Source organism: Ranitomeya imitator, chromosome 4 (genome assembly GCF_032444005.1).
Source record: "Ranitomeya imitator isolate aRanImi1 chromosome 4, aRanImi1.pri, whole genome shotgun sequence".
Classification (NCBI taxonomy): Eukaryota; Metazoa; Chordata; class Amphibia; order Anura; family Dendrobatidae; genus Ranitomeya; species Ranitomeya imitator.
In genome coordinates this window covers 272,464,238-272,608,416 of record NC_091285.1, presented here as the reverse complement: position 1 = coordinate 272,608,416, position 144,179 = coordinate 272,464,238, and the positions used below count along the sequence as shown (strand labels likewise).

General features: G+C 44.2%; 1 protein-coding gene across 1 annotated transcript; it reads left to right on the top strand.

Annotated features, from left to right (window-relative positions):
- Positions 1-32,896: 32,896 nt before the first annotated feature.
- On the top strand, positions 32,897-139,171 carry CNOT2 (CCR4-NOT transcription complex subunit 2). Its single transcript, XM_069764613.1, has 15 exons — positions 32,897-33,351; positions 84,852-84,974; positions 86,928-87,000; positions 91,454-91,601; positions 91,791-91,973; positions 94,083-94,162; positions 95,167-95,292; positions 99,172-99,296; positions 99,911-100,031; positions 106,787-106,943; positions 111,474-111,535; positions 111,702-111,751; positions 117,829-117,929; positions 119,712-119,856; positions 137,918-139,171. Exons 1-15 carry the CDS (start codon positions 33,067-33,069, stop codon positions 138,002-138,004), a joined length of 1,866 nt encoding a protein of 621 aa, XP_069620714.1. The 5' UTR covers positions 32,897-33,066; the 3' UTR covers positions 138,005-139,171.
- The last annotated feature ends 5,008 nt before the right edge of the window (positions 139,172-144,179 follow it).

Genomic DNA, 144,179 nt, shown 5'->3' with positions numbered 1-144,179 from the left:
TAAAAAGTTAAATGTTCATTTTTTCCTTCCATGTTGCTTCTGCTGCTGTGAAGCACCTGAAGGGTTAATAAACTTCTTGAATGTGGTTTTGAGTACCTTGAGGGGTGCAGTTTTTAGAATGGTGTCACTTTTGGGTATTTTCAGCCATATAGACCCCTCAAACTGACTTCAAATGTGAGGTGGTCCCTAAAAAAAATGGTTTTGTAAATTTCGTTGTAAAAATGAGAAATTGCTGGTCAAATTTTAACCCTTATAACTTCCTAGCAAAAAAAAATTTTGTTTCCAAAATTGTGCTGATGTAAAGTAGACATGTGGGAAATGTTATTTATTAACTATTTTGTGTCACATACCTCTCTGGTTTAACAGAATAAAAATTCAAAATGTGAAAATTGCGAAATTTTCAAAATTTTCGCCAAATTTCCGTTTTTATCACAAATAAACACAGAATTTATTGACCTAAATTTACCACTAACATGAAGCCCAATATGTCACGAAAAAACAATCTCAGAACCGCTAGGATCCATTGAAGCGTTCCTGAGTTATTACCTCATAAAGGGACACTGGTCAGAATTGCAAAAAACGGCAAGGTCTTTAAGGTCAAAATAGGCTGGGTCATGAAGGGGTTAAGTGGTATGGCTGCTCCTTGGATTTAGCAGTCGGCAGCTGCTTCCACTGATTGTCTTTCTGCTCGGCTATTTATGCCTGGCTCTTCCCTTCAGCCAGTGCCACTTGTCAATGGTTCCTGGTTGGATTCACATCTCTCTTGGATTTCCCTGTTATCCTGACCAGTTCAGCAAAGTTAAGTTCTTGCTTGCTCTTTTCAGTCTACAGGTTGTGGACTTATCCGTTCTGTGCTTTCTATGTTTTGTCCAGCTTGTCAGTATGGATTAATTCTGTTAAGCTGGAAGCTCTGGGAAGCAGATTTACCCTCCACACCTTTAGTCAGGTGTGGAGATTTTAGTAAACTCTGTGTGGATTTTTTGTAGTTTTTAATACTGACCGCACAGTATTCCATCCTGTCCTATCTATCTAGCTGGACTGGCCTCCTGTGCTACATCCTGGTTTCATTCTGTGTATGTCTTTTCCCTCTCCACTCACAGTCATTACTTGTGGGGGGCTATCTATCCTTTGGGGATTTTCTCTGAGGCAAGATAGTTTTCCTGTTTCTATCTTTAGTGGTAGTTAGTTCTCAGGCTGTGACGAGGTGCCTAGGGAGTGTCAGGAGCATCCCACGGCTACTTCTAGTGTTGTGTTGAGCTTAGGGACTGTGGTCAGTACAGGTACCACTTCCTTCAGAGCTCGTCCCATGTTGCTCCTAAACCACCACTTCATAACAGTACAAGTGGCCAAAAATGAATTAAATGCATCTCAAAAGAAGGAAAAAAAAAATTCTGAGCCATTTTTTTTTTTTGTGCTCTGTTTTGTCTTTTTTTTCCTCTTGATCTCTGGGTGGTTCAGGATTTATGTTCTGGCATGGATGTTCAGGGTTTGTTTTCTCGTGTGGATCAACTTGCTGCAAGAGTACAGAGTATCCAAGATTATGTTGTCCAGACTCCGGCTTTGGAGCCTAGAATTCCTGCTCCTGATTTGTTTTTTGGGGACAGATCCAAGTTTTTGAACTTTAAAAATAACTGCAAATTGTTTTTTGCTTTGAAACCCCGTTCTTCTGGTGATCCCATTCAGCGAGTTAAAATCATCATATCCTTGCTGCGTGGTGACCCTCAGGACTGGGCATTCTCACTTGAATCAGGGGATCCGGCATTGCTGAATGTAGACGCATTTTTTCAAGCGCTCGGATTATTGTATGACGAACCTAATTCTGTGGATCATGCAGAAAAAACCCTGTTGGCCCTGTGTCAAGGTCAGGAAGCGGCAGAATTATACTGCCAGAAATTTAGGAAATGGTCTGTGCTCACTAAATGGAATGAGGATGCTCTGGCTGCTATTTTCAGAAAAGGTCTTTCTGAAGCCCTTAAAGATGTTATGGTGGGCTTCCCTACGCCTACTGGTTTGAGCGAATCTATGTCTCTAGCCATTCAGATTGATCGGCGTCTGCGCGAGCGCAAAGCTGTGCACCATATGGCAGTGTCCTCTGAGCAGAGTCCTGAGCCTATGCAATGTGATAGGATTTTGACTAGAACAGAACGGCAGGAATTCAGACGTCAGAATATGCTGTGTTTTTACTGTGGTGATTCTGCTCATGTTATTTCTGATTGCCCTAAGCGTACTAGGACGGTCGCTAGGTCTGTTACCATCAGTACTGTACAGCCTAAATTTCTTTTATCTGTGACCCTGATTTTCTCATTGTCGTCCTTTTCTGTCATGGCATTTGTGGATTCAGGCGCTGCCCTGAAGTTAATGGACTTAGAATTCGCCAGGCGCTGTGGTTTTTCCTTGCAGCCTTTGCAGAGCCCTATTCCTTTGAGGGGCATTGATGCTACACCATTGGCCAAGGATAAACCTCAGTACTGGACGCAGATGACCATGTACATGGCTCCAGCACATCAGGAAAATTGCCATTTTCTGGTGTTGCATAACCTGCATGATGTTGTTGTACTGGGTTTTCCATGGTTACAGGAACATAATCCGGTGCTGGATTGGAAAACTATGTCTGTGACTAGTTGGGGTTGTCAAGGGGTACATAGTGACGTTCCTTTGATGTCAATTTCCTCTTCCCCCTCTTCTGAGGTCCCTGAGTTTTTGTCGGATTTCCAGGATGTATTTGATGAGCCCAAGTCCAGTTCCCTTCCTCCACATAGGGACTGTGATTGTGCTATTAACTTGATTCCTGGTTGTAAGTTCCCTAAGGGCCGACTTTTCAATCTGTCTGTGCCAGAGCATGCAGCCATGCGGAGCTATGTTAAGGAATCTTTGGAGAAGGGGCATATTCGGTCGTCTTCGTCACCATTGGGAGCGGGTTTCTTTTTTGTTGCTAAGAAGGATGGCTCCTTGAGACCCTGTATAGATTATCGTCTTCTAATAAGATCACGGTCAAATTCCAATACCCCTTACCTTTGCTTTCTGATTTGTTTGCTCAGATTAAGGGGGCTAGTTGGTTTACTAAGATTGACCTCCGAGGGGCATATAATCTTGTTCGTATTAAACAGGGTGACGAATGGAAAACTGCATTTAATATGCCCGAAGGCCATTTTGAATACCTCGTGATGCCATTCGGGCTCTCTAATGCTCCATCTGTGTTCCAATCTTTCATGCATGATATTTTCCGCAATTATCTTGATAAATTCATGGTTGTATATTTGGATGATATTTTGATTTTTTCCGATGATTGGGAGTCTCATGTGAAGCAGGTCAGGATGGTATTCCAGATCATTCGTGATAATGCTTTATTTGTGAAGGGGTCTAAGTGCCTATTCGGAGTTCAGAAGGTCTCTTTTTTGGGTTTTATTTTTTCTCCCTCGTCTATGGAAATGGATCCTGTTAAGGTCCAAGCTATTCATGACTGGATTCAACCCACATCTGTGAAGAGCCTTCAAAAATTTTTGGGCTTTGCTAATTTCTATCGTCGTTTCATTGCCAACTTTTCCAGTGTGGTTAAGCCCCTTACTGATTTGACGAAGAAAGGCGCTGATGTGACGAATTGGTCCTCTGCGGCTGTTGAGGCCTTTCGGGAGCTTAAACGCCAATTTACTTCTGCCCCTGTGTTGCATCAGCTGGATGTTTCTCTTCCTTTTCAGGTTGAGGTTGACGCTTCTGAGATTGGGGCAGGGGCCGTTTTGTCTCAGAGGGATTCTGATGGTTCTTTGATGAAACCGTGTGCTTTTTTTTCCAGAAAGTTTTCGCCTGCGGAACGCAATTATGATGTCGGCAATCGGGAATTGTTGGCTATGAAGTGGGCGTTTGAGGAGTGGCGACATTGGCTTGAGGGAGCTAAGCACCGCGTTGTGGTCTTGACTGATCATAAGAATCTGATTTACCTCGAGTCGGCCAAGCGGCTGAATCCTAGACAGGCTCGATGGTCCCTGCCTGTTTTGATTTTGTGGTCTCGTATCTACCGGGATCTAAGAATGTTAAGGCTGATGCCCTCTCTAGGAGTTTTTCGCCTGATTCTCCTGGAGTCCTTGAGCCGGTTGGCATTCTTAAGGAAGGGGTGATTCTTTCTGCCATCTCCCCTGATTTGCGGCGGGTGCTTCGGGAATTTCAGGCTGATAGGCCTGACCGCTGTCCAGTGGGGAAGCTGTTTGTTCCTGATAGATGGACAAGTAAGGTCATATCTGAGGTTCATTGTTCAGTGTTGGCTGGTCATCCTGGGATTTTTGGTACCAGAGATTTGGTTGCTAGGTCCTTTTGGTGGCCTTCCTTGTCGCGCGATGTACGTGCTTTTGTGCAGTCCTGTGGGACTTGCGCCCGGGCCAAGCCTTGCTGTTCCCGCGCTAGTGGGTTGCTTTTGCCTTTGCCGGTCCCTGAGAGGCCCTGGACGCATATTTCCATGGATTTTATTTTGGATCTTCCTGTTTCCCAGAAGATGTCTGTTATCTGGGTTGTTTGTGACCGGTTCTCTAAAATGGTCCATTTGGTACCTTTGCCTAAGTTGCCTTCCTCCTCAGATTTGGTTCCATTGTTTTTTCAGCATGTGGTTCGTTTGCATGGCATTCCGGAGAATATTGTGTCTGACAGAGGTTCTCAGTTTGTCTCTAGGTTTTGGCGGGCCTTTTGTGCTAGGATGGGCATTGATTTGTCTTTTTCTTTGGTGTTTCAACCTCAGACTAATAACCAAACTGAGCGAACTATTCAGACCTTGGAAACCTATTTGAGATGCTTTGTGTCTGCTGATCAGGATGATTGGGTGGCTTTCTTGCCGTTGGCCGAGTTTGCCCTTAATATTCGGGCTAGTTCGGCTACTTTGGTTTCACCTTTCTTTTGTAATTTTGGTTTTCATCCTCGTTTTTCTTTGGGGCAGGTTGAGCCTTCTGATTGTCCTGTGTGGATTCTGTGGTGGACAGGCTGCAGCAGATTTGGACTCATGTGGTGGACAATTTGAAGTTGTCTCAGGAAAGGGCTCAACGTTTTGCTAACCGCCGTCGGTGTGTTGGTCCCCGGCTTCGTGTGGGGGATTTGGTTTGGTTGTCTTCTCGTCATGTTCCTATGAAGGTTTCTTCCCCTAAGTTTAAGCCTCGGTTTATTGGTCCTTATAACATTTCTGAAATTATCAATCCGGTGTCTTTTCGTTTGGCTCTTCCAGCCTCTTTTGCCATTCATAATGTTTTCCATAGATCTTTGTTGCGGAGATATGTAGTGCCCGTTGTTCCCTCGGTTGATCCTCCTGCCCCGGTGTTGGTTGAGGGAGAGTTGGAATATGAGGTTGAGAAAATTTTGGATTCTCGTTTTTCGAGGCAGAGGCTTCAGTATCTTGTCAAGTGGCAGGGTTATGGCCAGGAGGATAATTCTTGGGTTGTTGCCTCCGATGTCCATGCCGCCGATTTGGTTCGTGCTTTTCACTTGGCTCGTCCTGATCGGCCTGGGGGCTCTGGTGAGGGTTCGGTGACCCCTCCTCAAGGGAGGGGTACTGTTGTGAATTCCGCTCTTGGGCTCCCTCTGGTGGTTGTAAGTGGCACTTTTGTGAGTTCTGCTCTTGGGCTCCCTCCGGTGGTTTTAAGTGGCATGGCTGCTCCTTGGATTTAGCAGTCGGCAGCTGCTTCCACTGATTGTCTTTCTGCTCGGCTATTTATGCCTGGCTCTTCCCTTCAGCCAGTGCCACTTGTCAATGGTTCCTGGTTGGACTCACATCTCTCTTGGATTTCCCTGTTATCCTGACCAGTTCAGCAAAGTTAAGTCCTTGCTTGCTCTTTTCAGTCCACAGGTTGTGGACTTATCCGATCTGTGCTTTCTATGTTTTGTCCAGCTTGTCAGTATGGATTAATTCTGTTAAGCTGGAAGCTCTGGGAAGCAGATTTACCCTCCACACCTTTAGTCAGGTGTGGAGATTTTTGTAAACTCTGTGTGCCGTCAGTATTAAAAACTACAAAAAATCCACAGTATTCCATCCTGTCCTATCTATCTAGCTAGACTGGCCTCCTGTGCTACATCCTGGTTTCATTCTGTGTATGTCTTTTCCCTCTCCACTCACAGTCATTACTTGTGGGGGGCTATCTATCCTTTGGGGATTTTCTCTGAGGCAAGATAGTTTTCCTGTTTCTATCTTTAGGGGTAGTTAGTTCTCAGGCTGTGACGAGGTGCCTAGGGAGTGTCAGGAGCATCCCATGGCTACTTCTAGTGTTGTGTTGAGCTTAGGGACTGTGGTCAGTACAGGTACCACTTCCTTCAGAGCTCATCCCATGTTGCTCCTAAACCACCAGTTCATAACAAGCCGCCATCTTCCAAAATGGTGGGCGCATGCGCAGTGCGCCCGCCGAATCTGCCAGCCGGCAGATTCGTTCCAAATTGCATTTTGATCACTATGATATAACCTATCACAGTAGTCAAAATAAAAAAAAATAGTAAATGACCCCCTCCCCTTTGTCACCCTCATAGGTAGGGACAATAATAAAATAAAGATTTTTTTTTTCCACTAAGGTTAGAATAGGGTTAGGGTTTCGGTATGTGCACACTTATTCTGGTCCTTTGCGGATTTTTCCGCTGCGGATTTGATAAATCCGCAGTGCTAAACCGCTGCGGATTTACCGCGGTTTTTCTGCGCATTTCACTGCAGTTTTACAATTGCGATTTTCTATTGGAGCAGTTGTAAAACCGCTGCGGAATCCGCAGAAAGTGACATGCTGCAGAATGTAAACCGCTGCCTTTCCGTGCAGTTTTTCTGCAGCATGTGTACAGCGATTTTTGTTTCCCATAGGTTTACATTGAACTGTAAACTCATGGGAAACTGCTGCGGATCCGCAACGTTTTCCGCAGCGTGTGCACATACCTTTAGAATTAGGCTATATGCACACGGTGCGGATTTGGCTGCGGATCCGCAGCGGATTGGCCGCTGCGGATTCGCTGCAGTGTTCCATCAGGTTTACAGTACCATGTAAACCTATGGAAAACCAAATCCGCTGTGCCCATGGTGCGTAAAATACCGCGCGGAAACGCTGCGTTGTATTTTCCGCAGCATGTCAATTCTTTGTGCGGATTCCGCAGTGTTTTACACCTGTTCCTCAATAGGAATCCACAGGTGAAATCTGCACAAAAAACACTGGAAATCCGCGGTAAATCTGCAGGTATAACGCAGCGCCTTTTACCCGCGGATTTTTCAAAAATGATGCTAAAAAATCTCACACGAATCCGCAACGTGGGCACATAGCCTTAGGGTTAGGGTTGGAATTAGGGTTGTGGTTAGGGTTGTGATTAGGGTTATGGCTACAGTTGGGATTAGGGTTGGGGGTGTGGGGGGGTTAGTGTTGGAGGTAGAATTGAGGGGTTTCCACTGTTTAGGCACATCAGGGGTCTCCAAACATGGCGCCACCATTGATTCCAGCCAATCTTGTATTCAAAAAGTCAAATGGGGCTCCCTCACTTCCGAGCCCCGACGTGTGCCCAAACAGTGGTTTACCCCCACATATGGAGTACCAGCATACTCAGGACAAACTGTGCAACAATTACTGGGGTCCAATTTCTCCTGTTACCCTTGTGAAAAAAAAAATTGCTTGCTAAAACATCATTTTTGAGGAAAGAAAAATGATTTTTTCTTTCCCGGCTCTGCGTTGTAAACGTCTGTGAAGCACTTGGGGATTCAAAGTGCTCACCACATATCTAGATAAGTTCCTTGGGGGGTCTAGTTTCTTAAATGGGGTCACTTGGGGGTTTCTACTGTTTAGGCACATTAATGGCTCTGCAAACGCAATGTGACGCCCCCAGACCATTCCATCAAAGTCTGCATTTTAAAAGTCACTACTTCCCTTCTGAGCCCCGACGTGTGCCCAAACAGTGGTTTACCCCCACACATGGGGTATCAGCGTACTCAGGAGAAACTGGACAACAACTTTTGGGGTCCCATTTCTCCTGTAACCCTTGGGAAAATAAAAAATTCTGGGCTAATTATTTTTGAGGAAAGAAAACGTATTTATTATTTTCACGGCTCTGCGTTATAAACTTCTGTGAAGCACTTGGGGGTTCAAAGTGCTCACCACACATCTAGATAAGTTCCTTTTGGGGTCTAGTTTCCAAAATGGGGTCACTTGTGGGGGGTTTCTACTGTTAAGCCACATCAGGGGCTCTGCAAACGGAACGTGACGCCCGCAGAGCATTCGATCAAAGTCTGCATTTCAAAACGTCACTACTTCACTTCCGAGCCCCGGCATGTGCCCAAACAGTGGTTTACCCCCACATATTGGGTATCAGCGTACTCAGGAGAAACTGGACAACAACTTTTGTGGTCAAATTTCTCCTGTTACCCTTGGGAAAATAAAAAATTGCAGGCTAAAAGATCATTTTTGAGAAAATATTTTTTTATTTTATTTTCATGGCTGTGCGTTATAAACTTCTGTGAAGCTCTTGGGGGTTCAAAGTCCTCATCACACATCTAGATTAGTTCCTTTGGGGGTCTAGTTTCCACAATGGGGTCATTTGTGGGGGATCTCCAATGTTTAGGCACACAGGGGCTCTCCAAACGTGACATGGTGTCCGCTAATGATTGGAGTTAATTTTCCATTTAAAAAGCCAAATGGCGTGCCTTCCCTTCCGAGCCCTGCCGTGCGCCCAAACAGTGGTTTACCCCCACATATGGGGTATCAGCGTACTCAGGACAAACTGGACAACAACATTTGGGGTCTAATTTCTCCTATTACCCTTGGCAAAATAGGAAATTCCAGGCTAAAAAATCATTTTTGAGGAAAGAAAAATTATTTTTTATTTTCATGGCTCTGCGTTATAAACTTCTGTGAAGCACCTGGGGGTTTAAAGTGCTCAATATGCATCTAGATAAGTTCCTTGGGGGGTCTAGTTTCCAAGATGGGGTCACTTGTGGGGGAGATCCAATGTTTAGGCACACAGGGGCTCTCCAAATGCGACATGGTGTCCGCTAACAATTGGAGCTAATATTCCATTCAAAAAGTCAAATGGCGCGCCTTCCCTTCCGAGCCCTGCCGTGTGCCCAAACAGTGGTTTACCCCCACATGTGAGGTATCGGTGTGCTCAGGAGAAATTGCCCAATAAATTTTAGGATCCATTTTATCCTGTTGCCCATGTGAAAATGAAAAAATTGAGGCTAAAAGAATTTTTTTGTGAAAAAAAAGTACTTTTTCATTTTTACAGATCAATTTGTGAAGCACCTGGGGTTCTAAGTGCTCACTATGAATCTAGATAAGTTCCTTGGGGCGTCTAGTTTCCAAAATGGGGTCACTTGTGGGGGAGCTCCAATTTTTAGGCACACGGGGGCTCTCCAAACGTGACATGGTGTCCGCTAAAGAGTGGAGCCAATTTTTCATTCAAAAAGTCAAATGGCGCTCCTTCCCTTCCAAGCCCTGCCGTGCGCCCAAACAGTGGTTTACCCTCACATATCAGGTATCAGCGTACTCAGGACAAATTGGACAACAACTTTCGTGGTTCAGTTTCTCCTTTTACCATTGGGAAAATAAAAAAATTGTTGCTAAAAATCATTTTTGTGACTAAAAAGTTAAATGTTAATTTTTTCCTTCCATGTTGCTTCTGCTGCTGTGAAGCACCTGAAGGGTTAATAAACTTCTTGAATGTGGTTTTGTGCACCTTGAGGGGTGCAGTTTTTAGAATGGTGTCACTTTTGGGTATTTTCAGCCATATAGACCTCTCAAACTGACTTCAAATGTGAGGTGGTCCCTAAAAAAAATGGTTTTGTAAATTTCATTGTAAAAATGAGAAATTGCTGGTCAAATTTTAACCCTTATAACTTCCTAGCAAAAAAAAATTTGTTTCCAAAATTGTGCTGATGTAAAGTATACATGTGGGAAATGTTATTTATTAACTATTTTGTGTCACATAACTCTGTGGTTTAACAGAATAAAAATTCAAAATGTGAAAATTGTAAAATTTTCAAAATTTTCGCCAAATTTCCATTTTTATCACAAATAAACGCAGAATTTATTGACCTAAATTTACCACGAACATGAAGCCCAATATGTCACGAAAAAATAATCTCAGAACCGCTAGGATCCGTTGAAGCGTTCCTGAGTTATTACCTCATAAAGGGACACTGGTCAGAATTGCAAAAAACGGCCAGGTCATTAAGGTCAAAATAGGCTGGGTCATGAAGGGGTTAAAAACCCTCTAGGCGTTTCACAGTAATTAGAGCAATGAAGAAAGAAAAAATTAACATTTTAATTTTTCCCATAAAAATGTTCATGTAGCACCAAATTTAGCATTCTTCCAAGGGTAACAAGAGAAAATGAACACTATCTGTTGTACAATTTCTCCTGAGTGTGCTGATACCCCATATGGAGCCAATTCACTTTTTGAACACAAAATTGGCTGGAATAGATAGCGGGCACCATGTTGTGTTTACAGAGCTCCTGATGTGCCTAAACAGTGGAAACCTCCCCCCAAGTGATTCCATTTTGGAAACTACACCCCTCTAGGAACTCATCTAGAGGTGTAGTGAGCACCTTGATCCCACAGGTACTTCAAAGAATTTTATAATGTTGAGCTGTGAAAATGAAAAAATACATTTTTCCCACAAACATGAAAGGATCATGTCCCATGGGATCATGCCCCCAATTTTTCATTTTCACAAGGGTAACACGAGAAAATGGACCATACAATTTGTTTTGCATTTTGTCCTCAGTACACCAGTACCCAATATGTGGTAGAAAACTACGGTATGGGCACATGGCAGGGCTTGGGAGTGAAGGAGTGCCAAATGAGTTCTGTAGTGCAATTTAGGCTGGAACAGGTTGCAAATGCCCCTGACATACCAAAACAGCAGAAACCCCCACAAGTGACACAATTTTGGAAACTTGAGAATTTCATCTAGTCGTGTAGTGAGCATTTTTAACCCTCAAACAGTACACAGAATTATATAACATTGGGCTGTGTCAATTGAAAATTACCATTTTTTTCCACTAAAATGTTACATTGGCTCCAAGTTTTTAATTTTCAAAAGGGGTTAATAGGAGAAAATGGACCACAAAATATGTTGCACAATTTCTCCTGAGTACGTCATTACCTCATATGTGGTTGAAAACTGCTTTTTAGGTACAGTGCAAAGTTCAGAAAGGAAAAAGCGCCATATTATAGTACACATTTTGCTGGAATGGTTTAAGGGTGCCATGTCACATTGGCAGAGCCCCTAAGATGCCGGAATAAAATAAGTGACTTCATTTTACAAACTACAGCTTTCAATTAATTCATCTAAGGGTGCAGTGATCATATTGACATCACGAGTGTATCACAGGAACCTATACCATTGGGCAGTGCAGAAAAAATACCGTAATTACATTTTTGCCACAAAAATTTAGAATTAGCTCTAGACTTTTGATTGTCACATGGGGAAATGGGGAAAAGGGTAAAAATGACAACAAAATTGGTCACACAATTTCTGCTGAATGTGGCAGTACGGCTTGGCTACATGGCGAGGCATGTGAGGGAAGGAGTGCTTTTTGACTCTTGGAGAACAAATGATCATAAAATAATTTGCAGACTCCATATGAGAATAATGGGGATAGGGGAAAATACAGTATGTGTAAGTGGGTTGAGAGCTGGCTCAGGAATAGGAAACAAAGGGTGGTTTATTAATGGAGCACACTCGGCCTGGGTAGCGGTTAGCAGTGGGGTACCACATGGGTCAGTATTGGGCCCTCTTCTTTTTAACATATTTATTAATGACCTTGTATGGGGCATTTAAAGTAGAATTTCAATATTTGCAGATGACACTAAACTCTGCAGGGTAATCAATACAGAGGAGGACAATTTTAAATTACAGGATGATTTATGTAAACTAGAAGCTTGGGCTGATAAATGGCAAATGAGCTTTAATGGGGATAAATGTAAGGTCATGCACTTGGGTAGAAGTAATAAGATGCATAATTATGTGCTTAATTCTAAAACTCTGGGCAAAACCGTCAATGAAAAAGACCTGGGTGTATGGGTGGATGACAAACTCATATTCAGTTGCCAGTGTCAGGCAGCTGCTACAAAGGCAAATAAAATAATGGGATGCATTAAAAGAGGCATAGATGCTCACGAGAAGAACATAATTTTACCTCTATACAAGTCACTAGTTCGACCACACTTAGAATACTGTACACAGATCTGGTCTCCGGTGTATAAGAAGACATAGCTGAACTACCTGATACTCTGCTTTGGTGTTCTGTTTAATATGTCTACATATGTGGGGAGTTATAGGCATGACTTATATGACTTTCTTCCTCTTTTCCCTTTGATCTAGGATATGTCCTCACTCCACGGTTACTTAGGACTTAATATGTCCGATTGTTATGGATTCTTCCTCTGTTATTGTACACAACCTGTCAATATATTGATTTGTATGTTATATAGTGTATTTAATTTGGGTTTATTATCCTGCAGATAATTGCCTTGATAAAGGCCTTATGAGCCGAAACGTTGGCATCCTGTATGATCGGTTGTGACTTTAATAAACATATTTTGCTTGGATTACCTTCGAGTCCTCGGATTAGTCTGTATACATTTTACTATTTTTTCTGAGAACTCTACATTATTCATACTAGATCCCCCTGATCTTTTTGTTTGAACTAGAGCGGGTGCAGAGAAGAGCGACCAAGGTTATTAGAGGACAGGGGGGTCTGCAATACCAAGATAGGTTATTACACTTGGGGCTATTTAGTTTGGAAAAACGAAGACTAAGGGGTGATCTTATTTTAATGTATAAATATATGAGGGGACAGTACAAAGACCTTTCTGATCTTTTTAATCATAGACCTGAAACAGGGACAAGGGGGCATCCTCTACGTCTGGAGGAAAAAAGGTTTAAGCATAATAACAGACGCGGATTCTTTACTGTAAGAGCAGTGAGACTATGGAACTCTCTGCCGTAAAATGTTGTAATGAGTGATTCATTACTTAAATTTAAGAGGGGACTGGATACATTTCTTGAAAAGTATAATGTTACAGGGTATATACACTAGATTCCTTGATAGGGCGTTCATCCAGGGAACTAGTCTGATTGCCGTATGTGGAGTCGGGAAGGAATTTTTTTCCCCAAGGTGGGGCTTACTCTTTGCCACATGGGTTTTTTTTGCCTTCCTCTGGATCAACATGTTAGGGCATGTTAGGTTAGGCTATGGGTTGAACTAGATGGACTTAAAGTCTTCCTTCAACCTTAATAACTATGTAACTACAGGTCCTTCTCAAAAAATTAGCATATAGTGTTAAATTTCATTATTTACCATAATGTAATGATTACAATTAAACTTTCATATATTATAGATTCATTATCCACCAACTGAAATTTGTCAGGTCTTTTATTGTTTTAATACTGATGATTTTGGCATACAACTCCTGATAACCCAAAAAACCTGTCTCAATAAATTAGCATATCAAGAAAAGGTTCTCTAAACGACCTATTACCCTAATCTTCTGAATCAACTAATTAACTCTAAACACATGCAAAAGATACCTGAGGCTTTTATAAACTCCCTGACTGGTTCATTACTCAAAACCCCCATCATGGGTAAGACTAGCGACCTGACAGATGTCAAGAAGGCCATCATTGACACCCTCAAGCAAGAGGGTAAGACCCAGAAAGAAATTTCTCAACAAATAGGCTGTTCCCAGAGTGCTGTATCAAGGCACCTCAATGGTAAGTCTGTTGGAAGGAAACAATGTGGCAGAAAACGCTGTACAACGAGAAGAGGAGACCGGACCCTGAGGAAGATTGTGGAGAAGGACCGATTCCAGACCTTGGGGAACCTGAGGAAGCAGTGGACTGAGTCTGGTGTGGAAACATCCAGAGCCACCGTGCACAGGCGTGTGCAGGAAATGGGCTACAGGTGCCGCATTCCCCAGGTAAAGCCACTTTTGAACCATAAACAGCGGCAGAGGCGCCTGACCTGGGCTACAGAGAAGCAGCACTGGACTGTTGCTAAGTGGTCCCAAGTACTTTTTTCTGATGAAAGCAAATTTTGCATGTCATTCGGAAATCAAGGTGCCAGAGTCTGGAGGAAGACTGGGGAGAAGGAAATGCCAAAATGCCTGAAGTCCAGTGTCAAGTACCCACAGTCAGTGATGGTGTGGGGTGCCATGTCAGCTGCTGGTGTTGGTCCACCGTGTTTCATCAAGGGCAGGGTCAATGCAGCTAGCTATCAGGAGATTTTGGAGCACTTCATGCTTCCATCGGCTGAAATGCTTTATGGAGATGAAGATTTCATTTTTCAGCACGACCTGACACCTGCTCACAGTGCCAAAACCACTGGTAAATGGTTTACTGACCATGGTATTACTGTGCTCAATTGGCCTGCCAACTCTCCTGACCTGAACCCCATAGAGAATCTGTGGGATATTGTGAAGAGAAAGTTGAGAGACGCAAGACCCAACACTCTGGATGAGCTTAAGGCCGCTATTGAAGCATCCTGGGCCTCCATAACATCTCAGCAGTATCACAGGCTGATTGCCTCCATGCTACGCCGCATTGAAGCAGTCATTTCTGCCAAAGGATTCCCGACCAAGTATTGAGTGCATAACTGAACATTACTATTTGATGTTTTTTTTGTTTGTTATTAAAAAACACTTTTATTTGATTGGATGGGTGAAATATGCTAATTTATTGAGACAGGTTTTTTGGGTTATCAGGAGTTGTATGCCAAAATCATCAGAATTAAAACAATAAAAGACCTGACAAATTTCAGTTGGTGGATAATGAATCTATAATATATGAAAGTTTAATTGTAATCATTACATTATGGTAAATAATGAAATTTAACACTATATGCTAATTTTTTGAGAAGGACCTGTATATACAGAGCCCCTAAGGGCCAGAAGAGCAGAACCTTCATTGCGGAAACTACACCCCTCAGGGAATTTCTGTGCAGGTGTAGTGACAATTTTCACTCCATTGGCGTTTGACAGAAACAAGTTGCACTGAACGTTGCTGACTGAAAATTTTAAATCTGTCAGTGTAGTGCCCGGTGTGATGTAGTGGCCAGACATTGAGCTCTGCTCGTTTTTGTGGAGTAATGGACCTTGTAAATTAAGCAGGCTCTCACCGTTACAGAAAATGGCAAACGTAGACAATAACTGCAGTTGTACTGCCCATACATTGTAGTGCCTATACATTGTGCCCAACTCGTGCTTCCAGAGACATGCACCTATAAATTAAGCGGACTTGCTTTTTTTGTGCATTCATTTGAAGCTTTTATTGGTAACATTTTACATAACATTTTGGATCATGTTTATCTTGTGCGCTATACTGAGCAATCACATTGGGGTTCCCATCTAAATCTCCGGGTGACGTGATTCAGATGAAACCTCTGAGGGATCCATTCACTATAATGAGGCAGCAGTTACTGTGGACTATGTCTGGCCTGTGTTCTTTTCAGAGGGGTACAAAACTGTGGCAGACCGCACTTTTATGCACACTTATAAAGTACGGGCACCGCTAGATCACAGGCCAGACAGCGCCCAGTGTCTCCATCTGCCTCATTATAGGGAATCTGAGGATGTGTGCACACGTTGATTTTGATGCGGATCCACAGCGTTTTTGGACTTGCGGAATTGCATCAAATCTACATTGCAGTGCACAAGCAATGTTAGTCAACGTGAAATCTAGACTTGGTGTGCACATGCTGCGGAAAAATTAGCACGGATTTGCGTTTTATTTTTCGCAGCATGAGAATTCTACTTGCGGATCTGCAGCTTTTCGGCACCCATTCAGTCAGTCAAATCTGCAGCAAAACTGCAGGTGTTAAAAGATTTGCGGTTTTGCATGCGAACAACACTGCAGATAGGGAGGAGGAAGTGTGAGTGGGCGGAAACTATGTGTGTCTGTGTGTGGGCAGGCATCGTCCGGCTATGTCTGCTGTCACATAGAACAGTGACAGCATTAGCCGATGATGGGATAGTAGTCTCATCATCCGGCTACTGTGTTGAATAGTAAATTCATACTCACCAAACAGCTAATACCCAATGCCCTTGATCGCCTGCAAAAAATAAACCAACAGTATACTCCCTGTTCCGATGTAATCCATTTAATAACGATTGTCCCACGACGATCTCCTTTGTAGAGCTGTCACATCAGGAGATGTGACTGCTCTACAGAGGCTCCGGTGATACAGTGACCAGATGTCATCTTCCTGCAGTGGATCACTCCGCCACCTAGAAGTCACCGGAGTTCGCCCTGTCACTTGCGGCACCACGCAGTTCTCACGCAGCTGTAGTGCCATAAAGTGAGAGCACAAGCTCAGATGAACTACACTGCGGGAGGATCACCTCCAATGTATCGTCAGAGGCCCCTGTAGAGCAGTCACATCTTTTGTTGTGACAGCTCTACATAGGAGATCGTAGTGGGACAGTCGTTATTAAATGGATTACATTGGATCAGGGAGTATTTGTGTTGGCTTATTTTATTTTTTTTGCAGGAGATTGAGGGCGTCGCAGGAATTAGGCATATAATAAATATGGGAAACTGTGTTGTTTTATTTCATTAAAAGACTTTATTCTGGCTGTGTCTATTTAACATATAACAACTATAGGATTAGTAATTGATAGGTGTCTTATTGACGCTTCTCCATTACTAAGCCATGGGCTTGATGTCACCTTACAATACAAAGGTGACATCAACCCCACAACTATTACTCCACTTGCCACCGCTATAGGGCAAGTGGGAAGAGAGAGGCTAAGTGCCAGAATTGGCGCATCTTAGAGATGCGCCATTTCTGGGGCAGCTGAGAGCTGGTATTTGCAGCCGGGAGGGAACAATATCCATGGCCCCTTCCTAGGCTATTAATATCAGCCCGAAGCTGTCTGCATAACCTTTTCTGGTTATTAATTTTAGGGGGACCCCAAGTCATGTTTTTTGGGGCCCCCCTATTTTAATAGCCAGTAAAGGCTAAATATACAGCTGTGAGATATTAATAGCATGGGAAGCTCCATGTGTATTACCTCCTTCCCAGGCTATAAACATCTGCCCCCAGTCGCTGGCTTTCCCTGTTCTGGTTTTGAAAATTGCACGGGAGCCCAAGCAATTTTTTTTCAAAAATTAAACAGATATTGTGCTTAAGGCCGGGGTCACAGTTGAGAGAACTCGCACGAGTCTCGCACCTCAATAGCCGACACTGCCGCCGGAACCGAAATGTGCAGCTGCATGTATTTCTTTGCAGCTGAATGCTCCGGTCCGAGTGCTGGCGGCTGTGTCGGGTACTGAGGTACAAGACTTGTGTGAGTTTCTCGCAACTGTGACCCCGTCCTAATGCAGATTTTGTGTGTGTGTGTCTTTATTCAACTCTTTATGTACCATTTTATTATGTTCATTACTAAACATCGGGCTTGGTATCATCTATCTATTCACTTATATTTGTTTTGTGTGTGTGTAAACATTATGTTTGAACATGGTATGTGATGATATTATGGACTTCAATGGAGTATGTAAAAAGAAGAGGTTAGACAAAGAAATGACATCACAATTCTTTTTTTTGTTAAATAATCTATATACAGTGGGGCAAAAAAGTATTTAGTCAGTCAGCAATAGTGCAAGTTCCACCACTTAAAAAGATGAGAGGCGTCTGTAATTTACATCATAGGTAGACCTCAACTATGGGAGACAAACTGAGAAAAAAAAATCCAGAAAATCACATTGTCTGTTTTTTTAACATTTTATTTGCATATTATGGTGGAAAATAAGTATTTGGTCAGAAACAAACAATCAAGATTTCTGGCTCTCACAGACCTGTAACTTCTTCTTTAATAGTCTCCTCTTTCCTCCACTCATTACCTGTAGTAATGGCACCTGTTTAAACTTGTTATCAGTATAAAAAGACACCTGTGCACACCCTCAAACAGTCTGACTCCAAACTCCACTATGGTGAAGACCAAAGAGCTGTCAAAGGACACCAGAAACAAAATTGTAGCCCTGCACCAGGCTGGGAAGACTTAATCTGCAATAGCCAACCAGCTTGGAGTGAAGAAATCAACAGTGGGAGCAATAATTAGAAAATGGAAGACAAACAAGACCACTGATAATCTCCCTCGATCTGGGGCTCCACTCAAAATCCCACCCCGTGGGGTCAGAATGATCTCAAGAACGGTGAGCAAAAATCCCAGAACCACGCGGGGAAACCTAGTGAATGAACTGCAGAGAGCTGGGACCAATGTAACACACTACGCCACCATGGACTCAGATCCTGCAGTGCCAGACGTGTCCCACTGCTTAAGCCAGTACATGTCCGGGCCCGTCTGAAGTTTGCTAGAGAGCATTTGGATGATCCAGAGGAGTTTTGGGAGAATGTCCTATGGTCTGATGAAACCAAACTGGAACTGTTTGGTAGAAACACAACTTGTCGTGTTTGGAGGAAAAAGAATACTGAGTTGCATCCATCAAACACCATACCTACTGTAAAGCATGGTGGTGGAAACATCATGCTTTGGGGCTGTTTCTCTGCAAAGGGGCCAGGACGACTGATCCGGGTACATGAAAGAATGAATGGGGCCATGTATGGTGAGATTTTGAGTGCAAACCTCCTTTCATCAGCAAGGGCATTGAAGATGAAACGTGGCTGGGTCTTTCAACATGACAATGATCCAAAGCACACCGCCAGGGCAACAAAGGAGTGGCTTCGTAAGAAGCATTTCAAGGTCCTGGAGTGGCCTAGCCAGTCTCCAGATCTCAACCCTATAGAAAACCTTTGGAGGGAGTTGAAAGTCCGTGTTGCCAAGCGAAAAGCCAAAAACATCACTGCTCTAGAGGAGATCTGCATGGAGAAATGGGCCAACATACCAACAACAGTGTGTGGCAACCTTGTGAAGGCTTACAGAAAACGTTTGACCTCTGTCATTGCCAACAAAGGATATATTACAAAGTATTGAGATGAAATTTTGTTTCTGACAAAATACTTATTTTCCACCATAATATGCAAATAAAATGTTAAAAAAACAGACAATGTGATTTTCTGGATTTTTTTTTCTCAGTTTGTCTCCCATAGTTGAGGTCTACCTATGATGTAAATTACAGACGCCTCTCATCTTTTTAAGTGGTGGAACTTGCACTATTGCTGACTGACTAAATACTTTTTTGCCCCACTGTATATATATAATTGTCTAAGGGTCACTTCCGTCTGTCCTTCTGTCACGGTTATTCATTCGCTGATTGGTCTCGGCAGCTGCCTGTCATGGCTGCCGGGACCAATCAGTGACGGCCACAATCCGATTAGTCCCTCCCCTACTCCTCGGCACTCACTGCCCGGCGCCCGCTCCATAATCCCCTCCACTCACCGCTCACACAGGGTTAATGGCAGCGGTAACGGCCCGCAGTGTAACGCACTCCGTTACCGCCGCTATTAACCCTGTGTGTCCCCAACTATTTACTATTGATGCTGCCTATGCAGCATCAATAGTAAAAATAATAATAATAAAAAAAACCTGCCATACTCAACATCCGCTGCCTTTCCCGCTCCTCGGGATGCTCCATTGCAAGCGGCAGCTTCCGGTCCCAGGGCTGGTGTGCGACAAGGACCGACCGCGACGTCATCTGTCATGATTCCAATGGCAGGGAATCACAAAAGGACAAGCACCAACGAGCTCTAGGGTGATGGAACCTGAGCTGACCGCGACCCTAAACCTGAACACACAAATAACAATAGCCGGGGAACGTGCCTACGTTGATCCTAGACGTCTCGCACCAGCCGAAGATCTAACTTCCCCTATTAGAAGAAACACAGACCTCTCTTGCCTCCAGAGAAATACCCCACAGAAATAGCAGCCCCCCACATATAATGACGGTGAAATGAGAGGAAGGCACATACACAGTATGAAAACAGATTCAGCAAAATGAGGCCCGCTAAAACTAGATAGCAGAGGATACAAAAGTAAACTGCGCGGTCAGCAAAAAACCCTTCAAAAAACCATCCTGTAATTACTTGAACTCATGTTCCAACTCATGGAACATGAGGAGCAATTACAGCCCACTAAAGCAACCAGCAGCAAAGAAACAATTATATGCAAGCTGGATAAGACAAAAATAAAGCAAAACGTGGAACAAGAAAATCAAAACTTAGCTTGCCCTGAAGATTACTGAAGCCAGAAGCTGAGGTAACAAAACACTCTGATAACCTTGATAGCCGGCGGGGAAACGACAAGAAAGCCCAGTTAAATAGGAAACTCCCAAATCCTAATAGAACAGGTGGACACCAGAGACAGCAGAACACAAATCACCCAGTACCATCAGTAACCACCAGAGGGAGCCCACAAACAGAACTCACAACAGTCATCATAGGTCCTGCTCACACCAGCCCTGGGACTGGAAGCTGCCGCTTGCAATGGAGCGGTCCCAGGAGCGTGGCGAGGAGCGGGAAAGGCGGCGGATGGTGAGTATAGCAGGACTTCAACGTGCCTTCGGAAGGTGTTTATTTTTTTTTTAAGTCTCTATACTACGTGGCTCTGTGCTGGGCAATATACTATGTGGCTGGCCAATATACTACGTGGCTGGGCAATATACTACGTGGTTCTGCTATATACTATGTGGCTGGGGAATATATCGTACTACGTGGCTCTGCTATATACTGTGTGGCTTGGCAATATACTACATCACTGGGCAATATACTACGTGGCTGGGCAACATACTACGTGACTGGGCAACATACTACGTGGCTGGGCAATATACTACGTGACTGGGCAATATACTACGTGGCTGGGCAATATACTACGTGGCTGGGCAATATACTACGTGGCTGGGCAATATACTACGTGGACATTCATATTCTAGAATACCCGATGTGTTAGAGTCGGGCCACCATCTAGTATATCTATATTTAGCTTACAAAAACGCATACAAATCCGCATGAAAAAAAACACATGAAAATCAGCATCAAAAACATGCAGATTTTTAACTGCGTTTTCTGCCAAGAGAGGAAGAATCTGTGCAGAAAATGTCATAGGCAAATTTGCAATGTGTGCAAATAGCCTTAAGTTGGGGGTTCCATCTGAATCACATATTTCAGAGATTTACACAGAAATCCTGGTGTAAGCGCTCAGTGTAGAGCGCAAGACGTAAGCAGAGCCTTAGGCTATGTGCACACGTAGGAAAAGAGGTGCAGAATTTTCTGCACAAAATCCGCATCTTCTGGCAGAATCCACAGCTGCGGCTTTGCCGCGGTTTTTACACAGATTTTGTGCGGTTTTTATGCGGAATTGATGCAGATTTTCTGCGGTTTTTGCCACTGCGGATTTTTAACATGGAGGGGTGCAGAAACGCTGCAGATCCACACAAAAGAAGTGACATGTGTTATGGCTGGCAATCAGGCAACACAGCGTGCAGTAATCAGCGCACATACAGAGATCTGGCAATAACCAAAAACAATAGGACGAGCTCTGAGACGTGGAATCTCTGTAGACTGCAGTACCTGATCTATCCTCACACAACTATAAAGCAGCAGTGGATTGCGCCTAACAACTACCTATGCAACTCGGCACTGCCTGAGGAGCTGACTAGCCTGAAGATAGAAATACAAGCCTGACTTACCTCAGAGAAATACCCCAAAGGAATAGGCAGCCCCCCACATATAATGACTGTTAGCAAGATGAAAAGACAAACGTAGGAATGAAATAGATTCAGCAAAGTGAGGCCCGATATTCTAGACAGAGCGAGGATAGCAAAGAGAACTATGCAGTCTACAAAAAACCCTAAAACGAAAACCACGCAAAGGGGCAAAAAGACCCACCGTGCCGAACTAACAGCACGGCGGTGCACCCCTTTGCTTCTCAGAGCTTCCAGCAAAAGTTAATAGCAAGCTGGACAGAAAAAACAGAAAACAAACTAGAAGCACTTATCTAGCAGAGCAGCAGGCCCAAGGAAAGATGCAGTAGCTCAGATCCAACACTGGAACATTGACAAGGAGCAAGGAAGACAGACTCAGGTGGAGCTAAATAGCAAGGCAGCCAACGAGCTCACCAAAACACCTGAGGGAGGAAGCCCAGAGACTGCAATACCACTTGTGACCACAGAAGTGAACTCAGCCACAGAATTCACAACAGACATGCACTTGTTTGAAATCCGCACTGATTTTTCTGCACCATGTGCACAGCTATTTTTTTATCCCATTCATTTACATTGTACTGTGCATCACAGTGCAGATCTGCAGTGTTTCTGCGCGGAAAAATCTGCTGCAGATCCGCAGCAAATCCGCATCGTGTGCTCATAGCCTTACTGCGATCTTTGGTTGGCAGAATGAACAAATCAACAGCAGGCGAAAAATTGGTTTTATTCATTTTTTACGCTGTTTCTGGCACTTTATAAGTGATTAGATGACTTTATTCATAGGGTTGGTGCGATTACAGTGATACCAGATATATATCTTTTTTAGGTTTGGCTGCCATCACACATTAAAAGATGATTTTTTTTTCAAAATAAAGTTTTTGCATCGCCATATTTTGATAGCTTTATTTTTTTCTATATTTCTGCAGACAGTCATGTTAGAGCCTTTATTTTGTGGGATGAGTTGACACTTTTATTGACACCATTTTCGGGCACATAACGTTTTTTGATAGTTTTCTATTACATTTTTGGGAGGCAGAAAGAACAAAAACTCGAATTTTTATGCCATTTTGTGTCTGGTAAAATTGATAAGGCAGCTTTATTCTTCAGGTTTGTATGATTACAGCGATACCACATTTATATTTTATTTTGTGTATTGCCGCTTTTACACAATATAAACTATTCTATAGAAAAAAGTATTGTTTTTGCCTCACTTTATTCTGAGCTATACATTTTTTATTTTTCCGCTGATGGACCTTTATGCCTGCTTGTTTTTTGTGGGACAAGCTGGCCTTTTTCAGCTATAGCATTTTTATTTACTTCTTTTATTATGCTTTATTCCACTTTTTTTTGGTCTGTATGATGAAAAAGCATAGTTTCTTGCCACTTTTTTATTTTTACAGTGTTCACTGAAGGAGTTATCTAGTGGGACAGTTTTATAGGTCATGTCCTTCCGGATGCGGCAATACCAAATGTGTACATAAAGTTAGTTATTGAAATATTAGTTTTGCATTTTTTATTTTGTGATTTTTTTAAAAATATTTGTACAATTTTTAAAACTTTTTTTTTTCACCTGATACCGATCGATGTCGCTGTCACTATTGATAGTGGTGTTAAAGGAGTTAAAAGTCCACGATTGGTGCTAGCACTGATCGTGTGCGTTGCTGCATGGTGTCAGTTCTCATATAGTGCTGATACCCACATTCGATTGCGGCGGCGCTTGGCTTGAGCCCGTGTGATCATCATGTCGTAAATGTATGGCGGTTTGCGGGAAGGGGTTAAAATAGAAGGAAATGGGAAGGTCCAAAAGCATTTTTGAAGAGTTCATGTTTGAAAAACTGCCAGCAGTTTCTTCATTGTTGAAATGAAGTAAACAAAAAAAATCTGGAAAATGATAGTAAAAATAGACACCCTAAAAACAAAGGACAAATGCTCCAATAAACAGCAGTAGTCAAAAAAGATAAAGTAGTCTTCAAAAAAAATAAAAATCTTTAAAAGGCGCTGTAAGAGGAAATACCGACAGCGTTCCATGAAACATCTTCCTCTTGAAAAACTCGTCAGGTTTGCTCACCTGAAAAAGTCATCTTGTGCACTTACCCTATTTTATGTTAGGCGATCTTATTTTACAACTGACATCTGTTAGGCCCCTTTCACACATCAGTTTTTTGCCATCAGTCACAATCAGTGGGCTCGATGGATCCGTAGCAGATTGTGAAAAACTGATGCGACGGATTCGTGTTTTCGATGGATCCAACCTGCGGATCTGGGTAATTGGATCCGAAATAAATCAGAGCATGCTCAATTCAAAAAACGTAATCCTGTGCCCATAGGCTTCCATTTGAGCAAACGACAAACGGCGATGGATCCGTTGCTGTCCGATTTTTCAACATACACAAAAAACATTACTTTGTCCGTTGTCTCCGGCCGCCAGATGAACAATTTTCGCCAGATCCAGCAAACGACGGATGAAACGTGAGGTCATCTGTCACTAATACAAGTCTGTGAGAAAAAAAAAAACGGATCTGGCGGCATCAGTTGCCAGATTCTTTTTTTTCAAAATTCGACGGATTGCGACTGGTAGCAAAAAACATATGTGTGAAAGGGGCCTAAAAGTAAAGGCACGCATACAGTTTAAATAGCTGTTGGCCGAAAACTCATTTAACTGCCAGCTATCTCATGACCACACCATACACAAACCGCAGCCCGCCACGTCATTTTGTGGGACCCCAACCTTCTGTATACAGTAGATTCCATGTCAGAGGAAAAAGTCATTGCACACCGCTCAGGAGCAGGAATGATCATACATAGAGCACTGTGTAACCATATGTGGGCCGCCATACATCTGCCCCGAGTGCTTGAGGGGTGACCAATTATGCATGCAGCTCTCATGAATTGTGAAATATAGCCAGACAGATACTACAACTCCTAGTCTTCAATGAGTGCAGTGTCTCCTCCTCTCTAGAAAACCGGATTGGGGAGTCATGGAAGTGGAACCCACATCTTATAAAAAATGTATGGCATATACTTTGTACATGGCATAAACTTCCAAAAGAGAATACCCCCTTTAGATTGCAGCCCGTGAAAATAATCAAAGAGAACCTGTCAGCACGATTTTGAATTATGAAGTAAAGACCTGGCTGTAATACTGATTACATTGATACATTTGGTGAAGAAATCCACATTATTGTTCTTCTGTAATCAGCACGTGAAGTTTTCTGCTAATTGGATCCTTCTCCATCTGTGATTCTCCAACCCTCTGTCTGCCTTTGGTCCGTGAATGACCAGTCGCTGCCGAGATTTCACAGACAGGAGGTAGCAGAGGGGACAGGGAGTCACAAAGAGGGAGAAGACCCCATGTACTGTCCAGCCCCTGTGCATAGAGCTCGAAGTAGCACAAAACTTTCAATTCTGATTGCAGAAGGACAAGAATGCAGATTTTCTCATCAAGGGTACCAATATTACAGCTAAATCTTTACTTTATATTTCAAAATAGTGCTGACAGGTTATCTTTAAATATAACAATGTGGCCCTTGGAACAGAAAAGGGTCAGCTGGTATCACATAGATTGGATGCTTCTCCGGTCTTAAACCTAAGGGCTCGTTAAGAAGAGCGTATAATCTGTGCATATACAAAACAGGTGAAATACAGTTAGCTGAAGGTCCAATGCAAATTAATGTAGTAGTTCACATGTACGGTTTTACACACGGACGGATGATCTGCATGTAAAAAGATCACAGCGTACACTAATCTGAGCCATATTTCAAATTATATTTGCCCATTATAAATCAATGGGTGTGTAAAAAAAACTGATCACATTCAGGTTACCATTCACATGTTATTTACTTTTCACAGATCCATTACAATTATTGACACAGGAAGCTGTATTGACCTTTTTTATATTATTCATGTAAAAATTGGATGGCATAAGGATGAATAAAACGGACACGTGGATGTAAAAACGGATGTACGGATGTAAAGAAATGGCCAAACAGATTGCATATGGATGAAAAATAGTCTGTCTTTAATGGACGAATGGCTGATTTTGCTTACACCCATCTGAATGCAGTCTCACATATAATGCACTTAGGTCCGCACGGGTGGAAAAAAAATTCTGGATTTGCACAGGTGAATTAGGGTTTGTTCACATCTGAGGCTAAATATGCTGAATACAATGTGATAAAAAAAAAAACGCATTGCACTTGCACCAATGGTATTCACAGAGGCAGTGTTCATTTATCTGCGAGTTCTCCTCAGCAGGAATTGGGGTGAGGAAAAAAACCGTAGCATGCAACGTATGGCAGCCTAAAACGTCCGAGACTCGCCAAAGCAAGTCTATGGATTTGAGAAAAACAAATGGACGGCTCACGGACTATGCGCATGCCGCCCGATTTTTACATGCATCTCAAAGGAACCACGAAATGTCATCAGCCAAGTACAGGAAGTTCACAACCAGAACCGTCAAATAGGGGAACACGACGAAATTAATTGATTAAATAAGGCTAGATACTAGTGATGAGCGAACGTTCTCAGATAAGGTGTTATGTGCTGAGAGACTTTATACACACAGATGTGAGGACCCCTTACCGGGAGCCCAGAGACCCCAAACATCTCACCCACACACGACGCTGCCTGTCCTGATACTGAGAGGAGTGGATTGTCACACAGATGTGAGGACCCAGTACCAGGAGCCCAGAGACCCCCAACATCTCACCCACACACGACGATGCCTGTCCTGATACTGAGAGGAGTGGACTGTCACACAGATGTGAGGACCCCTTACAGGGAGCCCAGAGACCCCCAACATCTCATCCACACACGACGCTGCCTGTCCTGATACTGAGAGGAGTGGATTGTCACACAGATGTGAGGACCCAGTACCAGGAGCCCAGAGACCCCCAACATCTCACCCACACACGACGATGCCTGTCCTGATACTGAGAGGAGTGGACTGTCACACAGATGTGAGGACCCCTTACAGGGAGCCCAGAGACCCCCAACATCTCATCCACACACGACGCTGCCTGTCCTGATACTGAGAGGAGTGGATTGTCACACAGATGTGAGGACCCAGTACCAGGAGCCCAGAGACCCCCAACATCTCACCCACACACGACGATGCCTGTCCTGATACTGAGAGGAGTGGACTGTCACACAGATGTGAGGACCCCTTACAGGGAGCCCAGAGACCCCCAACATCTCATCCACACACGACGCTGCCTGTCCTGATACTGAGAGGAGTGGATTGTCACACAGATGTGAGGACCCAGTACCAGGAGCCCAGAGACCCCCAACATCTCACCCACACACGACTCTGCCTGTCCTGATACTGACAGGAGTGGACAGTCACAGAAGTGAGGACCCCGCACCAGGAGCCCAGAGACCCCCAACATCTCACCCACACATGACGCTGCCTGTCCTGATACTGACAGGAGTGGACAGTCACAGAAGTGAGGACCCCGCACCAGGAGCCCAGAGACCCCCAACATCTCACCCACACATGACGCTGCCTGTCCTGATACTGACAGGAGTGGACAGTCACAGATGTGAGGACCCCGTACCAGGAGCCCAGAGACCCCCAACATCTCACCCACACACGACTCTGCCTGTCCTGATACTGACAGGAGTGGACAGTCACAGATGTGAGGACCCCGTACCAGGAGCCCAGAGACCCCCAACATCTCACACATACATGACTCTGCCTGACCTGACAGAGACTACAGACTGGCGCCATATCTGGAGAAACTCCCGGACCCCAGAGACCGCCAGATCCTGAGCCGATATAGACTCAGCGCCCACAGTCTGGCCATCGAATGTGGCCGACACAGGCAGAGCTACAAGCCCAGGGAGGAAAGACTGTGCCAACACTGTGATCAGGAGGCCATAGAGGACGAAACCCACTTCCTGCTACACTGCTCCAAATACTCAGCAGTGAGGGACACTCACTTCAGGAGACTCTCACATCTCTTCCCAGACTTCATCACCATGAAGGAGGAAGAGAAAACATATATCCTGCTGGGAGAAGAAGAGAGAGCGGTGGAGATGGCAGAGCGGTATGTGAGCGAATGCCATAGACTGCGAGAAAGAGAAATATGATGCCATGGACTATAGCCCCCAACCTGGACCTGCCCTATCCACCTCCCCTATGCCATGGTCTATAGCCCCCACAATGGATCTGCCCCATCCACCTCCCCTATGCCATGGTCTATAGCCCCCACAATGGATCTGCCCCCATCCACCTCCCCTATGCCATGGTCTATAGCCCCCACAATGGATCTGCCCCCATCCACCTTCCCTACAGCTCCTACCCAACATCCCCACAGTCCCTATCCCTATAGCCTTTATACACTTGCTTTGGCAAAACTGATGTGTATTTGGTCCTGACAAAGCTTCTTTGAATCTTGAATGGACAGTAACACAGATGTGAGGACCCCGTACCGGGAGACCAGAGACCCCCAACATCTCACACATACATGTATACCTGTCCTGACAGGAATGGACAGTCACACAGATGTGAGGACCACTTACAGGGAGCCCAGAGACCCCCAACATCTCTCACACGACTGCCTGTCCTCATACTGACAGAAGTGGACAGTAACAGATGTGAGGACCCCGTACCGGGAGCCCAGAGACCCCCAACATTTCACCCACACACGACGCTGCCTGTCCTGATACTGACAGGAGTGGACAGTAACACAGATATGAGGACCCTGTACCGGGAGCCCAGAGACCCCCAACATCTCACACATACATGACTCTGCCTGTCCTGACAGGAGTGGACAGTCATACAGATGTGAGGACCCCGTACCAGGAGCCCAGAGACCCCCAACATCTCAGATACATGACTCTGCCTGTCCTAACAGGAGTGGACAGTCACAGATGTGAGGACCCCTTACAGAGAGCCCAGAGACCCCCAACATCTCACCCACACACGACGCTGCCTGTCCTGATACTGAGAGGAGTGGACTGTCACACAGATGTGAGGACCCCTTACAGGGAGCCCAGAGACCCCCAACATCTCACCCACACAAGGCACTGCCTGTCCTGATACTGAGAGGAGTGGACAGTCACACAGATATGAGGACCCCGTACCAGGAGCCCAGAGACCCCCAACATCTCACCCACACATGACTCTGCCTGTCCTGATACTGACAGGAGTGGACAGTCACAGATGTGAGGACCCCGCACCAGGAGCCCAGAGACCCCCAACATCTCACCCACACAAGGCGCTGCCTGTCCTGATACTGAGAGGAGTGGACAGTCACACAGATGTGAGGACCCCGCACCAGGAGCCCAGAGACCCCCAACATCTCACCCACACATGACTCTGCCTGTCCTGATACTGACAGGAGTGGACAGTCACAGATGTGAGGACCCCGCACCAGGAGCCCAGAGACCCCCAACATCTCACCCACACATGACGCTGCCTGTCCTGATACTGACAGGAGTGGACAGTCACAGATGTGAGGACCCCGTACCAGGAGCCCAGAGACCCCCAACATCTCACCCACACATGACGCTGCCTGTCCTGATACTGACAGGAGTGGACAGTCACAGATGTGAGGACCCAGTACCAGGAGCCCAGAGACCCCCAACATCTCACACATACATGAATGCCTGTCCTGACAGGAATGGACAGTCACACAGATGTGAGGACCACTTACAGGGAGCCCAGAGACCCCCAACATCTCACACACGACTGCCTGTCCTCATACTGACAGCAGTGGACAGTAACACAGATGTGAGGACCCCGTACCGGGAGCCCAGAGACCCCCAACATCTCACACAAACATGACTCTGCCTGTCCTGACAGCAGTGGACAGTCACACGTGGGGACCCCATACCAGGAGCCCAGAGACCCCCAACACCTCACCCACACATGACGCTGCCTGTCCTGACAGGAGTGGACAGTCACACATATGTGGGGACCCCGTACCAGGAGCCCAGAGACCCCCAACATCTCACCCACACATGACGCTGCCTGTCCTGACAATGACAGGAGTGGACAGTCACACATATGTGAGGACCCCGTAGCGGGAGCCCAGAGACCCCCAACATCTCACACATACATGAATGCCTGTCCTGACAGGAATGGACAGTCACACAGATGTGAGGACCACTTGCAGGGAGCCCAGAGACCCCCAACATCTCACACACGACTGCCTGTCCTCATACTGACAGAAGTGGACAGTAACACAGATGTGAGGACCCCGTACCGGGAGCCCAGAGACCCCCAACATCTCACACAAACATGACTCTGCCTGTCCTGACAGGAGTGGACAGTCACACAGATGTGAGGACCCCTTACAGGGAGCCCAGAGACCCCCAACATCTCACCCACACATAACGCTGCTTGTCCTGATACTGACAGGAGTGGACAGTCACACAGATGTGAGGACCCCGTACCGGGAGCCCAGAGACCCCCAACATCTCACCCACACACGACGCTGCCTGTCCTGATACTGACAGGAGTGGACAGTCACACAGATGTGAGGACCCCGTACCGGGAGCCCAGAGACCCCCAACATCTCACCCACACATAACGCTGCTTGTCCTGATACTGACAGGAGTAGACAGTCACACAGATGTGAGGACCCCGTACCGGGAGCCCAGAGACCCCCAACATCTCACACATACATGACTATGCCTGTCCTGACTGGAGTGGACAGTCACAGATGTGAGGACCCCGTACCGGGAGACCAGAGACCCCCAACATCTCACCCACACATAACGCTGCCTGATCTGACTGGAGTGGACAGTCACAGATGTGAGGACCCCTTACAGGGAGCCCAGAGACCCCCAACATCTCACCGACACACGACACTGCCTGTCCTGATACTGACAGGAGTGGACAGTAAGACTGATGTGAGGACCCCCTACAGGGAGCCCAGAGACCCCCAACATCTCACACATACATGACTGCCTGTCCTGACAGGAGTGGACAGTCACACAGATGTGAGGACCCTTTACAGGGAGCCCAGAGACCCCCCAACATCTCACCCACACACGACGCTGCCTGTCCTGACAATGACAGGAGTGGACAGTCACACAGATGTGAGGACCTCGTACCAGGAGCCCAGAGACCCCCAACATCTCACACATACATGACTCTGCCTGTCCTGACAGGAGTGGACAGTCACACAGATGTGAGGACCCCTTACAGGGAGCCCAGAGACCCCCAACATCTCACCCACACATAACGCTGCTTGTCCTGATACTGACAGGAGTGGACAGTCACACAGATGTGAGGACCCCGTACCGGGAGCCCAGAGACCCCCAACATCTCACCCACACACGACGCTGCCTGTCCTGATACTGACAGGAGTGGACAGTCACACAGATGTGAGGACCCCGTACCGGGAGCCCAGAGACCCCCAACATCTCACCCACACACGACGCTGCCTGTCCTGATACTGACAGGAGTGGACAGTCACACAGATGTGAGGACCCCGTACCGGGAGCCCAGAGACCCCCAACATCTCACACATACATGACTATGCCTGTCCTGACTGGAGTGGACAGTCACAGATGTAAGGACCCCGTACCGGGAGACCAGAGACCCCCAACATCTCACCCACACATAACGCTGCTTGTCCTGATACTGACAGGAGTGGACAGTCACACAGATGTGAGGACCCCGTACCGGGAGCCCAGAGACCCCCAACATCTCACCCACACACGACGCTGCCTGTCCTGATACTGACAGGAGTGGACAGTCACACAGATGTGAGGACCCCGTACCGGGAGCCCAGAGACCCCCAACATCTCACCCACACACGACGCTGCCTGTCCTGATACTGACAGGAGTGGACAGTCACACAGATGTGAGGACCCCGTACCGGGAGCCCAGAGACCCCCAACATCTCACCCACACACGACGCTGCCTGTCCTGATACTGACAGGAGTGGACAGTCACACAGATGTGAGGACCCCGTACCGGGAGCCCAGAGACCCCCAACATCTCACACATACATGACTATGCCTGTCCTGACTGGAGTGGACAGTCACAGATGTAAGGACCCCGTACCGGGAGACCAGAGACCCCCAACATCTCACCCACACATAACGCTGCCTGATCTGACTGGAGTGGACAGTCACAGATGTGAGGACCCCTTACAGGGAGCCCAGAGACCCCCAACATCTCACCGACACACGACACTGCCTGTCCTGATACTGACAGGAGTGGACAGTAAGACTGATGTGAGGACCCCCTACAGGGAGCCCAGAGACCCCCAACATCTCACACATACATGACTGCCTGTCCTGACAGGAGTGGACAGTCACACAGATGTGAGGACCCTTTACAGGGAGCCCAGAGACCCCCCAACATCTCACCCACACACGACGCTGCCTGTCCTGACAATGACAGGAGTGGACAGTCACACAGATGTGAGGACCCCTTACAGGGAGCCCAGAGACCCCCAACATCTCACCCACACATAACGCTGCTTGTCCTGATACTGACAGGAGTGGACAGTCACACAGATGTGAGGACCCCGTACCGGGAGCCCAGAGACCCCCAACATCTCACCCACACACGACGCTGCCTGTCCTGATACTGACAGGAGTGGACAGTCACACAGATGTGAGGACCCCGTACCGGGAGCCCAGAGACCCCCAACATCTCACCCACACACGACGCTGCCTGTCCTGATACTGACAGGAGTGGACAGTCACACAGATGTGAGGACCCCGTACCGGGAGCCCAGAGACCCCCAACATCTCACACATACATGACTATGCCTGTCCTGACTGGAGTGGACAGTCACAGATGTAAGGACCCTTTACAGGGAGCCCAGAGACCCCCAACATCTCACCCACACATAACGCTGCCTGATCTGACTGGAGTGGACAGTCACAGATGTGAGGACCCCTTACAGGGAGCCCAGAGACCCCCAACATCTCACCGACACACGACACTGCCTGTCCTGATACTGACAGGAGTGGACAGTAAGACTGATGTGAGGACCCCCTACAGGGAGCCCAGAGACCCCCAACATCTCACACATACATGACTATGCCTGTCCTGACAGGAGTGGACAGTCACACAGATGTGAGGACCCTTTACAGGGAGCCCAGAGACCCCCCAACATCTCACCCACACACGACGCTGCCTGTCCTGACAATGACAGGAGTGGACAGTCACACAGATGTGAGGACCTCGTACCAGGAGCCCAGAGACCCCCAACATCTCACCCACACATGACGCTGCCTGTCCTGACAATGACACGAGTGGACAGTCACACAGATATGCCACCACCCAGCCACTATGGAGCCCTGCCTCGGTGTACGTGGTGCCGGATGCACCCTTTACTACCTGAGGACACGAGTATCAGGAAATGTGCGGAGTGAGGGGCAGCGGGCCCGGTGCGAATAAAGGTATGAGACGTGCGGCTCCCGGGCTGTGCGGTGAGCGGGGCTGCCGGGCACAGCCTGAGGTACCACACAGCAGGCTCCAGCACAGCTTCCGCTCCCGGCCTGGGATGTGAATGAAGCCGCCAAAACCACCGCTTCCTCCTCCTCCCTCCCCCCGCCGTACACCGGAAGGAGGGGGATCCCAGAGCACCGGAGAGGAGGGCGCAGGACCCCAACGAGCAGGCCGATCCCCCCAGCTAGGCCCGGGCCGCTTCCTGGTTACCAGCTGCCGTTGTCAGGGAGGAGGGAGAAGGAGAGCGGGTCACGGCGGTGGGTCAAAGGGGAAAGGTCAGCCACCCAGCATCCTCCGGGTTGGAAACACAGCCATCTTGGTTCTGCGAGACAAGAAAATTCATGCGGTGAGTGTTTTTATTCGCCTGCGCCGTCACTGGCGGCCGTCCTCCCTCCCCGGCCGGGCTCGGAGCCCCGTCAGGGACGGCTGTGACGAAGAGCCGGCGGCCGGGCTGCCGGGAGCGGGAGCGAGGCCCGGGCGGCCGCCGCGGCTTTTGTCTGGATGTGGCCGGGGAAGGAGCTGCTGGCTGGAGGAGGAGGCGGCTCCGGGGGGCTGCAGGGAGATGCCGGGGCCGCAGTACTAGAGGCGCAGGCTGCGTCCAGGCCTAGCTGAGGGGGCTCCTGGCGGACGGCTAGGCCCCCCGTGCTGTGCAGGCTCGGCAGACCCTACATGACACGTCCAACTGTCACTTCCTGACGCGGTAGGCCCACCTTGTGCCCCCCTGGCCAGGCTGTAGGGCAGAGCATCTCCTGGACTCGGCCTCCTACATGGTTGTCAGGAGTAACCAGAGCAGTGACAGCTGGTTGCTATGGGCAACGTCTCCTGGTCTTTATCCTGGCGTCCGCCAGTTACTTATGGAGAGTAGATGTCGGTGATGGGCGCCAGGATTTATGCCCATCCACCGGCTCTCGTCATGGTAACTACCACACACTCCTGGCAAATAACATCTCGCATCTGGTGGCAGACGGCACCCACCAATGTGTTGCCAGGACGCGTTTCCTACTGTAACTTTATCAGGCTCTTGTTCGGGACCCCCGTGATGTGCAAACTTTCATCTCCTTTGATTTGCCCCTAAAATCGATATTTGGCTCTAAAGAAGGGATTGTCCTGGTTGCCCTTAGCGACCGGACTGTGGTCTTCTTCTTTTATCAGGGCTTTGTGAGGCCTTACTGTGGTCCTGAGGGAAGTTTAAGGGAGCGGTGGAGTGTGTGACGACTGCAACGTCCGATTGTTGGGTTATTCGGGGCAGCGACGTCCTGCTCTGTAAAGTGGGCCCAGTCTGCTAATGTGTGGCTCCTCGGCACCCAGGCCCGAGAGCTAACATAATCTACCTGATGTGTGCTAGCCAGGCTCAGGTGATGGAGGAAAGCCTTAGGCTACGTGCCCACGTTGCCGTTTCGTGTGCCGATTTTTCCGCACCGTTTTTGAGGAGCAGGTGTAAGACGCTGCGGAATCCGCACAAAGAATTGACATGCTGCAGAATAAACAACGCAGCGTTTCCGCACAGTATTTTCCGCACCATGGGCACTGCTGATTTGGTTTTCCATAGGTTTACGTGGTACTGTACACCGCATGGAAAACTGCTGCAAAGCCGCAGCGGATCCGCAAAGTGTGCACATGGCCTTGGTGACAGCATCAGATAGTTTTCTGGAATTGTTACTCATATTTACACCAGAAAATCTCACGTTTTTTACTTGGTCTCTGATGGTGGTGTTTTTTGTTTTTTTTTCCTTGTTCCGGCATCTGTCCATTCCTAAAATCCAGGCCCCAACTTCCTCTTTGCGCCTTATATTCCCTAGATTGGATCGACATGTCACAACCTGCTCCCTAACGTAGAGTTTGTTCTTAGGAATTGTCATATACATGAGATTATTTCTCATTTATTAAGGCCGGGGTCACACCAGCTGGTCAGTTGCATAGAAATACATGCAGCCGCACACTCCGGTCCCGAGCGCCGGCGGCAGTGCCGGGCATTGATGAGAGTTTCTCGCATTGTACTCGCAAGTGTGAGCCCGGCCTAACAGATTTGATAGGATTATTTTTTTTCTATAGGGTCGCAGCTATTGAAAAGAACTCCTCTCCATCTGTTCTCAACGTCTAGGTCTTGACAGGCCGCAGCGGTGGCTTCCTGAATACAGTGCATGTGACCACTGCAGCCAATCATTGGGTTTTGCGACATGCTGATGTAGGCAGCGCAATCCACTGAGCTCATCGATTGGCTATAATTTTCAACAGCTGCAGCTCTTTCTGTAAACATATATCTTGTAAGCCCTTCCTTTTAGACAAGTATTCCTCTGATTTGCCAACAGTTTTGTAGGTAAGAAGAAGCCACAATGTCATCTACAGGTAGTGATGGGGGTGTGGAGACCACAGAAACATAGTAATTGTGTGAGCCACAGTCCCGGCTAAAGATGCTCTCACATATGCCGAAAAGCACAGTTTGTGTGCCACGTGGCCAACTGTTGCACAGGTTTTACTGCACAATTGTGTCATTTTTGGTTGCCTGACTTTTACAGGAGAAAGAAGTAATTTGAAGTAGGTGAAACATAAATTCTGTACCTGAGTTTTGTGTCGTATAGTATGTAGCACCTATTCTTGAATTACTTATCAAATCAGCATTTTTCACAAGTATTAGTAGTGAAGAACAAATGATGAGCGCAGGTCAGTTGTCTGCTCCAGTCCTTTGTTTTTAGTTTCCGGACAGGCTTTGGGACCAGGACTGTTGCTCTCCTGACATGTCTGATTTAGTAAATCTTTGTATGACTTGGCATCCTTTCTGAGAACTTTACATTTGTTGCTCCTTTGTCATTCCTCCTGGAAATTTCCGACTACATTTTCCTCGGTCTTTGACATGTGTTCATAGCATCTGGGATGGAGGAGAAAAGGGAAAATTTAATAATGGTTTTCCTGTCTCTTGGAGTGAGGCCCGATCACAATTTTGGAATGTTACGGACCGACAACACAAACACGCTCTGACTTTGTAGAGTGTTTTCTTGATTTTGCTAAATAGTTTTATCTACTAAATAATTGTCTAAGGGTCACTTCCGTCTTTCTGTCCTTATGTCTGTCTGTCTGTCACGGATATTCATTGGTCCGCGGCCTCTGTCATGGAAATCCAAGTCGCTGACTGGTCGTGGCTGATTTGCCGCGACCAATCAACGATGGGCACAGTCCCGAAGAAAATGGCTCCTTCATCCCCACAGTCAGTGCCCGGCGCCCGCATACTCCTCTCTAGTCACCGATCACACAGGGTTAATGGCAGCGTTGACCGCGGTGTAACGCACTCAGTTAACGCTGCTATTAACCCTGTGTGACCACCTTTTTACTATTCATGCTGCCTATGCACCATGAATAGTAAAAATATCTAATGTTAAAAATATTAAAAAAAATAAAAAATAGTTACCATATATACTCACCGTCCGGTAGCCCCCCGGATCAGGAACCGGCCTTTTCCACTCCTCGCGACGCCCCGGTGACCGCTCCATGCATTGCGGTCTCGCGAGATGATGACATGCGGTCTCGCGAGATCGCTACGTCATCATCTCGCAAGACCGCAATGCACTCTTCAGACCGGAGCGCGTAAGGAGCGTCGGTAACCGCTTCAATCCGGGGGCCAACGGAGGGTGAGTATATCACTGTTTTTTGTTTTAATTCTTTTTTTTTAACTGGGATATAGTGCCCATATTGCTATATACAACGTGGGCTGCGCAATATACAACGTGGGCTGCGCAATATACAACGTGGACTGCGCAATGTACTGTGTGGGCTGTGCTATACACTACGCATACATATTCTAGAATATCCGATGCGTTAGAATCGGTCTACCATGTAGTGGTGTAATAAATTGCTGAATATGAATGGCAGGTGTTCAGTGCTATCAAGGTTCAGTACTGTAGGATTTTTGCATCTCCTTACTGATGAAAATCCACAGGCAGGCGCCGTCTGTCTTAGAGCAGGGATGTGACTGTCTCATCGCTCTGTTCTGCTGACCGGTTCTCAAAGTAAGGACTCGGCCACCTCTCTTGTTTCCCATGTACAAGTGCTATCATTCTTTTTTACAGACAAGTCCAGCAATATCTTTACATGCAAATGAGGCTGTGAATCTGGACCCTCTGTCACTCCAGCTCTATTCACACCCTTCCCCTCCATCTTCACTATTGTTGCTTCCTGCTTGACTGAAAACCTCTATGTTGTGACTTCATGCAAAAGGAGGAGGGAATAGAGTTGGAGTGACAGAGGCTTCAGATCTACAAATAGCTCTTCATGCTCATTTGCACATTTAATTTGACTGTTGCTTGAGTAATGAAGAACGGACTGCCCATGTAAAGGTATTGCTGGACTTTTCTTTGAAAGAGCTTAAAAGGAACCTGTCACCTGAATTTGGCGGGACTGGTTTTGGGTCATATGGGCGGAGTTTTCGGGTGTTTGATTCACCCTTTCCTTACCCGCTGGCTGCATGCTGGCTGCTGTATTGGATTGAAGTTCATTCTCTGTCCTCCATAGTACACGCCTGCACAAGGCAAGATTGCTTTGCGCAGGCGTGTACTATGGAGGACAGAGAATGAACTTCAATCCAATATTGCAGCCAGCATGCAGCCAGCGGGTAAGGAAAGGGTGAATCAAACACCCGAAAACTCCGCCCATATGACCCAAAACCAGTCCCGCCAAATTCAGGTGACAAAGTCCCTTTAACGTCCATATACGGTAAATAGTTTGGGGTGTGAAATCCTATTGAATGATTCCTTTTAACTATTTAGCTACTGCTGAAGTCCAAAGCAGTACATTAAGATATGTGCAATTGGGTAGATTGCAGCTGCCACTTAATAGTCAAAATTGATCATTAGTGCTGCAAAAAGTCACAGTGCAGCCCAGGCCTTAAGGTACCGTCACACTAGACGATATCGCCAGCGATCCGTGACGTTGCAGCGTCCTCGCTAGCGATATCGTCCAGTGTGACACGCAGCAGCGATCAGGCCCCTGCTGTGCTGTCGCTGGTCGGGGAAGAAAGTCCAGAACTTTATTTCGTCGCTGGACTCCTGCAGACATCGCTGAATCGGCGTGTGTGACACCGATTCAGCGATGTCTTCACTGGTAACCAGGGTAAACATCGGGTAACTAAGCGCAGGGCCGCGCTTAGTAACCCGATGTTTACCCTGGTTACCTTCCTAAAAGTAAAAAAAACAAACACTACATACTTACCTACCGCTGTCTGTCCCCAGCGCTGTGCTCTGCTCTCCTCCTGTACTGGCTGTGAGCGTCGGTCAGCCGGAAAGCAGAGCGGTGACGTCACCGCTCTGCTTTCCGGCCGCTGTGCTCACACAGACATTACAGGAGGAGTGCAGAGCACAGCGCTGGAGGACAGACAGCGGTAGGTAAGTATGTACTGTTTGTTTTTTTTTACTTTTAGGATGGTAACCAGGGTAAACATCGGGTTACTAAGCGCGGCCCTGCGCTTAGTTACCCGATGTTTACCCTGGTTACCGGCATCGTTGGTCGCTGGAGAGCGGTCTGTGTGACAGCTCTCCAGCGACCAAACAGCGACGCTGCAGCGATCCGGATCGTTGTCGGTATCGCTGCAGCGTCGCTAAGTGTGACGGTACCCTTAGTCTGTTGGTTGGCTGTATACGTTTTTTTTTTTTTTGCTGACAATGACCATAAAAAAGACAAACCTGACTCTTGTCCCTTGTTGATCCTAGTGACAGTGCAAACTTGTCCATTCAGATCAATAGGTCTGTAAAGAAAAACGATTAACCCTTTTTTTTTTGTAATCAAGTAAAAAATTTGTCATAATGGTGATGAAAATGGACCTGAGGACAAAAAATAGATGACTACATGATAGAGCACACTGATAAGCTGTTTCCCCCCCACCCCATGTATGACAAGAAAAATGAATGAACAAATGAGGTCTAAGCACTTTCACACAAGCAAATAAGAAACAAAAAAATCATTTAGCATTTCATCCAGAACAGTGGGATGATATTTTTTTCTCACTGCATCCGTATACAATCCGTTTTTCTAGTCGGCAGCTACTAATCATTTACATTTTCCTATATTACAGAATTGCAACGTAGTCTTAAAAATCTGATGTTATACTGTGGCTCCGTATGGCATACAATTTTTTTTCTTGCACATCCATAGACGTGAATGGGTGAGTCTCATCCAATTTAGAAAGGAAACTAGTACATGCTGCAATATTTTTATTTCTTTTCCCACACACTGATTCAGTCCATATCTCATCTGCTCTGCTGCATTGACTAAAGGTACCGTCACACATAACGATTTTGTTAACGATGTCGTTGCTTTTTGTGACGTAGCAACGATATCGTTAACGAAATCGTTATGTGTGACAGCGACCAACGATCAGGCCCCTGCTGGGAGATCGTTGGTCGCTGGGGATAGTCCAGCACTTTATTTCGTCGCTGGATCTCCCAGTGACATCGCTGAATCGGCGTGTGTGACGCCGATTGAGCGATGTCTTCACTGGTAACCAGGGTAAACATCGGGTTACTAAGCGCAGGGCCGCGCTTAGTAACCCAATGTTTACCCTGCTTACCATTGTAAATGTAAAAAAAACAAACACTACATACTTACATTCCGGTGTCTGGTCATGTCCCTCGCCTTCAGCTTCCCGCACTGACAGTGAGCGCCGGCCACCGTACAGCAGAGCACAGCGGTGTCGTCACCGCTGTGCTTTACGGCCGGTGCTCAGTCAGTGCGGGAAGCTGAAGGCGAGGGACGTGACCAGACACCGGAATGTAAGTATGTAGTGTTTGTTTTTTTTACATTTACGCTGGTAACCAGGGTAAACATCGGGTTACTAAGCGCGGCCCTGCACTTAGTAACCCGATGTTTACCCTGGTTACCCGGGGACTTCGGGATCGTTGGTCGCTGGAGAGCTGTCTGTGTGACAGCTCTCCAGCGACCAAACAGCGACGCTGCAGCGATCGGCATCGTTGTCTAGATCGCTGCAGCGCCGCTAAAATGTGACGGTACCTTAACATTAGTCCAAGTGCTGTCCATTTTTTTCACGAACAGCACTCGGACTGAAAATGCGGTTGTGTGAACAAGCCCTTACTGAAAGTTGAAATTTTCTGCAGCGTCTATTCATATGCACATGAAAAAATTGTCATTTTTTTCGTCTCCATTTGCAGGAAAAAAAAAACCTTCTGCAAATGCTAAATGTAAAAGCCAAAAATTAAATGGCACGTGGGTTAGCCTTATTTAGGTTGTGTTATTACATTATCATATCTTACATTAGGTTATATGCATGCAATGATCTTTTTCAGGCAGATTATTCTTAAAAAAACAAACAAAAAAACCCACTGCAAACCCCCCATAGAGAATTTTGGCTTGGAAACCATGAAGCGATTAAAAGAAAGCATGTTCATTCTTTGGGATGGCGTTCACTAGTTATCGTTTAAATCAGTATTTCCCAAACTCCAGTCCTCACGGACCCCACGGGTCATGTTTTCAGGATTTCCATAGTGTTGCACAGGTGAGACAATTCCTGATGCCTTGATGATACTTGTACTACTTGAGCAATACTAAGGAAATCCTGAAAACAATACCCATGGGGTCCGTGAGGACTGGAGTTTGGGAAACACTGGTTTAAATCATTGAAAAAGGCCGCCACCAGCGGAGTTCCTGCTAAAACGACCTCAAGACTGCTTCAGAAAAAATACCGCCATATTCTTGGCAGGTGCGCCTGTGTCTTAACGATGCCATGTGCATATATCCTTATGCAGGACTAAGCTTTAGGCCGGGATCACACATACGAGTCTCGCATGTTAATACCTGGCATTGCCGACGGCACTCTGGACCATAGCATGCGGCCGCATAGCAATACATGCAGCCTCATGCTCCGCTCCTGAGCGACAGTGGCAGTGCCAGTATAAATATCCGAGACTCGGTCGTATTTCTCACATGTGTGATCCCGGCCTTAGCCGGGGTCACACTTGCAGGTGTAATGCGTGAAACTCGCACATCAGTATCCTACACTGCCGCCGACACTTGGGATCGGAGTGTTCAGCTGCATAGAAATACATTCAGCTGCCCACTCCAGTCCTGAGTGACGGTGGCAGTGCCAGGTACTGATCCCGCGAGACTCGGGCGTATTTTTCATATTATACTCGTAAGTGTGACCCCGGCGCTAGACAGATCAACATGGCAAATCTGCAGCAGAAATACGTGTTGGCTTCAGATTTTTGCTCAGATTCCTTTAGTATATGTGCATTCTATTTACTATAGTGAAATAATAAGCGTGCTAATACATTGTAAGGCTTGGCTGGGAGATATATATGTACTTAGTATGCACATTTAGCACGTATTCCAGGAGTTCTCCCATACCATGCACTAAGGCTATGTGCACACGTTGTGGATTAGGCTTAGGAATTTCTGGTGCGGATTCTGCCTCTCCTGGCAGAGAACGCACCTGCGGATTTGTCGTGTTTTTTTTTTCTGCGGTTCCGCAGCGTTTTTTTGTGCGTTTTTGCTGCAGTTATTCTGCGGATTTGCTGCGTTTTTTACCCCTGCGGTTTTCTATAATGGAATGGGTACAAAAACGCTGCAGATTCATAAAAAATAAGTGACATAATACTTCTTTTAAACCGCAGCGTTTCCGCAGCGGATTTTCCGCAAAGTTTGCACAGCATTTTTTTTCTCATTGATTTACATTGTATTGTAAATCATTTCCGGATCTGCAGCGTTTCTGCACTGCAAAAAAACGCTGCGGATCCGCAGAGAATCCGCAACGTGTGCACATAGCCTAAGTGTGGATCCGCAGCGGATTTTTTTCCACGCAGAAACGCTGCAGATCCGCACTGTGATTTACAGAACAAATAAATCAATGTGGAAAAAAAAAAGCTGTGCAGATGGTGCGGAAAAATCCGTGCGGAAACGCTGCAGATTTCAAAGAAGTGCATGTCACTTCTTTTGTGCGGATCTGCAGCGTTTCTGCACCCTTCCATTCTAGAAATCCGTAGTGGTAAAAACCGCAGAAAATCCGCACAAAATCTGCGGCAAATCTGCACCTGTGGATTCTGCCAGGAGATGCAGATTTTGTGCAGAAAATTCTGCACCCCATTCCAAAACGTGTGCACATAGCCTAAATGTGTCCAGAGAATTGTATTACCCGGGATGGCTGCCAAGAAAGTGGGATTGGTGTAGCTTAGGCTACGTTCACATTTGCGTTGTTGTGTGTTGCATCGGCGACGCAACGCAAAACGCATGCAAAAACGCATTGTTTTGTGACGCATGCGTCCATTTTTGGCTTGATTTTGGACGCAAAAAAAATGCAACGTGCTGCGTCCTCTGCGCCCTGACGCTTGCGCCAAAAATGCCGCATGCGTCACAAAACGCAAGACAACGCATGTCAATGCACCCCCATGTTAAATATAGGGACGCATGCGTCGCCGCGGCTGCGCCCGACGCAACGCTAATGTGAACGTAGCCTTAGTGGACTGTGCTAGTTTTCTTTTTAGGGCTTGTTTTCACTTGCGAGGAACACGTCCGTGTCTCGCATGTGGAAACGAAGCTCTGGCACTGTGGAGCGGAGCGTGCGGCCGTATAGCAACACATGGAGCCGCACGCTCCGCTCCGGAGTGCCGGCACCAGAGCTTCGTTTCCACATGCGAGACACGGACGTGTTCCTCGCAAGTGAAAACAAGCCCTTAAAGTGGGACTCTGGACAGCAGATACAACTGTTTTGTATCTTCTGGAGGTCTTCGATTCCTTTCCAGGTCATACGTCACACAGAGGCCATAATTGTGATGTGTATCGAGCCCTGCTGGCATCTCTTTGGATGTCCTATTTGTACATAATATACATGATTGAGCATTCTTATCTAATCACTACCATCATCATCATCACTGCTTATTATATTCTGCCCCTTACTCGTGCGAGTCGTGAGCTTAGTTATTGCTAGCCGCTATGTTTTGTGCTTCCATGAATAGAACGATTCTTGTGTATCTGCAATTTATGAGCTTAATCATTTTACCCCTCTGAGATTAAAATGAATGAATGAATTAATAATTGGTATGACAGAGTAATTACGGTTGTCTTGAATATACTTGGCTGTTTATGTGCTCAGATTTTTTTTTAAGTGTATTAGTACCAAGCATGCAGTTATGCAAGCAGGACATAGGCCACAATCTGAATACATTCTATAGAACTTCTTATCTGTTCCAATAGGTTTTGAGGTAAAGTTTGTCATACTGTGAAATAAACAATAATGAAAATTGCACAAACTTTTCATCTTTACTAAATTTATAGTCTTCTAGTGATGATGGAGCCCTTCTTAGAGCACTTTCCCACACTGCATGTAGCAGCATTAATCACCACATTTTTTTTTTTTTAAATTCTTTTTAACCCCTTCACCCTCAGGAATTTTTTTTTTACCTTCATGACCAGGCCAAATTTTAGGCTATGTGCACACGCTGCGGATTACTCTGTAGATTTTTCCGGACTGAGTTTGGTAAATCCGCAGGTAAACCGCACTGCTTATTTACCGCGGTTTTTGTGCGATTCCACCTGCGGATTCCTATTACAGAGCAGGTGTAAACCGCTGCGGAATCTGCACAAAGAATTGATATGCTGCGGAATAAACAACGCAGGGTTTCCGCACGTTTTTTTTCCTCAGCATGCGCACTGCGGATTTTGTTTTCCATAGGTTTACATGGTACTGTAAACGCACGGAAAACTGCTGCGAATTTGCAGCCGCCGATCCGCAGCAAAATCCGCAGCGTGTGCACATAGCCTTACAATTCTGACCATTGTCACTTTAAGGTAGTAACTATGGAACGCTTCAACGGATCCCACTGATTTTTTTTTTTATTCATGACCTTGCATTTCATGATGATGTTAAAACGTCTTCGATATGACTTGCATTTATTTGTAAAAAAAAATAATGGAAATTTGGCAAAAACTTTTGGAAAAGTTTCAAACCTTATATTTTTATGACCATAATTCAGAAAGTTATGGAACACAAAATAGTTCATAAATAACAACATTTCTCACATGTCTACTTTACATCAGCACAATTTTTGAAACATTATTGTAAGTAAGTTAGAAGGGTTAAAAGTTGACAAGCGTTTTTTAACTTTTCCAGCACTTTGCAAAACTGCTTTTTCTGGGACCACATTAGATTTGAAGTGACTTTGAGGGGTCTATATGACAGAAAATACCCCAAAATGACATAATTCTAAAAACTACACCCCTCAAGGTGCTCAAAACCACATTCAAGAAGTTTAACCCTTCAGGTGCTTCACTGCAATTAGTGAATTGTGCAAGGAAAATAATGAACATTTAACTTTTTTGCACAACAATTTACCTTTAGACCCAATTTTTTTATTATCACAAATGTAACAGGAGAAAATGGACCCCAAAATGTGTTGTGCAATTTCTCCTGAGTGTGCTGATGCCCCTTATGTGGGGGGAAAAATCACTATTTTGGCACATGACCGGGCTCAGAAGGGAAGGAGCCATGTCTCGTTTGGAGAGCTTTTTTTCTTCATCACGGACAGGGAAGTTGGTCAGAGTTGATGAGAAGATGGATAGAACTAAATACAGGGCAATCCTGGGGGAAAACCTGTTAGAGGCTGCTAAAGACTTGAGATTTGAGTGCAAATATTCACCTTCCAGCAGGACATTAACCCTAAACATACTGATGAGTTTTTTTTTTAGCCCCACATTTTTCATTTTTACAAGGTTAACAGGAGAGCTTGCACCATATAATATGTTGTGCAATTTCTCTGGAGTACACCAATACCCAATATGTGGAGTAAAACTACTGTTTGGGCACACAGCAGGGCTTGGAAGGAGAGCCATTTTGACTTTTTGAATAAATAATTTGCTGAAATAATTAGCAGATGCCACGTCGTGTTTGGAGAGCCCCTGATGTGCCTTAATAGTGGAAACACCCACAAGTGACACCACTTTGAAAACTAGACCCTTCAGGGAACTTATCTAGATGTGTGATGAGCACCTTTAACCCCTAGGTGCTTCACAGAAGTTTATAACATAGAGCTGTGAAAATAAAAAATCACATTTTTGCCACCAAAACTTTTTTAGCCCCAATTTTTTTTATTTTCACAAGAGTAACGTGAAAAAAATGGATTCCATAGTTTGTTCTGCAATTTCTCCTGAGTACACAAATACCCCATATGTGGGGGGAAAACTACTGTTTGGACGCACGGCTCAGAAAAGATGAAGTGACGGTTTGTAAGGCCGCATAGAAATACATGCAGCTGAACGCTCTGGTTACGAGTGTCGGCAGTAGTGCCGAGTATTGATGCGAGTGTCTCGCATTGCACACGCAAGTGTGACCCCAGCCTTACACAGACTGACGGAATGGTCTGCGGGTGTCATGTCGTGTTTGGAAGGCCCCTGATGAACAGTGGAAAACCGCCACAAGTGACCCCATTTTTAAAACTAGACCCCTCAAGGAATCTATCTAAATTTGTCGGGAGCACCTTGAACCCATAGGTGCTCCACACAATTTTACAATGTTGATCTGTGAAAGTGAAAAAAAAATATATTTTTTTTTCCTGCAAAAAAATGTATTTTAGTCCTAAATTTTTTCATTTTCAGAAGGATGGGAGAAATTAACATCTAATTTGGTTGTGCAAGTTCCCCTGAGCTATAATGGCGACGGATTCCTTTTTTTTTTAAACTAAGCATGCGTCTTCCATTCTGGGGTCTCTCTCTCTCTCTCTCTCTCTCTCTCTCTCTCTCTCCCCCCTCCCCCCCTTAAGTGCTAAAAAGAGCAGATTCCACTCCTCCAAGTGATCCCATTTTGGAAATTGTACCCCTATGAGAATTTATCTACAGGTGTAGTGACCATTTTGACTCCATGGGTGTTTTCCAGAAATAAGCAGCAGTGGATGTTGCTGAGTGAATATTGCAAACTGCTTTTGCAGTGACCAGTAAGTTTTAGTGACAATTAAGTTATGCCCAGCTCTTGCACCCGTAAATTAGGTGGGCTCTCATGGCTACAGAAATGCCAATCGTGTGGATTAGGCACACTTGGGCTCAGATGGGAGTGGGCATTTGGATTTGGGTGCACAGAATTTACTGAATTTGGTTTGGGGGTTGAGGAGCCATTTAGCTTTTCCAGATCCTTCGTACTACAAGTAACGTGGAAGCCCCCTATATTTCTTTCTATATTTCTAAGTGGGGACTTGCTTTTATTGTGGATTGAGTTCAAACTTTTATTGGGATGATTTTACATAACGTTTGGAATCATATTTATCCTGCACGCTACACTAAGCACTTAAGGTACCGTTACACTAAACGACTTACCAACGATGATGACCAGCGATACGACCTGGCCGTGATCGTTGGTAAGTCGTTGTGTGGTCGCTGGAGAGCTGTCACACAGACAGCTCTCTCCAGCGACCAACGATCCGGGGAACAACTTCAGCATCGTTGAAACCATCTTCAACGATGCCGAAGTCCCCAGGTAACCAGGGTAAACATTGGGTTACTAAGTGCAGGGCCATGCTTAGTAACCCGATATTTACCCTGGTTACCATTGTAAAAGTTAAAAAAAAAAAAAAAACACTACATACTCACATTCCGATGTCTGTCATGTCCCCCGCCGTCAGCTTCCCGCACTGACTGTGTCAGCGCCGGCCATAAAGCAGAGCACAGCGGTGACGTACCTTTACATCCATGCTGTGGAGTCAGTCGGTGTCAAGGAAATTAAGGAGTCGGAGGTTTGGTTTACCGACTCCACATCCCTGGTATGAGGGAGTCATGGAGTTGGTGTCATAGAAATTGAGGAGTTGGAGTCAGAGGTTTGGCTTACCGACTCCACAGCCCTGCTTACATCGGTGTTTACATCTAAATTTCCTAATGATGTGATTCAGATGTAACCCCTGAAGGAGCTATTCACTATAATGAGGCAGCAGAGTTACTCTGGACTCCATCTGCCTAATTTTAGGAATTCTTAAACCACGGGTTCTGTCCGAATCACTTATTTCAGAGTTTTAGACGGAAACCTCTGTGTAAGCGCTCAGTGCAGGGCGCAGGATAAATGTGAACCGAGCCTTACTGCGATATTCGGGAGACAGAATGAACAAATCGACAGCATGTGAAGAATTGTCTTTATTTATTTTATGCCGCTTCTCGTGTGATATAAGTGATTAGATAACTTTATTCTTCTGGTTGGTTCGATTCCAGATTATATTGGGTTTTTACATTTAGCTGCTGTCACACACTAAAAAAAATGCTAGTTTTTGAATCGCCATATTTTTACAGCTATAATTTTGCCATATTTTGGCCAACAAAGTCCCAGGCATCTCTTTTTCAGAGAAACCATATTTACATTCGTGTTTTTGATTGCATTTTATTCCACTTTTATGGATGATAAAGCATTGTTTTTTTGCCTTTTTTATTTTGTTTTACAGTATTCACTAAAGGGGTTAACTAGTAGGACAGTTTTATAGGTTGGGTTGTTCTGGACGAGGCAATACCAAATATGTGTACTTATTTTTATAGGGGAAAAAAAATTATGGGTCCCATATATTTACATTTTTTTATCATTATTTTGTGATCTACTTTTTTTAACCTCTTTCTGCCATAGGACGGAATAGTACATCCTATGGCAGAACCCCCGCTTTGATTCGGGCTCCTTCAAGTGAGCCTGCATCAAAGCCGGGACATGTCAGCTGTTTTGAACAGCTGACGTGCCCGCAATAGGTAATCGCTATCCACCCGCACCTATTAACTAGTGAAATGCCACTGTCAAACTCTGACAGTGGCTTTTAACCAGCGGTTCCGGCCATCGGGCTGAAAATGTGCGCAACGGTGGCCCCCGTCGCATGATTGTGGGAGTCATTGGTGTGTTGGCATAACAACCAGAGGTCTCCTGCAGACCTCTATGGTTGTTGATGCCGGATTGATATGAGCGCCATCCTGTGGTCGGCGCTCATAGCAATGCTATAATGTAGCTACATAGAGGCGATCTGAGCATCGCTCCTATGTAGCAGAGCTGATCAGGCTGTGCCAACTTCTAGCCTACCATGGAGGCTATTAAAACACGGCAAAAGTAATAAAAAAAAAAAACATTTTTAAAAATATGAAAAAAATATAAAAGTTCATATCACACCCAACTTACGCCCCATTCAAAATAAAACAATAAAAAATATCAAACCTACACATATTTGGTATTGCTGCATTCAGATATATCAATAAAAAAAAAAAGAATTAACCTGATCGCTAAACGGTGTAGCGAGAAAAAAAATTAAAACGCCAGTTACGTTTTTTTGGGTCGCTGCGACATTGCATTAAAATGCAATAATGGGCGATCAAAAAAACGTATCTGCACCAAAATGGTATCATTAAAAGCATCAGCTCGGCACCCAGAAAATAAGCTCTCACCCAACCCCAGATCGCAAAAAATGGAGATGCTATGGGTATCGGAAAAAGGTGCAATTTTTTTTCCAGCAAAGTTTGGACTTTTTTATTGTTTAGATAAAAAAAGAACCTAGACATGTTTGGTGTCTATGAACTCGTAATGACCTGGAGAATCATAATGGCAGGCTCTGAGAAGGAGAGGAGCAAAAAACAAAAACCATTCCCGGTGACCTCTTGAAGCTCATCAAGAGAATGCCAAGAGTTTGCAAAGCAGTCATCAAAGCAAAATGTGGCTACTTTGAAGAACCTAGAATATAAGACATAATTTCAGTTGTTTCACACTTTTTTATTAAGTATATAATTCCACATGTGTTAACTCATAGTTTTGATGCCTTCAGTGTGAATGTACAATTTTCATAGTCATGAAAATACAGAAAAATCTTTAAATGAGAAGGTGTGTCCAAACTTTAGGTCTGTACTATATATATATATATATATATATACACACACACACACACACACACACACACACACACACACACACTTCAATTATTTGGAAGGGGTTACATTTAAGCATGGGTGTTTATACATTACCCAATTAGTTTTGACATGTTTGGGGGCTCTTTTATAATTGCTTTTGAATTGGACCTGTCACTTGCACAAAAAAATTTAGTGAAATACCTTGATAAAAAAAAAAATCACCTGAGCTCTCCTGATTTTTGCCGCTCTCTTCCATTTCGATCTGCATCGCTCCAATCTAACTTTGTTGCTCTTGACATGTAGTATGTAAAATCTCTGCTTACAGTCCAATTGGGCATTTCTTCAGTCTTCTCGGTGGGGTGCGTGATTGTTGACTTTTATCCTTAATTCCCAGATGTTGCCGATCACTGCTCAACTGGTAGATTGCCAATCACAGCTGGACAGCTAATGTGTGGGAGGAAGTGGTGATTGCAGTCTCTGAGAAGACTCTGAAGTAACCCTCATTTTGTCTTCAAGCAGAAATTTCACATACTGCGCCCCAAAGTCAATAATTGTTAATCTCTCTGCAATGGAGTAAGGCAGCACAAAACTGTGAAGTTAAATAAATAAGGCAGCACACTGCAGCGCTAGAACATACAAACTTGAAATACGAAATTTGAACTGCATTACTGCACTAGAAATATGAAAAATGAGAGCGTTTAGCGCATAAAAATGGCCAATTTTATGTGTACCTGGTAGCCACTTTACGGCATCTCTCTTATACCAGGTCCTACGCTTGCCTTACCTCGCTGAGAATAAACGTCTCCATCTGAATGGGTACATGTGAAACCTCTTCCTAGACTAAAATTCTCTCTCTCTATGGAGGGGTATTGGACCTGCTGTAATTAAAACACCTGTGGCTAGAAGGCGGAGTGCGCGATCAGAAGGCTAGAGAATACATTTCAAAAACCTGACCTGCACATCCAAACATAGACTAAGTGTGAACAGGTGCTGAACCTAGAGTCGCCAACTCGTATATAGTTAAATAAATAAGGCAGCACACTGCAGCGCTAGAACATACAAACTTGAAATACGAAATTTGTGCACTCCGCCTTCTAGCCACAGGTGTTTTAATTACAGCAGGTCCAATGGTTCTGGAGCCCCACTGCTGTTCCATGCTTGGGTGTGACTCATGGATGTGTAAATCTGTAACTCCATGCAGATATTGCCCCAGTGCTCCAAGGCTAAATGTCAACTTTCTATGGAAATGCCTGAACCGCTTTGCTTTAAAGTATTAATCTCATCTACTGATTGTCTTACCGCTGTCTCTAACATCATGTCCTCCCTCTATCTGAAACTAAACCTGTCAAAAACTGAACTCCTCGTGTTCTCTCCCTCTACTAACCTACCTTTGCCTGACATTGCCATCTCCGTGTGCGGTTCCACCATTACTCCAAAGCAACATGCCCGCTGCCTTGGGGTCATCCTTGATTCTGACCTTTCATTCACCCCCTACATCCGATCACTGGCTCGCTCTTCTTACCTGCATCTCAAAAACATTTCTAGAATTCGCCCTTTTCTTACTTTCGACTCTGCAAAAACTCTGACTGTTTCACTTATTCATTCTCGTCTGGACTATTGTAACTCTCTACTAATCGGTCTCCCTCTTGCAAAACTCTCCCCGCTCCAATCTGTCCTGAATGCTGCAGCCAGGATCATATTCCTCACCAACCGTTACACCGATGCCTCTACCCTGTGCCAGTCATTACACTGGCTACCCATCCACTCCAGAATCCAGTACAAAACTACTACCCTCATCCACAAAGCACTCCATGGCTCAGCACCACCCTACATCTCCTCCCTGGTATCAGTCTACCACCCTACCCGTGCCCTCCGCTCCGCTAATGACCTCAGGTTAGCATCCTCAATAATCAGAACCTCCCACTCCCGTCTCCAAGACTTTACACGTGCTGCGCCGATTCTTTGGAATGCACTACCTAGGTTAATACGATTAATCCCCAATCCCCACAGTTTTAAGCGTGCCCTAAAAACTCATTTGTTCAGACTGGCCTACCGCCTCAATGCATTAACCTAACGATCCCTGTGTGGCCTATTTATAATAAAAAAAAAAAAAGGTTCCTCGCATCATGTTCTCATACACTTTATGCAGTATTAGCCCTCTGTGTCTGTACTGCTACATACTTAGGCAGGTAACTGGTTCATGCAGCTTTACATGAACACCTGAGCCTTACACTATAGCTGGTCCGAATAACTAAAGCAATTGTTACCATCCACCTCTCGTGTCTCCCCTTTTCCCCATAGTTTGTAAGCTTGCGAGCAGGGCCCTCACTCCTCCTGGTATCTGTTTTGAACTGTGATTTCTGTTATGCTGTAATGTCTATTGTCTGTACAAGTCCTCTCTATAACTTGTAAAGCGCTGCGGAATATGTTGGCGCTATATAAATAAAATTATTATTATTATTATTATTATCTACTTTCTGCAGAATAATTTCCATACAGAAATTGACCTGTGATGTAGATCTTTCAATCTGCGCATTTCCTTTTGCTGCCTATTGTCACCATACATTTCACTTCATCAAATAAAGTGGGCTGAAATATCCTGTAAGTCTCTGTCAGTTTGCTGCAGGAGCGGCACTGCATGAATCCTTCCTAACTGTCTATAATCACGGATTCCTGAAGGCTGTATGTCCTGCTGTGCTTGTAATCAGATACTGGAGATAGCTAGCTGGGTCATACAGTTGAAGTCAAAATTATTCAGCCCTTATTACACATTAGGTTTGTTCGCAAAATTTACACATTTTCTGCTGTTTGCTATAAACTAATTGAACAAGAAAAATTGGAGGTTGGAAAGTCCAGTGACGTTTATGCTTTAGCTTGTTCATAGTAGACATGACGGTTTCTCCTAGTATTTCTTGATGCTTAATTGTATCCATCTTGTCCTCAACATGCTGCAGGTTTTCAGTCCCAGACGAAGAAAAGCAGCTAGAGAGTAACACCGAACCACCACCATGCTTCACTGTAGGCAGTGTATGCACTTCAGCGTATGCTTTATTCTGCCTCCTATAGACATACCCCTTTGATCTTTAGTGATGAAAAGTTGCAGGTTTTTTTTATCACTGTGCCATAGAACAGAATTCCGAAACTGTAGCTTTTTTTTTTTTTTAGTACATTGGAGTCTACTTTTCCAGTGCTATTGGGTCAGTAGAGGTCTTTCAGGCCACCTATGGAGATGTCACTGTCTAGTATTCACCATACTGTGGAAACTGAAACCTCAGAGCCTGCTGCCACCAAATCTTGCTGCAGATCTTTTGCAGTCACTCAAGGGTTTTCGATCACCTGTCTCCTCAGGAGTCTGATGGCAGATGGTGACAGCTTCCTCTTTCTACATCCAGGTAGTGTTGCCAGTGTTTCTTCAACTTTAACCATGCTTTCAAACATATCTCTAGGGACATTCAATGCCTTGCTGTCTTTTCATATCCTTTTTCTTGATTGTGCAAGGCAATGATCTATTCTCCTTAGGTTACCGTCACACAGTGGCATTTTGATCGCTACGACGGTACGATCCGTGACGCTCCAGCATCGTAACAATATCGCTCCAGCGTCGTAGACTGCTGTCACACTTTGCAATGTACGACGCTGGAGCGATAATTTCATGATGTATGTGCGATGTAGAAGCCGTTGGTTACTATGCGCACATCGTATACGATATATGTTACACCATGCGATCATGCCGCCACAGCGGGACACTAGACGACGAAAGAAAGTTTCAAACGATCTGCTACGACGTACGATTCTCAGCGGGGTCTCTGATCGCAGGAGCATGTCAGACACTGCGAGATCGTAACTATATCGCTCGAACGTCACAAATCGTGCCATCGTAGCGATCAAAATTGCACTGTGTGACGGTACCCTAACCCCGAGCCTGTTTTCACCTTCATGACCAGGCCAAATTGTACAATCATGACCAGTAGTGTCACTTTGAGGTAATGACTGTGAAACTCTTCAATGGATCCCAGTGATTCTGAGGCTGTTTTTTGGTGACTCATCGTGATTTATGTCAGTGCTAAATTTAGGTCGAAATTATTTGCGTTTATTTGTGAAAATATTGGAATTTTGGCAAAAATATTGAAAATGTTTATATCCTTAAAACATCCGTGCTGCACAAAATAATTTATAAATAACATGTGCCACATGTCTACTTCCAAGTGATTCATGGAATTGTATAATATTGGGCTGAGTCCATGGAGAATTTATCTACAGGTGCAGTAACAATTTTGACATGGGTGTTTGTCAGAAACAACCAGCAGTGAACATTGCCAAGTAAAAACTGCAAATCTACCATTGTAGTGCCCACTCATTGAGCTCAGCTCATTCGTCTGGAGACATGGACCCCGTAAATTAAGCGGGCTCTCATCACTACAGTAAATGCCAACCATCGATGCTAACTGTGGTTTAGGCACACTGTAGGGCTCAGAAGGAAGGGGGGCATTTGCATTTGGTAGCTGGATTTCCTTTGGGGTGGCCGAGGAGCCATAGCGCTTTTTCAGAACCTTTGTGCTATCAGTAACGCATAAGCCCTCTATATTTCCAGTGATACTTGATGGACCTGAGTGGGGACTTTTTTTTTTTCTTGTGGATTTACAGTAGTTGAAGCTTTTATTGGGAACATTTTACATAACATTTGGGATCACATGTGTCCTGCATTCTACGCTGAGCATTTGCATCAAGGTTTCCATCTAAATCTCTTGAGTGATGTGATTCAGATGAAACTATGAGGGATCCATTCACAGTAATAAGGCAGCAGAGTTACTCTGGACTCCATCTGGCCTCTGTTCAACCGTGTCCTTCTTCTTTTCAGAGTTGCACAAACCAGGACTGTGGAGTCGGTAAGCCAAACCTCCGACTCCTCAATTTTCATGACACCGACTTCACCAAAATGGACTCCGACTCCACAGACCTGTGTTCAACTGCGCTTTTGTGCACGCCTAAAAAGATGGACAGCCCCAGATCATAGGCCAGACAGTGTCCACAGTGCCTCCAACTGACTCACAGGGAATATTCCGCCAGGGGGGTCCGTCTGAATCACGTATTTCAGAGATTTACATGGAAATCCTCATGTGAGTGCAGGATAAATGTGAGCCAAGCCTTAGGCCGGCGTCACATTAGCGAGTTTTACGGACGTATGAGAGGCGCAGAAAATACGGATTGCACACGGACCAATGATTCTCTATGTCCCAGCTCCTATCTGCTGTATTTTACGCATCCATATTATACGGTCTTGTACGGCCGTAGAAATCGCAGCATGCTGCGTTTGTCAGCGTATTGCGCAAAAAATCCGCCAATGAAAGTCAATGGGGATGAGAAAAATACGGATTACACACGGACCAACAGTGTGACTTGCGAGAAATACGCAGCGGTGTTCTAGAGAAAAGCCGGCAATTCAGTGTGGTGTACAGTAAAATCACAGAATAAATGTCTACACATAGTATAGGGTCGTGTGTGTATGTATGTATGTATGTATATATATATATATATATATATATATATATATATATATGTATATGTATGTTTTAACGAATATTTGAGCACATGGATCCATTGTATGTCCGTTTTGCAAGCCGGCGAGAAAATCTCACTGTACGGATGCCATACGGATTACATACGGAGGATGAGATGCGCAAAATACGCTGACACACCCTGCCTACGGATGACATACGGATCACTATTTTGGGAACACTTCTGCGTATTACGGCCGTAACAAACGGACCGTATTTTCATACGCCTAGTGTGACGCTGGCCTTACTGCGATCTTCGGGCGGCAGAATGAGCAAATCAACAGTAGGTGAAGAATTGGATTCAATTTTATACTGTTCGTCTTGCAGTATAGGTGATTAGTCTGTGCGAATACAGCGATTATATAATATTCATATTTTTTTATGTTTTGGCTGCTGTCACACACACAGTCTTTGCATCGCCATATTATGAGAACTATAATTTTTCTGTATTTCTGCTGACCGTAATGTGAGGGCGATGGACGAGTTGGGTTACACACTTTTTTTTTTTTTTTTTTTTAATCGCTTTGTATTCCGACTTTTGGAAGACAGAATGAACAAAACCCAGCAAATCAGGAATTTGTTTTCTGGGGGTTTATCTTTATGCTGTTCAGTGTGGTAAAAGTGTTAAGGTTGCTTTATTCTTCAGGTCAGTACGATTACAGTGATTCCACGTTTATATAATTTTTTTTGTGTTTTGTCGATTTTACACAATAAAAACTTTTTTTTATAGAAAAAATATTGTTTCTGCATCACTATATTCTGAGAGCTTATAGCCTTTTTATTTCTTTGCTGACGGAGCTGAATGGCAGCTTGTTTTTTTTTGCGGCACAAGATGGCATTTTCAGCTGTATAATTTTTATTTGCTTTCGAATTTTTGATCATATTATATTCCGGTATTTGTTCAGCGATGTGATGAAAAAGCATAGTTTTTTGCCACGTTATTTATTTTTTACGGTAAAGGGGTCAACTAGTCAAACTATTTTATATGTCAGGTTGTTACTGCGATATCTAATATATGTACCGTACTTTGTTTTTACTTAATGTATTTATTGTATTGATATTTTTCTTTTTTTGTGTGATTTTACAACTTTTAAAACTTTTTTTTTTTTTTTGTAAACTTATATACCTTGTTCCTTTATGGGACATCAACTTGCCCTGCCCTGATTGCTGATTTAATACTTGCTGGGCATTAGCTCAATGCATCGCAGACAGGGTGAAGGTGTCAGTTCCTGCTCTGAGCAGGAGCCTACAGGCCACCGTACCTGGGTGACACTGTAGCTGTCTTTCGGGCCATGGTCACAATGGATACCATTGGAACAATGCAGTCGTGTTGTACTGATTGGAGCAGAGACGGACCGTCCTTCCTGCTATATGCCGATCCTTGTCACTAGTGACAGCGGCATCAGAGGGGTTTTACTAGTAAAAAGATCTAAATGTTAAAAATAAGAAAAATAAATCATTATATACTCATCTTCCGGCGCCTTTCCCGCTCCTCGTGACGCTCCGGTGACCGGTCCATGACCGGAGCGTCACGAGGAGCATCGGTAAACGCCTTGCCTGGACCCGGGGGGGCCGACGGAGGGTGAGTATATAACTATTTTTAATTTTAATTCTTTTTAACAGGGTGGCCCACATTGCTATATACTACGTGGGCTGTGCTATATACTGCGTGGGCTGTGCTATATACTACGTGGCTGTGGTATATATTACGTGGCTGGGCCATATACTACATCGCTGTGCTCTATACTATGTGGCCTCTGTTATACTGCATGGGCTGTGCTATATACTACGTGGCTGGGCAATATACCGCGTGGCTGGGCAATATACCGCGTGGCTGGGCAATATACCGCGTGGCTGGGCAATATACCACGTGGCTGGGCAATATACCACGTGGCTGGGCAATATACCACGTGGCTGGGCAATATACCACGTGGCTGGGCAATATACTATGTGGCTGGTCAATATACATGGCTGGGCAATATACTATGTGGCTGGTCAATATACATGGCTGGGCAATATACTACGTGGGCTGTGCTACATACTACGTGGGCTGTGCTACATACTACGTGGGCTGTGCTACATACTACGTGGGCTGTGCTGCCTACTACGTGGGCTGTGCTGCATACTACGTGGGCTGTGCTGCATACTACGTGGGCTGTGCTGCATACTACGTGGGCTGTGCTGCATACTACGTGGGCTGTGCTACATACTACGTGGGCTGTGCTACATACTACGTGGGCTGTGTTATACGCTACTTGGCTGTGCTATATTTCTCTGCTGTATCTGTGCATCGTGGTATGTGTTAAAGAGGGGGGCCCACTGAGACTCTTTCGCCTGGGGCCATCAAAAACCTGGAGGCAGCCCTGGCTTCACTGATTGGTCACGCCCGGCCGCGAACAATCAGCGACAGGCACAGTCCGCCCGCGAGTTGGCGCGGAATTTGAACCACGCTTCGCTAATTGATCGCGGCCGACCGAATCCTGTGTATAAATTGCATTATTCTGAAAACTTCATAAATAAACTACATGCATATTCTAGAATACCCGATGCGTTAGAATCTGGCTACCATCTAGTATTAAAATAAAGATCAAGGAAGCAGCCAGCTGCTGCTTTCACTTCCTCCTGATTACTTACAAGTACGAAGGAGGAGATAGTGACGCCAGCGTAGATTGGGTGCTGGGCTCATGTGCCATAACAACCGCACGTGAGCCCTGGGAACACGAGTGTCAACACATCTGAAATAGTGCGAGCACATGAGGTGTGAGTATGTTTTTATTTCATCTGGGGGAAACATTGGGAATAAGAAGGGGTTGTCCACTACTAGGACAACCCCTTACTGAACTAAATGTTTGGCCCTGGTAACATAATAAAGCCTATACTTGCCTACCTTGCTTGCTCTGTACCAGCGGTGTGAGCACTCGTGGTCTCGAAGCTCTGGTTAGGTTGAAGGACTCGTGATGCCCGGCGCCTAATCAGCGCTGGCGTCACTGTCCCCACCTACGTACGTTTTGAACATGATGAGGAAGTTCGGGCTGCAGCTGATCTGACTTTCTCTTCATGTTCAATTCATATGAAGGCGGTGACAGTGATGCCAGCGCTGATTGGACACGTGGAATGGAACCACGTGTCATTCCACCGCACCAGAGGTACAGGACCGCGAGTGCTGAGTCATTACAAAGAGAGTGATCCATTTCAAGTGTTTATTGAACAAAGCTGGAACAGAGCTAGCACGGGAGGGGAGTATAGTTTTTTTTATTTATTTTTATCAGGGCCTAACATTTTTCTCAAGAAGGGGTTGTCCTAGTAGTGAACCAACACCTAAGTCTGGATTCAGTTGGCTTTGGAATCATTGGGATGAGTGGTGGAACTACAAGTGCTTCTCACAAAATTAGAATATCATTAAAAGGTTAATTTATTTCAGTTCTTAAATACAAAAAGTGAAACTCGCATGTTATATAGAATCATTAGAGTAATCTATTTCAAGTGTTTATTTCTGTTAATGTTGATGATTATGGCTTACAGCCAATGAAAATCTGAAATATTGGCCTACTGAAATGTATGTTCCGTAAATGCACTCAATACTTGGTCGGGGCTCCTTTTGCATCAATGCGGTGTAGCATGGAGGCGATGAGCCTGTGGCACTGCTGAGGTGTTATGGAAGCCCAGGTTGCTTTGATAGCAGCCTTCAGCTCATCTGCATTGTTGGGTCTGGTGTTTCTCATCTTCCTTTTGACAGTACCCCATAGATTCTCTATGGGGTTAAGGTCAGGCGAGTTTGCTGGCCAATCAAGCACAGTGATAGTGTTGTTTGTAAACCAGGTATTGGTATTTTTGGCAGTGTGGACAGGTGCCAAGTCTTGCTGGAGAATGAAATTTCGATCTCCAAAAAGCTTGTCGGCCGAGGGAAGCATGAAGTGCTCTAAAATTTCCTGGTAGACTGCTGCGCTGACTTTGGTCTTGATAAAACACAGTGGACCTACACCAGCAGATGACATGGCTCCCCAAACCATCACTGATTGTGGAAACTTCACACTAGACCTCAAGCAGCTTGGATTGTGGCCTCTCCACTCTTCCTCCAGACTCTGGGATCTTGATTTCCAAATGAAATGCTAAATTTACTTTCATCTGAAAACAACACCTTGGACCACTGAGCAACAGTCCAGTTCTTTTTCTCTTTGGCCCAGGTAAGACGCTTCTGGCATTGTCTATTGGTAATGAGTGGCTTGACACAAGGAATGCGACACTTGTAGCCCATGTCCTTGATACGTCTGTGTGTGGTGGCTCTTGAAGTAATGACTCCAACAGCAGTCCACTCCTTGTGAATCTCGCTCAAATTTTTGAATGGCCTTTTCTTAATCCTTTCAAGGTTGCGGTTATCCTAGTTGCTTGTGCGCCTTTTTCTACCACACTTTTTCCTTCTACTCATCTTTCCATTAATATTCTTGAATACAGCCTTTGAACAGCCAGCTTCTTTAGCAATGACCTTTTGTGGCTTACCCTCCTAGTGGAGTGTGTCAATGATAGCCTTTTGGACATCTGTCAAGTCAGCAGTCTTCCCCATGATTGTGGAGCCTACTGAAACAGACTAAGGGACCTTTTTAAACTCTTAGGAAGCCTTTGCAGGTGTTTTTGTTAATTATTCTAATTTACTGAAATAATGACTTTATGGTTTTCATTGGCTGTAAGCCATAATCATCAACATTAACAGAAATAAACACTTGAAATACATCACTCTGTTTGTAATGACTCTATATAATGAGTTTCACTTTTTGTATTGAAGAACTGAAATAAATTAACTTTTTGATGATATTCTAATTTTGTGAGAAGCACTTGTACCTGCCAATACATGCACTAGTTTCGTACAGACCAGTATAGTGCATGCTGTGATTTCACTAATAAGCACTAGCACATAGGCTTCTGTTGATCTGTGGCAGTCTTATTTGTACACCGGCTGTAAAAAGTCGTCTGAACAAGGTCTAAAGGTAAATTTACCAGGCCCATAGTTCTGATAGTTTATGTCGGATACCTGTACGTCACTGTATAAGCATACTGGTGTTGATGCCACCTATAGAAGCCCATGAAGGCCAGGTGCCCACGATCCGGAACTTGCAGCCCTTTGGATGCAGCGTCTGTTCGCTCCATCCAAAGCTCTGCCATCTATTGAACGCAGGTGAATCCACATGTGATCACTGAATCATGCTGATTCACCGCGCTCAATACAGTCAATTGATGTAATTTCTCTTGCAGATACTCGCGTCTCCGCAAGATAAATAGACTTGCTGCGGTCTGGGAAAAAGTGCCGCGTGTCCGAAGGTGGTCCGCAGGGTCTCTGGACGCATAGTGGACATGGGATTTCTAGAAATCGCATCCACTGTGCGGTCACAGCTGGCCACCGCAGGTTTGATGCTGCATAAATTCACAGCGTCAGACCCACAGCAGCTCCTGATCGTGGGCCAGTACCCCCTAGGTTATGTGCACACGTTGCAGATTTTGATGCGTTTCCGCAGTGTTTTTGGACGCATGGAATTTCATCAAATCCAGGGTGTAGTACAGTAACAATGATAGTCAATGGGAACTTGAGAATTGCTGTGCACATGGTGCGGAAAAATCGCGCAGATTCGCTTCATTTTTTCCCTGCAGCATGTCAATTCTTTGTGCAGAAACAGTGTTTCTGCACCCATTGACTACACATTGGGTGAGGCAAATCCACACATCAAAAAACGTATGACAATCCGCAAGCAATCTGCAAGAAATCCGCATCAATTCCGCAAGCATTTTGGCCTGTGTTTTCTGCCAAGAGATGCAGATTCTGTGAGGAAAATTCCGCAGGCCAATCCGCAACGCGTGCACATACCCTTACAGATTTCAATGTTACAGAATTGCAATGTATCCATAAAAAAATAGATTCAGTAAGTGAAAAAATTGTTCAACTGCGCTGCCCCATTGAATGATATTGGTCTGAGTGCTGCCAGTAATTTCCACAGACAGCTCTCAGACCCAAAATACAGTCCTATGAACAGCTCTTGGGGCGCATTTTCAGTATATAAACTCCCTGCTTTCCTGTTGCATATGCCAAACATACCGTGCGAATACATCCTCACTTCAATGCATGATTTGTTTTGTAGGAAGTGTATTAGGCTATGTGCACACGTTGCGGATTTGATGCTGCGGATCTGCAGCTGTTTTCCATGCGTTGTACCGTACCATGTGAACGTATGGAAAACAAAATCCGCAGTGCCCATGCTGCGGAAAATACTGGGCGGAAACACTGTGTTGTATTTTCTGCAGCATGTCAATTTTTTGTGCGGATTCCGCAGCGTTTTACACCTGTTCCTCAATAGGAATCCGCATGTGAAATCTGCACAAAAACCGTGGTAAATCCGCGGGTAATCCGCAGTACGGTTTACCTGCGGATTTTGCAAAAACAGTGCGGAAAAATCCGCACATCAATCCGCAACGTGTGCACATAACCTAAGAAGAACTTCTCTGAGTATTAGTTAACTCTTTGAAGACCAGCACTTTTGAATTGAGCACTTGTGAACGTAATTCTGGTTGTCGGCTGAAGTCTGCTTGTTCTGTATGTATGACAGACTTGTGTACTCGCCAGTAGTTTTCTTTGCAGTATTTGCCAGCTGAACTCCTGCATGGTTTAGCCCAAATAAAAGGCATCGTTCATGTCCTTTTTTTTCATGATGCTTTTACGGTACCTACTAGTGCCATGCTATGCTTATGATCACTTGTGGTGCTGTTCTGTGGTCCTCTGTGTAACATATTCCTGAAGCCTTTGCTGCAGTGCTGGAGTCCACTCTCATGCAGTAATGATTTTCTATAATGTCCGTAGCCGTTTATTTAACGGGAAAGGGTTTTTACTTGATCTGCTTAGAGCAGTGGTATGTGGTTCTAATATTTATTGTCAGAAAATCTTATAAATCCTACAGTGAATCCGTACATAGACTGTTATGTCAGACATTATTGTGCTACGGGCACTGTGTTGCCATCATCATTATCTGCGATAGGAGTTTATTTTTTTTTCCCCCCCACGTGGAGAACTTCAGTGGCACTGTCCATGCAATCTCATCATACAAGAAGTTCTGGTGATTGATCTGATGATCCCGTTTAATGGCATGTAATTTTATTGTGGTAGTCACAATGTGATCATATGACTTGTGGCAACACAAACCATGAACGTTCAGATAGAAAGGAACAACTGAATAAAGTAATATTAGCTATCGTAAATTCTATATATTGGGGGCCTAGTGAAAGAATTAATTGGGAAAAAGAACAAACTGGAATGTTACTTTAAAGTAGCTCTCCTAATGAACTATTTATTGGCTAATCGATTCTGAACACCTCAGATGTATGTTGGGGAGCAATTCCTGCACCACTCGAGATGCTGTGTGAGCCAGCAAAGCTTTACAGGGGCCATATGGTTGAAAAGTGGATAGGAAAAGCACTGGCTCCCAGCATTGGCCCTTTGCTCTTCTGAGTTTGTGTGGCCGTGTTTCAGCTTTGGCAGCTCACATGGCGTCCTACCCTGTAGAACAGTAGTTGCTTTCCATTGTAAGTCTTTAAAACTGCCATTGATGCTCCATAGACTTACATTGAGAAAACAAGTTCCAGTCCACAATAAACCAAATCCTGGTGTAAGCTGCCTGGGTTGACTTGCGGTTATGTGGTTCAGATGTTCCGCAGTCTTTGGAACCGGAGAAGACTACATACATATTCTAAGGAAGTCACCAATAAAACTTTTGATGCTCCATTTTGAGTAATGAAAGGTACAGTAGCCACTCACGCACTGACTTGAGTCGTTCATTATTGCAGCCACATGATTATATCACAACGTAATTGCATTTCCATAATTCCATCTGAACCGCTCTACTTTGTAAACATTTAGTGCCCGATTTCCACATCTCCCAAATGGGTACCAAACATCACTGGTGCCATAAGTTTTGCGTTATCTTCTATCTATAAGTACGATTTACCTAGCCTGGACAGTTGCTTTAAGATGTACACAGGAACATCCTAAATCGGTATCATTGTCAATATTTCACCAGACAATGTGGTCTAGACATTGGCTTTAATGAAAGTCAATAAAACGTTGGCATAGTGAGTGATCACAATACCGTATATAAGAAACCTGCTGTCAGCCGGCCAAGATTGTCATTTGAACTTGAAGGATCTCCTCTTTCTTTATTAAGTGTATTTTTTGAACGGCAGAAATTTCTCGGACTGGTCCCATTCATGCGAATGATCCATAAAAAAAATTGATGTGTTTGCATGAGAAACCACCTCAATTCAGATGATGGGAGTCACCCAAATTGCTGCAACAAATTTGCCACTTGTGAACATAACCTAAACGTGAGTGGGAATACAGTTTTATAGTAAAAAAAAATAATCCTTTTGTTTGCATTAGATAAAAAAAAATATCAGTAAAACTTCTAACAATCCACCGCTGCTGACTTTCTACAAAAGTAGCATTGCTCTGCATCTGACAAGTGATGTCAAGCAGCAAATGAACCTGCGATGTTACCTGTTAATGAAGCTTCTACATAGTTACATAGTTATTAAGGTTGAAGGAAGACTATATGTCCATCTAGTTCAACCCATAGCCTAACCTAACATGCCCTAACATGTTGATCCAGAGGAAGGCAAAAAAACCCCATGTGCAAAGAGTAAGCTCCACATTGGGGAAAAAAATTCCTTCCCGACTCCACATACGGCAATCAGACTAGTTCCCTGGATCAACGCCCTATCAAGGAATCTAGTGTATATACCCTGTAACATTGTACTTTTCCAGAAAGGTATCCAGTCCCCTCTTAAATTTAAGTAATGAATCACTCATGACAACATCACACGGCAGAGAGTTCCATAGTCTCACTGCTCTTACAGTAAAGAATCCGTGTCTGTTATTATGCTTAAACCTTTTTTCCTCCAACCGCAGAGGATGCCCCCTTGTCCCTGTTTCAGGTCTATGATTAAAAAGATCATCAGAAAGGTCTTTGTACTGTCCCCTCATATATTTATACATTAAAATGAGATCACCCCTTAGTCTTCGTTTTTCCAAACTAAATAGCCCCAAGTGTAATAATCTATCTTGGTATTGCAGACCCCCCAGTCCTCTAATAACCTTGGTCGCTCTTCTCTGCACCCGCTCCAGTTCAGCTATGTCTTTCTTATACATCGGAGACCAGAACTGTGCACAGTATTCTAAGTGTGGTCGAACTAGTGACTTGTATAGAGGTAAAATTATATTCTCCTCATGAGCATCTATGCCTCTTTTAATGCATCCCATTATTTTATTTGCCTTTGTAGCAGCTGCCTGACACTGGCCACTGAATATGAGTTTGTCATCCACCCATACACCCAGGTCTTTTTCATTGACGGTTTTGCCCAGAGTTTTAGAATTAAGCACATAATTATACATCTTATTACTTCTACCCAAGTGCATGACCTTACATTTATCCCCATTAAAGCTCATTTGCCATTTATCAGCCCAAGCTTCTAGTTTACATAAATCATCCTGTAATATAAAATTGTCCTCCTCTGTATTGATTACCCTGCAGAGTTTAGTGTCATCTGCAAATATTGAAATTCTACTCTGAATGCCCCCTACAAGGTCATTAATAAATATGTTAAAAAGAAGAGGGCCCAATACTGACCCCTGTGGTACCCCACTGCTAACCGCTACCCAGTCCGAGTGTGCTCCATTAATAACCACCCTTTGTTTCCTATCCCTGAGCCAGCTCTCAACCCACTTGCACATATTTTCCCCTATCCCCATTATTCTCATTTTATGTATCAACCTTTTGTGTGGCACCGTATCAAAAGCTTTTGAAAAGTCCATATACACTACATCCACTGGGTTCCCTTGGTCCAATCCGGAACTTACCTCTTCATAGAAACTGATCAAATTAGTCTGACATGAACGGTCCCTAGTAAACCCGTGCTGATACTGGGTCATGAGGTTATTCCTCTTCAGATACTCCAGTATAGCATCCCTTAGAATGCCCTCCAGGATTTTACCCACAGTAGAGGTTAAGCTTACTGGCCTATAGTTTCCGAGTTCAGTTTTTGTTCCCTTTTTGAATATTGGCACCACATTTGCTATACGCCAGTCCTGTGGCACAGACCCTGTTATTATGGAGTCTTTAAAGATTAAAAATAATGGTCTATCAATGACTGTACTTAATTCCTGCAGTACTCGAGGGTGTATCCCATCCGGGCCCGGAGATTTGTCAATTTTAGTGATTTTTAGACGCCGCCGCACTTCCTGCTGGGTTAAGCAGGTGACATTTAATTGGGAATTTTTATCACTAGACATTTTGTCTGCCATGGGATTTTCTTGTGTAAATACTGATGATAAAAAGTCATTTAGCATATTGGCTTTTTCCTCATCCTCATCCACCATCTCACCCAGACTATTTTTAAGGGGGCCAACACTATCATTTTTTAGTTTCTTACTATTTATGTAGTTAAAGAATATTTTAGGATTATTTTTACTCTCTCTGGCAATGAGTCTCTCTGTCTCAATCTTTGCTGCCTTGATTTGCTTTTTACAGAATTTATTTAATTTTCTGTATTTATTTAATGCCTCCTCACTACCTACTTCCTTTAATTCTCTAAATGCTTTCTTTTTGTCCCTTATTGCGCCCCTTACAGCTCTATTTAGCCATATTGGTTTCCTCCTATTTCTAATATGTTTATTCCCATACGGTATATACTGTGCACAGGTCCTATCCAGGATGCTAATAAACGTCTCCCATTTTCTCTGTGCATTTTTGTGTCTCAGGATATCGTCCCAGTTAATTGCACCAAGATCCTCTCTCATCCGTTGGAAATTTGCCCTCCTGAAGTTTAGTGTCCTTGTAACCCCTCTACTACACATCTTTTTAAAGGATACATGAAAACTTATTATTTTGTGATCGCTATTTCCCAAGTAACCCCCAACCCTTATATTTGATATGCGGTCTGGCCTGTTGGTTAATATTAGGTCTAGCAGTGCCCCCCTTCTTGTTGGGTCCTGAACCAGTTGTGAAAGGTAATTGTCTCTCATAATTGTCAAAAACCGATTACCTTTGCTGGAACTGCAGGTTTCTGTTCCCCAATCTATTTCAGGGTAGTTGAAGTCCCCCATAATAATTACTTCTCCTTGAGTCGCAGCTTCATCTATTTGCTTTACGAGGATATTCTCCATTGCTTCCATTATTTTTGGAGATTTATAACAAACCCCTATCAGTAATTTATTATTTTTTCCCCCTCCCCTTATCTCCACCCACAGGGATTCTACATTTTTATTAGATTCACCTATATTATCGCGCAGGATGGGTTTTAAGGATGATTTTACATATAAACACACCCCTCCCCCTCGCTTATCTGTACGGTCATTTCTGAACAGGCTATAGCCCTGCAAGTTAACAGCCCAGTCATGGCTCTCATCCAGCCACGTTTCAGATATCCCCACCATGTCATAATTATGCTCCAACAACATTAGTTCTAATTCGTCCATTTTGTTGGCGAGGCTTCTGGCATTAGTATACATGCACTTTATGTTCCTCTCTGTACCTCTATTTCTTAAATTATTAACTGTTCTGACCCCACCCCCCATGCCACCGCCACCCCCAACTTCCTTATTTGTGCCCAGGACTCTGTCTGCACTATCTTCCCCTCCTATAAAATGAATACCCTCCCCCCCAATTCCTAGTTTAAACACTCCTCCAACCTTCTAGCCATTAGGTCAATGTTTCCCAACTTCAGTCTTCAAGAGCCACCAACAGGTCATGTTTTCCGGATATCCTTACTATTGCACAGGTGATCCTTTCATCACCTGCCCAAGCATTAATTCCATCACCTATGCAATACTAAGGAAATCCTGAAAACATGATGTGTTGGTGGGTGCTCTGGACTGGATTTGAGAAGCCTATTTATGTGCTCTATTAGGGCATGTGGACATCCTTGCGGGGTGCTGTGTGACTGAGCCGACGGCAGCTGGGGGTGTTACTACAGGCAAGGAACAGACAGTGATACCACTTCGGGGGTGAAATAAAACAAACACCCAAGTGGTGCTTTAAAGGACAAATGTCAACACCTATCACAATACAAACTGCATACATTAATAAAACCTGAACTGTATTTTCAACAAAGTTGGCTTAAGTCAATAGTGCATACAAATATAGGAAGCGTTATAATATGTCATCGGAGAAATCTGCTGCCTCCTCCACTTATCAGACACTCCTCATCATCACCTCCTCATTATGTCGTCCACTTAAAACAAAACCCCAACATAAATCCTTATTGCTAAACGTAAGATGAGGTGGAGAGCACAGTGAGGTGTCGGGTTATACACTGTATTATACTCTATGAAGAAGTGAGGAATGGGGAAGATGGAGACTCAGAATGATCCTGCTAAGCTTCCTGACAGATCGTCCCTCATCCCAGAGCTTCATCCACTTCTACAAAGCCCACCACCCCTCCATGCTATTTCTGCTTGTTCCTGTGAGCTAAATAGAAAAGAGGAATGAAGAGCGGGAATTCCTCTCTGTGCTGTTTTGTGTAAGGAAGACCCCACAGCATAGTAGCTGGTCTCCCACCAGCTCAGGGTGGATTGCAAATTAGACATGGAGCATACAGAGGGGAACCAGGGAAATGCAGGATACAAGTCTTCGAACAGCCAGAAATTGTGTTCCTCCACACGTACATACAGGACAGCTGATTCTGACAATACAGTTACCCTTTAAATAGATCCGTATGACTTGATGAGGCTTGTGTGCTTACCCAGAGAATCCATGTCAAAATGACTGTTATCCTTTTGAAAGTTTTTTACCACCTACCATAATAACATGTTCATTTTTAATAAGTGGATAATAATGTCGTTATGACATCTGTTTTCAAAATAAGTACACCAACGTTATCAGGTCTAATAGATTTACTAATGTATGCAGATGGCATTGTGCAATCTGGTGACCGTTACTCTTTATATACAGTGTGCAGTTTTAAAAATGAAGAGCCTCATGAGCATGTCATAAGATTGAAGGAGTATTTCCGACTAGCTCAGAATCCCAACAGGACACTTGGTTTCTGTCTGAGTAATGGAGTTCTGTGGGGAAGTTTAGTGTGTCCAACAGAAGGTTTCCAGGCTTACTCCCTAAATATAAGCTAAAAATATGACAAACAGGATCTAATCTCCAATCATCGGTCCTGGATCAGTGCTGTAACCACTAGAGATGAGCCAGCGCTAAAATCTTTGTGTACTCGTTACTCGAGTCCAGCAAATCGTAATACTCAGGTGCTCGACCCAGGAAACGAGTATAATGGAAGTCAATGGGAAACTCAAGCATTTTTTCGGACGCCTGGAGAGCATCTTAAAATTGCTTAAATCAATGGAAACCGCTCTGAAATGGCATGGGGAAGACCACTGGAAGCATCTGTAAATCGCCGGTCACTGCTGGGAAAAATGGTGTCAGTCTTACGCCACTTTAACGGACTGACAATAAAATGGACAAAATCGAAGTTAAAATGGATTTTACTGGAAAAATGTAAAGAAAAAGCCTTTCCAGGATAATGATCTAAGGTATAGGAGTCCAAAATAAATAAGAGGAAAAAAAAAAGCTCCTGCACACCTTGAGCTATGTTCACACGCAGTGTTTTTGCACATTTGCATTGCTTTCAATGGTAAAAAAAACATTCAACAGGAAATGTAATTTTATCATTTTAATACCTTATCTGGCCATGTGGTGTGTGAGACTTGTTCAGACACACCTTGTTTTATTTATAAAGAAGGGACTCAGTTTTTATTTCCAGGTCCATCACTATTTGTAGAGGGCCAGCAGTCAGCCCTCACTAAGCTGTTTTTGGATGCCCACCAGCCAGCTATGCATTGCATAGCTGTATATTGCTACTGCAATATAATTTATCCACCTGAGGTGGGCACATTTTCTTTTTTGTATTAATACTGTAAAGTTTGAAACTTGTAGGGCCAGTAGGCAGCCCGCACTATTTTTAGAGGGCCAGCAGGCTTTTTGTGGACAGATAAGACCAAGATAGTTTTTTTGGTAAAGCACATCATTCTAGTATTTAGGCCTCATTCCATTTACAGTACAAATAAAAGAGCACAGTATTTATCACATATGGTGGAGGTTCAAAGATATTTTGGGGTTGGTTTGCTGCCTCTGAACCTGGGTGCCTTAACTGTGTGCAAGACATGAAATGTGAAGATCCCCAAAGGATTTTGTGTCGCAGTGTAGTGCTTGGGGTCAGAAAGCTGTGTTTACATCCTAGGTCAAGGGTCTTCCAGCAGGACAATGACCACAAATATACTTTAAGAAGTAGAAATAGATGAAAACAAGGCACTAGAGAGCTGAGAAGTGGTAATTCCAGCTCCAGTAGCGTAAAGTCTCCCACCACTACCTCTTACATACAGATGCTGCAGAGAAACTGTGAATGGACATATTAAATCAGTTATCTTGCCTACTTTGAGGAATTTTTGAGTACAGACCACTGTAAAAAAAAAAATGAATCAGTCAATGAGTGCATGGAGAAAAGCCGCAACATGGCTTGGCGTTTATAATGCAATAATCCCTGACTAGATGCCTGTCATACGCTATACCAACTGCTACACCTAACCGTAGAAAAATTGCAGATAAGAGTGGTATTATTGTAGAATATAGAAGGGCTCTGAACCAGAAAAGATTTTTTTTTTATTGTAGGTGGCAGCAACAAAATCTGTAGGAACGCACTATTGCCAGCTTTGATGAATTTCAGAGTACAGCTCACCGTCAAAACATGAATCTGTCAGAGTGCATTCAAAAAAGCTAGTACAATGATAATTTATAAGGCAATAATCCCTAAGTAGATGGCTGTAATACGCTATCCCTACTACCACACCTCATTGTAGACGAATTGCAGATAAAAGCAGTATTATTATAACAGAATAGAATCTATTTGAATTAGCCGTGAAAAAAAGGATTCGTATAACGTAGCAGTAGCAGCATCAAGGACTGTTATTTCATCAACCCTACTGGGTAATATAGTGGAGCATTTCGCATCTACTCAGCCTGATATGAAGGAGACCAGGATCTTCTGTACTTGCTGTACAAAGTCTCCTGTCTCAGCCCACTATAAGACACTGGATCATATACTAATAGAACCCACCTGCTCTTTTGGTTTCCAAAAATGTTCCCTCAACTGGAAGGTGGAGCCTCAGAAAAGCATTTTTGCCCATTACAAAGGAGTTGGTCTCTTTTTCTGGTAAAGCGTATGCACGAAATGCAAGGGATGCCAAAAATTAGGAGGCAATCCAATACCCCTTTGAAAAGATGTAGTGGAGGGCCTCAAAACATTTTTTTTACCATTATTAAGGAGTGGGTATCCTAGACTGGTAATGCCTATGCACTTAGCATGGGCTGAAAAACATTTACTCCTGCGGGACATACATATTTACAAAATGTTTGCATTAGGCCTCTAAACATTGTTAATGCGGGCATCATAAACACCCTTAAAAAAAATTATAGCGAGGGTAGCATGCTCACCCTGTTGATATGGTGGTAGAGGAGGAGAAGAAAGATGACATAAAGATGAGTTCCTGAAGCGTATACCCATGTTTGGTTGTAAAGAGGTGCATGGAAATAGACCAAAAAAAATCACACTGGATTTTAGTTTGTTCCGCTGCTGTCATCCGGTGGTGTAGAGAAGTCTGGCCCAATCCAACCCTTGTTCATTTTGATAAGTGAGCTTGTCAGCATTTTGAGTTGACAGGGCGGATGCTCTATCAATTATAATATCTCCAGCGACACTAAAAATCCGCTCTGACAAAATTCTAGCGGCAGGCCAGGCCAGGACCTCTAAGGCTTAGGCCAGGGTCACACTACAGCGTAATACGGACGAGTGCTAAGCGATAAAAAATCGCATAGCACTCGGACCAATGTTAATCTATGGGGCAGCTCCCATCATCCATTTTTTTCTCGTCCTTATTATACTTGGGAGTGAAATCGCAGCATGCTGCGATTGTCCGCATATCTTAGCTGAGAAACGCCAATGCAAGTCTATGGGTGCAAGAAAAAAATCACACAGCACACGGACCATGCGTGTGACTTGCGAGAAATTCTCAGGCATTGGGCAGGTGACAGGAAATTGTCTCAGCCATTATTTGCTCATTTTGCAAGTGTGTGAGAAAATCTCACCATACGGATACTTTTTTGAGGAAAAAAATGCATCCTGGCATTGCACATGGATGACATATGGATCACCATATGGAGAACATTTGTGCGAATCTCGGCAGACATAATCGGACAGATTTTTTTATACATTGTGTGTGACTCCAGCCTTAGAGAGAGAGTTTATGCCATGTGTCTAGCTTGGATACCCAGTAGTTGTAAGGCACAGAAGAATCACAGAGGACGCTGGTACGGGTCTGTAAGGTGTTCTTGCACCTTCCAAAACCCTCATTATCACAGTATCCCGTGAATCAGTGCTTGGGTGCTGGCAGGGCCTGAGAAAACTGTCCCAGAACTTTTGAGATCGTTCACCTGCCTCTGATGCATCTGGTGTGTGTGTGTCTCCCTCACCTCCTTTACTTGATTGTCCAAGGAACTTTGACCTCTGCCACCAGCTTTGCCTGATAAGAATTAAAAAAAAAAATCCTTATACTAGGGTCTTCTGGTACTGCAACATTTTATTAGACCTCTCTGCCACGGAAAGGAGAGATGTAAAGTTCTCTTTGTAGCGTGGGTCTAGAAGAATGACAACCAGTAATAAGTGTTGGCCAAAATGCATACATTATGAGGGTCATGAGAAAGGCAGTGGAACATAAACTCAGCCATGTGTGCCATACTGCGAACAGCCAAGACTTCCCTGTCCCCGCCAGGAGGACAACTGTCCATGTTCTCCTCGTCTTCAGGCCTTCCACACTGAACAGACAAGATGAATGTTGTGTGGGTAGTACCGTCTGTAGCGCAGGCAACCCACTCCTGTTCCTCCTCCTCATCACCCAATCCGCTTTGAGAAGATAAGAGGCTGGGCTGTGTAGCATCAACCAGTATAGTTTGTTGCTCCATCTCCACTTGCTCCACTTACAAAGCCTCCTCTTCAAGTGTGTGCACTGAGCGTTTCAGTAGACAGAGAAGCAAGACAGTGATGCTGATTATGGCATCATCGCCGCTCATCATCTTGGTCGAGTCCTCCAAAATTTTGCAGAACTGCACAGATGTCAGACATCCATGCCCACTCATCAGCGCTTATGTGCGGAAGCTAACCGGAACGCCGACGGGCATAAGGTAGCTGGTATTCAACTACTGCCATTTGCTGCTCACAAAGCCATGCCAACATATGTAACGTTGAATTCCAATGCGTGGTTACATCGCACACCAGTTGAGGAGCTGGAAGTTGCAAACTCTGCTGCAGCACTACTAGGACAGTGGCAGCTGGAGCTAACTTGCGGAAATGGGCACAAATGCGGCGTACTTTCACAAGTAGCTCAAGCAGACCTGGGTAGGTTTTGAAAAAACGCTGAACCACCAAGTTGAGCACGTGGGCCAGGCATGGTACATGAGCAAGGTTGCCAAACTTCAGAGCTGCAACCAGGATATGGGGATTGTCACACACGACCATGCCTGGTTGGGGTTTCAGGGGCGAGAGCCACAGATCAGTCTGGTCTGATAGTACTATCAACAACTCCGCGGCGGTGTGTGGTTTGTCACCTATGCAGATTAGTTTCAGCAGAACCTGTTGCCGCTTGGCTGAGGCAGTGCTGCAGAGCTTCCAGCTTGCGACTGATGTAGATGTTTCAGAGATGGAGGGTGAGGAGGAGTAGGTGCATGATCTGCTGTAGAAGGTGGGGGAAACAATGATTGAATTGGGGCCTGCAATACTCTGTGTTGGTAGCACATGTTCATCCCATGGTCCAACTGGATCCCTGCTTCCACAATGTTCACAGAGTGTGCCGCCAGGGAAATATAGCGTCCCTGGCCACAAGCTCTTGTCCAGGTGTCTGTAGTTGAGGACCTTCCCAGTAACGGTGTTGGTCAGGGCACGGTTGATGTTGTGAGGCTCGTGCTTGTGTAAGGCGGGGTCGGCACACTGGGAGAAACAGTGGTGATTTGGGAACGAGTACTGAGGGACGGCCACTGCCATGAGGTGGGTGGTGGCTGCGTATTTATGCTTGTGTTTCAAGGACTAGGGTAGGGACAACTGAACGCTGTGCTGCGACAAGGACGTGGATACTGATGGTGGGTGCAAGTGGAGGCACCCACCATCAGCTGTAGGCATTTTCACCTACATCATGGACAGGGGATTAGCCTGCACATAGAGCAGCAGAAGAGGCAGTGGTGTCACCCGCACACACTGTTTCTGGACTCCGGCGTTCGTCCCAAGTAGTTGGGTGCTTTGATTGCATGTTCCTGAGCATTCTGGTGGTGGTCAGGCTGGTAGTTGTGCCGCCCCTGCTGATGTAGGCATGTGTCAAATAACTTTTTTGGGGTTAATTGGACTGTCTTTAAAGAAAAAAAGCGCCAAACTCTGGAACACCCAACCCTTGGCTTGGCAACTTTACCCGTGTTAGTGCTCTGGGGAACAATTACCCACCTTGTGTCTCTGGCCACACCACTGCCTCTTCCTGGCTGTTGTGGTTCTGCAGATGCCTCCCTCTGTTCGCTGCTGTCCGCTCTGCATGTCACCATCCCAGGTTGGGTCAATGACTTCATCGTTCACCACGTCGTCTTTCACTTGCGCACCCTTTTCCTCCTCCTCACTTGCTGATGTAACAACATCATTTGTTGGCAATTGTCTCATCATCATCCACCTCTTGTGACAGTAATTTCATTTTTCCACCATTGCCTTCTTGTGAGCGTGGCTGTTCATATATTTGGTCTTCTCTACATACGATCTCCTCATGTCTCACTTGAAATGGGTAGGGTGAGAGGCCAAAATCTATTAATGGAAATGTGAACAGCACTTCACAGAGTCCAAGTATGGGATCACTCATCTCTGGGCAATCTGCATGGTGAGAGGAATCAGAATCAGGGTGAGGATTATGTGGTCCAGAATCACGGCTACTGAGACTGGACCGTGTAGAGCAGGGGTGTTAAACTGCATTCCTCGAGGGCCTCAGACCTTGCGTGTTTTCAAGATTTCCTTTGCATTACACAAGGTGTTGGAATCATTCCGTGCAGGTGATTAAATTATTACCTGTGCAGTACAAGGAAATCCTGAAAACATGACCTGTTAGTGGCCCTCGAGGAATGCACCCATGGTGTAGAGAACAGGGTGGTGCTGGCAAATGGACTAGAAGCATTACCTGCTATCCATCGAACAACCTTTTCACAGTGGTCTGGCTTCAAGAGTTCTGTGCCCCCCTGCAAAGTGGGGCAGCAAGCTAGATCAACATGTGTGTTTGTTGTACTTCTGCAGCAGGCACAATTTCACCTTCAGCATCACGCCCATTCCCTTACCGCTCACCTTGCCCATTTGAGATTACGCATGATATATCCCTGTTGAGAAAACCTTGCTCACAGGACAGGAAAATTGGCCCATGTCAGATAGACTTCTTGCACTGTGTTATCAATATAGCAATGCTGTTTCTAACCGGACAAGTCTGTCTTTTTTGTTTTGATGCACAACTGGTGCAGTATAAATTGCGTATAATATTTGTCTGCTGAATAAAATTGTCAGGAATACTAGAATATATAAATTTGCCCACCTCACATGAACTTGTTACACTGCAGAATCAATATAACAATGCTATTTAGATCCAACCAAATCTGGCTGTATGCTTGTGATGCATAACTGTCGCAGTAAAAATGGTGTATAACATTTCCCTCCTCAAAACAAATTGCAGGATTAAGAGCAAAAATATTAGCTTTGAGAAGGGCTTCTGGTATGAGTTGCGGCAGAAAAGAAGGAAGTGCAATGAGCCATGTCTTGTCCTACACTATCCCTTCACCACAGTCTCTCCCTAAGTGCTGCTAACAGCAGTATACTATTAATTTTCATTAGCCCTAAGAAGGGCTGTTTTTGTAATTGAAAGAAATCTAAATGTGGTTGAATCCCTGCCTATACTCGGCTACAATTCTGTCCCTCTTTCAGCAGCATCTCTGTGCTCTGCCTGTTTCTGGGTTACAGTGTGCCAAGCATAGTGTCACAGGTCTTACAGTGCCTTGCAAAAGTATTCGGCCCCCTGGAACTTTTCAACCTTTATAATAATAATAATTTTATTTATATAGCGCCAACATAACCTTTTCCCACATATCATACTTAAGTTCAAACATGAAGATACCAAATGTAAATTTTTGGTGAAGAATCAACAACAAGTGAAACACAATTGTGAAGTTGAACTAAATATATTGGTTATTTTAAATTTTTGTGGAAATTCAAAAACTGAAAAGTGGGGCGTGCAGTATTATTTGGCCCCTTTAACTTAATACTTTGTTGCGCCATCTTTTGCTGCGATTACAGCTGCAAGTCGCTTGGGTATGTCTCTATCAGTTTTGTACATCAAGAGACTGAAATTCTTGCCCATTCTTCCTTGGCAAACAGCTCGAGCTCAGTGAGGTTTGATGGAGATTGTTTGTGAACAGCAGTTTTCAGCTCTTTCCACAGATTCTCGATTGGATTGAGGTCTGGACTTTGACTTAGGGTACCGTCACACAGTGGCATTTTGATCGCTACGATGGCACGATTCGTGACGTTCCAGCGATATATCCGTGACGTTCCAGCGATCTCGCTGTGTCTGACACGCTCCTGCGATCAGGGACCCCGCTGAGAATCGTACATCGTAGCAGATCGTTTGAAACTTTCTTTCGTCGTCTAGTGTCCCGCTGTGGCGGCATGATCGCATGGTGTAACAAAGGTGTGCACGATATTGTATACGATGTGCACATAGTAACCAACGGCTTCTACATCGCACATACGTCATGAAATTATCGCTCCAGCGTCGTACATTGCAAAGTGTGACAGCAGTCTACGACGCTGGAGCGATATTGTTATGATGCTGGAGCGTCACGGATCGTGCCATCGTAGCGATCAAAATGCCACTGTGTGACTGTACCCTTAGTCATTCTAACACCTGGATACATTTATTTGTGAACCATTCCATTGTAGATTTTGCTTTATGTTTGGGATCATTGTCTTGTTGGAAGACAAATCTCCGTCCCAGTCTCAGGTCTTTTGCAGACTCCAACAGGTTTTCTTCAAAAATGGTCCTGTATTTGGCTACAGCCATCTTCCCATCAATTTTAACCATCTTCCCTGTCCCTGCTGAATAAAAGCAGGCCCAAACCATGATGCTGCCACCGCCATGTTTGACAGTAGGGATGGTGTGTTCAGGGTGATGAGCTGTGTTGCCTTTACGCTAAACATATCGTTTGGCATTGTTGTCAAAAAGTTCGATTTTGGTTTCATCTGACCACAGCACCTTCTTCCACATGTTTGGTGTGTCTCCCAGGTGGCTTGTTACAAACTTTAAATTACACTTTTTATGGCTATCTTTGAGAAATGGCTTTCTTCTCGCAACTCTTCCATAAAGGCCAGATTTGTGCAGTGTACGACTGATTGTTGTCCTATGGACAGACTGTCCCACCTCAGCTGTAGATCTCTTTTTTGGAAATCATTTTGTATCCAAATCCGGCTTTAGACTTCTCCACAACAGTATCACGGACCTGCCTGTTGTATTCTTGTATTCCTTGGTCTTCATGATGCTCTCTGTGCTTCAGACAGAACACACAGATTACACACAGGTGGATTATATTTATCATCATTAGGCATTTAGGACAACATTGGATCATTCAGAGATCCACAATGAACTTTTGGAGTCAGTTTGCTGCACTGAAAGTAAAGGGGCCGAATAATATTGCACACCCCACTTTTCAGTTTTTGAATTTCCACAAAAATTTAAATAACCAATACATTTCGTTCAACTTCACAATTGTGTTCCAATTGTTGTTGATTCTTCACCAAAAGTTTACATTTGGTATCTATACGTTTGAAGCATGATATGTGGGAAAAGGTTGAAAAGTTTGCAAGACACTGTATAGACCTAATGATGGTATGCAGCCAGCCAGTCACAGTAATGCCACAACCCGGCATTACAGTGACTGGCAGGCAATCCCCGTATTGGATGTCTAAAAAACCGCCAAACATGGGGTGGGACTTGAGCTGCTGGAGCATTCACAAAATACTTGCTGAGTAAAGAGCATGACAAACTCACTGATGCTCGAGCGAGTAACAAGTAGTAACGAGCACGCTTGCTCATCACTAATAACCACTTCTGTACATGACCTCAGAAGTGTTTACTGTTCAAGTATTTGATTTTACAAGCTGCTTTATATATTAGTATTTGTAATTGCAAATAACCTAACGATGGCTGAGCTGCAAAGACACCATCATTGTGCCTCAGCATAGACACACACCCCACTACCCACTAATGCATTTTTTCCCCAAACTTCACGGGCATATATTGCAATGTTTGACAATGAGATCATTAACCTCCGTTATGGGAAGATACCTTCTGGCCTTTATCCTTCGATCATGTTGTCATGATGTATCTGGAGCCAACTGGTGGTTTGGATCTTATATTAAAGAGCACTGAATATAATCCTGCCTCTATAGTGCCTTGCCTCCAGCTGATAGGCCCTTTGATATACTTTCTAATGATCAGCATATCGCAGAGCTTGTCTGAATGGACTGCACTTCAAAGCAGCATCCAAGAAGAGAGGAGAGTGAAATCTGAGCATCCATACTCAGACTGCTGTCACTTGCCAAGATGTAGCCTCGCCCCCACCAGTGAGGTGCCCTGCTGAGTCCTGTCCCCAGATCGGAAGTAGTGGAGCCAGAATCAAAACAGAAGGATGTGACCCACACAACAATGAGCTTACAGGAGCATGGCAGGTACTAAAAGTGTATTAGAAAAGAGTTTGGAAGAGTTAAAACAAATGAAGCGGGCTAAATTAGTAGTGGAAAACCTTTTTAAGTATTGCAGTGTATTGGGAAACTGAAGATTTCTCCTTATGAAGGCCAGCCATTGGGAGGCTGATGATAGTCCGAACTGACAACTGCCACCTTGAAGTCTGTCGCAGTAGAGAGTGGCATTTAAGAGGTTGCATTGATGCGATGGAAATCAGCTCCTAGTGCAACACCACTTTTGGCTGCCAGCTATCTAACACAGCAGGCACCCACGCTTCAGGTTTAAAGTGTTAAAAGGGGTTTTCTTATGAAGACATTCTCATAAAGTATACAACTTTGAGGGAAAAAAACAACTTTGCAAGTAAACAATATTGAGGAACAGTATTATTAATGCTTGCAAGAGTGGCTATTATATTAAAAATGGATTATTTTTCTAAGGCTGTTTTCTTTACATGGAAGGATTTTTTTTCTCTCCAGTTTTGAGTACCAAAAATGGTTTTACATTGAGTAATAAACATAAACCGGGAAACTTGAGACAATCAACTGTTCACATGGACTGATACAAAATTAATACAGTGGCATGTAAAGGTTTGGGCACCCCTGGTCAAAATGACTGTTATTGTGAACAGTTAAGGAAGTTGAAGATGAAATGATCTCTAAAAAGCCAACGTTAAAGATGACACATTTCCTTTTGTGTTTTAACCCCTTAGTGACAGAGCCAATTTGGTACTTAATGACCAGGCCAATTTTTGCAATTCTGACCACTGTCACTTTATGAGGTTATAACTCTGGAACGCTTCAACGGATCCCGCTGATTCTGAGATTGTTTTTTCGTGACATATTGTACTTCATGTTAGTGCTAACATTTCTTCGATATTACTTGCGATTATTTATGAAAAAAACGGAAATATGGCGAAAATTTTTAAAATTTTGCAATTTTCAAACTTTGTATTTTTATGCCCTTAAATCAGAGAGATATGTCATGAAAAATAGTTAATAAATAACATTTCCCACATGTCTACTTTACATCAGCACAATTTTGGAAACAAATTTTTTTTTTGTTAGGGAGTTATAAGGGTTAAAAGTTGACCAGCAATTTCTCATTTTTACAACACCATTTTTTTTTAGGGACCACATCACATTTGAAGTCATTTTGAGGGGTCTATATGATAGAAAATAATGAAGTGTGACACCATTCTAAAAACTACACCCCTCAAGGTTCTCAAAACCACATTCAAGAAGTTTATTAACCCTTTACGTGCTTCACAGGAACTGAAACAATGTGGAAGGAAAAAATGAACATTTAACTTTTTTTTGCAAACATCTTAATTCAGAACCATTTTTTTTATTTTCACAAGTGTAAAAACAGAAATGTAACCATAAATTTTGTTATGCAATTTCTCCTGAATACGCCAATACCCCATATGTGGGGGTAAACCACTTTTTGGGCGCACCGCAGAACTTAGAAGTGAAGGAGCGCCGTTTGACTTTTTCAATGCAGAATTGGCTGGAATTGAGATCGGACACCATGTCACATTTAGAGAGCCCCTGATGTGCCTAAACAGTGGAAACTCCCCACAAGTGACACCATTTTGGAAACTAGACCCCTTAAGGAACTTATCTAGATGTGTGGTGAGCACTTTGAACCCCCAAGTGCTTCACAGAAGTTTATAACGTAGAGCCGTGAAAATAAAAAATCGCTTTTGTTTACACAAAAATGATCTTTTCGCCCACAAATTCTTATTTTCACAAGGGTAACAGGAGAAATTAGACCACAAAAGTTGTTGTGCAATTTCTCCTGAGTACGCTGATACCCAATATGTGGGGGTAAACAACTGTTAGGGCGCACCGCAGAGCTTGGAAGAGAAGGAGTGCCGTTTTACTTTTTCAATGTAGAATTGGCTGGAATTTAGATCGGACGCCATGTCGCGTTTGGAGAGCCCCTGATGTGCCTAAACAGTAGAAATCCCCCACAAGTGACCCCATTTTGGAAACTAGACCCCCCATGGAACTTATCTAGATGTGTGGTGAGAACCTTGAATGCCCAAGTGCTTCACAGAAGTTTATAATGCAGACCCGTGAAAATAAAAAATATTTTTTTTTCCACAAAAAAGATTTTTTAGCCACCAAATTTTTATTTTCACAAGGGTAACAAGAGAAATTGGACCCCAAAAGTTGTTGTCCAATTTGTCCTGAGTATGCTGGTACCCCATATGTGGGGGTAAACCACTGTTTGGGCGCACGGCAGAGCTCGGAAGGAAGGAGCGCCGTTTTGGAATGCAGACTTTGATAGAATGGTCTGCGGGTATTATGTTGCGTTTGCAGAGCCCCTGATGTACCTAACCAGTAGAAACCCTCCACAAGTGACCCCATTTTGGAAACTAGACCCCCCAAGGAACTTATCTAGATATGTGGTGAGAACTTTGAATGCCCAAGTGCTTCACAGAAGTTTAGAATGCAGAGTCGTGAAAATAAAAAATATTTTTTTTTTCACAAAAAAGATTTTGTAGCCCCCAAGTTTTTATTTTCACAAGGGTAACAAGAGAAATTGGACCCCAGAAGTTGTTGTCCAATTTATCCCGAGTACGCTGATGCCCCATATGTGGGGGTAACCCACTGTTTGGGCGCACGGCAGAGCTCAGAAGGGAGGGAGCACCATTTGACTTTTTGAGCGCAAAATTGGCTGTCGTGTTTGGAGACCCCCTGATGTACCTAAACAGTGGAAACCCCCCAATTCTAGCTCCAACCTTAACCCCAACACACCCCTAACCCTAATCCCAACCTCATCCATAATCCTAATCACTAACCCTAACCATAATCACAACCCTTACCCCAAAACAACCCTAATGTCAACCCTAACCATAACCCTAATCAAAACCCTAAATCCAACACACCCCTAATCCTAATCTCAACCCTAACCTCAAACCTAACCCTAATCCCAATACACCCCTAATCACAACCCTAACCCTAATCCCAAACCTAACCCTAATCCCAAGCGTAACCCTAATGCCAACCCTAACCCTAATACCAACCCTAATCCAAACCCTAACCCTAATGCCAGCTCTAACCCTAACTTTAGCCCCAACCCTAGCCCTAACTTTAGCCCCAACCCTAACCCTAGCCCTAGGGCTACTTTCACACTTGCGTCGTTTGGCATTCTGTCGCAATCCGTCGTTTTGGACAAGAAACGGATCCTGCAAATGTGCCCGCAGGATGCGTTTTTTGCCCATAGACTTGTATTGCCGACGGATCGTGACGGATGGCCACACGTCGCGTCCGTCGTGCACTGGATCAGTTGTGTTTTGGCGGAGCGTCGTCACAAAAAAACGTTCAATGAAACGTTTTTTTGTACGTCGCATCCGCCATTTCTGACCGCGCATGCGTGGCCGTAACTCCGCCCCCTCCTCCCCAGGACATAGATTGGGCAGCGGATGTGTTGAAAAACTACAGCTGCTGCCCACGTTGTGCACAATTTTCACAACGTGCGTCGGTATGTCGGGCCGACGCATTGCGACGGCCCCGTACCGACGTAAGTGTGAAAGAAGCCTAACCCTAAGTTTAGCCCCAACCCTAACCCTAAATTTAGCCCCAACCTTAACCCTAAATTTAGCCCCAACCCTAGCCCTAACCCTAGCCCTAACCCTAGCCCTACCCCTAACCCTACCCCTAACCCTACCCCTAACCCTACCCCTAATTTTAGCCCCAACTGCTGTTCTCCTGCCGGCCGGCAGATGGAGACAGATGGCGGGTGCACTGGGCATGCGTCCGCCATGTTCTGCTGCCGGCGGCCAGGAGGAGCAGCAAGAGGATCCAGGGACCTAGGTGAGTATGCTAGGGTCCCCGAATCCCCCTATTTCTCTGTCCTCTGATGTGCGATCACATCAGAGGACAGAGAATTACACTTTACTTTTTTTTTTTTTTTTTTGCGGTCGCCGGTAAACAGTTAATTACCGGCGATCGCAAAACAGGGGTCGGTAATACCGACCCCGATCATGCTCTTTGGGGTCTCGGCTACCCCCGGCAGCCGAGACCCCAAAGATTCTCCCGGTGCCGGCCAGCGGGCGCACTGCGCATGCGCCCGCCATTTTGAAGATGGCGGCGCCCACCGGGAGACACGAGGAGCATCGGGGGAGCTAGGTGAGTATTGGGGGGCCACCTGGGACCCCTTTTCTCTGTCCTCCGATGTGCGATCACATCGGAGGACAGAGAAATTAAAAAGAGATCGCTTTTTTTTTTTTTTTTTTTGCGATCGCCGGTAAACGGTAAATTACCGGCGATCGCAAATGCGGGGTGGGTTAAAAACCCCCCGAATCATGTTCTCTGGGGTCTCGGCTACCCTCGGCAGCCGAGACCCCGGAGAAAATCGGCCTCTGGGGGGCGCTATGGACTTTTTCCACAGCGCCGTTAATTAACGGCGCTGTGGTTTAAGTACCCTTAGCGGCCGCCGTTAAAAGGCGTATCGGCGGTCGCTAAGGGGTTAAGCAAGAAAATATCTTTCTATCTTGACTTGTTTTGGGATCATTATCATTTGTAGAAGCCATCCTCTTTTCAACTGCAGCTTTTTTTTTACAGATTGCATGTTTGCTTACAGATGTTAGGTTTGCTTCAAGAATTTGTTGAAGTTTCTTTGAATCCATTCTTCCCCCTACCCGTGAAATGTTCCCTGTGCCATTGGTTGCAACACCACCCCAATGCATGATTGATCCACCCTCATGCTTAATGCTTGATGAGATGTTCTTTTCCTGAAATTCTGTTCTTTTTGATCATTGTGGCCAAAGAATTCTATTTTATCATCATCTGTCCACAGGACTTGTTTCCAAAATGCATCAGTCTTGTTTAGATGTTCTTTTACATGCTTCTGACGCTGAATTTTATGGTGAAGACACAGGAGAGGTTTCTTCCTTGAAGGCCATATTTGTGCAGGTGTCACTGAACAGTAGAACAATGTACCACAACTCCGGAGTCTGCTAAATCTTTCTGAAGGTCTTTTGCAGTCAAGTGGGGGTTCTGATTTGCCTCTCCTATGAGCAGCTCTCACTTTAATTTTGCTTGGTCTTCCAGACCTTATCTTGACCCCCCACTGTTTTTTGTTGTTGTTGTAAGCTGCCACTTTTTAATTTACATTTTGAACCGAGGAAAGGGCAACTTGAAAACACTTTGCTATCTTCTTATTGCCTACTCCTGCTTTGTGGACTTCCACCATTTTCAGAGTGCTAGACAGCAGCTCAGAAGAACCCATGGCTGATGTTTTTTGGCGCAAGGTTGGAGGAGGCTGGGTTTTTATAAAGATGGGAAATTTGCATCGCCTGGCCTTTCCTAACGATGATGGTGAAAAAGTCTTAGGGCACGTGCCCACGATCAGGAAATAGCAGCGCTTTGGACGCAACGTGTTTTCACTGCATCCAAAGGGCTGCATTCAGTCACACAGTCTAATCCGCATGTGTGGGATTTACTGCATCCAATACATTTTATTGTGGAAATTGACATGCATCGGCTGTTAAACCCCCACCGTGGGTGAGTTTACACAGCGGTAAATGGAAGCACAGTGGCATGGGATTTCTATCAATCCTATCCATTGTGCTTGTATTGTAGAACTCGGCGCAGGTGAGCTGTGTCCAAAACGCTGCAATTCCTGATCGTGGGCACATACTTTATAGGCTAATGAAGGTCTCAAACCTTGGTCAAATTTTTCTGAGCACACAAATCTCCAATAACAGATAATTTAAAGGAAATCTGTCAGCAGGCTTTTGTTACCTTGTCTGATAGTCACTGCAGTAATGATCACCAGGTGAGAAGACCTTTATTAGAAGTAAACTGCACACATCCGGACATGTGGCACATAGTTGAATTCAGTGTTTAATCCTTACCTCATGCTGTTCTCAGATTACATAGCAAAAACCTACTGACAGATTGTATAAACGATCCAATCAGCTGACTCCTTCATCATCTGATCAGCGTCCTGTTTCCACGGCTGAATGCTCATTCCCTGTCATAGGCCCAGTTTCTGACAAATCTGGGATTCATTGATTGTGAAATGAAGAGGTAGAAGTGGATGATGTGTATGTATAAAAACTACAAGGTATTTGGTAGTTTGGTTTTTCTAAGTATTTGACTTTTCTGGATCTAAAACACTGATGGCACAGAGCACAGCCACTCATACGTAAGGGCCATAGCTTTATGATTCTGATGACTTCATGGTTTAGTTCCTTAAATCCACTTTTAGAACTTTGAATGTTTGCCAGTCTGACTTGTAGGCTTTTAGGACTGGTTTTACCTTTGTCTGCAGAGCACTTTATTTTGGCGTAGCCCTAACAAATCTTTATAACGGCCATTTAGAAGCTGCTGCCTTGACCAGAGGGCCACACATGGGATTTATGATCTGCTATCTGATGTTATGAATGACCCTCTTTATACACTAAATTTGGGTTTGTCATTTGTTTTATTATTCCATTCTTCTTTTGCTTTGAAGCATTTGAGAGTAATGAGATTGACCTCATTGTCGCCCATTTCTATTCCAGGATTTACAAATTCTGCACGTTGGTTTATTAAAGGCTTTCTAAGGCCAAGTTGGAAAGCTTTCCCAAGTAAAGCTTATGAAAAAAAAGCTACAATTAAAGGCAATCTGTCAACTGATTCATGCAGCCCAAACTGCAGGCAGCATGAATAGCACATCGGCTGTGCCATGTATGTTTTACTCTGAAACGGTGTAGAGAGCGGAAATCCTTGAAATAGCTATCCGGGGATTGGGTGTTTTGGCAGGTGAGGCAGGGTGAGGCAGGTTCCTTTAGGTTTCACCCCACCCTGCTCCCTTAGGCTACTTTCACACTAGAGTTTTTTTAATTCGTCGTTTTGGGCAAAAAATCGATTCTGCAAAATGTGCCCACAGGATGCGTGTTTTGCCCATAGACTTGTATTAGCGACGGATAGCCACACGTCGCGTCCATCGTGCACTGGATCCGTCAAGTTTTGGCGGACCGTCACGAAAAAAGTTCAATGTAACGTTTTTTAGTATGTCGCGTCCGCCATTTTCTACCGCACATGCGTGGCCGGAACTCCGCCCCCTCCTCCCCGGACTTCAGAATGGGCAGCGGATGCGTTGAAAAACTGCATCCGCTGCCCACGTCGTGCACAAATTTCGCAACGTGCGTCGGTACGTCGGCCCGACACTTAATGACGGACCCGTACCGACGCAAGTGTGAAAGTAGCCTTAGACTGATAGGTTTCTCCTATATGTGTGTTTATGAAATGACAAGTATGCCTATAGTAGATGCTGCCGTTGGTTGCTCTCTTTGACAAGTCCCTTGCATGGTCTCCTGCCCGGCTTCTCAAAGTATGTAAAATGTGCCCGGGTGCAATAACACAGCCAGACTCTAATTAATGCTGTCCATGGCTTGAGCAGCGTGATCTGTACACACTAGTCAATCTCTCTCCAGAATAAAAGGGCAGAAAACAAGGGAGCAATAGTCTTGAAGATATCACACATAAGAATTGCTTTAGATTTAGTTCCCTCTTTCTTTTACAGGGCAATCATACAATATTTATTTATTGTATTTTCCATATTATTTTTCAGGTGACATACAGCATGTTTGGTGCTTCAAGAAAGAAGTTTGTAGAAGGGGTCGAAAGTGACTACCATGATGAGAATATGTATTATGGCCAGTCCTCGATGTTTCCACATCGGTCGGAGAAAGACGTAAGTTGGATGCAACTTTTTTTTTTGTCCATTCTGATCACAATTTAAAGTATTCATTAAAGGGGTATTCCCATCTCCAAAATCCTATCCCAATATGTTTTAGGTATAATAATAACAGCAAATACCATGTATACTCAAGTATAAGCTGACCCGAGTATAAGCCGAGGCACCTAATTTTGCCACAATAAACTGGGAAAACTTATTAACCCCGGGTATGCAAGGTCCCCTCATCCCTATACTGGTATTCACGGCCTTCTCATCCCTATCCTGGTATGCACGGCCTCCTCATTCCTATCCTGGTATGCATGCTTCCTCATTCCCATCCTGGTTTGCATGGTTCCTCATCCCTATCCTGGTATGCACGGCTCCTCATCCCTATCCTGGTATGCATGGCTCCTCATCCCTATCCTTGTATGTATGACTCCCATCAGAAAAACATAATCAAAATAAACCATCCTACTTACTGTCCCTGTGTTCCCTCACAGTTCCAGTGCAGCAAAAGCAGTGGTCGGCCGATCACATGTCCCGGCTACTTAAGGTAATGAATATTCACTGCGCTCCACGCCTATGGGAGTGGAGAGAAGAGAATATTAATTTCTCTTTAAGTAGCGGGAACAGGTGATCGCCCAGCTGCGGCAGAGAGTCGGCGGCTGCGGCTGACACTGTTTGCGCTATTAAAGAGAAATTAATATTCACTGCCAGTGCAGTGAATATTAATTTCTCTTTAACACTGGGCACAGTAGTTACCCGCAGCCGCCGGCTCCTGCCTCCTGTGACCCGCTGCTCTGCGGCTGCTGTTCCCCCTCCCCCTCATCTTCTGGTACAATGACTTGAGTATAAGCCGTGGGGGGCGGTTTGAGCACAAAAAAAGTGCTGAAAAACTTGTCTTATACTCTAGTATATACAGTACCACCAATTATAAATGTATAGTTTTTCTGATTCACTATGTCTCTCTCCTCATGTGCAGGCATTGCAGGACCTTAGGTATCCATGGTAACGACCACCAGCAACTAGCTAACTGTCTCTAGATCAGTAGTCATAACCATGGATATTTAAGGTCCTGCAATGCCTGCACATTAAGAAAGAGAAGAACTATACCATATTTCTAATTGGAGGTATTTTCTAATATTAGCATTATTACACCTACTACGTATTGGGATAGTATCTTGGAGATGGGAATACCTTGTTAAGCACACCCTGGAAAGTAGACTTGGTTACAGACTTGTTCTACCTCTAGGCTTTGTTATTTGAGCTGGAAGGGCGTTTTGCCATTAAGTGAAGCTTTTAGGAGATGACATCTATATTATTATAGTCTATTCTAATGTTCGACTAGTGAAAAGTGTATAAAGAAAAATTATCATCTAAAAGATGAAACTGATGCTGAAGACTTAAAGGGAGTCTGTCACCCCCAAAATCGTATATGAGCTAAAGCATTCTGTAATGCTGTAGATAAGCCCCCGATGTAACCTGAAAGGTAAGAAAAACAGGTTAGATTTTACTCATCCAGGGGCGGTCTGGGCCGATGGGCGTCGCGGTTCGGGTCCAGCGCCTCCTATCTTCATACGATGACGTCCTCTTCTTGTCTTTCTGCTGCGGCTCTGGCACAGGCATTCTGATTTGCCCTGTTGAGGGCAGAGCAAAGTACTGCAGTGCGCAGGCATCGGGAAAGGTCAGAGAGGCCCAGCGCCTGCGCACTGCAGTACTTTGCTCTGCCCTCAATAGGGCAAATCAGTACGCCTGTGCCGAAGCCGCAACAGAAAGACAAGAAGAGGACATCATCGTATGAAGATGGGAGGCCCCGGATCGCAACGCCCATCCGGACTGCAGCGGGACCAGGGAGCTGCCTTTCAAGTAGAGGAGGATGCAGCTGGATTATTCTGACAGAAATTTGTGCCTTAACTCACCTTAAAGGGAATCTGATTGCTACTAATTCAATTTTTTATTTATTTCCAGATGCTGGCATCTCCATCACCATCTGCATCGGGTCAGCTGTCCCAATTTGGGGCTAGTTTATACGGGCAACAAAGTAAGTTAATTACTCAAAGCGGCTGTCCTAAGATTAAAGATTTTAAGATAAACTCTGGTTGGTTGTTTTCTTTTTTTGTTTGTATGTTATTGCTTTTCACATTATGATCATTACTAATCACAGGACATGTGATGACTTCCAGATCAGTGTCTGTCCCAACACTGAGACAGTCACTGATCACCAGAACTGGAGACTTGTGTCTGCTGTTTGAATGGAGCTCCAGTGCCCATGCTCAACCGCAGCTTCATTCACTTTTTTATGGGTCTCCCAAATAAATCCGTGTACTGCACTTGGCAATCTCAGACAGTCTAATAAAAAAAATAAGTGGGGTGGCCATCTAGCATGCACACTAATCCCTTTTTCAAATAAGGGCCAGAATTCTCCCCCTTCTGGTAGTTCTCAGTCCTTTACCTAATGATCGGTTCCATCTATCTTGGATGTTTCTTCATCCTTCCTAATCACTACAGAAGCAGTAAAGTGTGCTTTCTATGCAGTGGCTGCTACTAGGTTTCTGAGCATGACTCTCTAATCTGATCCATACTATTGGGATTCAGTTTCATTATAACACAATGTCGATAAATCCCCCCTTAACTTGACTCTGCAAAGTTAGGCCTCATCCAAACGTTAATGTTCACTATACTTGTATCTATTTTTTTTTCATCCACGCTAAACACATGGAGTAAGTCCTTTTTCTTCTGGCAGCATGGATAAAAAGTGCCAATACAAATCTGTGGGTCAGTGTAAAACATGTACAGCACACGGATGGCATCCGTGTGCTGTCCGTATTTAAAGTGGTTGTCCACTACTAGGACACCCCTTCTCATTCCTCATGTGTGTGTGCATTACAATAAAGACACTTATACTCACCCCCCGGTGCCAGTGCTGTTTCAGCAATGTTGGCACTTGCATTCCCGGGGGTCACTTGAGGTTGTTGCGTCTTGTGAGCCCCATGCCCAGTCAGCACTGGCGTCACATTTTTCCCACCTTTGGACAAATTGAACATCAGGAAGTCAGAGAGGAGTTGCAGTCCTTACTTCCTGTTGATGATCAAAATGTCTAAAAGTGCGGAGAGTGAAGCTGTCGCAGGACTTACATGATATAACACCCTAGCGTGAACCACGGGAACACGGATGTTGTCAAAGCTGGATCAGCGCCAGCACCGTGGGTGAGTATCAGGGCTGTGGAGTCGGTCAGCCAAACCTCCAACTCCGTCTCAATTTCCCTGACGTCGACTCCCGACTGAGACCCCTTCATACATGACTCATGTTTAAGTGATACTTTTATTGTAGTAGAATGGTACTATCAGGCTTTTCATCACCATTATGATACAATAATCAAGCCATTTCCTGTTCACTCTAGCAGTTCTGAGATGTATGCAGGGCTGCAGGCATTCCGTCCCAGTGCCTTTTCCCTCTGATCTGTAGAGAAGGAGCCTCACTACTGAGCATGTACATCAAGTGCAGCACAGATTCGTTTCCACTAAAAGCCGAGATTGATAGATCAGGAACAGAACAGACATTTATAGGACATTTCATAACTTTCCCAAATTCTTCAGAAAAAATATTCCGCATATACTGCATTGAACTAATATACCCAATTTATTATAGATTTTAGGAGTCGGTCCATTTTATACCGACTCCACCAAAATGGACACTGACTCCACAGCACTGGTAAGTATGTGTTTTTATTTTAACGAGGCCAAACATGAAGTATGAGAAAGGGTTGCCCAAGTAGTGAACAACATCTTTTATATTGCACAGTATAGGGATGCTTTATTTATTTATCTGTTTGTGAAAAACACTCGAGACACACTGATGGTAAAAATGAACACCCGAACCATACATTGATGCAAAACACTGATGACATCGGTACCATTTTTTTCAAGTACACGGATATGTGAATGGGTCCTTAGTCTATATACAGTGGTGCTTGAAAGTTTGTAAATCTCTCTGTTTTCCATATTTTTGCATAAATTTGACCTTAAACTAGATTTTTGAGCAAGTCCTAGAAGTAAAAAAAAAAAAAAATGTATCGATTGATTAAAAAAAAAATTTGCTCCTATTTCACGTGTGTATGATCTGAAAAAGTATGTGAGTCTTTCCTTTCAGTATTGGGTGTGCCCTCCTTGTACAGTAATAACTGCATCTTGACTTTTCCATTAACTGTTTATTAGCCCTGCACATCAGCTTGGATGAATTTAAGCCCATTGCTCCCAATAAAACCGCTTAAACTGTTATGTTGGTAGGTTTTCTCCCAAGAAATACTTGCTTCAAGTTCAAGTCCTTCACAATTTTTTTGTAGGAATAAGATCAGGACTTGGCCTTTTCAAAATTTTTGCTTTGTACTTTTCCTCCTCTTTTCTAGAATGACGTGTGTAATATTGGTAATGACCCATGGTCTCTTGATACTAAGTTCATTGACAGATGTCCTGACATTTTCCTTTTGGAATTTGCTGATAAAATGAATAATTCATTGTTACATCATTGATTGCATGCCTTCCTAACCCAGATATAATGAGCCAAGCTCCAAGAATGCAGTGTCTTTTTAACACCAAAAACTTATTTTGGTCTCCAGGATCTACAAAAATTTCTTCCAATAACCTTTTGGCTTGTCCAGGTGATGTTTCACAAACTGCAGATGAACGACAATGTTTATTTTGGGGAGCAGCTGCTTTCTCCTTGTAATCATGCCATGGATGATAGACACTTGAATATTAATATTAGCTAATGTGAGAGAGTTAATACTAAACTCCTTAAAACTTATTTTTTAATATGTTTTAGACAGTATCTTGGGGTCAAACCTCTTCAAATGTCACCATTTTAGTTGCGCGACTTGTAGTTGTGCAAAAATGTAGTGACTCGTCGCATTTTTACCCCAGCCAGCCCCACCAAAATTTGTGGAGCATTGGTGGGATGGGAAGTGACTAAGCCACCTTGTGAAATTTTTAGTAGTGAAAATTTTCTCAGAAATGTATTCCAAACTCAAGCTGGAGTATCGTTTCTGAAGGTGGTGGATGCCGGTTGTTAGATGTGCCAAATTTATTAAGTGGCGTGTGCCTCTGTATGTATTAGATGCATCTAAATCTAGCAGTTACGTCATTAAAGGGGTTGTCCAGGATTGGCATGGAAATCTGCAGACTTGTGAATCCTCACAGCTCGCGCCATCTGGATTCTCCACCATCAGGGCCAGGCCATCATGTGACCGCAAGTATGCAACATGCATACTCCCAAAGCCACATTCCGACGAGACCGTCACGGCCCCAGCTCAAGGCATATAGTTACTTAAGACGTTCATGTCTAACCTGATCATCCCCTTCAAGATTGGTATTCACAGCAGCAGAGTTAATGGATCGGCCCCATGTGATCTTTGTGTCCTTTGCTGTGAAGGAAGTGCCAGATTGAGACTTTAGAATGGAGGGTAAAGCATGGCTCTGTCAGTCTTGTGCTAATAATGAGACTAAGAGGGAAGTTTTGAATACAGTGAGATGGGAATGGTGGGTGGACAAAGCTGGCCACTATTTTTCTAGGGTGCATAATTCTATAATTGATGGGAGTGAGGAGGTATAGTAGCTCGGGTAGGATTAAACTCATACATCAGACAGCAGAGCGGGGGTTTAGTAGGAAGCAGTGGGGCTGACTGACTGTAGTAATGGCGTCAGATTGTAGCTCAGCCGATGGCAAGCAGTAACTCCCAATTTGGGCGGTGAAGTAGCTGGCGGCAGTCAGTGAGGCGGCAGCTCTCCTCTCGGATCACTATCGTGGCTGAAGGTAACAGAAGAAACCATGGGAAGAGATGACACACGAAGTGCTAGTGGTAATAACTATACAAACAAATAAAAAAATGCTAGACTCGTTCTTTGCTTTTATTATTTTAAGATCACATAAAACATAACAAGTTTCAGTTACAATTGTTTAACCAGAACACTTCATGCTGTTGTGCCGGGCCTTCTGATCAGAAGTGTTGCCAGGAATGCCGCTTGGCTGGCCTCTGGTCTGGTGGCCACAAACATGGTATCAGCCAGGTCATGTGAATCTTTTTGCTCAACTTTTAATATCAAGAATTAGTCTGCCACTCCATTGCAAGACCTGAACTAGTGGGTATATTTGACAGACCCCGTAGGTGAACCGTTTCAGGCCATATCAATTATATAACAGCAATAACTATGCATAGAAGAATCATATATATATATATATATATATATATATATATATATATATATATATATATATATATATATATATATATATATATATATATATATACATACATACATACATACATACATACATACATACATACATACATACATACATACATACATACATACATATATATATATATATATATATATATATATATATATGTATATATATATCCAAATGAAACTGTATGTGGTATGTTATCTTTTGCACGCCTGCTTCCTTGTACTTATGTGTAGTCTTGCTTTCTATAGGTGCACTAGGCCTTCCAATGAGGGGGATGAGCAACAATACTCCTCAGTTAAACCGCAGCTTATCACAAGGCACTCAATTACCAAACCATGTAACGCCGACAACAGGGGTACCAACAATGTCACTTCATACGCCACCATCGCCGAGCAGGTATTTGCAAAATATGCTGTTTTTGTTTATGAACCTTCTTTTATTGCCTTGACTTGAAATTATCAGTAGCATATAAATGATAATAAGTCTGTGTATACGTCTTTCAGTCCATATATTCGTTTTGTCATTCAGTACAAGTTTCCATTGTATGCCTCTCTTCCTGCTGATCCCCTTAATGATGTGTTTCAGGGGTATCTTGCCGATGAATCCCAGGAACATGATGAACCACTCGCAGGTTGGTCAGGGCATTGGAATTCCCAGCAGGACAAATAACATGAGCAGTTCAGGTTTAGGTAGTCCAAACAGAAGCTCGCCCAGCATAATATGTATGCCAAAGCAACCATCATCCCGGCAACCTTTTACTGTGAACAGGTAAGCAGCTTTATCTTACTGTCTTTAGGGCTTTGATATCGATGGCACAGATAAATCTTCCAGCATGGGGCACCTTTCATACATTATGGCATAATCTGTGTATTTATCTATCTGTAGTATTTATTCTATTCTTACTGTGGTTTACTGCTCTAGATTGTAGTCCTCGAGACACCAAAAGGGAGTATGTCAGCACAGAATGACTGTTCAAACCAAGTCCATGTACCCTTGGCGTGGTAAAAAGCTTAACTGTACTTCTCCACCTGCTTGTTTTCCAAGTAGGTGGAAAGGGGCATCGAACTGTATGGCTACATTAGGGGTGCACCGAACTCTTGTACTTGGCTTGAGCAGTAATTATGTGCTCACAAACTCCCTTTAAAGACTGGCCTACAGGCTTAGTGTAAAGCTAGCCTGAGGTAGCAGAGTAGTGGACAGTATTAAGGTATGTTTCCACAGTCAGTATTGGCAGCGCTTTGGATGCAGCTCCGTCCAAAGCGCTGCCCCCTTTTGTACGCATGGTGATTCTGCATGTGTTCATTGAACATTGGGGTTAGGGGTGTGTTGGGATTAGGGTTAGGGGCGTGTTGGGGTTAGGGTTGTGGTTGGGATTAGGGGTTAGGGGTGTGTTCGGGTTAGGGTTGGAGTTAGAATTGGGGGGTTTCCACTGTTTAGACACCTCAGGGGTCTCCAAACGCAACATGGCGTCCGATCTCAATTCCAGCCAATTTTCCATTGAAAAGTCAAACGGCTCTCCTTCCCTTCTGAGCTCTGCCATGCGCCCAAACAGTGGTTTACCCCCACGCATGGAGGATCAGCGTACTCAGGACAAATTGTACAACAACTTTTGGGGTCCATTTTCTCCTGTTACCCTTGGTAATATAAAACAAATTTGATCTGAAGTAAATTTATTGTGAAAAAAAAGTTAAATGTTCATTTTTTTTTTTAAACATTCCAAAAATTCCTGTGAAACACCTGAAGGGTTAATAAACTTCTTGAATATGGTTTTGAGCACCTTGAGGGGTGCAGTTTTTAGAATGGTGTCACACTTGGGTATTTTCTATCATATAGACCCCTCAAAGTGACTTCATATGAGATGTGGTCCCTAAAAAAAAATGGTATTGTAAAAATGAGAAATCGCTGGTCAACTTTTAACCCTTATAACTCCCTAACAAAAAAAAATGTAGTTCCAAAATTGTGCTGATGTAAAGTAGACATGTGGGAAATGTTACTTATTAAGTATTTTGTGTGACATATCTGTGTGACTTAAGAGCATGAAAATTCAAAGTTGGAAAATTGCAAAATTTTCAAAATTTTCGCCAACTATCAGTTTTTCCGCAAATCATATCAGAGAAATGTTACCACTGTCATGAAGTACAATATGTCACGAGAAAACACTGTCAGAATCACCAGGATCTGTGGAAGCGTTCCAGAGTCTTATTCTCATAAAGCGACAGTGTAAAAATTGGCCCTTGGGGGTTAAGGGGTTAAAAGTAGTACTCTCAACTTTATAGGTGTGTATTGTCAGATATTGTTTGTAAATACAAGCACTTTTGCCCTTTATGCCTTATTAAAATTTGCAGCTGTTTTGATATATTTACACTTATGTTTAGCCTTGATGCCTAGGAGACAAACCACCACTTCTGTCCAGCGGAAGCTGCCCAGGATTTGAAGATAACGGCTTCAGAACAGTGCTTGCAAGCTCAGTAGAAAAGATCTTGTAAGCACTGTGCATAATTTGCTGTCGAACAGTGGTGGTCGGTTTCAACAAGCTGTAAACAAAAGTAAAGTCAGTCTGAAGAACTTAACATTTTATTAAACAGAAAATTGCAAAAGTGCTTGTATTCACAAGCATTGTGTGATAATACCCATTTATTTATTTAATTTGCTCCCAATGTCCTCCGAACAAGTGTAATCATCTGCCAATAGCATCTACTGCACCTCTCCATTGCTCTAGTTCTTATAGTTCTCCCCACACTAAGTCACAGAGCACGTTCTTGCCTATGGCATTTATGCAGTGATGTATGTCTCCCTTTGTGTTTTTTACATCCCAGTCTGTGTTATCGTTTTAAATGATATTTTTCAAAACTAATATTGTCCCCTTTGATCATACAGCATGTCTGGGTTTGGTATGAACAGAAATCAGGCGTTTGGTTTGAACAATTCATTATCAAGTAATATTTTTAATGGGACAGGTGAGTACCTTTTTTTTTTTTTTTTGTATTTTACTGAGGCCACTATTACAATAGATGTCACCTCTCGTGTATTATTTATAACATATTTTGATATTTAATCACTTTGATAAGTTGTATCATTAGAAGTCTACATTTAACAAAGTTGTAATATTCTTATGGTGAAGGATGCCGAGTTCTTAAACACGTCTTTGTCCATTTCCATTATATTGGATGCGGTTGTCTCAGGATGATTATCCCTTTGGGCAAACCTCTGCCATAGAGTACACTTGCCTCCCTGTGCTTTACATAAACAACAATACATTTGCATGCCTGACAAATAATGCTATAGATGTGACTAATAGAGGCTAATCACTGGGATGTCTTTTAGAAGCCCGTGGACAACCCATCTAAGTGGGATGTCCCTTTTCTATTGGCATGAGTATTGAATGTTCCATGTCAGTGGGTGATTCTGTCTTTCATATACCGTCAAGATGCATGTAATACTAAGATATTAGAATGGAGAGCTACAGCTGGGCTGTATATTATACGGTTAGTGTATATAGTAAGGCTGGCATCACACACTTTTCTCTGTCCTTACTTGAGCAGTGAAACACTGATGTGTGAACCTGGTCTAAAAGACGTACAACATAAGCTAGTCTAGGTAGCCATATTTAGTAAGTGTAAGAAGACCCTGCATGTCAGAGCTTACAAGCTGTATGTGGAACCATGAAGTGGCACAGGTGAATTTGTCATTGATCGCTACTTTCTGGCCCTGTGCTGTATGTAATCTCTGGACCCCAGAACTTCCATCTATAACAATTAAATAATCTAGAATGACAGTGGACTATTTTCTGGCCTTCATCCTTCTACAATTATCAGGATACTTCTGCATTTATCACGCTGCAATGTATATTGTTGCTTTTATTAGGAAAAAATGGGATAATGAGCCAAGTGCTAAATGTTGTCATTATTCACAATTCTAGGCTATGCTTGCTCATCGCATCTGCTATGCTTCTATTTTCCAGACGGAAGTGAAAATGTGACCGGTTTGGACCTTTCAGATTTCCCTGCACTAGCTGATAGAAATCGAAGGGAAGGAAGTGGCAACCCTACACCGTTAATAAATCCTTTGGCCGGAAGGGCTCCCTATGGTAAGGCAATGTCTAATTGCTGAAGGCGTGCGTGGATGCTGTTCAGCTGAGATTCATGTTTTTTTTTATTATTTTTTTTTCCTCCTTTGCAAGGTTTATGACCACTTAAAATTTTTCCACTGAACAATAGTTTCCATTTGACAACTTTGTAGATATATTACTTTATCTTCTGGTCCTGAGCAGTAGTCTCAAAATTTGTCTTTGCAATATTAATAACAGAAGCCCTAACAGCTTTTATAATGCCTGGAAACTAGTTATGAGCGAGTGTACTCGTTGCTCTGAATGATTTACAGCTACTTGACAGCCTGAGCACATGTGGGGGTTGCCTGGTTGCTAGGGAATCCCCACATGTAATCATGCAGGCTAGTAGCTGTAAATCATTCAGCTGCCGGGATGAAAACTAAATCTCCGAGCAGTCATGAATACTCGGAGGACCCCCGAGCGTGCTGGGGAAAACCCGAGCAACGAGTATATTAGCTCATCACTATTGGGGACATCAGATTGTCGTACATCTAATGGTGTTTGGTGATATTTGTTAGAATACAGACCACCATTTCAAGGCCTGCAAAGGATGATGGGAAATTTTAGCTAAAATTCTCCAATGGATTAATTCAATTATCAACTTTAAGCTTGGTTCACACACTGTGTAAAAGGCTATTGGCAAAGTGCCTCACAGTGGTTATATTGTGACAAGATATCCTCCTTCATTAGATCCAAACGCTAAAATATTGTTTATACAGCATAATTTTCACACACTTACTGTAGGTATATTATAGCAAAATTGGAGTGAAATAGAAACCCTAACAAATTGAAATTTATTGTTTTGAGTGAGCATCTGAAGATTGGCATGAAGTGAAAATTGTGGCATTGAGGAGTGGAGTACATATCGCTGATCTGGAGATGCCATTTTTATTTAATGAAAGACTGGCAGCCTCAATTTGGCCATTTTTCTAAACATCACCTATTAACAGAAGTGCTCTGAAGTAACCCCAATAACCCCCAAAAGAACATGCACTTTCACTTTTATAAGAGGCGCTGTAGAAGAATGTGCAGTCCCGCTACCAGGGCTGCCACTAGGAATTTCGGGACCCCTTGAGACTCCGCACATGGTCCACCCCAGCTCCGCCTCCAACCCTCAAACTTTCCACAGTCCGCCCACTCATAGGAAAACTCCACATCTGCACCACATCCTCACCAGTCACACATCATCAGTTCCCATCTAACACCAGATCACATACACAGCCAGCAGCTTTTATTTTGGCTAAAAGTATTTTTTTTTAAGCCGCCACCACGACAAGGTAGACTATTTTGACTGGGCCCTACTCTGCTCTAACCTATTAAATATTTGTTAAAATATCCTATACTCTTTTTAGGTATATTTTTATTTGTTTCTTTAAGGAAATGTGTCACATAAAATTTTTAAAATGAACAATGATACCACATACAAGGGACAAATACAGTCACACCATGCCTGGACCACATATTACCACCAAGTAGTGACCTATAATACCGCATACAGGGACAAATATGACCACACCATGACTAGATCACATATTACCATCACATAGAAACCGAATACTACAATACTGATCATTAATAAAAAAAAAAAAAAGACAATACCTTGAGTGTTATACACAGGAACTCCGTATATAGCATCACTGCACAGGTAATACAGTGATCACCAGTGACATTATACACAGGGACTTTGTATATAATGTACAGGCAACACACTGACTCACCGGTAACGTCTCTAGTTGAAGTCCTTCATCTTCGCTTTTCTTCTTCATCCAGCGCACACCACCATCTTCCAGACAGGACTTGTCTCTGCAGAAAATAAGTTCTCTAAAGCACATTCCCTAGTTTTTTCCCAACCTCTACACAACGCCAGATGCAGAAAAAAAGCGACCATGTCGCCCTGCACAGTAATAGGACCTCTCCTCCCCCACACTGAAAACAGTATCCTCAAAAATAATATCCTTTGATTAGCCCCTACAGTAATAATATCCCACATTCTGGACCCCGTGTGTCTTCCCATTCTGCCTCATGTTTCTCCATATTGCCCCCATAGTCATCCATAATAGTGTAATGCACCCCATAGTCATGTATAGCAGTATAATGCACCCCCATAGTAGTATAATATATCAGTCGTATATACTATAATGCACCCCCATAGTAGTATAATGTATCAAATAGTCATATATAGTAAAATGCACCCCCATAGCAGTGTAATGCACTCCCAGTCATACATAGTATAATGCAGTCCTATACCGCGGCTTTACAGAAAAAAAATAAAGTTTCTCCTTACCTGGCCAAGGTCCAGCGATGTACTCCACTATGATTCAATATACCAAGAAGGGGGCTATAAATTATATAAGCTCAGCCATAAATATAGATAAGAAAACCAAAAGAGAATGGACACAGAGCAAAAATAAATATCAAGATATTGCAGATTTATTAACAAATAACTAAAAATGAATATATATACGTAAAGACATAAACAATAAAAAGTGAAAGACGACATCCAAATGCCACGCCGAGGCTGGAGGTATAAGAGATATTGCACTAGTATATAAGTAAGAACCAATCAATTTAATAAATATAGATAGTAATAAAGGAAATAATTAGGTGCATACAGTATGGTCTGATATAATGAATATTTGATTGTATAGAGTATTTGGTTAACGACATGCACACATGTGCAAAAAATAGCATAAATTGAATCATTATCTATATTACAGCAGTATTGAAAATAATACAGTAAAGTGCATAGTGCTTTAATACAACCTAAATACTGACTGCCATGCAGGATCAATGCCAAACAGAGTATTATTTAACTCGCACTGAAGCGCAAAAAAGGGGGACCAAGCAGTAAGGTACAAGATACCAAAAAGGTGTATAGACCTATGCAAATATAAGTACCTAAAAAAAAGAAACTCTCCAATTGAATATGGAACTTCACATAAACAGGCTGAGGTAGCTAGAAGATTATAAAAAAGAGAGAGAGGTATCTGGAACCATTCTCTTCTCGTTTATGGAATCCTACTGCGTCTTGTCAGGACGAAGTTCCGGGCTTCTTGCAATGATCGGTGAGCTGGCTTTTGCCGTATATTCTGTTTATATCTGGAACCAACCTGCTGCTATGGACGGAAGGGACCCCAACGTGCGTTTCGCTTAATGCTTCTTCGGGGGCATAATAGTATAATGTATCAAATAGTCATATATAGTATGATGCACCCCCATAGTAGTATAATGTATCAAATAGTCATATATAGTATGATGCACCCCCATAGTAGTATAATGTATCAAATAGTCATATATAGTATAATGCACCCCCATAGCACTACGATTCAGCCCAGGCGCGCACCGTTGTTCCGGCGTATAACAGTGACGCCATAGGTTGGCGTCGTGCACGCTGTCATCAGCTGCCGGCCTGTGATAGGCTGTTAACTCTTGCCGTGCGGTAGGGATCTCCACTTCAGGGGATGGTAGGATTACTGCTGAGCACTTATGTGAATAGATGAAAAAGGTTAGCCCCAGATTGAGAAGTTAAAGATTATTTATCACCAAAGCAGAATTTCCTTGGAAACACATCAAATGATCAAATGACAACCTAACCCTGATATGACGCCATATATTGCAGCAAGTTAAACTCCCAGTTCCGCTGCAGAGATACGAGGGTCAGCCTCAGATTTCTGATGCAGATTTGTTGCAAGTCTGCATCATCTTTTGGAACTGAACTGTATACACTCCCACCATTTTCCTTCTAGTGAAAAATCTGAAGATCGCAGTAAACTTGTGTAATACTGTGTATGTACGGCGGCTTTTCTGACTTGTGAAATCTTTGGATATGTGTACTAATAAGAGTTCTTGCTCTTGCAGTCGGTATGGTGACAAAGCCAGCAAGTGAGCAGTCTCAGGACTTCTCAATACACAACGAGGACTTCCCTGCATTACCAGGCTCCAGCTATAAGGATCCAACATCGAGCAATGATGACAATAAATCTGTACGTAGCAATGAGTTTTTGTATTAGCCCTGGTGCACCTCTAGTTCCTTTTCATAGTTAAAGAAAAAGGCCATTTCACTTAGAGGCAATTGATGAAAGCTTATTCTACTTTGACATTTTATGGATTTCAAATTATTAGCAGAGATACCTATTAATAAACTGTTCTTTTGAGCTGGCCTTTACTACTGCTAGCCATTCCTGATTCTATCTTGCCAATAAATGCTACTTCGCATTCGCCTCCATCTTGTTGGAGCAAAAAAAAAGGTCTCCAGCAAAATGGCGGCGCATGCGAAGTAGCATCGATCGGGCAAGCAATAAATGCTACTGCGCATGCACCACCTCCGGAGCTATTTTGCTGGAGCCAAAGTTTTTTTTTTTTTTTTTAAAGACCACAATATTAATTGTGCAAGCGCAGTATGTAAAAACACGAGAATCTCATTAACTGAAAATAAAGATTACACAACAACCACAAAACGGATTTCATCACCCAGGTATCATTGTAATCAGTATAACGGCGCCGACCTGACACTGTAGGTTACTGTGCACAATCCTGCTGACAGGGTCCCTTTAATAGTTGATGTATTAATATCTTCCTTTATGTTTTTCATTCTCAGAATTTAAATACACCCGGAAAGACTGTCTCAAGTACAGATGGACCCAAATTTCCAGGAGACAAAAGTTCCACAACACAAAATAATAACCAGCAGAAAAAGGGGATCCAGGTCTTACCTGACGGTGAGTTCCTTTATACATTACTCTACTTCAGATGCAAACTTAACCCTTTCTCATCGCCTCTTGTGCAATATACATTACATGTATTGTATGGTAGCATGGCGCGGGTTCAGGATGGGAGTCCACAACTTACCGAACAGATGCCGGCTGTGTTCATTTGATTGATCCTTTAAATGCTGCTCACCATCACTGCCATTTTCAGTTAAGGCACTTGTGCACCCATAGGATCATTTACATGAGCAAATCACCCCACCCCTCTCCTTCTACACAATTGCGGGATGTTGTGTTGCCATGTCGTAAGTTGGTAATCCTGTGAAACTCGGCATTGTTGGTGAATTGCAGTACAAGAGTAAGGGATCAAGTGATCACAGGTGTAAGTCTCCTATAGTGACTAAAGAAACAACATTTAAAAAAATGAATTTCCAGAATTGCTGTTTTTTTGAAAAAATTCAAAATGACCCATGTTACCCCAAAATGGTATCCGTAAAAGTCTGCTTGCCACATCAGTAAAAAAACAAGCCTTAACGAGGCTCATGTAACAGAAAAATAAGTGTCATAGGTCTCAAAAATTGGCATCATAAACCAATTTATTATTTTTTTAATTTTTATTTTTTACAAATTTCTGTTTTGTTTTTTTTTCTTTTCACATCTGAGAAAAAAAAAATCAAACCAATAAGAAAACAAAACACCAACAGTTTGGTGTTAGCAGTATGGCAGTAATCGTACTGCCATTAAGAGCCATGCTGCCAGGTCCTTGTTACCACACTATGGACGTCATGAAACTAACCACAATCACCTCCCAAAAATGACCAGAATTTGTGTTTTTTTGCCATTTCACTGCTATTAGAATTTTTCTTCTTGTTTCCCAGTGCAATCTATGGTAAAACTATACAATTCCATACTACAACTTGTTCTGTAAAAAACAAGCCCTCTTACAGCTATGCAGATGGGAAAAATGAAATAGTTATGGCTCTTTGAAGAAGGTTAGGAAAATTGAAAGTGCAAAAGCGAAAATTGGCTGCAGTGGGAAGGGGTTAATAGGGTCTGTCTGAGAAATAAAGATATTAAAGTTGCGGCAGAAATGTTATACAATAAGGAGAAAAGGAATCAAACATTACTTGCCTGGTAAACCCTCCATCTCTCCCGTGTCCTCACCATTCTTTATTTTACTGGTCATGTGTATGTACATTATGGTCACTACAGCACAAATTCACTGGGAGGACTATTGGAGCATCGGACCGGTGGGGATTTAACAGGAGGGTATTTGTTTCTTCATTTTATGACCTCTCCAGATGGTAAATTTAACCCATTTCCAACCAGGTGATTTTTTTTGTACTTTTGTTTTTTTCCTCGTCTTATTATAAGAGCCATAACTTTTTTTTTTGTTTGTTTCTTCTGTTGATCTAGCCATGTGAGGGCTTGTTTTTTGTGGGACGAGTTGTACTTCTGAATGACCCCTTCCATTATATCATGGAAAAAAAATTACAAGTGCATGAAGAAAATGCAATGCCACAATTGTCTTTTTGGGGATTTTATTTTCATCATTAATGTTACATATAAAGCGACCTGGCAGTATGATTCTCCAGGTCAGTACGATTACGACAATACCAAACATGTATGTTTTTTATTTTATTGGAGTGGTAAAAAAAAAATCTGAATTTTGTAAAAAATAAATAAATAAAAATAACCTAATAAAATTTCCGCTTGTCACCATAACGTTTTCAGGATATGGACCTGTGTGAGAGCTTGTTTTTTTGCGACCCAAGAAGATGTTTTTATTGATATCACATTCGGCTAGATACGGTTTCATCGCCAGTATGAAATTTTTTTTTTTCCGCAGAAAAACTGCAGTTCTTGGCTTTTTGATTCTTCTTCTCGTTGTGTCGTTTTACCAATCAGATTACTTTATTTTGTCTTTCGAGAGATCTGTCTTCATATTCTTCGAAGAGCCATAACTTATTTTTCCATTTGTATAGCCGTATAAAGGCTTGTTTTTTGCAGATACTGAACATGTATGGTTTGTTTTTTCTAAGTGTTGAAAATAAATTTGGAATTGTTAAAAAAAAAAAAAAAAAAAAAGACCTGTAGCGGTTTAATTTGTGATATAGGGTTGTGTCATGGCTTGTTTTCAGCTGATCTTTTTACTGATACTTTTTGGGGGTAGATACTATGTATTGATCTCCTTTTATTGCATTGTTGCTGCTGCTAAAAAAAAAAAAAAAAAAAAAGTAATTCTGTCGATACCAATCGCTTAATTTATTCAGGTTTTGATAGATCAAACTCTTATGAACGCAGCGATACCAAATATGTGTATTTATTTTGTTTTATTTAAATTTTTATTTTAATTAGCACAGCTATGTACAGCTAAAGTCACAATCTCCTGTGAACACCAGCCACGGGCTGGCATTCTCAGGAGGATCGTAAAGACAGGCACAGGGGTCTTCAGCACATGATGGCTGATTAGATCAGCTGTCATGTGCAGTGAAAGATGCGGGCTCGACCTGTGAACCTGCATCAAAGTCAGGGAGTCGGCATTTGATGTAATTTTACATTATATGTTATGAAGTGGCTAACAAGCACAGCAATGCCAAGTATGTTTATTTTTATTTATTGTTATTTTTAATGGGTGGAAAAGGGAAATGATTTGAACTTTTCTAAAATCCTTTTTTTTTTTTTTTTTTTTATTCATTTCTTTTTTTTAGTCAAGTACTTTTCATTAAGGCATATATCAAAAATGTAATTTAGTCTGACACAAACTTCAGACAGATACGAAAATTACAAAGCAGATTGATACATTTTCATTTAACCCTTTAATGACCACCAATACATCTTTTAACTGACCTGAAATATAAGAGAATAGCCTCCCTATACATGTGACAATCCAGTAGCTGTCGGTTGTACACTATAGCTGACAACTTGCTGCATTAGCCACGATCAGTGTTTGCACCGTCCAACTCTGTTTAACCCCTTAGATGCTGCTGTTAATAGTGACTACATCATTATATATGGTTAACAGAGTGTGGGGGCTTCCTCTTTATCCCAATTGGTGCCCTCAGATCATGATTTTGTGGTCCTGATGTTTGCCATGGCAATTCACGACCAAATAGCAGCATTAGCATCTGATGGCTGTTGTAACCTGTTCAGAAGTTAGAGGCATTTAGGTGGTAAAAATACACATTTCTTTATCGCCTCTCATTGGGGGACACAGGAACCATGGGTGTATGCTGCTGCCACTAGGAGGCTGACACTATGCAAATAAAAAAATTAGCTCCTCCTCTGCAGTGTACACCCCACCGACTGGCATTATACTCTTCAGTTTAGCTTAGTGTCAGTAGGAGGTGGACACGGGTCTTTCATTAGACCCTTATCTACCTCAATGTGCGTCGTTTCTTTTCAGGTTTTTCCGGAGGGATACAGGGTGAGCAGTCACACCTGTAGTCCCACAAGCGGACTATGAGTACGGCGTGTACTGCCACCCCGTATCCTCATAGATCCCTCTCCAGGACCAAGATCCTAGCAGACAAGCGTGCTTAGAAGTCCGGTCCTGGCTCCGTCCCCCACCCACTCGCCCACCAGAGCCTGTCGGTTTGGAGGAGACGAGGACGTCCATCAGCTCCCTGGACGTCTCATACCCTTCCTGTCAGACCTTCTCGCGGACGCTCCCTGGCGCCTTCCAGACAGGCCCGATCTGCTGTCCCAGGGTCCGATCTGCCACCCGAATTCTCGGTCGCTCAGTTTAACGGCGTGGCTGTTGAGACCGCGGTTCTAGAGCGTCCGGCCTTTCGGACCGGGTGATTCACACCATGATTCAGGCTCGGAAGCCTTCGTCTTCCAGGATCTACTACCGCACCTGGAAGGCTTACTTCCGTTGGTGCGAGTCCAACCGCGTTCCGCCTATGGTTTTTTCCCTGCCTTCTCTTTTGGCCTTCCTTCAGGCAGGACTGGATTCGGGCCTGGCTCTTAGCTCCCTGAAGGGTCAGGTCTCTGCGCTTTCCATCCTCTTTCAGAAGACCTTGGCCTCTCGGCCACAGGTTAAGACCTTCTTTCAGGGGGTAGCCCACGCCGTCCCGCCGTACAGGGCCCCTGTGGAGGCATGGGACCTAAACCTGGTACTGGACGTTTTGAAGGTTTCTCCCTTTGAACCTCTTAGGGAGATTCCTCTATCAGTTTTATCTTGGAAGGTGGCCTTTCTTGTGGCCATCACGTCCATTCGCCGCGTTTCCGAGCTGGCGGCACTGTCTTGCCGCCCTCCATTTTTGGTCATTCACCAGGACAAGGTGGTCTTCCGCCCCCCACCTTCTTTTCTTCCTAAGGTGGTTTCCACCTTCCACCTCAAAGAGGACATCGTTCTACCTTCCTTTTGTCCAGCTCCGACTCATCCTCTGGAGCGATCGTTGAACAAGCTAGACCTCGTCAGGGCAGTGAGGATTTATCTGGATAGAACATCCTCTTTCCGGAAGACGAATTCTTTTTTCGTCATTCCTGATGGCACGCGCAGAGGCCAGCCGGCTTCTAAAGCGACTATTGCTCGATGGATCAGAATGGCAATTTTGGAGGCTTACCGGGTCAAGAACAGAGTGCCCCCTCCTGGGATTAAGGCTCACTCTACCCGGGCAGTCGGCGCCTCCTGGGCGGTGCACCACAGGGCTTCCGCCCTACAGCTTTGCAAAGCGGCAACTTGGTCTTCCATCCACACGTTCGCCAAATTTTACAAGGTCCATACCTACGCATCGGCGGACGCCAGCCTAGGCAGAAGGATCCTGCAGGCGGCAGTGGTGAGTCCTCTGACCTGATGGAAGTCTGTTTTTCCCACCCTTGGGACTGCTTTGGGACGTCCCATGGTTCCTGTGTCCCCCAATGAGAGGCGATAAAGAAAACAGGATTTTTGGTTGCTTACCGTAAAATCTGTTTCTTGAAGCCTCCATTGGGGGACACAGCACCCTCCCAATGTTTTCTGTTATCTGTTCTATGACTGTTCTCACGTTACAGTTCTCAAGTTTGTGGTTATGGTTTTTCAACCTTGTTTCATTATCTCCTACTGCTTTCTCACTAACTGAAGAGTATAATGCCAGTCGGTGGGGTGTACACTGCAGAGGAGGAGCTAATTTTTTTATTTGCATAGTGTCAGCCTCCTAGTGGCAGCAGCATACACCCATGGTTCCTGTGTCCCCCAATGGAGGCTTCAAGAAACAGATTTTACGGTAAGCAACCAAAAATCCTGTTTTTCATTTCTGTCATACCACTTTGCATTAATTCCTGTAAAGCACCTGAAGGGTTAATAAACTACCTGACAGCAGTTTTCGATATGTCAGGGGGTGCTGTTTTTAAAATGGTATCACATTTGGGGGTTTCCCAATATGAGTCCCCTAAAGTCACTTCAAACATGACTAAGTCCCTAAAAAAATAAATTTAGTCAATTTCCTTGAAAAAATGAAAAACTGCTGCTACATTTTTAAACCTCCAAAAATGCTAACAAAATAAAATAACATTTTACAAATTTATGCTGATGTAAAGCCGACATGTGGGAAATTATATTTATTAATGGTTCGCTGTGGTATGACCATCTGGATTAAAGGGATAATCATTCAAATTTTGAAAATTGCTAATTTTCTAACATTTTTCTCAAATTTTTGATATTTTTTTTATAAACAAACACAAAACATATTGGCCTAAATTTACCATTATCATAAAGTATAATGTGTCAGGAAAAAACAATCTCAAAATCACTGGGATTTGTTGAAGCGTTGCAGAGTTATTACCACATAAAGTGACACTGGTCAGATTTCAAAAATTTGGCGCCGTCACTAAGGGGTTAACGTCTATTCATATTTTTAAAAACATTTTTTTGCACTGTTTTTGTTAGTCCCTTTAGGGAACTTAAAGCGACTCAGTCACACCCTCCAGCCGTTAGAAACTAAAAGAGCCACCTTGTGCAGCAGTTATGCTGCATTCTGACAAGGTGGCTCTTTTAGTTATTGGTGCAGTTAAAGCCAAAATAAAGCGTTTTATAATTTCGCCAAAATACCTGTCTTTAGTCCCGGAGGCAGGTCTTAACCCCCCCTGCTGCAAACGCCACACTTCAGTCACTCAAATCTTCGGCGACGGGCGCCGCCCCCTCCGCGCTGTTTTCCAATGAAATCCGGCGCCTGCGCTGTTTAGTACTTGCTGGGGCAGGCGCAGTGAGCTCATAGATTGTGTGTGTCCATCCCCCTGCATGATTTGCGGCTGCTAGACAACCTGAACACATGCAGGGAATAGCTGTTTGTTAGACAGCCTGAACACATGTGGGGATTCCCTAACAGCCGCAAATCATGCAGCTGCGGGGACACAAACATAATCTACGAGCACGCCCAGAATACTCTGAGAACACCCGAGCATGCTCAGAAAACTCGAGTAACGAGCACACTCGCTCATCACTAGTGATAACTTCTTTTTTTTTTTTTTTTTTTACATTTTTTTTTTTTTAAATAATGTTTTAATTTCTTATACTTATGAATAATCTCTTTGAGGTCCAGTTGTCCTCTTTTTGGTTTGATGTTTCCAATTTCTAATTTGATTTCATAAGTGGATTTTTTGGCTCTGTTTAATCCATTTTTCTTATGGGTTCACTCAGAGGTCTCTACATTTCTAAACATACCGTACATATATTTTCACACTTGATCATGGTGCTTTACTGAAGCTCCCACATCTTCATGCTCTGAAGATATAATTTGCGTATGATTTAACGTTGTTTATTTTTGCTTCTGTCTTTCCACCAGGCCGAGTTACCAACATTCCTCAAGGCATGGTGACAGACCAGTTTGGCATGATTGGTTTGTTAACATTCATCAGGGCAGCTGAGACAGATCCAGGGATGGTACATCTTGCATTAGGAAGTGACTTGACAACACTAGGCCTCAATCTCAACTCTCCAGAGTGAGTATTTTTTTCCGTGGTATTGTTTTCTAAAATACGGGGGGGGGAAAGCTTGGAGCGCTTTCAGGCATTTCTTTTTAATTAGAACTGCTTTTAAGAATTCGAGAGACATTCCTGGCTCTAAAGTATTCCATTGTAGCAAGTTAGTCTTATTAAATCTCTTACGTACATGCTCTATATGAGAAATGAAAACTTGCGTTTAGCCACTGGATATCATTTTATGAAATTTCAACAAAGGTATAAGTAACTTTTATATTTTAAAGTGTGTTCTGACTAAGACAAGTCTTGTGAGTCTTAGCTTCTCCTACCCTTTTAGGCCGATTTCATACGTCCTGATATTTCCGGTAGCAGAGATATCCATATCCGTGTGGCATATTTGTGGCAACTGTGTGCCGCCCATGTGCTGCATCAGTACCACACATATTGGCACCTGGGAATCATCAATACAGTTAGCACTGTTTTGCTGGCGCCGGATGCTGAAGGCAGCTCTTTTCATTCTCCCCTGCTCTGCCGACAAACAGCGCAAACAGGAGAGAATGTTGAGTTATATTCAACTGATAACAGAAAGAGCAGGCGGCGGCTGGTGGGACTATTTCTCCCATCAGCCTACACCTACTGCCGCTAATACCAGCGAGAGCAGGCTGCGGTTGATTGGAGTATTCATCACCCACCGCCTGTACTGTAATTAAATAAATAATTTTAAAACGGCGTGGGGTCCCCCCATTTTGACAACCAAACTTGGTAAAGCAGACAACTGGGGGCTGTTATTCTCCATTGCAAATCTTATAGTTGTATGGTAAATAGAGACTCAGCAAGTATTGGAAATAAAAACAAAACACACCTTTTCCTTTTTTATTTAAAAATAACAAACACCGTTCTACTCGCCTAACGCCCATTCCATTGAAGCCAACGTCTCCTGTAATAAAATAAAAATTAAAAAACAATATCCCTCACCTGTTTGCCGTTCTGTCCCACGGCGTAATCAATGTCTGGGGATAAATAGTTTTCAACCTGGATGGTGCCAAGATGCAACCGTCCAGGCGGTTAACCACTGAGGAATGAGCTGCTGCGAACACGACATCCGTGACTAGCGATGACCTTATCGATGTTATCGCGGGTCACTGAGGCTGCGTTACCAGCTGGCTGAACTGCGGTAGCCTCAGCACCGTGAGAAAAAGTCACTGAGTTCACTGTAGTTCAGCTCAGTGAGTTCACCGCAGATCACCTTGAAAAATCTGCGTTTTGTGGCCCGTGCTGCAGTTAAAAAAATAAATAAATAAAGGCAAACATATCTGTGTATTTTGCACACTGTCAGGTGAAACACACTTACTTGTGCACAGACCGATTGTCTCCTCCAACACGTACCCGACACACTGACGTCTGACAGAGCTCTTAAACAGTAAAATAGGAACAGCACATGAATATCTGTTGTTTGTTTTTAATATCGACATTAAGGAAGCACTCCTCCTCCCATCAAAGATTTTATCCTCTTAATATATTGCAGCCATCATAGCACTGTGTACTTACAATTTATCTTTTTGCCTTTCTACACAGCTACCGTATTTTTCGGATTATAAGACACACTTTTGTTCCCCCAAATTTTGGGGAAAGTGGGGGGTGCGTCTCATAATCCGAATCTGTGTGCTGTGCTGTAGAGGAGGGGGGCGGCTCTGTAGTGGTGTCGGGGCTGGAGTGGGCTGGCTGTGGGCTGCAGAGACAGCAGGAGGTCCTGTGCTCCCGCTCATTAGCCTCATGTAATATTCACTGCACCCACTGTCCATCACCTCGGTGCTGAAGCCGCGCCAAGTTGCTTGATGGGAGCAGTGCATATTACATGTGCCTGCACTCCCTCTCCCCCCCCCCCCCCCTCCCATCATGAATATGCCCCCTCCCGGTCACTCTATATGCCCCCCTGCTGGCACACACATCCCCCCCCCCTCTATATGCCCCCCTGCTGGCACACACATGGCCCCCACAGTCACTACATGGCCCCCTGCAGGCACGCACATGATAAAATAACAAACACTTAACTCACCCTCTGATGGTGGCTCCGTGCTCCCAGTTCTCCCGTGGCTCTTTCTGTGTCTGTGCCGACATTCGATCATGTGATCGTCGCAGTACAGTGATGTCATCACTATGTGCCCAGGTCACATGATCTGATGCCTGAGGAAGGCAGTGGTGTGCCAGCAGCAGGGGGGCTATGTGCCAGGATGGGGGTTATATAGATACCAGGATGAGGGACATATATATGATTTGTAAGACGGACACTGCCATTATAAGACAAACCATAAGGAAATCCTGAAAACTTGACCTGTTGATGGGTCTTGAGGACTGGAGTTGAGAAACACTGCTCTAAGGGTACCGTCACACTATACCATTTCGATCGCTACGACGGTACGATTCGTGACGTTCCAGCGATATCGTTACGATATCGCTGTGTCTGACAAGCAGCAGCGATCAGGGATCCTGCTGAGAATCGTACGTCGTAGCAGATCGTATGGAACTTTCTTTCATCGCTGGATCTCCCGCTGTCATCGCTAGATCGGTGTGTGTGACACCGATCTAGCGATCTAGCGATGCGATCCAGCGATGCGTTCGCTTGTAACCAGGGTAAACATCGGGTAACTAAGCGCAGGGCCGCGCTTAGTAACCCGATGTTTACCCTGGTTACAAGCGTAAAACTAAAAAAAAACAAACAGCACATACTTACATTCTGGTGTCCGTCAGGTCCCTTGCCGTCTGCTTCCCGCACTGTGACTGCCGTCCGTAAAGTGAAAGCAGAGCACAGCGGTGACGTGTGCTTTCACTTTCACTTTACGGCCGGCAGTCACTGAGTGCGGGAAGCAGAGACGGCAAGGGACCTGACGGACACCAGAATGTAAGTATGTAGTGTTTGGTTTTTTTTACGCTGGTAACCAGGGTAAACATCGGGTTACTAAGCGCGGTCCTGCGCTTAGTTACCCGATGTTTACCCTGGTTACCCAGGGACCTCGGCATCGTTGGTCGCTGGAGAGCTGTCTGTGTGACAGCTCCCCAGCGACCACACTACGATTTACCTACGATCACGGCCAGGTCATATCACTGGTCGTGATCATAGGTAAATCGTATAGTGTGACGGTACCAAAAGCTCTATGCAGAAACAGGAAGTCACTTTTCCCTGTGTGAGTCATAAGTCACTGCAAAAGTCCCTGGCAGAGGGGAGGAGAGTAGCAACTGGGTCAGGAGTTAAAGGTTGGAAAGATTCATGCAGGGAAAAGAGACTTCCTGTTTATACAAAGAGCAGAAAAAAAGAGAGGAATTTGTGGGGTGGGAAAAAAGAGCAATTGTAAAGTACACAGTTCTATATAATATGGTTGCATTATTTTAAGAGGATAAAAACTTTGAAAGTGTTTCTTTAACTTGCATTTATGAGTTTGTATCACACGTACAATGGAGGATTCGACTTTTTTTTTTTCGGACAATCTTTTCACAAAAAAGGACACGTGTAAAGGAAAGCTCAATGTAATGGGTCCATGAGTGGTCCTCAAATATAACGGACCAAAAATGAGATGTGTGGAAGAGCCTTTAGTTTTATATTTTTTCTTCCTAACTTAAAAAGGAGATACTGCATTATTTGTAATCAAATTGCACACACAACCTTGGCAATAAGATATTCATTACTTTCTGTCTTTTAAAAGATGTTATACAGATTATCGGGGACTATTTTTTTTTTTTTTCTTATGGGCTTAAGAATTTACAGGCAGGTAGTTGTGCTTGGGGCCGATTCCTGCCAGCTCAGAGTGGTCATGGGGCGATTTATGCGTCTTCCAGTGATGTCATCTCGACAGAGCTGCTATTTCTCTTCCACTCTGCTCTATTGATGGGACGTGATTGTCGATGTCATGCTGATTGGCAGCTGTCTTCCCACTGCAAAACCGCGAGGAGCCGACTGTCAAACAGACTGGAAGACTAAGAGCTGCTCCATTGACATGGACAAACCGAATCACTGGCTGGAGCAGTCAGTAATTACTGTAAAGGGAGAGATTGCTAAGGTATTTTCGCAGCAAAGGTGGGGAATCGGGGGATATGAAAGGTACTGATGTAAAGCTGAGCTCAGGCCCTATTGAACCATATTTTTATCTCATATTGAAAAAACGGGGTGACAGGTTCCCTTTAAGCTGGCGCTGGGCTGAATAGGCAGTTAGCTGGCAACTACCCGCCTGTCAATTCTTAGCCCCATGAGAAGAAAACAAAGTAGTCTTGGATAACCCCTTTAATGTTTGGTGCCATGGAACAATTAACATACTTGTCCACCTTTTTAAGAACTTTGGTGTCACTATGATACACGTGCCACGTTCTGTATATCCGCCATCAGATGAACACCAACGCTGGAATGACTGAAGAACATTCTTTTCTTTTTAAAATGTTTAAATAAAATAAATAAAAAATGTACTTTGAACACACAGGAGCGCTTAAATTTGTAAGAACATTTTTGCTCTGAGTGGATTCAGTAATGATGATTATGTATGTATTTTTCACTTTTAACCCCAGAAATCTTTATCCGAAATTTGCATCGCCGTGGGCATCCTCACCCTGTCGACCACAAGATATTGGTATGCCTTTTTATTACTTTTTTCCCCCTTCTACTTATAGGACGTTTATCTAATTTTTATACTGTATTTCATACAAATATCGGGGTTCCTTAAATTGAAAATGTGTCAGAAATGAATGCGGTAACTATTGTCTTAATTTTAATTTTTCGTGATTTCTCTTTTTTAGATTTCCATGTTCCTTCTGAATACTTAACGAACATTCACATTCGGGATAAGGTGAATGCTTGGGTCAATTTTTTTTTTTTTCGTCATTTGTTTTTTTTTTTTCTATAGTAGTGTTGGTGGAAAAACCTATGTAGGTTTTTCCACCAACATAGAAGAGGATTCTTTACTGTTAGGGCAGTGAGAATCTGGAATTGCTTGCCTGAGGAGGTGGTGATGGCGAACTCAGTCGAGGGGTTCAAGAGAGGCCTGGATGTCTTCCTGGAGCAGAACAATATTGTATCATACAATTATTAGGTTCTGTAGAAGGACGTAGATCTGGGTATTTATTATGATGGAATATAGGCTGAACTGGATGGACAAATGTCTTTTTTCGGCCTTACTAACTATGTTACTATGTTACTATGTTACTATGTCAAACATCTAAGACTTAACCTAGTATGTGTATTATTTGATCAATATCCATTTTTGTGCTTCCATCTTTTACCCCAAGAGGCTCAACTTTTTTAGGCTATGTGCACACTTTAGGAAGGGCTGCGGGTTCTCCCGCAGCGGATTTGATAAATCTGCAGGGCAAACCCGCTGCGGTTATCCCTGCAGATTTATCGCGGCTTGTGTTGCGGGTTCCGCTGCGGGTTTAATCCTGCACTTGTTTTACTATTGATGCTGCATTTCTCGTGAATTTTGTTTTGTTTCCCCCCCTTCCTTCCAAAAACCATATAATTTTCTTGTTTTTCCGTCCAAGTTGTACTTTTGAGTGACACAATTTTTTTTTAATCGTATTATGGTGTGATGCACTGGAAAGTGGAAAATAAAAATTCCAGGTGTTGAAATTGCAAAAAAAGTTCAATTCTGCTTTTTTATTTTTTTTTCACTATGCGGTAAAACTGAGCTGGTAATTTGATTTTTTAGGTCAGTATGATTACACAAGCATGCTACATGTGTAGTTTTTTTTTTTTATTAAATAAATCAGAAAATGTAAAAAAACAAAAAAAGAAAAAAAAACAACTTTTGCTCCTGTTGCCATTTTCTGAGACCCGTAACGTCTTCAATTTTCTGGATATGGTGTATGTGATGGCTTATTTTTTGCGACCAAAGTGGATGTATTTATTGATATCATTTTGAGGTAGATGCCATCGTTTGATCGCCTCCTATTGCATTTTGTTGCAGCTCCCAAAGAAAACTAAATTTCGGCGTTTCGGATTCGTTTTTGCGTTATGCTGTTTACCGATTGGATTCATTTTATTTTATATTTTTAGAGATCGGGTTTCAAAGAACGTAGCAATACCAAATGTGTATTTTTTCTTCTTCTTTTAATGGGGCAAAAGGGTGATTTTAACTTCTGCATTTTTTAATTTTTTTTTCATATTTGTTAAACTTTTTTTTTCATTTTAACTATTTGTTAGTCTATTGAGGGACTTGAAGCTGCAATCATCTGATCACTTGTACTATACATAGCAGTGTATCAGTGCTGCTATGTATGGTGAAAATCACAATCTCTTATGAACGCCAGCTACGTTTAACAGGTTAACTATCGTGGGCGCGCTTCTCTCCACCCACGGCTGTTAGTGGCATCCTTCATTTGCTGGGCTTTCACTCGCATGTACAGTACAGACCAAAAGTTTGGACACACCTTCTCATTTAAAGATTTTTCTGTATTTTCATGACTATGAAAATTGTACGTTCACACTGAAGGCATCAAAACTATGAATTAACACATGTGGAATTATATACTTACCAAAAAAGTGTGAAACAACTGAAAATATGTCTTATATTCTAGGTTCTTCAAAGTAGCCACTGTTATGAACAGGTAATTCAGAACCACAATGGACCTTGAAGTTCAGAGCACACAAAGTGACCTGACAATTACCAAAAACATAGGACGAGCTCTGAGACGTGGGAACTCTGCTGACCGCAATCCCTAATCCTATCACACCACACTAGAGGTAGCCGTGGATTGCGCCTAACGCTCCCTATGCAACTCGGCACAGCCTGAGAAACTAACTAGCCCTGAAGATAGAAAAATAAGCCTACCTTGCCTCAGAGAAATACCCCAAAGGAAAAGGCAGCCCCCCACATATAATGACTGTGAGTTGAGATGAAAATACAAACGCAGAGATGAAATAGATTTTAGCAAAGTGAGGCCCGACTTACTGAATAGACCGAGGATAGGAAAGATAGCTTTGCGGTCAACACAAAACCCTACAAACAACCACGCAGAGGGGGCAAAAAGACCCTCCGCACCGACTAACGGTACGGAGGTGCTCCCTCTGCGTCCCAGAGCTTCCAGCAAGCAAGAAAAACCAATATAGCAAGCTGGACAGAAAAAACAGCAAACAAAAATGACACAAGCAAAACTTAGCTTATGCAGGATAGACAGGCCACAGGAACGATCTAGGAGGAAGCAAGACCAATACTAGAACATTGACTGGAGGCCAGGATCAAAGCACCAGGTGGAGTTAAATAGAGCAGCACCTAACGACTTAACCTCATCACCTGAGGAAGGAAACTCAGAAGCCGCAGTACCACTCTCATCCACCAAAGGAAGCTCATAGACAGAACCAGCCGAAGTACCACTCACGACCACAGGAGGGAGCTTGGCCACAGAATTCACAACAAGCCACCTTTTGCTTTGATGACTGCTTTGCACACTCTTGGCATTCTCTTGATGAGCTTCAAGAGGTAGTCACCGGGAATGGTTTTCCAACAATCTTGAAGGAGTTCCCAGAGATGCTTAGCACTTGTTTGCCCTTTTGCCTTCACTCTGCGGTCCAGCTCACCACAAACTCTCTCGATTGGGTTCAGGTCTGGTGACTGTGGAGGCCAGGTCATCTGGCGTAGCACCCCATCACTCTCCTCCTTGGTCAAACAGCCCGTACACAGCCTGGAGGTGTGTTTCGGGTCATTGTCCTGTTGAAAAATAAATGATGGTCCAAGTAAACGCAAACCGGATGCAATAGCATGCCGCTGAAAGATGCTGTGGTTGCCATGCTGGTTTAGTATGCCTTCAATTTTAAACAAATCCCCAACAGTGTCACCAGCAAAGCACCCCCACACCATCACACCTCCTCCTCCATGCTTCACAGTGGGAACCAGGCATGTAGAGTTCATCTGTTCACCTTTTCTGCGTCACACAAAGACATGATGGTTGGAACCAAAGATCTCAAATTTGGACTCATCAGACCAAAGCACAGATTTCCACTGGTCTAATGTCCATTCCTTGTGTTATTTAGCCCAAATAAGTCTTTTCTGCTTGTTGCCTGTCTTAAGCAGTGGTTTCCTAGCAGCTATTTTACCATGAAGGCCTGCTGCACAAAGTCTCCTAACAGTTGTAGAGATGTGTCTGATGTTGTAGAGATGTGTCTGAGATGTGTCTGATGTTGTTGTAGAGATGTAGAATGTGTGGCATTGACCTCTAATCTGAGCTGCTGTTAACCTGCAATTTCTGAGGCTGGTGACTCGGATACACTTATCCTCAGAAGCAGAGGTGACTCTTGGTCTTCCTTTCCTGGGGCGGTCCTCATGTGAGCCAGTTTCTCTGTAGCGCTTGATGATTTTTGCAACTGCACTTGGGGTCACTTTCAAAGTTTTCCCAATTTTTCGGACTGACTGACCTTCATTTCTTAAAGTAATGATGGCCACTCGTTTTTCTTTACTTAGCTGCTTTTTTCTTGCCATAATCCAAATTCTAACAGTCTATTCAGTAGGACTATCAGCTGTGTATCCACCAGACTTCTGCGCAACACAACTGATGGTCCCAACACCATTTATAAGGCAATAAATCCCACTTATTAAACCTGACAGGGCACACCTGTGAATTGAAAACCATTCCCGGTGACTACCTCTTGAAGCTCATCAAGAGAATGCCAAGAGTGTGCAAAGCAGTCATCAAAGCAAAAGGTGGCTACATTGAAGAAGCTAGAATATAAGACATAATTTCAGTTGTTTCACACTTTTTTGTTAAGTATATAATTCCACATGTGTTAATTCATAGTTTTGATGCTTTCAGTGTGAATTTACAATTTTCATAGTCATGAAAATACAGAAAAAACTTAATCTTTAACTGACAAGGTGTGTCCAAACTTTTGGTCTGTACTGTACGTCAGGGACATAAAGAACATATGATGTAGATGTATTTTATATGTCGTGAAGGAGTTAACAGTAGTATCTTTATGGTTAAACAATAGCGATGAACAAACATGCTGGATAACGTGGTAGCCAAGCCTGCTCGAGTGTTATCTGAGGATCTTGGCCGTGCTCGGAAAATATGTTCTGAGTCCCCGCAGCTTTATGTTTTGCGGTGGTAGACAGCTGCAACATATGCTGGGATTGACAAACAAACAGGCAATCACTGCATGTATTGCGGCTGTCTACCACCGCAAAGCATGCTGCCGTAGGGACTTGAAATGTTATCCGAGTATCTTTGCCGTGCTCGGATAATAGCCTCGGGTAACCCATTTTCTGAGCACATTCACTCATCAGTATTAAACAGAAGCAATTAGAGCTACGCCTGGTCTGTACCGTTACAGGCAGATGCCATATGTAGAAAACATCCGGCATTATATTATACTAGATGATGGCCCGATTCAAACACATCGGGTATTCTAGAATGTGCATGTCCACGTAGTATATTGCCCAGCGATGTAGTATATTGCCCAGCCACGTAGTATATTGCCCAGCCTTGTAGTATATTGCCCAGCCACGTAGTATATTGCCCAGCCTTGTAGTATATTGCTCAGCCTTGTAGTATATTGCCCAGCCACGTAGTATATTGCCCAGCCACGTAGTATATTGCCCAGCCTTGTAGTATATTGCCCAGCTATGTAGTATATTGCCCAGCTATGTAGTATATTGCCCAGTGACGTAGTATACAGCACAGAGCCATGTAGTATATTGCCCAGTCACGTAGTATATTGCCCAGCTACATAGTATATTGTACTATTGCCCAGTCACGTAGTATACAGCACAGAGCCACGTAGTATATTGCCCAGCTACGTAGTATATTGCCCATCCACGTATGTCACAGGTTAAAAAAAATAAAATAAACATATACTCACCTTCCGAGGGCCAGTTGTAGTTCGATCACATGACCTTGACGTCATGGCAGGTCCTTTTCGCGCAGGCGCGCAGGACCTGTGATGACGTTGCGGTCACATGACCGTGACATCATGGCAGGTCCTTCTTGCTCAGGGCCTGTGATGACGTCGCGGTCACATGACCGTGACGTCATGGCAGGTCCTTCTCCCATACCACCGGAACCTGCCGCTTGCATGGAGCGGTCACCAGAACGTAACCAGGAGCGGGAAAGGCAGCGGAAGGTGAGTATATAATGATTTTTTATTTTTTTTAAATTATTTTTAACATTAGATGTTTTTACTATTGACGCTGCATAGGCAGCATCAATAGTAAAAACTTGGTCACACAGGGTTAATAGTGGCGGTAACGGATTGAGTTACCCGCGGCATAACTCGGTCCGTTACCGCTGGCATTAACTTTGTGTGAGCGGTGACTGCGGCGAGTATGGAGTGGGCGCTGACTGCAGGGGAGGGACTAATCGGACTGTGGCTGTCGCTGATTGGTCGCGGCAGCCATGACAAGCAGCTGGCGAGACCAATCAGCGACTTGGATTCCATGACAGACAGAGGCCACGAGCCACGACCAATGAATATCCGTGACAGACAGAAAGACGGAAGTGACCCTTAGACAATTATATAGCAGATATATTTCCAAGACAGGAATTACTGAGAAATAAATGGGATTTGCTTAAGAATAGCTGGTAATTACAGCGTTGTTGGGCTTATTGAGTAGCCATTGAGTTGCCTTTTGTGGCATGAATTCTTGATTGCAATTGGTATTTGGAATTATTTGCTATTGGAAACTGGTACTGTAAGTTCAGGATGAGGCAAAGATTCCTAGCACAGTGCTGTAGGAAGCAATAGTAATCTTCGCAATAGTTTGATTTCAGTGCCAAACCACAAAGTAAAAACTAGAGAATAAGATTGGATACATATCCTCATGTGTTCATAAAAAAAATGTCATGAATGTTAATATCACTGATGAATAAATGCAGTTTGGCTGTATGTTCATTAAGGTTTCTATGTATATATTCTTAGATGTTGTTTCTTTTGTAGCTGGCTGCAATAAAACTTGGCCGATACGGAGAAGATCTACTCTTCTATCTTTATTACATGAATGGTGGGGACGTATTACAGCTTTTAGCGGCAGTAGAGCTGTATGTATTCACTTCTTTCAATTCTTGTTTTTATTTTCAATGATGTGTGTGTATAACGTGATTTAGCACAACTTTTACCTAAATTTCACTGTTCTCCTACATGAGGGCAGTAGTGATTTCTGAATCTCTGGATGTTCGGGTTCAGCCAAACAGTAAAAAAAAATAGTTTGGTTCGGGTACCAGAACAGTCCCCGAACCCGGCTCCCATTCACGCAAATGGGGGGCCCAAACATCCATTGTTTGCGATGCGGTCATGTGCATGGCAGCGCAGCAAACACTACCACTGCCTATTAGATGCACCAATTCTGGCGCTTTGTCCGACTCTTCCCACTTGCACTGTGGCGGTGGCAAGTGTGTTCACATTTGCCAGAGATCTTTGTATTGTGCAGTGACATCAAGCCCACTGCTCAGTAATAGAGGGGCGTCAATAAGAAGCCTCTACATTACTAATCCTATAGTTTTATATTTAAATAAACATGCAACCAGAGTAAAGGCCTTCATTTAAAAAATAAATAAATAAATAAAATGACACTCACCTATCACCCATTTCTTTGAAGCCATTATCTCCTGTAAAAAAATAAATAAAACATAATAAAAAACAACCATATCCCTCACTCGTTCTGTCCCATGCCCTAATTCATGTCTGCGATAAATAGTTTTCAACCTGGACGGTGCCAAGATACGACCGTTCAGGCTGAAAACCACTGGACAATGAGCTTCTTGCGAGCGTCGGTAACCAGCATTGATGTCATTGAGGTTGCCAAAAGTCACTGAGGCTGCTTTCACAGATGCGCCTTTCTAGTCAGGGGGTGGGGGCAGTATCCATGGCCCTTTACCAGCCTGAGAATACCAGCCCCTAGTTGTCTGCTTTAGCTTTGCTGGTTGTCAAAAATGCCCCCCATGGCCATTATTTTTAAATTATTTAAATCATTTTTGAAAATGGCGTGCGGAACAATCTATTCTTGATACTAGCCTTTCAAAGGTTGACAGTTTAGGGTGGCAGTCTTCAGCTGTTAGTTTTGCCTGGCTCGTTATCCAAAATACATGGGAACCCATGCCATTTAAAAAAAAAAAAAAAATTGTATTTATAGTGCAGGCGGCAGCTGACATACATTCCCATGAGCCGCCATCTGCTCTCCCCGTTATTAGTGTCAGCAGGCGTAGGCTGATGGGGAGTAGTTGTGCCATCTTTTGATGCTTGTGACCGGAGCTAACGTTTTTACGTACTATCACAGCTACGGGCTCGACAGCGTGGGAACTGCAGTGTTCTGACCGGTGGTGTCAATGTTACCGTAGATCAGAGACACCAGTTTTTCTCGCGCTGTCATGCAGATGTCCGTTTTCAGCGTCCAAGCCCGAACACTGGGTGTTCGTTGTGGACCCCAAACTGTACTGTTCTGGCTTACCCATCGCCACAGGGCAGTAAATGCATGCAGTCTTTTTCTTGTAAACTCAATATGTCTGACATGCTACCTTGTCAGCCGCATTGGCTTATGAGAGGTGAGGAGTGGGGTTCTTGTCATTTTATCTTCAGTTTCCCCAGTAAAGCAGAGTAAAATTCATCCTCCTCACTAACAGTAAACCAGTGTTTTGTGTACTAAGGATGTGTCCCCTAGATCAGAACTTTCACGCTAGTGGTCAATAGACTTGATTAAAAGACTGAATGTATAATTTCATTATCTAACCTATGGAAATACCATACCAAATGTTTTAAGTATATTTCCTTATTATATTTAACTTGTTACATTCTTCATACTAGGCATTGTTTTCTTTACGTTATAGTTTCAACAGAGACTGGAGATACCACAAAGAAGAGCGGGTATGGATAACCAGGGCACCTGGAATGGAACCAACTATGAAAACCAACACCTACGAAAGGGGAACATATTATTTCTTTGACTGTCTTAACTGGAGGAAAGTTGCAAAGGTACACAAATACATACATTTATTTGGTAGAATTGAAGTAATAACCAAATGAATACATTTTAGCGAAGATATAGCTTTATTAAAGATCTAAACTGTAAAGTTAATAGAGGTCCCAAGTGAGATTCTTTTGTAACTCAAGTTCATCCATACAATGGCCAAAAGTATAGCTTTAACTCTTAACCCCTTACCGGCATCGGACGTACTATACCGTCCGATGCCGGCTCCCCTGCTTTGATGCAGGGCTCCGCGGTGAGCCCGCACCAAAGCCGGGACATGTCAGCTGTTTTGAACAGCTGACATGTGCCCGTAATAGGCGCGGGCAGAATCGCGATCTGCCCGCACCTATTAACTAGTTAAATGCCGCTGTCAAACGCAGACAGCGGCATTTAACTACCGCTTCCGGCCGGGCGGCCGGAAATGACGTCATCGCCGACCCCCGTCACATGATCGGGGGTCGGCGATGCTTGTGAATGGTAACCATAGAGGTCCTTGAGACCTCTATGGTTACTGATTGCCCGTCGCTGTGAGCGCCACCCTGTGGTCGGCGCTCACAGCACACGTGCAATTCTGCTACATAGCAGCGATCAGCAGATCGCTGCTATGTAGCAGAGCCGATCGCGTTGTGCCTGCTTCTAGCCTCCCATGAAGGCTATTGAAGCATGGCAAAAGTAAAAAAAAAAAGTTTTAAAAAATGTGAAAAAAATAAAAAAAACATAAAAGTTTAAATCACCCCCCTTTCGCCCCAATCAAAATAAATCAATAAAAATAATATCAAATCTACGCATATTTGGTATCGCCGCGCTCAGAATCGCCCGATCTATCAATTAAAAAAAAGTATTAACCTGATCGCTAAACAGCGTAGCGGGAAAAAAATTCGAAACGCCAGAATTACGTTTTTTTGGTCGCCGCGACATTGCACTAAAATGCAATAACGGGCGATCAAAAGAACGTATCTGCACCGAAATGCTATCATTAAAAACGTCATCTCGGCACGCAAAAAATAAGCCCTCAACCGACCCCAGATGATGAAAAATGGAGATGCTACGAGTATCGGAAAATGGCGCAATTTTTTTTTTTTTTTTTTTAGCAAAGTTTGGAATTTTTTTTCACCACTTAGATAAAAAATAACCTAGTCATGTTTGGTGTCTATGAACTCGTAATGACCTGGAGAATCATAATGGCAGGTTATTTTTAGCATTTAGTGAACCTAGCAAAAAAGCCAAACAAAAAACAAGTGTGAGATTGCACTTTTTTTGCAATTTCACCGCACTTGGAATTTTTTTCCCGTTTTCTAGTACACGACATGCTAAAACCAATGATGTCGTTCAAAAGTACAACTCGTCCCGCAAAAAATAAGCCCTCACATGGCCAAATTGACGGAAAAATAAAAAAGTTATGGCTCTGGGAAGGAGGGGAGCGAAAAACGAACACGGAAAAACGAAAAATCCCCCGGTCATGAAGGGGTTAAACCTAAATTTGCTTTCTAGTTTATTTATTTTTTGTGTTCGTCTAAATAAATTTGAAAAAAAATATTCTTGCAGTACAGATATTCTCCTTTTAAAGAATTGGACAAAACAGGACCTTGTAAAGCACATGTATTTAATCAGACTGTGGACAGAAGGCTTCAATCATCCAAAGTTATTTGGCAGAATATGAAACCGTATGTGGTCAACCAGCATATACATATGAGTTTGTGCAAACATTTCACAGATGTACACCCTCTTCCTTTTTTCTGTCGGTCATGTCTCCTTTTTTGAAGCACTCCTATATACAGGTGCTTCTCACAAAATTAGAATATCATCAAAAACAAAAAGTTCATTTATTTCAGTTCTACAATACAAAAAGTGAAACTCATATTATATTTCTGTTAATATTGATTTAATTCAGTTAATTTACTGAGATAATGACTTTGGGGTTTTCATTGGCTGTAAGCAATAATCATCAACATTAGCATAAATTAACACTTGAAATGGATCACTCTGTAATGACTCTATATAATATAGAAGTTTCACTTTTTGTATTTAAGACCTGAAATAAATTAACTTTTTGATGATATTCTAATTTTGTGAAAAGCATTGGTATACCACTGGGAGCTCCCATATGATTGTCTTTTAAAGGGAACTTGTCAGGATTTTATACCCCAAGCTAAGGGTATGTATGTAAAGGCACTTTAATGCTGTTTATATTCTTACCTTACCTTGATTGTTAAAAGTTGTTTTAGAGAAATCCGTAGTTGAACTTTTATGCTAATAAGTTTCAGGTGCAGTGGCAGGGCCCTGCACTTACAGCTCATTTGCTTCAGTGCCATTTCCCCAACCCCTGCCTGCCTCCTGTCTCTGACAGGTCACTAAAACCTGAGCATAATGCGGCCGCTACCATGTTTCTCTGTTGATATGGCGTGCTTTTGGTGATGAACAGTGTTGTCTGTGCCCCAAACATACCTTTTGGATTCGTGGCCAAAAGTTCAGCATGTTTTCCCCACATAATTTTGGAAGACTTGATGTAGCTTTTAGTAAAACCATCTTGCCAAGCTATCCCAAAGGACAGACTCTTGAAAATATGGGAGATTGTTGTCACGTGAAGTACACAACCAGTACTTGCCAAAAATTCCTGCAGCTCCTTTAATGTTGCTATTGCCCCTCTTGGCAGCCACCCAGACCAATTTTCTTGTTGTATTTTTATAAATTTTTTGAAGGACTTCCAGTTCTAGGTAATGTTACTTTTGTGCTAAATGTAATGCACATCTTGACGACTAGCTTCATAGTGGGTGTATATATAATGCCTTGTAAAAAATGTTCGTGCTGTTCTCTTGGCTGATAATTTTCAGTACGGAGATCCATTTGCTGTGTTGGAAGCTGTTTATGAACTATGATGTTGGCTATAAAATCGAACTAAGAACATCAGGTAAATCCTACTAGCACTGTCCAGCTGCTATTCAGAGAGTATGGCTATCGGAAGAATGGGAACCTAATTCAACCTGAAAAATTTCTGGCTTTCTCTAGTAGGAGTGCACAGAGCAGCGACAGTCATTGCACAATACACAGTGAGCAGCGGCTATTAGCGCCCCCCAGCATTATGACAGTGGATACGCTGCAGAGAGACCTGTCCAAGTGCCAGGGTGTACTTACAGTGATTGCTCGCTGTGTACTGAGCAATGATTGCAGCCACTCCGTGCACTCATCTATGACTGAAAGTAACTGTGCTTTCAACATTGGATATCTGTGACCCTGCAAATTAACCCAATATTTACAGGTTAATATAGTTTTGGGAAGTGACTGTTTCCCTTTTAAATGGTAAAGTAATCCAGTCACATGACCTGAATCTAACAAATTCAACAGCATCTTGTATAGAATTATGTTAAATCTGCTAAATCAACGACCTATGCACCCATATGTAGTGATGCAAAGATTTTCTGATATTCCAGCTCTGCCTTTTTTTTTCTTTATTTCCTTCCTTTCAAAATCCCATGTTCACATAATTGAGTTCAGAATATGAATAGTTGAATGCTTTACCTCTAGATTACCTCGGTCCAGCTTCCGCAATTAGTTGTGCAAATGAAATAAACCTCATTATAGAGGAGCCTGATTCAGTGTAATAGGAAATAAATCATTTAATAAAGAAAACATTTTACTTTTATTTTTCATTAAGAAACAGTCTTGAGAAATGAATGCCATAAACAAATTGTTCAAGCGGTGGAGGAAGATGTCTAAATGGTTAGGTAAATTCATTGTGGTCTGTGCCGTTAAAGGATAAGTCTGAGAAGATATCATGCCAAAGTCACATTTGTGTCTTAAGGCCCCTTCACATTTAGCGACGCTGCAGCGATACAGACAACGATCCGAATCGCTGCAGCGTCGCTGTTTGGTCGCTGGAGAGCTGTCACACAGACCGCTCTCAGCGACCAACGATGCCGGTAACCAGGGTAAACATCGGGTAACTAAGCGCAGGGCCGCGCTTAGTAACTCGATGTTTACCCTGGTTACCATGCTAAAAGTAAAAAAAAACAAACAGTACATACTTACCTACAGCCGTCTGTCCTCCAGCGCTGTGCTCTGCTTCTCTGCTCTCCTCCTGTACTGTCTGGGAGCCGGAAAGCACAGTGGTGACGTCACCGCTCTGCTTTCCGGCTCACAGCCAGTACAGGAGGAGTGCAGAGCACAGCGCTGGAGGACAGACAGCTGTAGGTAAGTATCTAGTGTTTGTTTTTTTTTTACTTTTAGCATGGTAACCAGGGTAAACATCGGGTTACTAAGCGCGGCCCTGCGCTTAGTTACCCGATGTTTACCCTGGTTACCAGTGAAGACATCGCTGGATCGGTGTCACACACGCCGATCCAGCGATGTCAGCAGGAGTCCAGCGACGAAATAAAGTTCTGGACTTTATTCAGCGACCAACGATCTCCCAGCAGGGGCCTGATCGTTGGTCGCTGTCACACATAACGATTTAATTAACGATATCGTTGCTACGTCACAAATAGCAACGATATCGTTAACAATATCGTTATGTGTGAAGGTACCTTTATTAGTGAAATGTCAGAGGATAGGTGGTAAAAAAAAAAAAAAACCCGTCCTTCTAATCAAAGAAACACAGCGTATAAACTATATTCAAGAATCCGATGATTTCTTGTCCATCTCTACACCCTCCACCGACACACGCTCTTCACCTCTATCATAAGAGGAGTACTTGCTCTCATGTATTCACTGGGTACTGCTGGTTCACAGGTTCCTGTATAAAATCTGTCTTTCCTATATCTGTATTCTCCAATGGGAGATGTAGGTGATATATTTTATTCAGGAAAAGACAGCAGTGAGAAAAATTACTGTAGGTAGACTGACCTCAGTTTATGAACCGAAATGTCACATTTGTTCGTTTTTGGATTTCACAAGAATATAATGCATCACATACGCTGCCAATTTTGCACTGGCACCTACAAAGACTGGAAAAGTCTGTAATTTTTTTCGTAGTTGCGCTTCAAGAGAGGCAGAACCTAAAAATAAAATCCAGAAAATCACATTGTAAGATTTTTACATACCGTAATTAAATTGTATTTTATTGCATGAATTAAGTATTTGATCACCTACCAACCAGCAAGAATTCCGGCTCTCACAGACCTGCTAGTTTTTCTTTAAGACGCCCTCCTACCCTGCACTCATTACCTGTTTTAATTGCACCCGATTTTAACTCGTTACCTGTATATAAGACACCTGTCCACATACTCGATCACACTCCATCTCCACCATGGCCAAGACCAAAAAGCTGTCTAAGGAAACAACGGACAAAATATATAGACCCGCACATGGTTGGGCTACAAGATAATAGGCAAGCAGCTAGGTGAGAAAGCAACAACTGTTGGCACAATTATTAGAAAATAGAAGAAACACAAGATGATTGTCAATCTTCCTCGGTCTGGGGCTCCATGCAAGATCTCGCCTCGTGTGGTAAGGATGATTCTGAGAAAGATCAGGAGTCAGCCCAGAACTATGTGGGAGGACCTGGTCAATGACCTGATGAGAGCTGGGACCACAATCTCACACAATACTGTTCGTAACACACTATGCCTTCATGGATTAAAATTCTGTAGGGCACTCAAGGTTCCACCAACACACATGTCCAGGCCCATTTGAAGTCGCCAATGACCATCTGGATGATCCTGAGGTGGCATGGGAGAAGGTCATGTGGTTAGATGAGACCAAAATAATTTTTTTTTTTGTATCAACGCCACTTGCCTTTTTTGGAGGAAGAAGAAGGATGAGTGTAACCCAAAGAACACCATCCCAACCGTGTAGAATTGTGGCGGAAACCTCATACTTTGCAGGTGCTTTTCTGCAAAGGGGACAGGACAACTGCACCATATTGAAGGGAGAATGGATGGGGTCATGTGTTGAGATTTTGGCCAACAACGTCCTTCCCTCTGAAAATGGTTTGTGGCAGGGTCTTCAAGCATAACAATGACCCAAAACACAGCCAGGGCAACTGAGTGGCTCTGTAAGAAGCATTTCAAGGTTCTGGAGTGGCCTTGCCAGTCTCCAGATTTGAACCCAATAGAAAACCTTTGGAGGAAACTGAAACTCAATGTTGCCCAGCGACAACCAACAAGAAAAATCTGGAGAAGATCTGTATGGAGGAGTGGACCAAAGTCCCTGCTGCAGTGTGTGCAAACTAGGTCAAGAACTACTGGAAATTTCTGACCATTGTAATTGCAAACAAAGGTTTCTGTACCAAATGTTAAGTTCTCTTTTTTTCTATTGTATCAAATACTTATTTCATGTAATAAAATGCAAATTCATTATGTAAAAATCATACAATGTGATTTTCTGGATTTTATTTTTATATTGTCTCACAGTTGATGTGTACCTTTGATAAAAAATTATGGACTTCTCCAGTCTATGTAGGTGGGAAAAATTGCCAGTGTATCAAATACTTATTTTCCCCACTGTAATTCCCATATCGTACTTCAAAGTTCCTGACTATTGACTGACTTCCTTGGAGTTCAGCTTCCTCTTTGTTTCTCTTAAAGGGAACCTGTCACCCCGAAAATCCCGGGTGAGGTAAGCCCACCGGCATCAGGGGCTTATCTACAGCATTCTGTAATGCTGTAGATAAGCCCCCGATGTTACCTGAAAGAGGAGAAAAAGACGTTATATTATACTCACCCAGGGGCGGTCCCGTTGCTGGTCCGGTCGGATGGGTGTCTCTGGTCCGCTGCGGCGCCTCCCACCTTCATTCCAAGACGTCCTCTTCTGATCTTCAGCCACGGCTCCGGCGCAGGCGTACTTTGTCTGCCCTGTTGAGGGCAGAACAAAGTACTGCAGTGCGCAGGCACCGGAAAGGTCAGAGAGGCCCAGCACCTGCACACTGCAGTACTTTCCTCTGCCCTCAACAGGGCAAAGTACGCCTGCGCCGGAGCCGTGGCTGAAGATCAGAAGAGGACGTCTTGGAATGAAGATGGGAGGTGCCGCAGCGGACCAGAGACACCCATCCGACCGGACCAGCAGCGGGACCGCCCCTGGGTGAGTATAATATAACGTCTTTTTCTCCTCTTTCAGGTAACATCGGGAGCTTATCTACAGCATTACAGAATGCTGTAGATAAGCCCCTGATGCCGGTGGGCTTACCTCACCCGGGATTTTCGGGGTGACAGGTTCCCTTTAAATCCACCATCTTGATTCCCAGATTTCATCCTGTTTTTTTAGTACTGTATGCCCTGCTTGATGCGTCAGTACAGCATCACCTGGGCAGCTAAAGCCAGGCCGGTGCCATATCTTGCTGTTATGGTAAAACTTTGATTATCATTGTATTCTTCTAAATAATTAAATGGTTTATAAGTCTTAGTCCGAGGTGTAGAAGTGTCATCATCTTCATTAGAATGGCGTAAAATAGGCTGTGCAATCATCGTTAACTGATAAGTTTTTGTCCCCACCCACCCCATTGAGAATGGCATTGGTACAGTTGATGCAATTTTGTCATACAGTTCTGGTTTTATAAGACAAAATAACTCCATATAATGCCTTAGTTGCTATCATTTTCAAAATGAATGGATTTTGCCTTTTTTTTCTTTCCCCTCTTGTATAGTAATAGTTTGTTACACTTTTTGCTGTGTCAGTGGTGTGAACTATATAGTTACTTACTGTAGATTGAAAAAATACCAAGGTCCATGAACTTCAACCTTTCTCCACCATTTATACATTTTGTCACTAATTTAACTATAACCCACAATATTATTTGTACTGAGGGAATGGTCCAGCCCTTTTTTAAAAGCTCCTATAGTGTCTGCCATTACCACCTCTTGTGGTAGGGTATTCCACAGTCTGACTGCTCTAACTGTAAAGAACACTTTCCTATGTAGGTGCCAGAATTGGCTTTCTTCCACCCTTAATGAGTGCCCCCTAGTCCTCAGTATGGCCTTTGGAAGGAATTAGTCATGCACCAGTCCTTTGTACTGGTCACACATATATTTATACATGTAAGAGAGATCTCCTCTAAGACGTCTTTTTCTAAGCTAAACAATCCCAACTTTTCCAACCTATCATCATGTGAGAGGCCTTCCATCCCTTTTAATTATCTTGTTGCCGCCTTTGTTCTGATTCTATCTTCCAAATATCCTTTTTAAAATGTGGAGCCCAAAACTGGATCCCATATTCTAGATGTAGCCTCATCAGTGATTTATAAAGGGATAATAATACATTGGGATCACTGCAGGGCCGGCGTCTTCACCCGGCGTCCCCGGGCCCTGAAAAAATGGGGCGCCCACTTGTGGCCGGGACACCAGGGGGCCTGGTCCGCTCCCCCAGCCGCTTCGGCACTACTTGAGCTCAGCCATCACTTAAACAAAGATGGCCACGCACAGTGCACTGTGCAGCTGTGTCTGCTAGTAATGACGCGGCCGGGCCGACACACAAGCAAAGTTAAAGGCACAGTGCCAGCCCGACCGCATCATTAGTAGCAGACACAGCTGCAGAGTGCACTGTGGGTGGCCATGTCTGTTTAAGTGACAGCCATCAAGCAGCGCGCCCTCCATAGCCACATGCCAGAGGAGCCTGATGGGCGACAAGCCTGGAGGGGGTGAGTGAGGCTTGTCTGTCTATGTCTGTGTATGTATGTATGATGTGCATATCTGTGTATATCAGTGTGTTTGACTGTACATATTTATGTAATTTTGTGCATTTGTCTTCAAATATATGTCCAGTATGTACATATCTGCGTATTGTATGTGGACATGTCTGTGTTGTACTGTATGTGTGTGCAGATCTGCGTATTGTATGCATGTGCATATCTGCGTTTTGTACTGTATGTGTGTGCATATCTGCGTATTGTATGTGTGTGCATGTCTGAGTACTGTATGTGTGCATGTCTGAGTACTGTATGTGTGTGCATGTCCGGGTACTGTATGTGTGCATGTCTGAGTACTGTGTGTGTATGTGTGTGTCTGAGTACTGTGTGTGTGTGTGCATGTCTGAGTACTGTATGTGTGTGCATGTCTGGGTACTGTATGTGTGCATGTCTGAGTACTGTGTGTGTATGTGTGCATGTCTGAGTACTGTGTGTGTGTGTGCATGTCTGAGTACTGTATGTGTGTGCATGTCTGGGTACTGTATGTGTGCATGTCTGAGTACTGTGTGTGTATGTGTGTGTCTGAGTACTGTGTGTGTGTGTGCATGTCTGAGTACTGTATGTGTGTGCATGTCTGGGTACTGTATGTGTGCATGTCTGAGTACTGTGTGTGTGTGCATGTCTGAGTACTGTATGTGTGTATATGTTTACGTATTGTGTGTGTGTGCGCGCATTTCTGCCTATGTGAAGGATGAGGGGGAAGGCTAGGCCCTGTGTAGTATATCTATATTTTTCTGCCATATCTGTGCATCATAAATCGTGGTATGTGGGCCCACTGAGACTCTCTTGCCCGGGGCCCACAGAAACCTGGAGCCGACCCTGGATCACTGGAATTTATTTTTTTTTTTATACATCCTAAAATCTTGTTTGCTGTTGCGGCTGCTTCTTGACATTGAGAGCGGCTGCTCAGCTTAACCCCTTCCCGCTGCGGCACTTTTTCGTTTTTGTGTTTTCGTTTTTCGCTCCCCTCCTTCCCAGAGCCATAACTTTTTTTTATTTTTCCGTCAATATGGCCATGTGAGGGCTTATTTTTTGCGGGACGAGTTGTACTTTTGGACATCACCAATGGTTTTACCATGTCTTGGATTTTTTTTCCCGTTTTCTAGTACAAGTGCGGTGAAATTGCAAAAAAAGTGCAATCCTACACTTGTTTTTTGATTGGCTTTTTTGCTAGCTTCACTAAGTGCTAAAACTGACCTGACATTATGATTCTCCAGGTCATTACGAGTTCATAGACACCAAACATGTCTAGGTTATTTTCTTTATCGCCTCTCATTGGGGGACACAGGAACCATGGGTGTATGCTGCTGCCACTAGGAGGCTGACACTATGCAAATAACAAAATTAGCTCCTCCTCTGCAGTGTACACCCCACCGACTGGCATTAAACTCTTCAGTTTAGCTTAGTGTCAGTAGGAGGTGGACACGGGTCTTTCATTAGACCCTTATCTACCTCAATGTGCGTCGTTTCTTTTCAGGTTTTCTTCCAGAGGGATACAGGGTGAGCAGTCACGCCTGTAGTCCCACAATACGGACTATGAGTACGGCGTGTACTGCCACCCCGTATCCTCATAGATCCCTCTCCAGGACCAAGATCCTAGCACAGAAGCGTGCTCAGAAGTCCGGTCCTGGCTCCGTCCCCCACCCACTCGCCTACCAGAGCCTGTCGGTCGGAGGAGACGAGGACGTCCATCACAGCTCCGTGGACGTCTCATTCCCCTCAGGTTAGTAACGGCGTGGGATGTTTAGGTGAGTATTTCCCCCTGGCGGGCTCTCCATTCCCCCGGGATCTTTTCTCCAGATGTCCCCCGGTCCTCCCTCATGGCGTTGTTTTGGGGGGATCCCAGGGACAGCCACGGGGGCTGTGGCTCATTTTCCTCCGGGGCTCTCCTTCATTGGCGGCCGCACAGCCACGGTGTCTCCCTTGTGGAGTCTCGGCCTGGCGGGCTGCCGCGCCGCTCCCCCATCGCTTCTCGGCGGCCGCTGTGTGTCCTGTGTCTGCACGGCGTCCTTGGCAGGGTGCCGTGCCGCTTGCTTTCTGCGGCGCTCCGACGCCGCCACTCTCCAGCGGCGCTCCGGCGCCGCTATTCTCAGGCGGCGCTCCGGCGCCGCGATCCTCTGGCGACGCTCCGGCGCCGCGATTCTCCGGCGCCGCGATTTTCCGGCGGCGCCGGCCTCTAGTTTGGGTCCCGGCTTCTGCCGGGGCCTGCCTCTGGCGCCGCGGCCCCGCCGGTTCCGTTCGGGCAGCCTTGGCGGACTGCCGCTCTTCTCGGACTCTGCGGCGCGCTGCTCCGGCGCCGCGGTTCCCTTCTCCGGCGGCGCCGGTCTCTAATTTAGGTCCCGGCTTACGCCGGGGCCTACTTCCGGTTTCTCGGCTCCTCACTTCCGGTTCTGCGGGCGGGCTTCTTTCCCGCCCGACATACTGCGCCCTGCCCACCGGCGCCTCTGCGTCTGGCTCCACCCCCTTCCTCGTGGGTCCCTCGGCCGGTGTGCACCGCTTCTCACAGCAGCAGCACTCGCATCTTCTGTGGCTCAGCATCGCAGAATCAGCACCTCAGGGAAGTTCTCCGCCGAGGACAAGTGGGACATCTTCCAGGACCGGGTCCGTGAGTAGCTGCACTGCAGACTGACACCCCCCTCTGCCCACTGTCCCCTAACCCACTGGCATCTTCAGGGTCCCTAAAAATGTCTACCTCTAAAGGGGGCCGCTCTCGTCCCCCTACCTCTTCATCTTCTGCCTTAGTCACGTACTTTGCATGTTCGTCCTGTAACAGCAAACTTCCCTCAGGTCAGTCCTCCCCGCTGTGTCAGTCCTGCAGCAACCCGATTGTTCCCACCGCCCAGGATCCCCCGGCTGTTCCGCCCGAGAGTGATCCCCCCATCCCAGGCTGGGCCGCTTCTCTGTCACAATCGGTGGCCGATTTAACACGGGTGTCTCAAACCCTGGTGTCCGCGCTGGATCGGTTACCCCTGCAGACCCCTGCAGTGGCCAGCGGGTCGCAGGAACCGCCGCCCGAGCCCTCCTTGATTAGCCACAAAAGGTCCAGACAGCAACGTCGGTCTGAGTCCTCTTCGCGTTCCATCTCGCCGCACGGCCCTCCCCCGCGGTTGGTGTCGCACCGTTCCTCCTCCCCTGAGTCAGGCGAGGCTTTATCTGATGCGCCCTCAGAGGAGATGTCGGAGTTGGATCCTAGCCAAATCGCCACCATGAGTGAGTCGGTCCAGAACCTCATTCGGGCTATAAACCAAACCTGCGGCATTAAGGATCCCTCTACGGAACCCGCAGATCAGGCGGTTTCGTTTAGACGGGCCAAACCACCTTCAAGATTTTTTGCCCCTCATCCTGAATTCGAGGAAATCCTGACCAGAGAGAGAGAGAATCCGACCAGACGTTTTCAGAGGGGAAAACGCCTGGGGGTGTTATATCCTTTTTCACCAGATCTTACCGCCAATTGGACGGTCTCTCCCTCGGTGGATCCACCTGTGTCCAGGCTGTCCACCAACACGGTGCTCCCACTGTCCGGCGGAGCGTCTCTGAAGGACTCTAACGACAGAGTTATAGAATCCTTCGCAAAATCTGCCTTCGAAGCGGCTTCAGCAGCGCTATGCCCGGCCTTTGCTTCCACTTGGGCCTCAAAATCCATCTCAAAATGGGCCAAGGATCTGCGGCGAGGTATCCTGGACGGGGCTCCTCCCGCGCAATTAGCGGAACTTGCCAACCAGATTTCCCACGCTGGTGAATACCTGGTTTCCGCCTCCCTGGATGTCGCGTCTTGTGCGGCTCAGGCTTCCAGCAATGCCGTTGCCATCCGCCGGACCGTTTGGCTCAAGGCCTGGCAGGCGGACTTGTCCTCCAAAAAGTCCCTCACTAGTCTGCCCTTCCAGGGCTCTCGTCTCTTTGGTTCCCAGCTGGACCAGATCATTAAGGACGCCACTGGGGGCACAAGTTCCCTTCTCCCCCAGGCTAAACCTCGTCGCCCTCCTCCTAGACGGCAGTTTCGCTCGTTCCGGCCTTTTCGTCGTTTCGCTGCGTCAAACTCCTTTTCCCAGCAGCAACAGAGGCCACAGGCACGTCAAGAGAAGAAGGCGGTGTCCTTCAGGCCCACTCCGTCCTGGCGTCCTCGCTATTCCCAGGGTAGATCGTCCAGGCCCAGGACTGGAAGATCCACTTCCGCATGACTCTCGGCAAGACTCCAGCCCAACTCCCAGGTTGGGGGGCCGTCTTCTCCGTTTCAGGGACGTCTGGATTTCCGCAGTAGAGGATGCATGGGTCAGGGAAGTTGTGTCTTCGGGATACAAAATAGAGTTCGCCTCCCGACCCAGAGATCGTTTCTTCCAATCTCGTCCTCCAAAAGATCCCGCTTTGGTTCCGGGCTTCTTCGCAGCCATCGCTTCTCTGCTCAAATCCGGGGTAATCGTTCCCGTCCCAGAAAAGGAACGGTACACGGGTTTCTACTCGAACCTCTTTGTGGTACCGAAAAAAGACGGCAAGGTTCGTCCCATTCTGGACCTCAAATTGTTGAACAGGAGGGTTCGCCTGAGACACTTCAGGATGGAATCCCTTCGTTCAGTAATTGCTTCCATGGAGGCTCAGGAATTTCTTTGCTCTATAGATATCCAGGACGCCTACCTACATGTTCCAATATTTCCCGGACATCACCGTTTCCTGCGCTTCGCAGTGCAACAAGATCATTTTCAGTTCGTCGCCCTGCCGTTCGGTCTCGCAACCGCGCCAAGGGTGTTCACGAAAATCATGGCGGCGCTGATGGCCATTTTGAGAGTCAGAGGCTTGGTTCTGTTTCCATACCTCGACGACATCCTCATCAAGGCTCCGTCCTTTGCTCAGGCCCACGAAAGCTTGTCCATTGTTCTCGACACCTTATCCCGTTTCGGATGGCTGGTCAACCGGAAGAAGTCCTGCCTTATTCCTTCTCAGCGCATCATCTTTCTGGGCATGCTCTTCGACACTCGTCAGTCCAGAGTCTTCCTTCCCAAGGACAAGAGATCCACCCTTTGTCGGGACATTCTCTTGCTCCAGGGTCCTCGGCCTCCCTCCCTCCGATCGGCCATGAAGGTTCTGGGGAGGATGGTAGCTACCTTGGAAGCGATTCCCTTCGCCCAATTCCATTCTCGACCCCTTCAGCAAGCCATTCTGTCTCAGTGGGACAGGTCGGTCTTCTCCCTGGATCGGCCGATCAGACTCTCCTTTCGGGTCAAGCGGTCTCTCAACTGGTGGCTGACGTCTCCTCTCATCTCCCAGGGCAGGTCCTTCCTTCCGGTTCACTGGCAGGTGGTGACAACGGATGCCAGCCTGATCGGCTGGGGTGCGGTTTTTCGCCACCTGACGGTTCAGGGCCGTTGGTCGCTACAGGAGTCCGCGCTGCCGATCAACGTCCTCGAAATTCGGGCCATCTTTCTGTCCCTCCGCCATTGGGAAAGGATTCTCAGGGGCCTTCCAGTCCGGATCCAGACGGACAATGCCACGGCTGTGGCATATGTCAACCATCAGGGGGGGACTCGGAGCTCCTTGGCCCTTGCCGAGGTGTCCAAGATCCTCCTTTGGGCAGAGGCAACGGTTCCGGTGATATCCGCGGTGCATATCCCCGGCGTAGAAAACTGGGCCGCCGACTTCCTCAGCCGCGAGGGTCTCGCGGCGGGGGAATGGTCCCTGCATCCGGAGGTCTTCCATCAGATTTGTCTTCGATGGGGAACTCCGGATGTGGATCTCACGGCGTCTCGGATCAACAGGAAGGTTCCACAATTCGTCTCCAGGTCACGCGATCCTCTCGCAGTGGGCGTCGATGCTCTGGCCATTCCTTGGTCACAGTTCGAGATGCCCTATCTGTTCCCACCCCTTCCATTACTTCCCAAACTGTTGAAGAAGATCAAAGCGGAAGGGGTGCCGGTCATCCTGATCGCCCCGGATTGGCCCAGGAGAGCTTGGTTCGCGGAGCTCGTCAACCTTCTCGCGGACGCTCCCTGGCGCCTTCCAGACAGGCCCGATCTGCTGTCCCAGGGTCCTATCTGCCACCCGAATTCTCGGTCGCTCAGTTTAACGGCGTGGCTGTTGAGACCGCGGTTCTAAGAGCGTCCGGCCTTTCGGACCGGGTCATTCACACCATGATTCAGGCTCGGAAGCCTTCGTCTTCCAGGATCTACTACCGCACCTGGAAGGCCTACTTCCGTTGGTGCGAGTCCAACCGCGTGCCGCCTATGGTTTTTTCCCTGCCTTCTCTTTTGGCCTTCCTTCAGGCAGGACTGGATTCGGGCCTGGCTCTTAGTTCCCTGAAGGGTCAGGTCTCTGCGCTTTCCATCCTCTTTCAGAAGACCTTGGCCTCTCGGCCACAGGTTAAGACCTTCTTTCAGGGGGTAGCCCACGCCGTCCCGCCGTACAGGGCCCCTGTGGAGGCATGGGACCTAAACCTGGTACTGGACGTTCTGAAGGTTTCTCCCTTTGAACCTCTTAGGGAGATTCCTCTATCAGTTTTATCTTGGAAGGTGGCCTTTCTTGTGGCCATCACGTCCATTCGCCGCGTTTCCGAGCTGGCGGCACTGTCTTGCCGCCCTCCGTTTTTGGTCATTCACCAGGACAAGGTGGTCTTCCGACCTCCACCTTCTTTTCTTCCTAAGGTGGTTTCCACCTTCCACCTCAACGAGGACATCGTTCTACCTTCCTTTTGTCCAGCTCCGACTCATCCTCTGGAGCGATCGTTGAACAAGCTGGACCTAGTCAGGGCAGTGAGGATTTATCTGGATAGAACATCCTCTTTCCGGAAGACGGATTCATTTTTCGTCATTCCTGATGGCACGCGCAGAGGCCAGCCGGCTTCTAAAGCGACTATTGCTCGCTGGATCAGAACGGCAATTTTGGAGGCTTACCGGGTCAAGAACAGAGTGCCCCCTCCTGGGATTAAGGCTCACTCTACTCGGGCAGTCGGCGCCTCCTGGGCGGTGCACCACAGGGCTTCCGCCCTACAGCTTTGCAAAGCGGCAACTTGGTCTTCCATCCACACGTTCGCCAAATTTTACAAGGTCCATACCTACGCATCGGCGGACGCCAGCCTAGGCAGAAGGATCCTGCAGGCGGCAGTGGTGAGTCCTCTGACCTGATGGAAGTCTGTTTTCCCGCCCTTGGGACTGCTTTGGGACGTCCCATGGTTCCTGTGTCCCCCAATGAGAGGCGATAAAGAAAACAGGATTTTTGGTTGCTTACCGTAAAATCTGTTTCTTGGAGCCTCCATTGGGGGACACAGCACCCTCCCAATGTTTTTTGTTATATGTTCTCTGACTGTTCTCACGTTTACAGTTCTCAAGTTTGTGGTTATGGTTTTTCAACCTTGTTCTTTCTCCTACTGCTTTCTCACTAACTGAAGAGTTTAATGCCAGTCGGTGGGGTGTACACTGCAGAGGAGGAGCTAATTTTGTTATTTGCATAGTGTCAGCCTCCTAGTGGCAGCAGCATACACCCATGGTTCCTGTGTCCCCCAATGGAGGCTCCAAGAAACAGATTTTACGGTAAGCAACCAAAAATCCTGTTTTTTATCGAAGTGGTGAAAAAAAAAAATCAAAACTTTGCCATTTTCCAATACCCGTAGCGTCTCCATTTTTCGTGATCTGGGGTCGGGTGAGGGCTTATTTTTTGCGTGTCGAACTGACGTTTTTAATTATTCCACTTTTCTGCAGATACGTTCTTTCGATCTCTCGTTATTGCATTTTAATGCAATGTCGAGGCGACCCAAAAAAACGTAATTCTGGCGTTTCTAATTTTTTTTCTCGCTACGCCGTTTAGCGATCAGGTTAATGCTTTTTTTTATTGATCGGGCAATTATGAACGGAGCAATATATGTGTAGGTTTTTTTTTTGTTTTAATTTGGATGGGGCGAAAGGGGGGTGATTTTTTTCATATTTTTAAAAGCATTTTTTTTAAAAAAAAACTTTTGCCATGCTTCAATAGCCTCCATGGGAGTCTAGAAGTTGGCACCACTGGATCGGCTCAGCTACAGGGTGGCGCTCACAGCAGGCCTGCATCAGTAACCATAGAAGTCTCAAGGACCTCTATGGTTACCATCCTGATGCATCGCTGACCCCCGATCATGTGACGGGGGTCAGCGATGCGCTCATTTCCGGCCGCGCGGCTGGAAGCGGTAGTTAAATGTTGTTGTCAGTGTTTGACAGGGGCATTTAACAGGTTAATAGCAGCTGGTGAATCGCGACTTCACCCGCTATTGCGCGCACATGTCAGCTGTACAAAACAGCTGACATGTCGCGACTTTGATGTGGGCTCACCGCCGGAGCCCACATCAAAGCAGGGGACCTGACATGCGCAGTAATAGTACGGCGCATGTCGGGAACGAGTTAATACTCTGAATACTCAAGTCCTTCTCCTGTTCTGTAGTCCCGAGTATACTCCCCATTTAATGTATATGCAGCAATAGGATTACTCTACATTTATCTACATTAAATCTCATTTGTTTTCTCAGTGTCAGATTTTAGTATCCTACATAGTTTGGTGTCGTCAGCAAAGACTGACACTTTATTCACAATCCCATCTACAAGGTCATTAATAATAATAAGGTTAAAAAGAATCACTCCTAGTACAGATCCATGCAGTACTCTACTGCTGACTTTATCCCATTTAGAGAACGTACCATTTATGACGATTCTTTGTTTCCGGTCATTTAGCTAATTCCTTACCCATCTGCATGTAGTTTCCCCCAGTCCTTGCCTCTGTAGCTTCGGTATAAGGCTGTTATGTGGTACAGCATCAAATGCCTTTTCAAAGTCCAGATAAATCACATCAGCCGCAGTACCTACATCCAGATTTGCACTCACCTCCTCATAGATTGTGTCTAACTAACGTGTGGTTTCTATCTTTCATGAGTCCATGCTGGTTGTCAGTTATTTTATTCCCCCCAATATATTTCTTCAGGTCATCTCTTATGATGCCCTCCAAAACTTTGCACACTACAGAGGTCAGACTTACCGGACGTTAGTTGCCTGCATCCACCGTTTTACCTTGGTAAAATATTGGTACCATGTGAGCCATCCTCCAATCCCTTAGTGTTTTCTTGTGTATGCATATTGGGTCAGTTACACACTAGCAGCATACACGTTTTCTGTTTTTTGGCAGTGCCCATCCGCTTTGATGTTTTCCTACAATCGAATAGTTTACAGGCTAGTTTAATTTTCTTGAAACGATTAAATTCAGAATGTCCAATGAAAGCGCCGCACGGGGGGCAAACAATCATATCTGTAAGAAATGTGTGAGGAGCGAACAATGTGCTGATCACCTGTGTTGTCGCTGTGGGATGCTTACTTAGGTCAGTAGACCACCCTGTGATGCAGAAAGGAGGTGTGTGTAATAGTAGGGGGCCTCCGCATGGGACACCTCTGTTCGTTATCCATATGCCCTTCCTAAATCCTGCATTTTGATTCTCTTTTCTTTCCTGGCAGGAGTTCCATTTGGAATATGACAAGTTAGAAGAACGGCCTCATCTGCCATCCACGTTCAATTACAATCCTGCTCAGCAAGCCTTCTAAAGACTTCCCTGTTCATGGGGTATGGCTGTCTCAGCACAATACTCAACATAACTGCAGAACTGATGTGGCTCAGGCATCCTGGTTTTAATTCCTTGAGGATCTGGCAATTGTCTCATGCAAAGGGATCATCACTTGAGGTCCTGCCTTACTAATTATGTGCTGCCCAACAACTAGAATTGTCACTTTTTTCTTTAGTTTGAGCAGGGTCTGATAATTTTTTTTTTTCCTCTTTTGTTTTGTTATCATTTTATGCCAGCAGACAGACCTAGGTCTGTACACAAACACACGTAAGAACAGAATACTGACAGTCTACCACTCGGATTCCAAAATGTACAAACAAGAGTGAGCGAGAGAGAGACAGAAACAAAATTAGACAGCAAAGTTTGCATTGTTCATTGTAGCACTATTTGGTAATAAAAGAAACACATGTTTGTGCATTTTTATGTGAAGATCCTTCTCGTATTTCATTTGGAAAGATGGGCAAGGTCAGCTTCCTTCATTTTACTTCCCCTCTTGTTTCTGAAAGGCAATTTTCTGCCTTGTTCAGCCCCTTCACGGCCAGAGGAGCATGTATCTCCTTGCGGTGCAAGGATCTGCAGGCCCCTGTGGCAGGGAATGGGCAGACAAAACCAGTAATTCACTCTTAAGGAGAAAGATATTGCCGCAACCTTTGGACAATTTCCAGAGTTGTGTATTACTGAGCTTCATCTTTCCAGAATGAGCAAAACACTGTCCAGTCTTTGTTACGATTTTGTAATAAATGTGTACATTTTTTTTTAAATTTTTGGACATCACATGAATAAAGGTATGTATGTACGAATGTGTATATATTATATATATGACACCTATTTTGGAAATGTTTGCCCTGCTGTACCTCATTTTTAGGAGGTGTGCATGGATGCAATATATGAAAATGGGACATTCTGGAACTGCTGGTCAGGGGACTCCATTGTCGCCCTGTGCACTAAAGGGCCAGATTTTCAGCAGCCAAGGACATCCATACCCAAGTGAACGTGATGGGACTTAAAGAAGTGAACTGAGACAATTCACTCTGGCTGTTTGAACAGCAGCGTTTCATAGGAAAAAAAAATAAAAAAGATCAATCTTGTATTTTCTGACCACATAAAGGCTTCTTCTCTTTGTAATAAAGTAGAAAAGCTCTCCTCACCGCAGTGTTGACTTTGATTTGAGATCGTGAAGTCATTTGTGCAATCATAAGATGGATTGATTCCCTCTAAAACGTAGAGGAGTTCTACTTCCAGGGTATTTGTAAGGAGAGGCGACCAGCACTGAGGAATTGAATGTAAGTAATAAAGACCACCCGTCTGTCTCCAACGCTGTAGAGCAGTAGATGACCTGAATTGTGTATGTCACACCAATTTATAGATTAAGATTGGAACGTCCTCCCACATTTCCACTGTAAGGTTAACGGCGTTTGTTCTGTTAAGCTTTCCAGTACTAGCAATACATTAACCGTTTTAGTCCTTACTGTACATCATGATTGTGGGGATGTCTGGGTTAAAACAACGACTGTGATAAGCTATATATATATGCACAGCAGTAACCCTTTTTACAGTGGATGTATAATAAGTGGTAAAATAATGGAGAAGCTTGAAATGATCTCTCAGGTACTGTAAGAAGGGGGAGCTGCTGACGCATGTCATGTATGTTCTAAGCTGTTATCTCCACAGGCAGCTTTCATATCGAGGCACCAAATGTTACCTCTGAAGAGATGCCCTCGTCTGTTTGATCAATGCAAAGAGTTAACAATATGATATGTATATGTTGAGTGTTTGAAGAGCACTGCAATACTTTGTACCTTGCTGTTTGCCTTTTTCTACTTGAGACTCCACCGCTATATTAAAGACAATGTTCAGCTTTTATACTATCTTTGCTTTTAATATTTATTGCATGTTTTGCCCTCTGTGATATAAAACCTTGTTAAGTGTTCTAATACAAGCCAGCAGTGCTGTCAAGTTTCTACAGTTGGGAAGACACTTTTGTCATTATGCTACGCTAGATACTTAGGTTTTCTTTATCTTCATTTTAACAGATGATGAGGCATGAGGTTGTGATCCTTACTATTATGCAGGTATTGCAGGTTCTCCTCCTATGTGACAAGGCACCTTGTTAGTGCCACCTTCCTCACAGGCTGGAGGAACACGGGGCCAGAACTGTCCATCGGCCTCCTCCAAATGCTTTTTTTGTGTGCAATGTTCTCCAACTGTAGGAGTCTCATGGACAGGTGTGGTCACATGCTTCTTGATACGCGGACATTATGAGAACAGAAGAGATGTGCTGTCTGCAGAGAAGGCCACGCTCACACATTCAGTATTTGGTCAGTGATGAATACAGACGTGGGGACGTGTTTCTATTATACTTTTCCACTGATCGTTTCACTCCTGCTTTTGGCTTACACCTACTGATGTAAAATACTGATAGTGTGACCGCGTCCAAATAACCAGGAGCTACTTCATATAGGAGAACCTCTAATACCTATTAGGAAGTGCAACATAATCATGTCCCAAATGCATTTGTTAAAATTAAGTGACCAATCTCTTTTAACTTTATATTTGTTCCCAAATCTTATTTTTCATGTAAATCTAGAACAATGACTTCTATGTTTAAGAGGTCTTGGCAGAAAAAAAAAAGTTAAATAGAAGAGGATTCTTTACTGTTAGGGCGGTGAGAATCTGGAATTGCTTGCCTGAGGAGGTGGTGATGGCGAACTCAGTCGAGGGGTTCAAGAGAGGCCTGGATGGCTTCCTGGAGCAGAACAATATTGTATCATACAATTATTAGGTTCTGTAGAAGGACGTAGATCTGGGGATTTATTATGATGGAATATAGGCTGAACTGGATGGACAAATGTCTTTTTTCGGCCTTACTAACTATGTTACTATGTATATTTTAGGAATGCAAATTACTTACTAATATCCCTTCATTATGGAAGCTACCCTGATCTCCCAATTTCAGCACCAGTCCATTCCAGATCCAGGCTCCCTACCAGGTATGTTATTAAGAGAGTCTCTCTCTACGTTTGCTAGGTTAGCAAGTCCTTTGGTCTCTGTATTAGCCTTTTATGAAGCAGAGTGCTGGTTTAGATAATGGCCCAAGCCACACACTCAGCCCTCTTAGCACATCTCCAGTGACAAGTGGGCAAAGAGAAGAAGAAAGCTTGCCTTCTATGTTGGAGGCAAGCTAGGAATGGAGGAAAAAGACTTTGCTGGAATCAGGACATCAGGGCAGTTATCATTATTAAACAGTACCTATCTTTTCACGTTATCTCTCAAAAAGCATGATCTTACTGCCCAGTTTAAACCACCTTTGGTACACGTAGTAGTCTATATAATAAGTCCATGTTCTCAGTCCCGGCATTATCTACTCTCTTTTTGCTTGAGTGGGCTCCTTTGCACTAGCATTCTGACAGTATTCTAGTTGAAGGAACTTCCTTTGCATCAGTTTTCTACTCCTTCCATTGTTCAGTAACATGCCTGCAATGAACTGAAAGACCACCTCACTGTTAGGCATTTTGACATATATAAGAGCAGGACTCGGGAGACAAAAACTGTATTTTTAACTTCATGGGTGTGTCTGTAGGTAGAGACTGATCACATTTTATGAGTTAGTGACCTGCAAGTTAAGCCCCCCAATCACATTAGGTAGCTGTTGACTGAAAACTGTGGGAAAAACTATAGCTGTCTACAGAGTTCCCCATAAACAGAAATGCTTGGATTGTCCGAGTGCTATTGTGTCTGCTATGAGAGAGCAGCTGCCAGACTCCACTGTCTGCAACTTATCTCCTGGAGAACAAAACAATCAGCCTTTGGAAATCCAACATGGTGGATCCTTCACTCACTGAAAGCTGTTGGGAAAGAGTCGGAAGGCTCTCATACACATTAGTGTAGTTGAGTAATTTTTCAGATTAGGACTACATAATATTTAAAGTGAATTGCAGATTTTCTGTTTAGCACTTCATTGTGTGAGATCAAGTTGACTGAAAGCACAGTGACCATTTCAAGCATATTAGTAGGTTTTAAATCAGGTTGTATTTGTTACCCCTTTAAACAGCTCAGCTGATCATGGTAGTGCCATATCACAATAGGGTGCCAAATATTGGGTATCCCTTCTGTAGTTTGAATAGGAACCACAAAGCTTGTTTTCATGGAAAGTTAAGCAATAAAGGTTAACTTCTGTTACAATATAAATCCTTATATATTATTTCTACACACTTTTTTGGTGATTACTTTGTATCTTCGTTCATTCTGCACCCACACACACAAATGATACCCAATTTGAAAGGTAAACTTGCCCCCTTCAGCAAGAAAATAGAAAACAAACCGCACATCCACGATGTGATCACAAAATACAGTTTAAACATTAATTTTCATAAACCAGCAGTAAGGAAAAATGACCTGCAGGTGGCACCACACTACCCCAAAGCACACTACCACAAAGCTGTGCAAAAAAGACTTGAAAACCATAGACAGGCTCAACAGAAGCACAGACAGCAGATAGTGAATCAACGTAGAACACTACTGCAAAAGCACTGTATTGATTTTGTTCCACCTGATTACTTCCTGTGTCTACAACAAGACATCTGTGCAAGGAGGTGCCAACAATCACTACCAAAGACATACGGTTGTGCTCGCTTCTTACTTCCAGACAATTAAGTTAAAACCCACAGTGTTGGGAGTATGGATAAAATATGTCCACATTGTTCAGCAAAGCTCTATTTAGGTGAAGTCGTGTGGTGCCACCTGCAGGTCATTTTTCCTTACTGCTGGTTTATGAAAATTAAGGTTTAACCTGTCTTTTGTGATCACATCATGGATGTGTGGTTTGTTTGGCTATTTTCTTGCTGAAGGTGGCAAGTTTACCTTTCAAATGGTGTATCATTTGTGTGTGTAGGTGCAGTATGAACGGAGATACAAAGTAATCACCGAAAAAGTGTTTAGAAATGATATATCAGGATAAATACCTCTCTGTGTTCATCATGTCATTAAATACATTTACATTTGACCAGTTTGCTTTTTCAGAAAAGTCCGTACCTAGAGCTTGTTGTCCTATTTCTTATTGGACAGTTGATAGGTTATCATTTCTAATTCTTCTTTTGATAGTAGTGGGATCGGTCAATCGTCTAATGTCTATGGGAGCCTCTCATCTCTTCCCAGACAGATGATTTCAAGAGGGAGAAAGATCAGCATATTAGAATTTCGATGGCCGATCCTTTTGTTTTCCAGGAGGTAAACTGCCACCAAGGGACTAGGTCAGTGGCTCTCCTGTAGATAACATATGAGCTCGCGTGTGATCCAAGCATTCCTCTGATTGAGTTTGGGGAAGACTATTGTCTATGGGGGACTTTGCCAAGTCAGAGTTCAGGGCTGTTGCATGCTTTTTCAAGGTGAGTCCTACTATATTGATGTTGCCAAAACTATTATCTACTTATAGAATGATAATTTTAAGCATGGAATACACAAGTACATGTCACCCAATTCCAGTAGTTGGAAGAAATTTTCAACCCTATACCACGGTAATTTGTTGTGAAACTGGTGCAAGAGAGGGGTTGAGGAACACTTTGAACTCCAGGTTTAATTTTGTCTAGCTTTCTTGACAATGACCGCAGCAAATTGTCTGCTATTTGACAACTGTTCCATTTTTCGCTTGTGTTGCATTTGTTACCTCTTCACCCAATGTTTTGTTGGAATGTGACAATGGAGTCGAATCATGGTTCTTGTGTTAGGATATGCAGCAACTTTCAAAGAATTGCGATGACATTAGGGTGTTGCACACCTGTCCTGGGTATCCCGGGCACTGCTTCCTTCAACTTGGTACCTGTTGTCTGCTTCATCAATCCTGCTACTGGGATTCCTGAGTGTGCCTCACTTCACACGTGCGTGGGACCTGAGACAGAGGCTCTACATCACCGAGCCGAATCCTAAGACTATGGATCCCAAAGGTGCAGCAGGCCCAACACCGTTGACGTGGGATATGGACAGTCTGGATTGGTGGTGTAGCTTGCTGTTGGCCAATGTGACCATGTTCAGGCTGTGCAAAACCTCAAAGCCCACATGGATGCATGGCCTCCGACTCCTGTAGTCTCACCACAAGTTTTTCTGTATCTGCCACAGGCTAATATGCTCCTGCAACACTCAGCTTGGGAAACCTCTCCACA

Bases quoted from the DNA above. Each gene is read 5' to 3' on its own strand.
- CNOT2 (XM_069764613.1), top strand. From the start codon at position 33,067: ATGAAGCCGCCAAAACCACCGCTTCCTCCTCCTCCCTCCCCCCGCCGT. The intron at 94,163-95,166 runs GTGAGTACCTTT...TCTATTTTCCAG, and splicing joins TAATATTTTTAATGGGACAG to ACGGAAGTGAAAATGTGACC. The intron at 95,293-99,171 runs GTAAGGCAATGT...TTGCTCTTGCAG, and splicing joins GGCCGGAAGGGCTCCCTATG to TCGGTATGGTGACAAAGCCA.